At 39.0% G+C, this 121,896-nt stretch overlaps 2 protein-coding genes across 2 annotated transcripts; both read right to left on the bottom strand.

The window, feature by feature from the left end:
- Positions 1-1,926: 1,926 nt before the first annotated feature.
- Positions 1,927-63,032, bottom strand: LOC101108100 (cysteine sulfinic acid decarboxylase-like). Its single transcript, XM_042243503.2, has 3 exons — positions 62,922-63,032; positions 3,548-3,748; positions 1,927-2,894 (listed from the first exon to the last, which is right to left on the bottom strand). The coding sequence occupies exons 1-3, from the start codon at positions 63,030-63,032 to the stop codon at positions 2,037-2,039; spliced, it is 1,170 nt and encodes a 389-aa protein (XP_042099437.1). The 3' UTR covers positions 1,927-2,036.
- Positions 63,033-66,263: 3,231 nt separating this feature from the next.
- RGS4 (regulator of G protein signaling 4) lies at positions 66,264-71,079 on the bottom strand (the record flags this gene model as incomplete). The annotated part of the gene is given in 5 exon segments (NM_001174111.1): positions 66,264-66,502; positions 66,893-67,059; positions 67,647-67,708; positions 68,010-68,114; positions 71,036-71,079. Coding segments are annotated over 5 exon segments (617 nt in total), but the record flags the coding sequence as incomplete, so codon positions are not given.
- Between the last annotated feature and the right edge of the window lie 50,817 nt (positions 71,080-121,896).

Below are 121,896 nucleotides of genomic sequence, written 5' to 3'. Positions count from 1 at the left end.
TGATGGCTCTCTGACTTGCCTGACAGGTTTCCCTGGACTTTTACAACTACACATGTGATTTTTTACAGCCCCTCAACTGTGAAAGGCACAGGAAACCAAAAACATAGAGACTTTCAAAGAGTTAAAAGCTATTAGAATAGTGCTGGTGTAAGATTTCACTGTTGAGCCAATGCTTGCTGCCAAGTTCCCATATCCTTTATCCACTGTGCACCTGGGAGTGCATTAGTTAACATAGTTGGAATGTAAGAAAAACAAGTGTAGCCTTGAAATTAACCATATCAGATCTTTGAACTAATTGGTTCTTTCTTGTAACTCACTGCACCTTTAATCTGTGAGAAATGTAACTCTGTTTGGCATTTTCTGAGGCTGACATATAATAGAAATACAAAGAAAAAACACTTTGTGGGAAAATAAGTTTTCTGGTTGAGCAGCCTTTATCAAAAGAGGGTCATAAAATGTTCACAGGCCTCCAAGGCCAGAAGATAATGTACACAACATCATTTGTGGGAAAGGTTTGCAGAAAAACATCCTGGTTTTGATAAGGGCAAAACTGCTGGAATGTTTGGGCTGACTCTGTACGACCTTGCATCTTTCATTTCCCTCTATGTAAAAGTTAAGGTATAAAAGTCCTTTTTGAAAATAAAAGAAATGGGCCTTGCTCACCAAAGAAGCTTGGTCACCCCATGTCTCTCTTTTTTTTTCTTTCTCTCTCTTACTCTCTCTTTCAGGCTAGTTCCCATCTGGAACACAGGGGTCCACCATGTCTACTTATTTGCCTGGGTTTCTAAGACCTGGACAGGAAGGCGCCCTGCATCTTCACTCCCTTGGGAGACCGGGAGGACATCTGTGGCCTTACATAGATGGTGCAAGTCTCTTGTCTCGAGACTTTATTGATTTTCTGTGTAAACCAAGGAACATCAGCCTCTTTCTCTCCTCTATTTCCTTATCTGCAACATTTTTCTTTATCTCTCTCTCTCTAAATTATTTGCCAACACCAACGCCGTTTCTCCTTTGGGTTCCCCTGGATCCTGCGGGTGCTGGACCCCGATAACCCTGGTTATTTAACTTATATGCAGAGCACATCATGTGAAATGCCGGGCTGGATGGAGCACAAGCTGGAGTCAAGATTGCTGGGAGAGAAATACCAGTAGCCTCAGAAATGCAGGTGACACTACCCTTAAGGCAGTTCACCAGACTCCTCTGTCTATGAGATTTTTCAGGCAACAATACTGGAGTAGATTATCATTTCCTCTTCTAGGAGAATCTTCCTGACCCAAGGATTGAACCCATGTCTCCTGTCTCTTGTATTGTAGTCAGATTCTTTATCTGCTGAGCTGTTTCAAATAATCAAGTTTTAAAAGCAAATACAAGTTCACTTAGAAACACACCTGAATTTCCTAGCTTGTCATTTCAAATATTTTATTTTATTTTTTTATGGCTGAAAATTTAACTTTTATTATTTTCCTATTTTTAATAAATGCAATAGATATTCATTATATCATAAAAGCAGGGAGCACAAAAAGCATAAAGAAGTTAATTTTCAAACTGCTTACAATCCCATCCCAGGTAAAACTATTAATATTCTGGCATATTCCATCTCATCAGTCTTTTCCTATGTATTTTTGAATACAGGTCAGATATTACCATATATACAGTCATATACAGCTTTTTCAACATAACATTGCATTAAAATTATTTTTCTCCCATCTATAAAAGTCCTCTTTGTAAACACAATTTAAATGGCAGAGCAATATTCTACCATATAGATATCCTACCATTTATTTAAACATCCTCTTAATATCAAATATTGGGTTGGCCAAAAAGTTCATTTGGGTGTTTCTGTAAGATGTTATGAGGAAAAACCAGAACCAACTTTTTGGCCAGCCCGAAATTTACAGGCAAGCTAGTGGGTCAAAGCACAGAAAAATGAAGACGCTTTGTTTCCTAGAGTTTCTTCTTGGAGAACGCAGGGAGGAGATACAGGGAGATGGCGAGGGTGGGGGGAGGGGTCCAGGCCAGCAGCGAGATGGAGCGACTCAGAGATCCTGGCCCAGCTGTTCCAGCTGGTTCAGCAGGAAGTCCATATCAGCCCGTGTCAGTGCAGGGTTGGCCACGACCATGCGGAAGAAGTTGCTCCGGGTACCATGGGGCTGGTAGCCAATCATCATGGAACCCTTCCTCACCATGCGCTCCTTGAGGATTGGGGCTACCTTAGACAGCCTTTCACTGTAATCTGGACTCTCCTTCTTCCCCTGCAGGCTGGGGGGCACGAACCAGAAACACACGTTGACAAATTCAGGCTCCATGACCAACTCAAATCCCTCCCGCTTCTTCAGCTCCTCCACCAGGTACCGGGCAAGGGCAAAGGCCTGGTCCACACGGCGCTGCAGCCCCTGCCCTCCCTGTGCCTTCCACATGAGCCACAGCTTCAGACAGTCCACACGCCGGCCACACTGCACCACCTTGTCTCCCCTGTCCAGAGCCACGTGGTAGAACTTGTCCTGCTGGAAGAGGTAGCTGGCCTGGGACCCGTGACAGCGCTTGAGCAGGTTCGAGGTGTCCCGGAGAAGAAGAGCTGAGCACTGCTGGCTTGTGCAGAGGAGCTTGTGGGGATTCCAGGCCACGGAGTCAGCCCTCTGGATGCCAGCCAGGAGATGTCTATGTGTCTGTGACAGCAGGACGCTCCCACCCCAGGCAGCGTCCACATGCAGCCACAGCCCGTGATGCTGGCACACATCCGCGATTGCCTCCAGGGGGTCAAAGGCCCCAGGCACTGTGGTACCAGAGGTGGCACTGACCAGGAATGGCACAGCGCCCTGTGGCAAAAATGAAGAGGGAGCCACCCAGAGCCTGGCGCCGAGCTCTAGGAACTCTTCACAGGCCTGACCTGGGCCCTGGTAACCTCAAATATTTTAAATTAATAGGTAATGGTATTACATCCATATGGTATTACATCCTCTCTCATATGGATGCCTTACACATTGCTTTTACTCTTAAAAATGTGTTGTAACTCTAAAATTTGGCTTGCCACTGCCCTAGAGAAGAGTATCCTGAATCCTTAGCCTAATACACAAAATTCTCTGGACTAGTCAGTCTTAGGTGACATCTTGCAGAACTCCAGTTCACCATGCTCCCATGTACTGTAGGCTTATGGGACAGTACTTTTCTCAGATTCTCTCTGTATAACCTAGTTAGCACCTACATGTTTTTCAAGAATTAGAGTAGAGATACCATCTTCCCTGGGAAACTTCCTTTACACCCATCAAAGACATGTCCCTAACATGTCTATGGATATGTGGATATCCTAAATGGATAATTATGTGGAACAGTTAATTAGGAGATTCTCTTCTTTGACAAGTGTTGGAAAAGCAAAGGTCTGGTATTTTAACTTCTGAAAAAGTATGGACATGAAAACTTCCTGATATCCCTTTCTCCCCCAATTCTTCAGACAATCCATGAAAGGAAATGATTTGGCTTTTAATTATGCCCTTCAGAAACAGTATTCCTCCCACAACCCATCACTTTTGGTGTCCACTGTGATAAATACCAAGTCTGAGAGGAGGGGAGGCTGGCACCAAGACAGACAGGAAGTCTGTGGGACCTGCCGCCTTAGACCCGTCCAGATAGGTGGCCGACTACTCATCTCTTTCAAGGCAGCTGTGCATTGAATTTCCTTGGCTCTCTGGCTTTGCTCATTTTCTGTATAAGCAGGTTCTTTATTCCTGCACAATCCCAGACAATTTGCTAACTGTTAAAAAAAAAACAGAAAAGAAATGGGTAATTATTGATTTTTTAATGGTGGATAGCTGTTGTGACTTTTCCTTCTAATAACATTTCTGTTTCACTTTAAGAGAGAAGCTGAAATAGCAGGCTAATCTCACCCTTTTAAAACTGCACTTCATTCCTCTAAAAACATTTAGTGGCATTTGAGGGTTGCATGTTTCTTATCTTGACAAATATTCTCAACCAAGTCCTTTGAGAATGAACAAAAATAGGTAGAAGAAGCAAAAGAGTGTATATTTTTAACTTGTGTGAGGGACCTTCTGTTTTATTCACTGGTTACCTCCCAAGTGTCTGCATAGTGAAGATAAAGGCATCTGAAATCCAAATGAAAGTGTTTACTCTGATCTTAGCTCCTCAAGATAGTCAATAGACTCTAAGAGGTTTTGAAGATACAGATGGCGTATTTGGGTAAAAACTAAATCAATGTCTTTTTGAACTATGAGTCCAAACTTCAGAAAATCATGTGTAGATAATATTAGGTTTTAGAAATGAAAAAAAAATGGCTTTTTAGTTACAACCATCATTTCTTTCTTGTTGGCTCAATATATATGGTTTAGAATCACAAAAGTTGAGCTGTTGGCTAGGTTCTTCATTTATTCCATCTTGGGCAGCAGAAGTAACTCTCTGAGGCTCTTGTGTGCAAAAGCAGGGCTGCTTAGATTTTCTATAACACAAAGAGGTGATGAGGAGTAAATAAAATATTGTGGATGAAAAGATTTTGAAATCTGTAAACTAAGGCTCTTTTCTCCTGTTGTCATTCAGGTTAGTTGTCTCCTTGATGTGCCTTGCCAATGTCAATCATCAGAGGCATGAGCAGAGAAAGTAAGCAGTTCTGTAGGATAGCCAGAAGGAAAAACAATAATATGTCCTTATCTCTGCTGCATTGCTCCCTTCTTCCAGCCAATTCCTATGAGCTGAATAAAGGCTGAGGCCATATCTTATTCCTTAGCATCTTTGTGTCTTGAGAGTCTAGAATATAATTTAATCAGGTCCACCAAATATCTACATGAGCTACTTTAGCCTATTCAGTACAATATTCTACTCAATGACCTAATAATAAATGCTGTTTGTACAGATTTTCTCAACCTTATTTCACTTGATTGTCATCATAACTCTGTGAAGTGGTTAAAGTAGGTAGAATTTAAATGGTCACATTACATATGAGATATCTGAGGCTCATAAAATCTAAAGGGCTTAGCAAGATCACACAGTTAGCATCAGCATAGCTGAGCCTAGAGTAGGAATCTTCTGGTTCTAGTTTTGGAGCTGATTTTTTATGCCACACTCTATAGGGTGCAGTTAACAAACTCTGCATTAAAGCATATTTTGGGGTTTGGTAATAGAATGAAAATCTTGAATAATGTGTTTGTGATCTTTATTGAAGATTCATGGGTGAATGTGTAATATAAAAATACAATTAAAATACATATAAAAATACAATTTTTCTTTTTCAGTCTTCCTCTCTGGAGGTTAACATGAATAAAGTGATAGTTTGTGTAAGTGGATAAGAAAAAGAGAAGGATACAGGAGTGAATATTTTTCTGTAGTCTGTGGTCAGGCTTATTTATAATGCCTAGGCCTGGTTCCTTTGTTTAAAAAGGTGTTCTTAGATTTCAGCCAGCTGGGCCATCTGTCAAATTTCCCCAAATCTGGACCTCGGGGAATAGATATCCTGGCCATTATAAACAGTGCTGCAATGAATATTGGGGTACATGTGTCTCTTTCAATTCTGGTTTCCTCGGTGTGTATGCCCAGCAGTGGGATTGCTGGGTCATAAGGCAGTTCTATTTCCGGTTTTTAAAGGAATCTCCACACTGTTCTCCATAGTGGCTGTACTAGTCTGCATTCCCACCAACAGTGTAAGAGGATTCCCTTTCTCCACACCCTCTCCAGTATTTATCGCTTGTAGACTTTTGGATTGCAGCCATTCTGACTGGTGTGAAATGGTACTTCATTGTGGTCTTGATTTGCATTTCTCTGATAATGAGTGATGTTGACCATCTTTTCATGTGTTTGTTAGCCATCCGTATGTCTTCTTTGGAGAAATGTCTGTTTAGTTCTTTGGCCCATTTTTTTGATTGGGTCATTTATTTTTCTGGAGTTGAGTTGCATAAGTTGCTTGTATATTTTTGAGATTAGTTCTTTGTCAGTTGCTTCGTTTGCTATTATTTTCTCCCATTCTGAAGGTTGTCTTTTCACCTTGCTTACTGTTTGCAGATGACATGATCCTCTACATAGAAAATCCTAAAGACTCCACCAGAAAATTACTAGAGCTAATCAATGAATATAGTAAACTTGCAGGATATAAAATTAACACGCAGAAATGCCTTGCATTCCTATACACTAATAATGAGAAAGTAGAAAAGGAAATTAAGGAAACAATTCCATTCATCATTGCAACGAAAAGAATAAAATACTTAGGAATATACCTACCTAAAGAAACTAAAGACTTATATATAGAAAAATTATAAAACACTGATGAAAGAAATCAAAGAGGACACTAATAGATGGAGAAATATACCATGTTCATGGATCAATATAGTGAAAATGAGTATACTACCCAAAGCAATCTACAGATTCAATGCAATCCCTATCAAGCTACCAGCGGTATTTTTCACAGAGCTAGAACAAATAATTTCAAGATTTGTACGGAAATACAAAAAACCTCGAATAGCCAAAGCAATCTTGCGAAAGAAGAATGGAACTGGAGGAATCAACCTGCCTGACTTCAGGCTCTACTACAAAGCCACAGTCATCAAGACAGTACGGTACTGGCACAAAGATAGAAATATAGATCAGTGGAACAAAATAGAAAGCCTAGACATAAATCCACACACCTATGGACACCTTATCTTTGACAAAGGAGGCAAGAATATACAATGGATTAAAGACAATCTCTTTAACAAGTGGTGCTGGGAAAACTGGTCAACCACTTGTAAAAGAATGAAACTAGATCACTTTCTAACACCATACACAAACATAAACTCAAAATGGATTAAAGGTCTAAACGTAAGACCAGAAACTATAAAACTCCTAGAGGAGAACATAGGCAAAACTCTCTCTGACATAAATCTCAGCAGGATCCTCTATGATCCACCTCCCAGAATACTGGAAATAAAAGCAAAAATAAACAAATGGGATCTAATTAAAATTAAAAGCTTCTGCACAACAAAGGAATCTACTACTTCTTTTTAATTTCTATCATGCACTTTTCCAAATTAAATGTCCATCAACAGATGAATGGATACAGAAAATATGATATATATGTTAATATACATATTTCATTGTGTGTGTATATATATATATACACACACACAATGGAATATTACTCAGTCATGAAATGAATGAAATAATGCCATTTGCAGCTATATGAATGGACCTAGAGATTATCATACTATGTGAAGTAAGCCAGATGGAGAAAGACAAACATCATAGGATATCACTTATATGTGTAGTTTTTTTAAAAAAATGATACAATTGAACTTATTTACAAAGCAGAAATAGACCCATAGACATAGAAACCAAACTTATGGTTACCAAAGGGGAAAGGGGTGGGCAAGGAGAAATTAGAAGGTTGCACACTGCTAGATCACCAACAGGAATCATTGTATAGCACAAGGAACTATACTCAATATTTTGTAATATCCCATAAGGGAAAAGAATATAACTAAATCACTTTGCTATACACCTAAAACTAACATACCTTTGTAAATAAACTATATTTCAATAAAAAGTTTGGAAAATACAATATAATGCAACTTTCATCTTACTTCAAATTTAATTTGCTTATATTGTTGGTGAATATATATATGATTTTATGATATCAGAACTTTTACTCCACTTTTTTCTATGAGGAACTAATAATAGTCAAGGAGAGTCAGTAATAAGTTTGTGGTCACACAGCTAGAAAGGGACTACATTGGGATAGATGATAGCTGTCAATACCGAGCTTGGTGTTTCCCTTTTCCTTTCTTCTTTAGTTTTCTTCTCCCTCCTTTTAACTTCAAATCAGGTTGAATTTATCCTGAAGAATGCCTAGATTTTCTCTTTGACTTCTTCAGTTCAGTCACTCAGTCATGTCTGACTTTTTGCAACCCCATGAACTACAGCATGCCAGGCCTCCCTGTCCATCACCAACTCCCAGAGTTTACTCAAACTCATGTCCATTGAGTTGGTGATGCCATCCAACCACCTCACCCTCTGTTGTCCCCTTCTCCTCCCACCTTCAATCTTTCTCAGCACAAGGGTCTTTACAAATGAGTCAGCTCTTCGCATCAGGTGGCCAAAATATTGGAGTTTCATCTTCAACATCAGTCCTTCCAATGAACAGTCATGACTGATTTCCTTTAGGATGGACTGGTTGGATTTCCTTGCAGTCCAAGGGACTCTCAAGTCTTCTCCAACACCGCAGTTCAAAAGCATCAATTCTTCGGTGCTCAGCTTTCTTTATAGTCCAACTCTCACATCCATACATGACTACTGGAAAAACCATAGCCTTGACTAGATGGACCTTTGTTGGCAAAATAATGTCTCTGCTTTTTAATATGCTGTCTATGTTGGTCATAACTTTTCTTCCATGGAGTAAGCATCTTTTAATTTCATAGCTGCAGTCACCATCTCCAGTGATTTTGGAGCCCCCCAAAATAAAGTCTGTCACTGTTTCCACTGTTTCCCCATCATCATGAATGATGAAGTCACAGACCTTGAACATCAAAATTTGCTTGAGACTTCTCACTAATAAAAAATGTTCTTCCACCCCTGGAGGAGGGAAAGATGGCGGAGGAATAGGACAGGAAGACCACTTTCTCCCTCACAAATTCCTCAAAAGAACATTTCAACGCCAAGCAAACTCCACAAAACAACTTCTGTAGGCTGGCAGAGGACATCAGGCAACCAGAAAAGCAGACCATTGTCTTCAAAAACAGATTTTTAATCTTTGCTCTTAGATTTTTGTTGTCAATTTTGTACATTTAAAAACCCAAACTTCACTACCCAAGTTTACCTGAGAGCAAGATTACTGGCTTGATCACTCTCTCCTCCTCTGGACTCTCCTTTTTCTCCACCAGGTGGCCTCTGTCTCTTTTCTCCCCCATCTCTTCTCTATCCAACTCTGTGAATCTCTGTGTGTTCCAGACGGTGGAGAACACCTAAGGAACTGGTTACTGGCAGGATTTGTCTCTCTCCTACTCATTCCTCTCTCTTATCCTCCTGGTCACCTCTGTCTACTTCCTCCCTCTCCTCTGCCCCGTATAACTCTGTAAATACCTCTGAGCGGTCCAGACTATAGAGCGCACATAAGGAAGTGACTACTGGCTAGCTTGCTCTCTCCTCTTTTGATCTCACCGCATCTCATTCCAGTTACCTCTAACTACCCCTCCATCTTCTCTTCTCCTTGTAACTCAGTGAAACTCTCTGAGTATCCCTCAATGTGGAGAAACTTTTCATCTTTAACCTAGATGTTTTATCATCGGTGCTGTATAGATGGAGAAGTCTAGAGGCTACTGTAAAAATAAAACTGAAAACCAGAAGCAGGAGGCTTAAATTCAAAGCCTGAAAACATTAGAGAACTCTTGAATTCAGGGAACATTAAGCAATAGGAGCTCATCAAATGCCTTCATACCTACACCGAAACCAAGCTCCACCCAAGGGCCAACAAGTTCCAAAACAAGACATACCACGCAAATTCTCCAGCAACACAGGAACACTCCCCTGAGCTTCAATATACAGGCAGCTCAAAATTATCCCAAAACCTTTGATGTCTCATAACCCATTACAGGTCACTCCACTGCACTCCAGAGAGAAGAAACCCAGCTCCACCCGCCAAAACTCCAACACAAGCCTCCCTAACCAGGAAACCTTGACAAGCCACTGATAGAACCCCACCCAAAGTGAGGAAGCTCCATAATAAAGAGAACTCCACAAATTACCAGGATATAAAAAGGCCACCCCAAACGCAGCAATATAACCAAGATGAAGAGACAGAGGAATACTCAGCAGGTAAAGGAACAGGAGAGTTGCCCACCAAACCAAACAAAAGAGGAAGAAGTAGGGAATCTACCAGAGAAGGAATTCCGAATATTGATAGTGAAAATGATCCAAAATCCTGAAATCAAAATGGAATCACAGATAAATAGTCTAGAGACAAGGATTGAGAAGATGCAAGAAAGGTTTAACAAGGACCTAGAAGAAATAAAAAAGAGTCAAAATATAATGAATAATGCAATACATGAGATCAGAAACACTCTGGAGGCAACAAATAGTAGAATAACGGAGGCAGAAGATAGGATTAGTGAAATAGAAGATAGAATGGTAGAAATAAATGAACCAGAGAGGAAACAAGAAAAACGAATTAAAAGAAATGAGGACAATCTCAGAGACCTCCAGGACAATATGAAACGCTCCAACATTCGAATTATAGGAGTCCCAGAAGAAGAAGACAGAAAGAAAGATCATGAGAAAATCCTTGAGGAGATAATAGTTGAAAACTTCCCTAAAATGGGGAAGGAAAGAATCACCCAAGTCCAAGAAACACAGAGATAAACCCAAGGCGAAATAGGATAAACCCAAGGCGAAACACCCCAAGACACATATTAATCAAATTAACAAAGATCAAACACAAAGAACAAATATTAAAAGCAGCAAGGGAAAACAACAAATAACACACAAGGGGATTCCCATAAGGATAATAGCTGATCTTTCAATAGAAACTCTTCAGGCCAGGAGGGAATGGCAAGACATACTTAAAGTGATGAAAGACAATAACCTACAGCCCAGATTACTGTACCTAGCAAGGATCTCATTCAGATACGAAGGAGAAATCAAAAGCTTTACAGACAAGCAAAAGCTGAGAGAATTCAGCACCACCAAACCAGCTCTCCAACAAATTCTAAAGGATATTCTCTAGACAGGAAACACGAAAGGGTGTATAAACCCAAACCCAAAACAATAAAGGAAATGGTAACGGAATCATACATATCAATAATTACCTTAAACGTAAATGGGTTGAACGCCCCAACCAAAAGACAAAGACTGGCCGAATGGATACAAAAACAAGACCCCTCTATATGCTGCTTACAAGAGACCCACCTCAAAACAAGGGACACATACAGACTGAAAGTGAAGGGCTGGAAAAGATATACCACGCAAATAGAGACCAAAAGAAAGCAGGAGTGGCAATACTCATATCCGATAAAATAGACTTTAAAACAAAGGCTGTGAAAAGAGACAAAGAAGGCCACTACATAATGATCAAAGGAACAATCCAAGAAGAAGATATAACAATTATAAATATATATGCACCCAATATAGGAGCACCACAATATGTAAGACAAATGCTAACAAGTATGAAAGGGGAAATCAACAATAACACAATAATAGTGGGAGATTTTAATACCCCACTCACACCTATGGACAGATCAACTGAACAGAAAATTAACAAAGAAATGCAAACTTTAAATGATACATTAGATCAGTTAGACCTAATTGATATCTATAGGACATTTCACCCCAAAACAATGAATTTCACCTTTTTTTCAAATACTCATGGAAACTTCTCCAGGATAGATCACATCCTGGGCCATAAATCTAAACTTGATAAATTCAAAAAAATCGAAATCATTCCAAGCATCTTTTCTGACCATAATGCATTAAGATTAGATCTCAATTACAGGAGAAAAACTATTAAAAATTCCAACATATGGAGGTTGAACAACACACTTCTGAATAACCAACAAATCACAGAAGAAATCAAAAAAAAATCAAAATATGCATACAAACTATGAAAATGAAAACACCACGACCCAAAACCTGTGGGACACTATAAAAGCAGTGCTAAGAGGAAAGTTCATAGCAATACAGGCATACCTCAAGAAACAAGGAAAAAGTCAAATAAATAACCTAACTCTACAACTAAAGCAACTAGAAAAGGAAGAATTGGAGAACCCCAGAGTTAGTAGAAGGAAAGAAATCTTAAAAATTAGGGCAGAAATAAATGCAAAAGAAACAAAAGAGACCATAGCAAAAATCAACAAAGCCAAAAGCTGGTTCTTTGAAAGGATAAATAAAATTGACAAACCATTAGCCAGACTCATCAAGAAGCAAAGAGAGAAAAATCAAATCAATAAAATTAGAAATGAAAATGGAGAGATCACAACAGACAACACAGAAATACAAAGGATCATAAGAGACTACTATCAGCAGTTGTATGCCAATAAAATGGACAACGTGGAAGAAATGGACAAATTCTTAGAAAAGTGCAATTTTCCAAAACTGAACCAGGAAGAAATAGAAAATCTTAACAGACCCATCACAAGCATGGAAATTGAAACTGTAATCAGAAATCTTCCAGCAAACAAAAGCCCAGGTCCAGACGGCTTCACAGCTGAATTCTACCAAAAATTTCGAGAAGAGCTAACACCTATCCTCCTCAAACTCTTCCAGAAAATTGCAGAGGAAGGTAAACGTCCAAACTCATTCTATGAGGCCACCATTACCCTAATACCAAAACCTGACAAAGATGTCACAAAAAAAGAAAACTACAGGCCAATATCACTGATGAACATAGATGCAAAAATCCTCAACAAAATTCTAGCAATCAGAATCCAACAACACATTAAAAAGATCATACACCATGACCAAGTGGGCTTTATCCCAGGGATGCAAGGATTCTTCAATATCCACAAATCAATCAATGTAATTCACCACATTAACAAATTGAAAAATAAAGACCATATGATTATCTCAATAGATGCAGAGAAGGCCTTTGACAAAATTCAACATCCATTTATGATAAAAACTCTCCAGAAAGCAGGAATAGAAGGAACATACCTCAACATAATCAAAGCTATCTATGACAAACCCACAGCAAACATTATCCTCAATGGTGAAAAATTGAAAGCATTTCCCCTAAAGTCAGGAACAAGACAAGGGTGTCCACTTTCACCGCTACTATTCAACATAGTTCTGGAAGTTTTGGCCACAGCAATCAGACCAGAAAAAGAAATAAAAGGAATCCAAATTGGAAAAGAAGTAGAACTCTCACTGTTTGCAGATGACATGATCCTCTACATGGAAAACCCTAAAGACTCCACCACGAAATTACTAGAGCTAATCAATGAATATAGTAAAGTTGCAGGATATAAAATCAACACACAGAAATCCCTTGCATTCCTATACACGAATAATGAGAAAGTAGAAAAGAAATTAAGGAAACAATTCCATTCATCATTGCAACGAAAAGAATAAAATACTTAGGAATATATCTACCTAAAGAAACTAAAGACCTATATATAGAAAACTATAAAACACTGATGAAAGAAATCAAAGAGGACACTAATAGATGGAGAAATATACCATGTTCATGGATTGGAAGAATCAATATAGTGAAAATGAGTGTACTACCCAAAGCAATTTACAAATTCAATGCAATCCCTATCAAGCTACCAGCCACATTTTTCACAGAACTAGAACAAATAATTTCAAGATTTGTATGGAAATACAAATAACCTCGAATAGCCAAAGCAGTCTTGAGAAAGAAGAATGGAACTGGAGGAATCAACTTGCCTGACTTCAGGCTCTACTACAAAGCCACAGTCATCAAGACAGTATGGTACTGGCACAAAGACAGACATATAGATCAATGGAACAAAATAGAAAGCCCAGAGATAAATCCACACACCTATGGACACCTTATCTTTGACAAAGGAGGCAAGAATATACAATGGAGTAAAGACAATCTCTTTAACAAGTGGTGCTGGGAAAACTGGTCAACCACTTGTAAAAGAATGAAACTAGATCACTTTCTAACACCGCACACAAAAATAAACTCAAAATGGATTAAAGATCTAAATGTAAGACCAGAAACTATAAAACTCCTAGAGGAGAACATAGGCAAAACACTCTCAGACATAAATCACAGCAGGATCCTCTATGATCCACCTCCCAGAATTCTGGAAATAAAAGCAAAAATAAACAAATGGGATCTAATTAAAATTAAAAGCTTCTGCACAACAAAGGAAAATATAAGCAAGGTGAAAAGACAGCCTTCCGAATGGGAGAAAATAATAGCAAATGAAGCAACTGACAAACAACTAATCTCAAAAATATACAAGCAACTTATGCAGCTCAATTCCAGAGAAATAAACGACCCAGTCAAAAAATGGGCCAAAGAACTAAATAGACATTTCTCCAAAGAAGACATACGAATGGCTAACAAACACATGAAAAGATGCTCAACATCACTCATTATCAGAGAAATGCAAATCAAAACCACAATGAGGTACCACTTCACACCAGTCAGAATGTCTACGATCCAAAAATCCGCAAGCAATAAATGCTGGAGAGGGTGTGGAGAAAAGGGAACCCTCCTACACTGTTGGTGGGAATGCAAACTAGTACAGCCACTATGGAGAACAGTGTGGAGATTCCTTAAAAAATTGCAAATAGAACTACCTTATGACCCAGTAATCCCACTGCTGGGCATACACACCAAGGAAACCAGAATGGAAAGAGACACATGTACCCCAATGTTCATCGCAGCACTGTTTATAATAGCCAGGACATGGAAACAACCTAGATGTCCATCAGCAGATGAATGGATAAGAAAGCTGTGGTACATATACACAATGGAGTATTACTCAGCCGTTAAAAAGAATTCATTTGAATCAGTTCTGATGGGATGGATGAAACTGGAGCCGATTATACAGAGTGAAGTAAGCCAGAAAGAAAAACACCAATACAGTATACTAACACATATATATGGAATTTAGGAAGATGGCAATGACGACCCTGTATGCAAGACAGGAAAAAAGACACAGATGTGTATAGCGGACTTTTGGACTCAGAGGGAGAGGGAGAGGGTGGGATGATTTGGGAGAATGGCATTCTAACATGTATACTATCATGTAAGAATTGAATCGCCAGTCTATGTCTGACGCAGGATACAGCATGCTTGGGGCTGGTGCATGGGGATGACCCAGAGAGATGTTATGGGGAGGGAGGTGGGAGGGGGTTCATGTTTGGGAACGCATGTAAGAATTAAAGATTATAAAATTTAAAAAATAAAAAACTAAAAAAAAAAAAAAACGAAATAAAGTAAAAAAAAAAAAATGTTCTTCCTCCCCTGCTTGAAGAGTTTGATCTCTCTAACTTAAGGAAACAGTAATCAATTATTACTTATTAAAAGTCTATTAAAAGTGGTAAAAATTTATTTTCTAAATTTATTTTTTATTTTGTAAAAATTTATTTTCCATCCTTTAGTAATGACCTATCAATAACTGAAAAACCCAAAAGGAGTTTTTTTTTTACACTGAAATGGAGTTGATGTATAATATTATATTACAGGTGTACAATACAGTGATTCACAATTTTTAAAGGAAAGACTCCAATTAAAGTTATTATAAAACATTTGTTGCATTCCCTATGGTGTACAATATATCCTTGTAGCTTAATTTACACAAAGTATCTTGTACCTTTTAAATCCTCTATTCTTATATTGCCCCTTCCCCTCCTCTCTTCCCCTACCCCTACCTCTCTCCCCACTGGTGACAACTAGTTTGTTTTCTATATCTGTAACTCTGCTTCTTTTTTGTTATACTCACTAGTTTACAATATTTTTAGTGTTTATCAACAGGTGAAGGAATAAAGATTGTTATAGACAACGGAATACTATTCAGCCATAAAAATCGATGAAACTTTGCCGTTTTCAGCAAAACGAACAGACTTGAAGGACCTTGCATTAAGTGAAATAAGTCAAACAAAGACAAATACTGTTTGATATCATTTATATGTTATTTTAAGGGTTTTCACCACTTTTTATTTCTTTTCATTTCTTTGCTTTGTCGTTCATAGGTCTCATGTGAGAATTAAGTAATTTTTGTTTTTATTTTTTATTTTCCATTATGGTTCATTGTAAAATACTGAATATATTAATAGCAGGTCCCAAGAAGGACCTGCTCTTTGCATGCTCAGTTGCTCAGTCCTGTCCAACTTTTTGTGACCCCCATGGACTGTGGTCTACCAGATTCCTCTGTCCATGGATTTCTCCAGGCAACAATACTGGAGTGGGTTGCCATTTTCTTCTACAGGGGGTCTTCCAGACTGAGGATTGAGCCCATGTCTCCTGCATTGGTCAGTGGGTTCTCTACCACATTTATATGTTGAATCTAAAAAATACAACTAGTAAATATAACAAAAAAGAAGCAGACTCACAGATATAGGGACCAAAAGGAGTTTTGATCAGATGCCATTTGCTCTACACCAGGGAAATCCTTTTCATCCAGGACTATTTCTTAACAGCCCAGAACTGAGAGCAGTGAGTGACTGATGAATATTTGTGATTAAGTAATATAACTTTCAATGTTTTGGGGGTAGGAGACCACAAATAATGAAATCTTGGAACTCAGCTTGATTTTTTAGTGTTGGCATAACTTTATTCTGCTTTTGGACATGTGAAGTCATGATGAAAAGGCATCTGCTCGCTTTAACAGGATGAAGGAATGGTGGGATACAGGTCTTGGGCTAGGAGTCCTGACATGGATGTCTGGTCTTTTATGCTTGTGAGACTTGAGCAGATTACTTAATCTCCCTAAACTGTAAAGTGGGGATAATAGCATGTGCTTTTCCTACTGTATTGCTGATCCTGCTCACAGGACCAATTGTCTCCCTGTTCACACTGTCCGCACTGTTCCCTGAACCCAGGGTAGGCAAGGCATGAGCTAAGAGACTGGAAGGAGACTCAAGGAGCCATAGGAACTGCAGATACATTTATTCTCTCCTGGCTGGCATGGCAGCCATAATACAGCATCTCTCCTGGCTGACTCAGCAACCATAGCAGCAGTCACAACATAATCACAATGGAGCCACAACATAACCTCATATAACACAAACATGGTGTCACTCCGATATAGCCCAAAGCAGCAGCAGCCAGGGCTTTCACGGTGATGCTCATGCAGGTGAACTGTACACAGCAGTCCGCAGCCAAGCGGGTACCTTGTGATGCACATACACAGGGCTACAAATGATCTCAGTCATTGCATCACTGTGCAAAGTCACTGTTTACAGAACATGGAGCAAGAGGACATGAGAACATGGGGTGAGAGCATGACTGGCACCATCCTGTCAATTTCCCCACACCCACCTCACAAAGTTACTATGAAGGTGAATTGAGCTTCACTTTTGTCTAGCACTCAATCATTAATTTTTCCACAAACATCTCTTAAGATTATAATTTATCATAGGCATGGTCCTATTCTACATTCCTTGGGTTACACAACTAAATAAGTCATAGAGTTCATAGTTTACATGAATATAAGAAATACTGCAGTCTTGGGCAAGTTACAAAGTCTCTTCTCTCATTTTCAAAAATGGAATGTTAACAGATACCTCCTGTTTATTTCTTGAGACTATTATGATAATGGACAGAAAGAGCTGGGCAAAATGCCTATCAAAAATTATTTTATTATCAATATCAATGTTTTAGAGAGAAAATATTAAGCAAAGGGAGTTAATCTTACTTTGTAGAAGGTGTGGTCAGAATACCACTCTTAAGTGGCCCTCAAGCTGAGTCTTAAAAATGGCTCAGTTGGGTAGAGATGGGGAGAAGGCATTAGGAATTAAGAGGATGGATGTGGTTGTGTGCAGTGTAGACCTCTTTGATGAGTTCATTCATGTAGAAGATAAAAGATAGTGACCATGTGGTATGAATATATGATCAAATTCACCCACCGTGCTCTACCATACCAAGCTGGGAGCTCTGTCTTCTAGGATTCTACATTCATGATTGCTATCATGTCACATGTTACCTTTGGGAACTCTATTAATGCATATACCCCCCATCTAGATCCCAGGCCCTTAAGAGAGCAGGGTCTAGGTTTAACCCATATTTGTATTCCTAACTAGCATAGGCGGAGAAGGCAATGGCACCCCACTCCAGTACTCTTGCCTGGAAAATCCCATGGATGGAGGAGCCTGGTAGGCTGCAGTCCATGGGGTCGCTACGAGTCGGACATGACTGAGTGAATTCCCTTTCACTTTTCACTTTCATGCACTGGAGAAAGAAATGGCAACCCACTCCAGTTTTCTTGCCTGGAGAATCCCAGGGATGGGGGAGCCTGGTGGGCTGCCATCTATGGGGTCGCACGGGGTCTCACAGAGTCGAACACGACTGAAGTGACTTAGCAACTAGAATAGGACCTGGCACATAGAGTAAATAAGTGTATATTAAAGAAATGCAGCTCTGAGAGTTGGTGATGGACAGGGAAGCCTAGTGTGTTACAGTCCATGGGGCCGCAAAGAGTTGGACACAACTGAGCAACTGAACTGAACTGAAACAACTGCAGTAAGTGCTATAATCTCATACAGAACAATGTTAACGTGCAGAGAAGCAGGGAGCCACAGACTCTTCTGGGAGTGCTGTCAAAGTCTTCATAAGCTGAAATGTCCATAAGGATCAGACCAGGATTTTTGAGTTTATCCTACTAGGCCACCATTTTCAGAGAAGTTTTCTTAGGCAGTATGTGACTTGATCCATGATGCCTCAGGATCAGCAGTTTGTCCTCTGAAGCTTTGGAATGAAAGTTTCTACAGCTTCTGATTTGTTAACATTACCAAGGTTATAAAAATCTGGTCTGTCTGGGCTGGACATCTTAGCTGGACTAAATATAATTTCTAACCCCTAAACCAGAACACATAGTCTGACAAGTGTACTTTTGGGAAATAGAATAGGATACTTGAAATGGCAACTGTCTTGGAAAATCTCTGTAACCTCTGGTTGCCTAATACGCATAGCCTATTACTGCTTTGTGTTTATGAAACTAGGGGGCTCAGCTTGTGATGACGGGGGTATGAGGGACGTTCAAGAGGAAGGAGATATATGTATATTTATAGCTGATTCACATTGCTCTACAGCAGAAACTAACACAACACAGTAAAGAAATTACACTCCAATTAAAAAAAAATGTTTTAAAAGAAAATATGTAAACTACTCAGGGACCCATAGGTGATAGTCTGTGGTTGATAAAACTGGAGGTGAGTAGAATTCAGTGAGATTCTATAGAGGTGTGGAATATCAACAAAAAGTGGGTGTCGTAGGAAGAGGAAATGGAAGATATACAGTACTTGAAATTACATGCCTCAGAGAAGTCTCTACACATGGACATCATCAGATGGCCAACACCAAAATCAGATTGGTTATATCCTTTGCAGCCAAAGATGGAGAAACTTTATACAGTCAGCAAAAACAAGACCAGGAGCTGACTGTGGCTCAGATCATGAACTCCTTATTGCCAAATTCAGACTTAAATTGAAGAAAGTAGACCATTCAGACCATTCAGGTATGACCTAAGCCAAATTCCTAATGACTATACAATGGAATTGATTTAAGGAACTAGATCTGATAGACAAAGTACCTGATGAACTATGGACGGAGGTTCATGACATCGTACAGGAGACAGGGATCAAGACTATCCCCAAGAAAAAGAAATGAAAAAAAGCAAAATGGCTGTCTGAGGAGGCCTTACAAATGGCTATGAAAACACAAGATGGGAAAGGCAAAGGAGAAAAGAAAAGATATACCTATTTGAATGCAGAGTTCCAAAGAATAGCAAGGAGAGATAAGAAAGCCTTCCTCTACCTGAGATTTTTAATCTTTGCTGTTTGGTATTTGTTATCAATTTTGTACCTTTAAGAATCCAATCTTAAGTACCTATTTTTACTTAAGAGTGTGATTACTGGCTTGATTGTTCTCTCCCCTTCTGACTCTCCTTTTTCTCCCCAGGTCACCTCTATCTCCTCCCTCCCCCTTCTCTTCTCTGCTTAACTCTGTGAATCTCTTTGGGTGTCCCAGGATGTGGAGAACACTTAGGGAACTGATTACTGGATCTGTCTCTCTCTTTTTGACTCCCCTGCCTCTCCTCCTGGTCTCCTCCATCTCCTTCCTCCCTCTTCTCTTCTCTGTGTAATTCTGTAAACCTCTCTGAGTGTTCCAGAGTGTAAAGAGCAAATAGGGGATTGATTACTGGCTAGACTGCTCTCTCTCCTTTTGATTCCCCCTTCCTCCTCCTGGTCACCTATATCTCCCACCTCCCTCTTCTCTTCTCCATGTAACTCAGAACCTCTCTGGGTGTCCCTCACTGTGGAGAATCTTTACACTATTAACCTAGATGTTTTATCATCAGTGTTGTATGGATGGAGAAGTCTTGAGGCTACTGTAAGAATAAGACTGAAAGCCAGAAGCAGGAGGCTTAAATCCAAAACTTGAGAACACCAGAAAAATCCTGACTCCAGGGAACATTAATTGACAAAAGCTCATCCAAAAACCTCCATACCTACACTGAAACCAAGCTCCATCCAAGAGCCAACAAGTTTCAGAGCAAGGCATACCAAGTTAATTCTGCAACAACTTAGGAACATAACCCTGAGCATTAAAATACAGGCGGCCAAAAGTCACACCAAACCCATAGACACCTCAAAACTCATTACTGGACATTTCATTGCACTCCAGAGAGAAGAGATCCAGCTCCACCCACAGAACACCAATGCAAGCTTCCCTAAGCAGGAAACCTTGACAAGCCACTTATCCAACCCCACCCACAGGGAGGAACCTCCACAATAAAGAGAAACCACAAACTTACAGCATACAGAAAGGCCACCCAAACACAGAAACCTAAACAAGATGAAAAGACAGAGAAGTATTCAGCAGGTAAAGGAACATTAAAGCCCACCAAACCAAACCAAAGAGGAGGAGATAGAGTATACCTGGAAAAGAATTCAGAATACTGATAGTAAAAATTATCAAAAATTTTGAAAACAAAATGGAGTTACAGATAAATAGTCTGGAGACAAGGATTGAGAAGATGCAAGAAAAGTTTAACAAGGACCTAGAAGAAATAAAAGAAGAGTCAATGAATAATGCATAATGCAATAACTGAGATCAAAAGCACTCTAGAGGAAATCAACTGTAGAATAACTGAGGCAGAAGATACGATAAGTGAAATAGAAGATAGAATGGTGGAAATAAATGAAGCAGAAAGGGAAAAAGAAAAAAAGAATTAAAAGAAATGAGGACAATCTCAGAGACCTCTGGGACAACATCAAATGCCCCAACATTCGAATCATAGGAGTTCCAGAAGAAGACAAAAAGAAAGACCATGAGAGAATACTTGAGGAGATAATAGTTGAAAACTTCCCTAAAATGGGGAAGGAAAGAATCACCCAGTCCAAGAAACCCAGAGAGTCCCAAACAGGATAAACACAAGGCAAAACACCCTAAGACACATATTAATCAAATTAATGAAGATCAAACACAAAGAACAAATATTAAAAGCAGCAAGGGGAAAACAACAAATAACACACAAGGGGATTCCCATAAGGATAACAGCTGATCTTTCAATAGAAACTCTTCAAGCCAGAAGGGAATGGCAGGACATACTTAAAGTGATGAAAGAGAAAAATCTACAACCCAGATTACTGTACCCAGCAAGGATCTCATTCAAATATGAAGGAGAAATCAAAAGCTTCACAGGCAAGCAAAAGCTGGGAGAATTCAGCAACACCAAACCAGCTCTCCAACAAACGCTAAAGGATCTTCTCTAGATTCGAAACCAAAACAACAAAGTAGATGGCAACAGGATCATACTTATCAATAATTGCTTTAAATGTAAATGGGTTGAAGCCCCAACCAAAAGACAAAGACGGTCTGAATGGATAGAAAAACAAGACCCCTATATATGCTGTCTACAAGAGACCCACCTCAAAACAAGGGACACATACAGACTGAAAGTGAAGGGCTGGAAAAAGATATTTCACGCAAATAGAGACCAAAAGAAAAGCAGGAGTAGCAATACTCATATCAGATAAAACACATTGTGAAATAAAGTCTGTGAAAAAAGACAAAGAAGGACACTACATAATGATCAAAGGATCAATCCAAGAAGAAGATATAACAATTATAATTATATATGCACCCAACATAGGAGCACTGCAATATTTAAGGCAAATGCTAACAAGTATGAAAGGGGAAATTAACAGTAACACAATAATAGTGGGAGACTTTAATACCCCACTCACACCTATGGATAGATCAGCTAAACAGAAAATTAGCAAGGAAACACAAACTTTAAATGATACAATGGACCAGTTAGATCTAATTGATATCTACAGGACATTTTACCCTAAAACAATGAATTTCACCCTTTTCTCAAGTTCACATGGAACTTTCTCCAGGATAAATCACATCCTGAACCATAAATCTAGCTTTGGTAAATTCAAAAAAAAAATTTGAAATCATCTCAAGCATCTTTTCTACTCACAATGCAGTAACATTGGATGTCAACTACAGGGGGAAAAAAAATCTATGAAAAATACAAACATACGGAAGCTGAACAACACACTTCTGAATAATCAACAAATCACAGAAGAAATCAAAATATGCATAGAAATGAATGAAAATGAAAACACAACCCCAAACCTATGGGATTCAGTAAAAGCAGTGCTAAGGGGGAAGTTCATAGCAACACAAGCCTACCTCAAGAAACAGGAGAAAAATCAAGTAAATAACCTAACTCTACACCTAAAGCAACTAGAAAAATAAGAAATGAACCCCAGGGTTAGTAGAAGGAAAGAAATCATAAAAATTAGAGCAGAAATAAAAGGAAAAGAAACAAAGGAGAGCACAGCAAAACAAAGCTAAAAGCTGGTTCTTTGAGAAGCTAAATAAAATAGACAAACCATTAGCCAGATTCATCAAGAAACAAAGGGAGAAAAATCAAATCAACAAAATTAGAAATGAAAATGAAGAAATTACAACAGACAACACAGAAATACAACGGATCATATGACTACTATAAGCAACTATATGAAAATAAAATGGACAACTTGGAAAAAATGGACAAATTCTTAGAAAAGTAAAACTTTCCAAAACTGAACCAGGAAGAAATAGAAAATCTTAACAGACACATCACAAGCACAGAAATCAAAACTGTAATCAGAAATCTTCCAACAAACAAAAACCCAGGACCAGATGGCTTCATAGCTGAATTCTACCAAAAATTTAGAGAAGAGCTAACACCTATCCTACTCAAACTTTTCCAGAAAATTGCAGAGGAAGGTAAACTTCCAAACTCATTCTATGAGGCCATCATCACCCTAATACCAAAACCAGACAATGATGCCACAAAAAAATGAAAACTACAGGCCAATATCACTGATGAACATAGATGCAAAAATCCTTAAGAAAATTCTAGCAAACAGAATCCAACAACATATTAAAAAGACCATACATCGTGACCAAGTGGGCTTTATCCCAGGGATGCAAGGATTCTCCAATATTTGCAAATCAATCAATGTGATACACCACATTAACAAACTGAAAGATAAAATCCATATGATTATCTCAATAGATGCAGATAAAGCCTTTGACAAAATTCAACATCAATTTATGATAAAAAAAAAAGAGCCTCTGGAAAGCAGGAATAGAAGGAACATACCTCAACATAATAAAACCACATATGATAAACCCACAACATTATCCTCTATGGTGAAAAAATGAAAGCATGTCCCCTAAAGTCAGGAACAAGACAAGGGTGCCCACTCTCACCACTACTATTCAACATAGTTTTGGAAGTTTTAGCCGCAGCAATCAGAGAATAAAAAGAAATAAAAGGAATCCAGATTGGAAAAGAAGAAGTAAAACTCTCACTGTTTGCAGATGACATGATCCTCTACGTAGAAAACCCTAAAGAAACTCCACCAGAAAATTACTAGAGATAATCAATGAATACAGTAAAGTTGCAGGGTATAAAATTAACACTCAGAAATCCCTTGCATTCCTATACACTAACAATGAGAAAACAGAGAGAGAAATTAAGGAAACAATTGCACTCACCATTGCAATGAAAAGAAGAAAATACTTAAGAATATATTACCTAAAGAAACTAAAGACCTATATATAGAAAAGTATAAAAAACTGGTGAAAGAAATCATAGAGGACACTAATAGATGGAGAAATATACCATGTTTATGGATTGGAAGAATTAACATAGTGAAAATGAGTATACTAATCAAAGCAATCTATAGATTCAATGCAATCCCTATCAAGCTACCACTGGTATTTTTCAGAGAACTAGAACAAATAATTTCACAATTTGTATGGAAATACAAAAAACCTCAATAGCCAAAACAATCTTGAGAAAGAAGAATGGAACAGGAGGAATCAACCTGTCTGACGTCAGACTATACTACAAAGCTACAGTCATCAAGACAGTATGGTACTGACACAAAGACAGAAATATCGATCGATGGAACAAAATAGAAAGCCCAGAGATAAATCCACACATCTATGGACACCTTGAATGTGTCTAAGCAACAGTTAGAACTGGACATGGAACAACAGACTGGTTCCAAATAGGAAAAGGAGTACGTCGAGGCTGTATATTGTCACCCTGCTTATTTAACTCATATGCAGAGTATATCATGAGAAACGCTGGGCTGGAAGAAGCAGAAGCTGGAATCAAGATTGCTGGGAGAAATATCAATAACCTCAGATATGCAGATGACACCACCCTTATGGCAGAAAGTGAAGAGGAACTCAAAAGCCTCTTGATGAAAGTGAAAGAGGAGAGTGAAAAAGTTGGCTTAAAACTCAACATTCAGAAAACGAAGATCATGGCATCCGGTCCCATCACTTCATGGGAAATAGATGGGGAAACAGTGTCAGGCTTCATTTTTTGGGGCTCCAGAATCACTGCAGATGGTGATTGTAGCCATGAAATTAAAAGACGCTTACTCCTTGGAAGGAAAGTTATGACTAAGCTAGATAGCATATTAAAAAGCAGAGACATTACTTTGCCAACAAAGGTCCTTCTAATCAAAGCAATGGCTTTTCCAGCAGTCATGTATGGATGTGAGAGTTGGACTATAAAGAAAGCTGAGTGCTGAAGAATTGATGCTTTTGAACTGTGGTGTTGGAGAAGACTCTTGCATCCCTTGGACTGCAGGGAGATCCAACCAGTCCATTCTAAAGGAGATCAGTCCTGGGTGTTCTTTGGAAGGACTGATGCTAAAGCTGAAACTCCGATACTTTGGCCACCTCATGTGAAGAGTTGACTCATTGGTGCCGGGAGCCAGCACGGGAGATCCCACCCATGACAAGGTCAGGTGGAGAGGCCTGATGGGTAAGGCGAGTCAGGTCTCGAGGGGTCCTCTGTCTGAGCATCTAACCCAAAACTAAAATCTGTCTGTTTACTCTCTGCTATACTATACTCTTCTCACATTAACACCTTTTCTCTGGAAAGAGTTAATTCAGAGCTCCAGTTAACAGTCTCCTGCATATAAAAAGGATGTCTTGGCTTAACCCCTTTGATGGCTTTCTAACCTATCTGACTGGTCTGCTTTACAACTTGTGGATTGCTTACAGCCCCCAACCGTGAGAGGCACAAAGCTTAAAACATCTTAAAGATACAGAGTCTTTTCTAAAGAGCTAAAAATCATAGTGGTGATGGGTTTTCACTGTTGAGTCAATGACTGCTGCCAGGCCTCCATATTCTTTATCTGTTAGGCACCTGAAGGATATTAATCAATGTAATTGGGATATAGAAATAGGAATATAGTAGTTTTGGTGTTGGCAACACTAGACTTTTGAGTTAATTACTTTTCTTTGTTATAAATCACTGTCCTCCTTTTATTGTTATAAATTGTTGCATCTTTGCTATGTAAGAATGTAACTTTATTTAGTGCTTTCTGAGAGTGTCACCAGACTTTGGGAAGGACAACATAAATAAGTCTTCTGGTTGACAAACCCTTATTAGAAAAAAAAGGCCGTAAAATGCTAATTGGCTCTCTGGCCAGAAGAGGATGTAAGTCACCGAAGACTTGCGTATACAACTAGGTATGCAGAGAGAAAAGCCTGGTTTTGATAAGAGTCAGGGCTGCTGAAGCTGCATAACTTTTTATTACCCATTGATCTCTATGTACAAACAAAGGTATAAAAGGCCTTTCTGGACAATAGAGGATGGGCCAGTCACTGGACTGGTTTCCCCCCTATGTGGTCTATTCTCCTTTTCTGGCTGAATTTCCATCTGGAGCGTGGAGGCTCGCCATATCTACTTACTTGCCCTGGCTTCTAAGATCCACGCATGAGGGAGCCCAAGGTGGGGCACCCCCCGCTATTCAAGAGGACGCTGGTGGCCTAATGTAGATGGTGCAAGTTCCTTGTCTGGAACTTTATTGGCTTTCCACATAAACCAAGTTATTCAGCCTCTTTTCTCCACTAAATTTTCCTACTACACTATTTCTTCTTAATTTCTTTTATATTTCTAAATAAATAAGTTTTTTCCTTGCCTACGCCATTCACCCTTTGAATTCCCTGGATCCACTGGGGCAGGACCCTGGCACATTGGAAAAGACTCTGATGCTGGGAGGGATTGGGGGCAGGAGAAGGGGACGAGAGAGAATGAGATGGCTGGATGGCATCACTGAGTTGATGGACATGAGTTTGAGTGAACTCCGGGAGTTGGTGATGGACAGGGAGGCCTGGCATGCTGCGATTCATGGGGTTGCAAAGAGTCAGACACAACTGAGTGACTGAACTGAACTGAACTGATGGACACCTTATCTTTGACAAAGGAAGCAAGAATATACAATGGAGAAAAGACAATCTCTTTAACAAGTGGTGCTGGGAAAACTGGTCAACCACTTGTAAAAGAATGAAACTCAAACACTTTCTAACACCATACATAAAAATAATCTCAAATGGATTAAAGATCTAAATGTAAGGCCAGAAAGTATAAAACTCCTAGAGGAAAACAGGCAAAACATTCTCTGACATAAATCACAGCAGGATTCTCTATGATCCACCTCCCAGAGTAATGGAAATAAAATAAACGGGACCTAATTAAACTTAAAAGCTTTTGCACAACGAAGGAAACTATAAGCAAGATGAAAAGACAGCCTTCAGAATGGGAGAATATAATAGCAAATGAAGCAACTGACAAAGAATTAATCTCAAAAATATAAAGGCAGCTTATGCAGCTTAATTCCAGAAAAATAAGCTACCAGATCAAAAAATGGGCCAAAGAACTAAATAGACATTTCTCCAAAGATGACATACAGATGGCTAAAAAACACATGAAAAGATGCTCAACATCACTTATTATCAGCAAAATGCAAATCAAAACCACAATGAGGTACCACCTCACGCCAGTCAGAATGGCTGTTATCCAAAAATCTACAAACAATAAATGCTGGAGAGGGTGCGGAGAAAAGGGAACCCTCTTACACTGTTGGTGGGAATGCAAACTAGTACAGCCACTATGGAGAGCAGTGTGGAGATTCCTTAAAAACTGGAAATAGAACTGCCATATGACCCAGCAATCCCACTGCTGGGCATACTCACCAAGGAAACCAGAATTGAAAGAGACACATGTACCCCAATGTTCATCATAGCACTGTTTACGATAGCCAGGACATGGAAACAACCTAGATATCCATCAGCAAATGAATGGATAAAAGAGCTGTAGAACATATACACAATGGAATATTACTCAGCAGTTAAAAAGAATGCATTTTAATCTGTTCTAATGAGATGGATGAAACTGGAGCCTATTATGCAGAGCGAAGTAAGTCAAAAAGGAAAGAACCAATACAGTATATTAACACACATATCTGAAATTTAGAAAGATGGTAACGATGACCCTATATGCAAGATAGCAAAAGAGATGCAGGAATAAAGAACAGACTTTTGGACTCTGTGAAAGAAGGTGAGGGTGGGATGATTTGAGAGAATAGCATTGAAACATGTATATTATCATATGTGAAATAGATTGCCAGTTCAGGTTTGATGCATGAGACAGGGTGCTCAGGGCTGGTGCACTGGAATGACCCTGAGGGATGGGATGGGGAGGGAGGTGGGTTCAGGATGGGGAAAACATGTGCACCCATGGCTGATGCATGTGAATGTATGGCAAAAACCATCACAATATTGTAAAGTAATTAGCCTCCAATTAAAATAGATAAATTAAATTTTTTAATAATGAAAGGCATTGTGAAGAAAAAAATAGAAATCAGATTGATTATATTCTTTGCAGCCAAAAATGGAGAAGCTGTATACAGTCAGCAAAAACAAGACCAAGAACTAACTGTGGCTCCGATTATAAACTCCTTATTGCAAAATTCAGACTTAAATTGAAGAAAGTATGGAAAACCATTAGACCATTCAGGTATGACTTAAATCATGTCCCTTATGATTGTACAGTGGAAGTGACAAACAGATTCAAGGGATTAGATCTGATAGAGTGCCTAAAGAACTATGAACAGAGGTAGATGGCATTGTACAGGAGGCAGTGATGAAGACCAACCCCAAGAAGAGTAATGCAAAAATGCAAAATGGTTGTCTGAGTAAGCCTTACAAATAGCTGAGAAAAGAAGAGAAGTGAAAGGCAAAGGAGAAAAGGAAAGATATAGCTATCTGAATGCAAAGTTCCAAAGAATAACAAAGAGAGGTAAGAAATCATTCCTCAGTGATCAATACAAAAAAATAGAGGAAAGCAAAAGAATGGGAAAGACTAGAGATCTCCTCAAGAAAATTAGAGATACCGAGGGAACATTACATGCAAAGATGGGCACAATAAAGGACAGAAATGGTATGGACCTAACAGAAACAAAAGATATTAAGAAGGTGGCAAGAATACACAAAACTATATTAAAAAGATCTTCATGACCCAGATAATTATGATGGTGTGATCACTCACCTAGAGCCAGACATCCTGGAATGTAAAGTTAAGTGGGCCTTTGGAAGCATCACTATGAACAAAGCTAGTGGAGCTGATGGAATTCCAGTTGAGCTATTTCAAATCCTAAAAGAAGATGCTACGAAAGTGCTGCACTGATTTTGGCAGCAATTTTGGCCAGTCTTGTGGTCACTGGACTGGAAATGTCAGTTTTCATTCCAATCCCAAAGAAAGGCAATGCCAAAGAATGTTCAGACTACCACACAATTGCACTCATCTCATACGCTAGCAAAATAATGCACAAAATTCTCCAAGTCAGGCTTCAACAGTACGTGAACCATGAACTTCCAGACGTTCAAGCTGGATTTAGAAAAGGCAGAGGAGCAAGAGATCAAATTTCCAATATCCGTTGGATCATCGAAAAAGCAAGAGAGTTTCACAGAAACATCCATTTCTGCTTTATTGACTATGCCAAAGCTTTGACTGTGTTGATCACAACAAACTGTGAACAATTCTTAAAGAGATGGGAATACCAGACCACCTTACCTGCCTCCTGAGAAATCTGTATGCAGGTCAAGAAGTAACAGTTAGACCAGACATGGAACAACAGACTGGTTCCAAATTGGGCAAGGAGTATGTCAAGGCTGTATATTGTCACCCTGCTTATTTAACTTCTTTTTCCATTAGTCATATATGGATGTTAGAGTTGGACTATATAGAAACCTAAGCACTAGAGAACTGATGCTTTTGAACTGTGGTGTTGGAGAAGACTCTTGAGAGTCTCTTGCACTGAAAGGAGATCAAACCAGTCAATCCTAAAGGAAATCACTCTTGAATATCCTTTGGAAGGACTGATGCTGAAGCTAAAAATCCAAAACTTTGGCCATTTGATATGAAGAACTGACTCATTGGAAAAGTTCCTGATGCTGCAAAAGATTGAAAGCAGGAAAAGAAGGGGACAACAGAGGATGTGATGATTAGATGTCATCAATGGACATGAGTTTGAAGAAGTTATGAGTGTTGGTGATGGACAGGGAATCCTGGCCTGCTGAAGTCCATGGGGTCCCAAAGAGTCAGACATGACTAACTGACTGAACTGAACACTCTCAAAGGCTTTAGTATAGTTGGTGAAACAGAGGTAGATGTTTTTCTGAGTTTCCCTTGCTTTCTCTATGATCCAGCAAATGTTAGCAACTTGATCTCTGGTGTGTCTGCCTTTTCTAAACCCAGATTGGATGTCTGGAAGTTCTTGGTTCACATAATGCTGACATCTAGAATGCAAGATTTTAATCATGACCTTACTAGCATGGGAGATGAGTGCAATTGTCCGATGGTTAGCACATTCTTTAGTACTACCCTTCTTGGGAATTGAGATGAGGATTGACCTTTTTCAGTCCAGTGATCTTCCAGATTTGCTGATGTATTGAAAGGAATATTTTGATAGCATCATCCTTTAGTGTTTTGAATAGCTCTGCTGGATTCCATTGCAACCACTAGCTTTACTAACAGCAGTGTTTCCTAAAGCCCACTTGACTTCACACTCCTGAATGTCTAGCTCTGGGTGATTGACCACACCATCATAGTTATCCAGTTCACTAAGATCTTTTTTGTACAGTTCTTCTGTGTATTCTTTCCATCTCTTCTTCATCTCCTCAGCATCTACTAGAACTCCACCATTTCTGTCCTTTATTGTTTTCCTCTTTGGGAAAGATGTTCCCTAGATATTTTCAAATTTCATGAAGATATCTCTAGTCTTTCCCCTTCTTTTGTTTTCCTCTATTTTTATGCATCATTCATTGAAGAAGCCCTTCTCTCTCCTTGCTATTTTTGGGAATTCTGCATTTAGTTGGATGTACTTTCCCCTTTCTTCCTTGCTTTTCACTTCTCTTCTCTCTCCAGCTATTTGTAAAGCTTCCTCAGATAACCACTTTTCCTTCTTGCTTTTCTTTTTCTTTGGGATGGTTTTGTTTGCTTCCTCCTATACAATATTACAGACCTCTAACCATAGTTCTTCAGGCACACTGTTTACTAGATCTAATCCCTGAAATCTATTCATCACCTCCACTGCATATTCATAGGGGATTTGATTTAAGTCAAACGGTGGCTGGCCTAGTGGTTTTCCCGTCTCTTTAGTTTAAGACTGAATTTTGCTATGAGGAGCTGATGATCTGCATCACAGTCAGCTCCAGGTCTTGTTTTTGATGACTGTATATACTGCTTCTCCAGCTTCATCTACAATGTAATCAACTTGATTTTTGTATTGACCATGTGGTGATGTCCATGCGTAAAGTTGTCTCTTGTGTTGCTGAAAAAGTGTGTTTACTATGAGCAGTGCATTCTCTCATGACAATTCAGTTAGCCTTTGCCCTGCTTCATTTTGTTCTCCAAGGCAAAACTTGTCTGTTGCTGCAGGTATCTCTTGACTTCCTACTTTTGCATTGCAGTCTCCAGTGATGAATAGAACATCCTATTTTGTGTTAGTTCTAGGAGGTCTTCTAGGTCTTCATAGAACTGATCAGATTCTTCAGCATCAGTGGTAGGGGCATAGATTTGAATTACTGTGATGTTGAATGGCTTGCCTTGGAAACGAACCGAGATCATTCTGTCATTTTTGAGGTTGCACCCAAGTACTGCATTTCAGACTTTTTTGTTCATTGTGAGGGCTACTCCATTTCTTCTAAGGGATGTTTGCCCAAAGTAGTAGATATAATGGTCATCTGAATTAAATTCGCCTATTCCTGTCCATATTAGTTCACTGACTCCTAAGATGTTGATGTTTATTCTTACCATCCCCTACTTGTCCATGTGCAATTTACCTTGATTCAGGGACCTACATTCCAGGTTCCTATGCAATACTGTTCTTTACAGCATCAGATTTTACTTTTATCACCAGCCACATCCACAACTGAACATCGTTTTCTGCTTTGGCCCAGCAGCTTCATTCTTTCTGCTACTATTGGTAGTTGTCCTCCACTCTTCCCCAGTAGCAAACTGGACACCTTCTGACCTAGGGGACTCATCTTTCAGTGTCATATCTTTTTGTCTTTTTATACAGTTCATGAGATTCTCACAGCAAGTATACTGGAGTGGTTTGCCATTCTCTCCTCCTATCTTTAGGGTAGGAATTGCTATTTGTGGTTTTAATTTACATTTCCTTAAGTATTATTGAGTTTGAGCATCTTTTAAAATGTATATTAATGTTTTATTAGGGAAAAAAAGTTGCATTTTTCTTTTGCTGACTCTTTACTATGCAGAAACTTTTTAGTTTGATGTAGTACAATTTATTTATTCTTGCTTTTGTTACTTGTGCATTTGGTGTCATATCCAAAAAATAATTGCCAAGACCATTGCCAAGGTGCCTTTCCTCTGTTTTCTTCTAAGAGTTTTATTATTTTAAGTCTTATATTTCAGTTTTTAATACACTCTGAGTCAACTTTTTGTTTGTGGTGTAAGACGTCCAGGTTTATTTTCTTGCTTGTGACTATTCAGCTGCTGAACAGCGCTGTAAACTAAGTTACATGGCTCAGAAATGCCATGCTCTGAGCTTCCAGGCTGTCTGCGGTCACAGTTTGGGCTTCTGGGTCACACGGGGACAGATGTTATACTCCACAGTTGCAGTGTTCATAAAAATAATTTAGTGAAATTTATTAGTATTCACTTTATATCCTAACATATAGTACATTTTTGCAATTTTCCAAGATGGCTTGTAAAGAATATGTATTCTCTAATTTTTGGCTTTAATGTTCTAAGTTTTAGTTCAGTCACTCAGTGATGCTCAACTCTGTGATGCCATGGACTGCAGCCAAATGAGCCTAAAATTTTAAATTCAATTTTTCCCAAATCAGTGAAGGATTCCTAAGCTGCACAAGTCAAGTATAGAATGGAGGTTTAGAAGCCAAGCTGAATGCATCTGCTAAAGCAGAGATTTTTGGCAGTGTTGGGAATTTAAAGATAAAATCTGTCACATTTAGAAAGACTTTCTCTAACTTAAAATTATGATCTAATTGCCTAATCATTTCTTATCATGCTTTTATGATTTCACTTTTTTTGATTAAACTCTGATTCATTTGGACTTTATCCAGGTATAAGGTACAATTTAGACTTTGTCTTTTGCCATGTGGCTTGGTTGTCCCCCAAATTATTCAACCCTCAACTTTCTTCAGGTGATAGAAGATGCTGCTTTTACATATAAAAACTGATGTCTAAAAATTAATAAAGCCAAAATCATATGTCAGACATTTTGTTCTCAAATGTACCCCTCCTTAAGTATTCCCATTTTAATGAGTGATATTGCTACTTACACTTTTACTTACACCAAAACCTTAGACTCATCTTTTAACTCCTTTTTTCTCTGCAAGAGCCATCTCTGTGGCTATATTCCTGATCTCACCAGAAGAAGTCAAAAACATTCATCTCTTAATTTTCCCATGGAAGGGTCTTAACTGCATATTTTCCCAGATGCTGTCTGAAGGTCTGGCTTACATCTAGGCCATGGCTATGATCCTTCTCTTGTGGTATTGACACATCCTGACATACCTTTAACCACTGGGGGCCAACTAAGAAGAAGGACAATGGATGGCCTGGACAATCTCTAAGTTCTGAGAGGCAGCAGAGCTTGAGCCAGTCTAATTGACAAGGATCACCTCCTAGATGAGACCAGTCTATCAAATCTTGGAGAGGCAGCTTTTTACCTAATGCTCAGAAACCAACACAGAGAGTCAAGGAAAATGAAGAACGGAGGGATGTGTTCCAAACAAAAGAGCAATATAAATCTCCAGAAACGGATGTTAATAACATAGAAATCGGTGATTTACCTAAGACAGAGTTTGAAATAATAGTCATAAAGTTGCTCACTGAGATCGGGAGAACAGTGCTTAAACAAAGAAATAAAGACTATTTTTAAAGTATGAAACAGAAATCAGAGAGCTCAAGAGTATAAAAACTGAACTGAAAAGTTCAGCAGAAGGTCTTCAACAGCAGATTAGAAAAATTAGAAGATTGGATCAGTGAATTTCACAACCGGGCAGGGAGATTCATCAAGTCAGAGAAGCAAAAAGAAAAGGGAATAAAAAAAGAATGAATATAGCTTCAAGAAATTATTGGACACCATCAAATGGATCAATGTATACTTTATAGAGATACCAGAAGGAGAGAAGAGAGATAAAGGGACAGAAAGCTTATTCGGAGAGTAACAGCTGAAAACTTCCCTAACTTGGGGAAAGAAAAGAAATGCAGATCCAAGAATCCAAAAAGTACCAAGTAAGATGAATTTAGAGATACCCACACAGAGACATATTATAATTAAACTGTCAAAATTTAAAGACGAAGAATCTCAAAAGCAGTGAGAAAAAAGCAACTTGTTACTTACAAGGGACCCACTCCCCTTGCCATAAGGAAACTGGCAGACTTTTAAAGCAGAAACCTTGTAAGCCAGAAGAGTGTGGGAAGATATATTCAAAGTATTGAAAGAAAGAAAGAAAAAAGCCAACCAAGAATGCTCATCCTGGCAAAGTTATACTTTAGAATCAAAGAAATAAAGAGTTCTTCAGACAATTAAAAGCTGAAGACTTTTGTCTTTATCACCACTAGCCTAGCCCTAAAAGAAAAGTTAAAGGGAAGTTAAAAGTTAAAGTCAAAAGGGAGTTCTTCAAACTGAAATGACAAAATATTAATTAGTAATATGAAGGTATATGAAATTGTAAAAGCCACTGGCAAAGATGAAAAATGCATGCAGATTTTAAAAAAAGAAACAGTGACTTGGGTTGTGGGTATTTTTTACTAATGTTCTGTGTTGTGGTTTTTAAGGATGGCTATATGAATATACCATCTGTGTAATTTTAAAAATTAATAAAAATTAGCATCAACAAAGACAAAGAACAAAGTTTGATTGCTGGGATAATCAGAATAAAGTAGAGTAGAGAAGAAAGATTATTGGGATGTTTAGTGGAGTGGCCAAAGTGTTTTAAGTATACTGATTACTAATATAGACTTTCAAGTTTTATATAATCTTGTATTGAAAACCCCATCTGCTTCCTCAGTTCAGTTCAATCGCTCAGTCATGCCCAACTCTTTGTGACCCCATGGACTGTAGTACACCAGGATTCCCTATCCATCACCAACTCCCAGAGCTTGCTCAGACTCATGTCCATTGAGTCAGTGATGCCATCTAACCATCTCATCCTCTGTCATCCCCTTCTTCTCCTGCTTTCAATCTTTCCCAGCATCAGGGTCTTTTCCAATGAGTCAGTTCTTCGCATCAGTTGGCCAAAGTATTGGAGTTTCAGCTTCAGCATCAATCTTTCTGATGAATATTCAGGACTGATTTCCTTTAAGATTGACTGGTTTGATCTCCTTGTAGTCCAAGAGAATTTTAAGAGCCTTCTCCAACACCACAGCTCAATAGTATCAATTCTTCGGTGCTCAGCATTCTTTATAGTCCAAATCTCACATCCATAAGTGACTACTGGAAAAACCATAGCTTTCACTAAACAGACTTTTGTTGGCAAGATAATGTCTCTGCTTTTTCCTTCAGTAAATTCTCAAGTACACTTTTTTGTCCTTTAGGCTTGTTTATCTTTTTGTTTTACTTTAATTTTGTAGAATTCAATAACAAGTGATTGTGTTCCCTTCTGGCTGGGGTGTGCAGGAGAATACAACAATAGCGTTACTAATATTTTATGTAATTAACTGTTGAAAGAATAAACTATGAGACAGAACTGACTATAAAATGTAAGCCTAAAAGAACATACAGAAAAGTGGAGGTGAGATTAACAGAAAATTTATCTGCTGTTTGAGTTTTCTGGCACTTTCATTTTTCCTTCTCTTTGAGAGGAAATGTTCCAACCAGGCAAGAATAAAAGCCTTATTCTAATAAACCGTGCAACAAGTTGGTAGGCACTCGTTTTATAAACATAAGTGATAAGGATAAGTGAGGATAAGTGAAAGTTGCTCAGTTATGTCTGACTCTTTGTGTCCCATGGACTATACAATCAGTGGAATTCTCCAGGCCTTATGTTAATTCTATTAATGCAAGTTAGCCTGTTTTTGACTTGAACTCACTCAGGTCACTGACCAGTCTATTCAGAATCTACATAACTAAGGTTCATCTCCAGAATCATGTTGAGTTCACCATGGAACCTCATAGTGTTCAGTCATTCTTCTCCAGAGAACTCTCTGCTGCCTTTTATTTGCTTCCTCTCTCTCCTGAGTCATTTTTCATGGAAAAATTTTGGATTATCAGCGCATACCAACTTTTCCTTTGGTGCATATAAAATCATCTCTACTCAAGTATACGCCACACATCCGACTATACCCAGGGTTGCCCTCTTGCCTGTGACCTCCATCAAGTTATTTAGTCTTTCTGAACCTCAGTTTGAATTCCTATAATTTGGAGAAAATAATATTAACCTCATTAACACAAGAATCATGAAATATCATACTTGCCAAAGTGCTTAGCACTTTTATAAGTACATAGGAACTGCTTAGTCATTCCAGCTCATTTTATCACTTAAGGATTTATCATCAGTGAGCTCTTTCTTAGCTTCAGGATAACATTTTTCTCTGCAGTGGGATTGCTACCAAGCCAAAATGAGACATTACTATCCCTGCTGCTCACTGAATGACAACTCTCTGCCAATTTCTGCTTTTATGATTCTTGGTTCAAATACCAAGTTAGTTCTCTACAAAAATCTCATAGCCCATTACAGTAAGTAGGAATCATAAGTATCCAGAAGGGAAAAATTGTATTCTTCCATTTTACAGTTTGTAAAGGATGAGGCTGTAGAAAATGGTTGACTGATATTCACACTTGGCTATGTGTGTCAGCAAGCCAGAAGGGGCTGGACAAAATAGAACTATTAGCTTGGTAATGACATCTTACTGATTCCTAGATATTACACAGGATCTAACTTACTTAAATTATGTTGAATTTGCCATGGCAAATGCCACTATAAGGAACCTTTTGAAGTTTAGTTATATGAAACTTCTTAGGACTTAGTCGTTCCTTCCCAGAAAACTCTGTCATGCGTCTGATATTACTAAATGTCCACATTATTAGTCCTCAGTTTTAAAACTTCCCATCTTTTTTGAGTCATTTCCATTTTCAAAAAATTGGGCTATCTTATCACACCTACTTTTTCTTTCACTCTTATGCAGTCTTTTTTCTTTAAGACTATCACCAGAGCCAATTTAAACCCTGCCTACTAGCTAGAAATGGAGAAAATGTGTTGCTAAAAGCTGTATGGTTAAAATGAGGAATGTATTTACTGTAAAACTAACAATGAAAACTTATAGTAATGCTCTACAAATGCCTAACTGTACTATTCTAGAACAGAATTATTCTATATAATTTAGACAGAGTAATCTTTATGAATCTGCTTCCTTTTTTCAAAAAATAGCAGGTTAATACTATCTGATCTCCTAATATTCCAGAAAGAAGTCAATATAAATGTGACTTGTGCTATTATTAGCACTGTTCTGGCTGTCTTCAGATCTTTGGTTTAGTTTAGTTGAGATAAAGCTCAGAACAGACAAAACAACTTGAGAAAAGAAAGCTGTACTTCAGTGGATATTGTTTCTATTACCTTTGCCAGTATATCAGAAGATTAGATAACCAGGACTCAGTTTCTCAATAGACAAATCAGATTCTTCAAATCAATGTTTTATTTGAATAGAGTAAAATATTCCTGTTTATCATTAAAAAACATGCAGATATGCAATTCACTTCCATCTTAGGGAATTTAGCATAAGGTCAAGCAGAGTTAACTAAGAATAAAATCTTCCAGAATAAATATTACTTCTTACAAAAATGTGATTCTTACTAAGAATGTTCTGTCTCCAACATCTCATTATCATCAAAATATCCACTTATGTTTATGGCTTTTTTTTACATTTTATCTTTTATTAAAAGTTTTATATATTCTATCTCTTTCAAAAATGTTGGAAAACCATGCAACAACGATATAATTTTCTGTCCTTCTTTCCTTCTTTCCATATATATTTGTCAAACACTGGATTAATGATGGGGAAATACATGAGAATGAGACGTAAATTTGTCATGAGGAGCTCATAGCTTCATGAGAGACGGGAAAGACAAGTGTTTAAATAAAGATATGTAGGCAATGCTATGAGAACAGATAGAGGGACTAATGAACTCTTCCCTGGGGAATCAGAAGAGGCTTCACAGAAAAGGAGGCACTGAAGGTAGATCATAGCTATTTAAAAAGCAAAATGTAAAGGCTTTGTCAGATAAAATGGGGGACATTCAGTCCAGAAAGAAGGAGCAGCGGGGACTAAAGAATGGCTTCATGGAGAGGTCCAAAAGGGAGGGTAGGCAAGGAGACAGCGGGGTCTGCTCTATGTCAGAGATGCTGTTCCAGAAGTCTGTTTACTTAGCCACAAGGCTGATAAATCACTTTTCTCTCATGCTACAAACATTTATCAAGGTTGTTCTTTTGTGAAGTGTCACTTATTGCAAGCCTAGAGCATGATACCAACTTCTTTTAATTTTGTATAAGTTGATTTAGTCTACTTCTCTTTCTCATATTCATTCAGTTATTAAAGAATGGTCTATTTTAAGAGAAAAGATTTGGTAGTCAATGAAAATGAGCAACTTTTTTATAGTTTCTGAGAGCGAGGAGAAGAATACAAAGAAAGACAAAAAGTCCTGTCATTAAACCTGGAAGTCTACTCTCCATGATGTATCCTTACACCAAAAAAATTTAACTAAGATACTTTCTGGAGAAAAAAGAACAAGGAATTCCAATGTGCCAGGCAAGGGGATGTACATATTATATCTGATTTTCCATACCAGTAAAAGTAAAACCTTTCAATGGCCTGGGAACTGTGATCTGGCCTACTGCTACTAATCAATCTAGTCTCATCGCTAATCATTCTTCCCATCACTCATCATACTCCTGTCAGACTGGTCCTCTAGCTGATCTTTAAACAGGTAAAGCTTGCTTTCTTTCTGCCAAAGCACTCTCAGAAAACGTCATTCTTCCTTCCTCATATCCTACAGGTCTTAGCTCAAAGAAGCCTTCCTTGATCACAGTCTGTAATACAAGATACATGCCCCTTCCCTGTCATATGATAACTACTTCTCTGACTTATTTTTATTCTCTAAGCACTTATTTTCATTTTTAATTGCTAAGTTTTTAACTGTATCTTTTTTCCCATTAGAGCTTAAGCAACTATAAGAAAAAGTATTAGCCTATCTTGTTCAAATAAAGTGTCTAAAACACTTAACAGTTAGTAAATGGTTAATTATATACTTTGAATAACGGAAAACACTTTATATTGACATTATTAGCAACATTCCATAGATAAATAGCTTAAATTTCAGACAAATGAAATCATTTGTCAGATATTCCATGATTTATAGGTCATCTGAATTTGAGTATTCAATATCTCATGATTTGAGATAGTTGGTATAATGGAAAATCATTATACTACATTTTTTATCCTAAAAAGATACTTTCCATGAGAATATCTTCAGCTGTAACTAGCATTATAATGTGCAGTATATTTATCAGGGTTTTCAAAACCACTAAATTCTAAAAGATGAAGCTGTGAAAGTGCTGCACTCAATGTGCCAGGATATTTGGAAAACTCAGCAGTGGCCACAGGACTGGAAAAGGTCAATTTTCACTCCAATCACAAAGAAAGGCAATGCCAAAGAATGCTCAAACTACCACACAATTGCACTCATCTCAGTCAGTTCAGCTCAGTTCAGTTCAGTCGCTCAGTCATGTCTGACTCTTTGTGACCCCATGAACTGCAGCACACCAGGCCACCCTGTCCATCACCAACTCCTAGAGTCCACCCAAACCCATGTCTATTGAGTCGGTGATCTCATCCTCTGTCGTCCCCTTCTCCTCCTGCCCTCAATCTTTCCCAGCATCAGGGGCTTTTCCAATGAATCAGCTCTTCACATCAGGTGGCCAAAGTATTGGAGTTTCAGCTTCAACATCAGTCTTTCCAATGAACACTCAGGACTGATCTCCTTTAGGATGGACTGGTTGGATCTCCTTGCAGTCCAAGGGACTCTCAAGAGCCTTCTCCAACACAGCAGTTCAAAAGTACCAATTCTTCAGTGTTCAGCTATCTCTATAGTCCAGCTCTCACACCCATACATGACCACTGGAAAACCATAGCCTTGACTAGATGGATCTTTGTTGGCAAAGTAATGTCTCTGCTTTTTAATATTCTGTCTAGGTTGGTCATAACTTTCCTTCCAAGGAGTAAGCATCTTTTAATTTCATGGCTGCAGTCACCATCTGCAGTGATCTTGGAGCCTAGAGAAATAAGGTCAGCCACTGTTTCCACTGTTTCCCCATCTATTTGCCATAAAGTGATGAGACCAGATTCCATGATCTTAGTTTTCTGAATGCTGAGCTTTAAGCCAATTTTTTCACTCTCCTCTTTCACTTTCATCAAAAGTCTCTTTAGTTCTTCTTCCATCGTCTCACATGCTAACAAAGTAATTCTCAAAATTCTCCAAGCTGGCTTCAGCAATACGTGAACCATGAACTTCCAGATATTCAAGCTGGATTTAGAAAAGGCTGAGGAACCAGAGATCAAATTGCCAACATCAGCTGGATCATAACAAAAGCAAGAGAGTTCCAGAAAAAAACATCTATTTCTGCTTTATTGACTATGCCAAAGCCTTTGACTGTGTGTATCACAATAAACTATGGAAAATTCTGAAAGAGATGGGAATACCAGACCACCTGACCTGCCTCTTGAGAAATATGTATGCAGGTCAGGAAGCAACAGTTAGAACTGGATATTGGACAACAGACTGGTTCCAAATAGGAAAAGGAGTATGTCAAGGCTGTTTATTGTTACCCTGCTTATTTAACTTATATGCAGAGTGTATCATGAGAAACACTGGGCTGGATGAAGCACAAGCTGGAATCAAGATTACTGGGAGAAATGTCAATAACCACAGATATGCAGATGACACCACCTTTATGGCAGAAATCAACAAGGAACTATAAAAAGCCTCTTGATGAAAGTGAAAGAGGAGAGTGAAAAATTTGGCTTAAAGCTCAACATTCAGAAAACTAAGATCATGGCATCTGGTCTCATCACTTCATGGCAGATAGATGGGGAAACAGTTACAGACTTTATTTTTGGGGGCTCCAAGATCAGTGCAGATGGTGACTGCAGCCATGAAATTAAAAGATGCTTGCTCCTTGGAAGGAAAGTTATGACCAACCTAGACAGAATATTAAAAAGCAGAGACATTACTTTGCCAGCAAAGGTCCATCTAGTCAAGGCTATGGATTTTCCAGTAGTCATGTATGGATGTGAGAGTTGAACTGTAAAGAACGGTGAGTGCCAAAGAGTTGATGCTTTCAAATTGTGCTGTTGGAGAAGACTCTTGAGAGTCCCTTGGACTGCAAGGAAATCAAACTGATCCATTCTAAAGGAGATCAGTCCTGGGTGTTCATTGGAAAGACTGATGTTGAAGCTGAAACTCCAATACTTTGGCCACCTGATGAGAAGAGCTGACTCATTGAAAAAGACCCTGATGCTGGGAAAGATTGATGGCAAGAGAAGGGGATGACAGAGGATGAGATGGTTGCATGGCATCGCTGACTCAATGGACATGAGTTTGGGTAAACTTCAGGAGTTGATGATGGACAGGGAGGCCTGGCGTACTGCAGTCCATGGGGTTCAAAGAGTCGGCACGACTGAGAGACTATACTGAACTAAACTGATAACTGATTTAAGCAAAAATGGACTTGCAAATGGTCACAAATATTTCACAGAAACATTGGTAGAGCTGAAGACACAAACTCGAGCTGAGCTTCCAAAAGCAGCTATGAATCCCACCCCAAGAATTGTCTTGGCAAGGAACAGTTGCTACCTCTCCCACTTTTAGGGAATTAGAGAAGCGTGAAGTAGGTTGACATGGCCTCTAGATTCAAGGAAGACTATCTCTTCCATGAACAAAAAACTGCTGAATCAGGAAAGTTATACCAGGGATCCTAGATGCATAATTATACCACCATTACCATGATCCTTGCCAGCAACATGACTGCCCTATATCCTTTCTCTCTATGTAACTCCATTCTGTATCAAAGACTTATACAAATCCATCTCACTGGTGGAGCTCAAGTCACATTTAGACTTACTCCAAAGGGAACTGAGAAACATAGTTCTTTCACTTTTCAAGGTATCATGACTAGAAGGTAAGTTGTAAGGGGATCAGAACTGTTGTTGACAGCTAGGTGTCCTATGTTAGGCACTTGTTAGTTTATAACCTTATTCAATCTCTGCAAAAACACTGTAAGGTAGGTACCATCATGCACACTGAAAGTAAACAACATTTATGCCCACATTAATGAAGTCATCTGATGAGAGACTCTTGTGTCTTCTTTCTGGAGCTTATCAGCATCCTCTTTTCAGTTGCACAAATTGGCAATCTTTGTTTTGTTTATGGTTGAATACTTTAGAGTTAAAAAGCAGACCATGACAGTGTTTTAAAAATATAAAGCCCAAGAGCATACAGAAATGCAAATTTATGAAACTCCTTCAAAAGTGTCTTGCCGACTTTCAGCAGTGTTGCAAAGTATGAATGAGGTAGTTTGGGACTTTCCTCCTGTAAAGGTGGCATCCTGGTGTACTTCCATAATAGTGGTCTAGTTCTCAGCTCTGCAGATACAGATTTTTCATTTTTATCAATTCATTTTGGATGATAAACTAATAGGCAATATTTTTCTAAGGGCATGTCTGCTAATATTATACCAAATTCATAAGAGATGGACTTAAAAACCAAATTAAATAAGAATGGACTGCTAAGTAACATTTATGGAACATTTACTGTGTGGCAGGCACTGTAGTAGGTATTTACTTGCGGATTTTTATTATTCCCCCTTAAACACCGGAAATTAGAGTTCCATCATTGAAACAAGTGATACAAGGCTTAATGACATGCTACCACACCAGTTTAATGCGCCTGAAGTAGCAGCAATTCTGCCTAGTAATGGGCCATATCTAAAAGTAGCTGTAGGTGTGCTTTTGGCATCATAGAGTTGTTGGGAATCAATTTAGAAAATCCATATAATTTAATACAGTTGTATTGCTAAAAGTGCTGCTGACCTACAATAAAAACAGGTTGATGCTATTTAATAATTAAACAGATCTCCATGTTCCCAATTTTCTACAGATGGAAAACAGGCAAAGAAAGTTACGCAGTGACAGGGCAGACCAAAGAGCTGTTGGAAAAGGAAGAAAAAATAAGCCTCAGAGGCTAGACCCAAGAGCTGTGGAAAAGAGTGACCTAGTATCTAATAAAGGAACGTGTTTATCCTCAGTGGAGAGGGACATGGACTATTTGCTTAGTTTAATCTCAGAATTTCTGGCCAGCAACTACTGTAGGCCTTTTATTCTTTCTCTTTCCAAATAGGAGTATTTAGTACAGTTATTATATCCATATCCCATTGTATACTGATATGTGTGGAGAGCAGATTGTCCAAGAATTTATAGACCTATGGAATCAGATGAACCTTATCTTAATATGAAGTAGATCAAGAGATTCTGATCTTCAAGCTTGGGGCTAGAATTGCATAAGACTTTTAAAGATTTTAGGATGGAGTGAGCATATTTTATGTGTGGAAGATATATTAAATATGAGTGAAAGGTGTAATGTGATGATTTAAATTGTTTTACAGCAAATATTTATTCCCTTCTTCCTTCTACTATAGGCAAAGTATACTTCCCTGCATGGCTTCCTGACATGGCTTTGGTCATGTGACCTTTTGACCAATGTGATGTTAGTGTATAAGATGTTGGAAAAAGCTTGAAATGTACTTGTAATGTGGATCTTGTCACTTTACACTTCTGCCATCTCCATGAGAAGAACATCAAGTGGAGTGCCTACTGCTCAAGAAGGAGGAAGGTATGCAGAGAAGACCTAGACATAATATTCAACCTGAGGACAAGTAAAACTGTGCCTGGTTGAGACCAGAGGACCATCAGCAATTCCACAGGCATCAGGTTAGAGAAAATACAGGCAGGCCACAGAGACAGTGCCGGTTTGGTTCCAGACTACTGCAATAAAGAAAATATTTGACAAAGGGAGTCACACAGTTTTTTGGTTTCCCAGTGCTGGAGAAGGGATAGGCTACCCACTCCAGTATTCTTGGGCTTCACCTGTGGCTCAACTGGTAAAGAATCCACCTGAAATGCAGGAAACCTGGGTTAAATCCCTGGGTTGGGAAAATCTCCTGGAGAAGGGAAGGGCTACCCACTCCAGTATTCTGGCCTGGAGAATTCCATGGACTGTATAGGCCATGGGGTCACAAAGAGTCAGACACTAGTGAGCAACTTTCACATTCACCTTAAGATCTGCTTCACCTTAAGTGCATATAAAAGTTATGTTTACACTACTTTGTAGTCTACTGACTGGGCAATAGCTTATGTCTATAAATGTGTATACCTAAAATATTTTATTACTAAAAATGCTAACCATCATCTGAACCTTTAGCAAGCTGTAGTAGTAACATCAAAGATCACTGATCACAAATCACCATAACAAATAAAGCAATATTGAAAAAGTTTGAAATGTGAGAATTACTGAAATTTGACAAAGAGAAAAACAAATATTGTATATTAATGTGTATATGTGGAATCTGGAAAAATGGAATAAATGATCTTATTTGCAAAGCAGAAGTACAAAAGTAGTGAAAAGACACTGTTGGAAAAAATGACTGATAGACTTATTTGGCATAGGGTTGTTACAAACCTCCAATTTGTAAAAAAAGAAAGAAAGAAAGAAAGAAAAAACAGTGTCTGTGATGCGCTGCTGCTGCTGCTAAATCACTTCAGTCGTGTCCAACTCTGTGCGACCCCATAGACGGCAGCCCACCAGGCTTCCCCATCCCTGGAATTCTCCCGGCAAGAACACTGGAGTGGGTTGCCATTTCCTTCTCCAGTGCATGAAAGTAAAAATGAAGTTGTTCAGTTGTGTCCAACTCCTAGCACCCCATGGACTGCAGCCTACCAGGCTCCTCTGTCTATGGGATTTTCCAGGCAACAGTACTGGAGTGGGTTGCCATTGCCTTCTCCAGTGAAGTGCAATAAAGAACGATTGAACAAGATATGCCTATAATTGTTTTTTTTAAGTCACTGATTTTCAAATATTGAAGTGGGTTGTCACACAGAAAAAGGTAACTGATCTAGAAATAAATGAGCAATTTAAACATTCCAAGAACTGCCTCCCTGGTGCAAGAAACAAGGAAACTAAATTGCCAGAGTTTACTTGAAGTACACGTACAAAATCTATGCAAAGAGTTTGCAATTTTTTTAATGTATTTCCACCTGCCAGAACACATTTCTGCCAGTGACAGTATTATCACTAGTGGTGGCCTTTGGCTTTAAAGATTAGAAATCAACTTTGGCAAACTTGAGATTCAAAGAGAATGTATCCGAAATACTATACTGTTTCCAGAATTGAAGAGCTTTGATTACTTTGAATAACTAAGCTTTGATTATGCAGCCATAAGAAGGAACAAAATTGGGTTATATATAGACATGTGGAAGGACCTAACAGTGACATACAGAGTGAAGTCAGAAAGATAAAAATATAGTATATTAATGTATATATATGTATGTATATGTATCAATATGTTCATATATACATGTATATATATAGATATGGAATCTGGAAAAATGGTATAAATGATCTTATTTGCAAAGCAGAAATACAAACACAGACATAGAGACCAAATATTTGGATACCAAGGACAATGTGGGGGTGGGAGGGAACGGAAGATTGGGATTGACGCATATATACTATTGATACTCTGTTTAAAATAGTTGACTCATGGGAACATACTGTATAACACAAGGCACTCTACTAAATGCACTCTGATGACCTGATTGGGAAGGAAGTCCAAGTGGGAGGGAACATACGTATATATATGATGGATTCATCTTGCTGTACAGTAGAAACTAACACAACATTGCAAAGCAAGTATACTTCAATAAAAATTAATTTTAAAAAAAGTTCAGAATCGGAGAAAATTCACAGATCCTAGCAGCAGAATTCACAGACAATTTCATGCTCAAAATTCAAGTAACGGAGTCTGATTAGCTTTGTTTATTTGATGTGTCCAGTTGCATGGAAGGGAGGAGGGGCCATGCTATTATGAGTGATAGTCCCGTTAGTTCACTGTGAGTTGAGTGTCTTAGGGTCTAGTCTAGAAATAGCACTAGATTTTATACTTCAACTTCAGGATGTCTTCACTTAGGTCATCCAGTACTTATCCATTCTTTATAATCTTATTAATAGCACCTTATGTAAGTATATCACCCTATACCTTTCAAAGAAATAAATATTTTCATTCTCAGGGAACTCCAGAAAGTTTCAGCTTACCTTCTTTGATTCCAGTATACATGGATATTTTTGAAAGATCTCTTGAAACTATTTTCTCTGCCTATCTCTGATCTTTTTCTTAATAAATGGTGACTAGTCTCTGCAAAGTATGGATTGTGTTATCTATTATCTTTCTGCCTGTTATCTTGGGCTGCAGGTAAGGAATTCTTTGTCTTGTGGGGACAAGAATATAAATGGCCACCTTGTGCCTCTATAACATTACCTTCACTTCAATGATTAATTTGTGGATATGAATATCAAGAATGTTCTGGGCCTATTTAAAGAGGTGAAATTGAGAAATGTTTCTAACAAATAAGGATGATAATTTGGCCATGACTAAATGACCTAGGTAGCAAGCATTTTTCATCTTCATGACTCACTGTAGATTAAAGTTCTGCCTATCTTTATTCCATTACTTGCACCATTCCATTCCAAACTAAAACTTATAAATTATAAGCAATAAAAAGGATTCATGATAGTTCCTGTTTCTGCTTATAAAGATAACAAGCTCCAAGCTCTCTTTCTCTCCTTAATTTTTTTTTTCTTTTTTTGGTTCTTATTTCATTTTGAACACTGGTGTTTGGGGAGGAGAACGTCATTCTAATGTCCCAAGGTCTTAACGAGAGACATCTTGTGTAATAAACATAACTACATCTTTATGGTAGCTTCATCATTGTCCTTCGCTGATAGATAAAAAATTATCAGAATGAATTCAAAAGTTTTTGAGCTTTTTTGTTTGGCTGATTTTGGTTGTTAGTTTGCTTGTTTGTTTTTCTGATAAAGGCAATTCTCCTGAGTGGGTTTCTCCCCACTTTGGAGTCAGCAGACCTCAGTGAGAAAAATAACTAATTAAAGGGCAATCTATCACCTAAAAGAATCCATGTAACTGCACAATGTGCCTAAAAGAATAGTTCAGTTCCTGCAATAAGTTAATTCAGGCAAAGAATAACTAAATGCAAGAGAGAATCTTGTATACCAAAGTACATCTCCTTGATTGGAATTTTTGGAAAAACTTTTTTTCCCAGTGATCTGAGAAAGCAAAATTCAGATGACCAATTCACCTTTTTCAGTAAAGCAGGCTATCTGACAACACCTCTTAATGAACCTCTCTAATATATATTTAAGCAATCAGTGTGTTTCATTTGAATGCCAAATGATTGACAAGCACATTATATCAACATTTCTGACTTAGATGTACCCTCCTTATATTTCCTTAATTTGCCTTTCTTTCCCTCTGAAATTCTTTTATATCCTGCTGCTTCTCTTTGTTTTTCTTTAAAAATTAATTAATTTATTTTAATTGTTGGGTAATTACTTTATAACATTGTGATGGTTTTGCCATACATTAACATGAATTGGCAACATGTATATGTGTCCTTATTGAAGTAGATTTGATTTACAGTGTTGTATGTTAACTTCCATATTAAAAAGCAGAGACATTGCCAACAAAGGTCCATCTAGTCAAGGCTATCGTTTTTCCAGTAGTCATGTATGGATGTGAGAGTTGGGTCATAAAGAAAGCTGAGTGCTGAAGAATTGATGCTTTTGAACTGTGGTGTTGGAGAAGACTCTTGAGAGTCCCTTGGACTGCAAGGAAATCCAACCAGTCCATCCTTAAGGAAATCAGTCCTGACTGTTCTTTGGAAGGACTGATGTTGAAGCTAAAACTTCAGTACTTTGGCCTGACTCATTTGAAAAGACCTTGACATTAGGAAAGATTGAAGGCCACAGGAGAAGGGGATGACAGAAGATGAGATGGTTGAATGGCATCACTGATTCAATGGACATGAGTTTGAGTAAACTCCAGGAGTTGGTGATGGACAGAGAGGCCTGGCATGCTGCAGTCCATGGAATCACATACAGTTGGACATGACTGAGAGACTGAACTGAACTGAATTGATGTTAACTTCCACTGTACAACAAATTGATTCATATATATATATATATATATATATATACACATTCTTTGTCATATTCTTTTCCATTTGGTTTATCATAAGGTAGTGAATATAGTTCCCTGTGCTATACAGTAGAATCTTGTTACTTACTCATCTTATGTATGCTAGTTTGCATCTGCTAATCCCAAATGCCAGCTCCATCCCTTCCCTCCTTCTTGGAAACCAAGAACACACTTTCCCTTTGAAATTCTATTTTCACGGATCAATAATGGATTAAATCAACTAACTTTCCTTCCTTCTTTCTTCCTTTCTTTTCTTCTTTATATATCTTTTCTTTCTCCCTCTTTTCATATTTCTCTCTCTTATCTTTGCATTCAATTTCCCTTTGTTTAACAAGCAAACAATTATTGAACATCTGCACTGCTCTTGTGTTATATTTCCCAGAGAATAATATAACTGAGCTCCAAGACATTAGAGCTCTGCAGTGAAGGGAATACACCTCAGATGAGTTCTGCTGCTTGCATAAAACACACCTTAATTAGCATCATATTTTAAAGAATTCTATTTGTGAATAGATGAGACTAAAGCATTTGCTGAGCAATACTCTATATACATACCACTGTTTTAGAGCTATGGAGCATACAGAAGAAACTTTCATGGATGATCTGCTTTCAAAAGCTTTACTATTTTTTTAAAGATAATATGAACAAGAATTTAGGAAAACAAAGAATGATACAAGGCAGCATAGAACAGAAGCAGAAGAGAATAAGAATAGGTGGCAAGAATACACAGAAGAACTGTACAAAAACAGATCTTCATGACCCAGATAACCCAGTGGTATGGTCACTCTCCCAGACCCAGACATGAAGAGCATGAAGTCAAGCAGACCTTAAGAACCATTACTATAAACAAAGCTAGTGGAGGTTATGGTATTCCAGCTGAGCAATTTAAAATCCTAAAAGATGGTGCTATGAAAGTGCTGCACTCAGTATGTCAGCAAATTTGGAAAACTCAGCAGTGGCCACAGGACTGGAAAAGCTCAGTTTTCATTCCAATCCCAAAGAAGGTCAATGCCAAAGAATACTCAAATTACCATACAATTGTGCTCATTTCACATACTAGTAAGGTTATGCTAAAAATCCTTCAAGCTAAGCTTCAACAGTACTTGAACCTAGAACTTAAAGACATGCAAACTGGGTTTAGAAAAGGCAGAAGAACCAGAAATAAAATTTCCAACTTCTTTGGATCATGGAAAAAGCAAGAGAATTCCAGAAAAATGTCTACTTCTACTTCATTGACTACACTAAAGCCTTTGACTGTGTGGATCACAACAAAATTGTGGAAAATTCTTAAAGAGATGAGAATACCAGATCACCTTACCTGTCTCCTGAGAAATCTGTATGCAGGTCAAGAAGCAACAGTTAGAACCTACTTGGAACAACAGACTGGTTCAAAGTTGGGCAAGGAGTATGAAAAGGCTCTATATTGTCACTCTGTTTATTTAACTTCTATGCAGAGTACATCACAGAAAATGCTGGGCTGGATGAATTGCAAGCTGAAATCAAGATTGCTGAGAGGAATAGCAACAACCTCAGATAGGCAGATGACACCACTCTAATGACAGAAAGAGAAGAGGAACTAAAGAACCTCTTGATGAGAGTGAAAGAAGAGAGTAAAAAGGCTGGTTTAAAACTCAACATTAAAAAACTAAGACCATGCCATCTGCTCCCATCACATCATAGCAAATAGAAAAGGAAGAAATGGAAACAGTGAAATATTTTCTTTCCTTGGGTTCCAAAATCACTGCTGATGATGACGGCAGCCATGAAATTAAAAAAAAACACTTGCTTCGAGGAAGGAAATAGTGAAAAGTTGCTATAAAGTGAAAGTCGCTCAGTCATGTCTGATTCTTTGTGACCTCATGGACTGTAACCTGTCAGGCCCCTCTATCCATGGAATTCTCTAGACAAGAACACTGGAGTGGGTAGCTGTTCCTTTCTCCAGAGAATCTTCCCAACCCAGGGATCAAACCCGGTCCCCTACATTGCAAGTGAATTCTTTGCCATCTGAGCCACCAGGGAAGCACAAGAATACTGGAGTGGGTAGCCTATCTCTTCTTCAGGGGATCTTCCCAACTCAGGGTCTCCTGCATTGCAGGCAGATTCTTTACCAGCTGAGCTACAAGGAAAGCCCTGTATTTTCCTATGGTATACCAGATATACTAAACAAACTCCAAATGAACAAGTGCTGAATAATATACAAAAGAAACCTTACAAAATGCATCAGAAAGTTGGCATTAAAAAGAAAAATAAATTCTTAAAAGCCAATAAAGTGAAAGTGTGAATTTAGAGAAATATCACCAGGTATTGAAACTCACTTTTTTTGAGAAAATTCTTAATAATCAGTGTTTTCATTTTGATTGTAATATAAGTAAAAGAATAAGCAACCAGGTATAATACCACCAATTATTAAAAAAAATTTATTCTTTTCCTATTAAAATAAAAGTCTATAAATATTTGCATATAAATGAACAGTTTATTGGAGTTTAATTCAATATTTTGTGTTATGGTCTTTTGATCTTTTTAAACCATTTTTTAAAAATTGAAATATAGTTGGTTTACCATGTTGTATTACTTTCAGGTACACAGCAAAGTGACCCAGATATATATGTATGTATATAGATAGATGTATATTCAATCATATATACATTTTTTCAGATTCTTTTCCATTATAGGTTATTACAAGGCATTGAGTATAGTTTACTGTGCTACCAGTTGATCCTTGCTGTTCATCTATTTTATATACAGTACTGCAAATATATTAACTTCAAACTCTGAATTTCTCTCTCACCCACTCCCCCACTCTCACCTTTTGAAACCACAAATTTATTTTCTATGCCTGTGAGTCTGTTTTGTAAATAAGTTCATTCATATCAGTTTTTAAGATTCCACGTATAAGTGATATCATATGATATTTGTCTTTGTCTGACTTCACTTCATATGATAATCTTTAGACCAATCCAGGTTGCTGCAAATAGAATTATTTCATTCTTTTTTTGTGACTGAGTAATATTCTATTGTATGTATATACCACATCTACTTTATCCATTTATCTCTTGATGGACATTTGGGTTGCTTCCGCATCCTAGAGGCTATAAACAGTGCTGCTGTGAACATTTAGGCGCACATATCTTTTTTATTTTTATTTTTTGGTTGTGCTGTGTGGCATTTGGGATCTTAATTCCCCAACCAGGGATCAAACTTGTACTCCCTGCAGCAGAAACACAGAGCCCTAAACAGTGGACAGCCAAGGAATCCCTGCATGTATCTTTACAAATTATAGCTTTGGCTGAGTATGTGCCCAGGAGTGGGGTTGAAGATCATATGGTAACTCTATTTTTAGCTTTTTAAGGAACCTCCATACTGTTCTCCATAATAGATTATTAAGTTCATTTTACCAATGGGGAAACCAAGATATAGAGAGTGGTAGGAACTTATTTATTTCACTGGATTGTTTAATTTTAGTTTCCTGATTCTAAGCTAATTACCCTACATCAGTGGTTTCCAAACTATTTAGAGAAATTTTTAAATATAGATTTTTTTATAGTATCCATCCTTAGACTATCAAATCTTTGGAGCTGGGGCCTGGGGATCTGTCATTTATGTAAAGCTTCCCCAATTTCTGTTTCAGTCAAGAATTTTCTTTTGGCCCAGGCCAGTTACATAGGACTGACTAAAAGTTCACATAAGGTCACCCCAAAATACTGATATCTCTTTATGAGAGAGGTTTTGAAGTCATTATTAAAAGGAGTATAATTTGGGGGAACAGTCATTAGGACTCATTAAGACCAGAAGAGCTCTGAATTCAAATTTCAAACTGGCCTTACTTTAATCTCAATTCTGCTATGAATAAATCATGAGATTTGGGGCAAATGACTCAACCTCACTCAAATATAATAAGCTTTATTAATCTGCAAAGTGGAAACATTGGAAGAATTGAATGGGATAACATATGTAAACAAACAGAAATTCCAATGTTGATGTTGTTGTTCAGTCACTCAGTCGTGCCTGACTCTGCGACCTCATGGACTGTAGCATGCCAACCTTCCCTGTCCATCACCATCTCCCGGAGCTTGCTTAAACTCATGTCAATTGAGTTGATGATGCCATCCAACCATCTCATCCTGTCATCCCCTTCTTCTCCTGCTTTCAATCTTTCCCAGTATCAGGGATTTTTCTAGTGAGTTAGCTCTTCTCATCAGGTGGCCAAATATTGGAGCTTCCGCTGCAACATCAGTCCTTCCAATGACTATTCAAAGATGGACAGGATTGATTTCCTTTAGGATTGATTGGTTTGATCTCCTTACTGACCAAGGGACTCTCAAGAGTCTTCTCCAACACCACAGTTCAAAAGCATTAATTCTTTGGCGCTCAGTCTTCTTTATGTTCCAACTCTGATATCTGTACATGACTACTGAAAAAATCATAGCTTTGACTATAAGGATATTTGTTGACAAAATAATGTCACTGCTTTTTAATACAAAATTCCAGTACGAAGTTAAATACAAGCCCTGAGTAAGTTAAAGTTATTATTATTTTTAAAATATGGCCTTAAACATTTACCTTTATTTCCCTGTTTGCTTTAACTATTCCTTTGCTTTGCATGAGGCTTTCCATTTATACTTAGGGTTGTTCATCTGATTCAAATGTTCTGTAAGATTTCATGCTAAGGAATTAATAGTGCTGGAGCCTATTTTGAACGTTTATTTTTAGGTCACTGAATAGCAACTTATTTCTCAGTCATCAGTGCGGAAGAGCCTTCAATTAGGGGAATAGAATTAGAGGCAGGTGTGGAGACTGCCCCACCTGCCACCTATAATTATTCTACAGACTGAGTCCAGATGTCAGTGGGGATGTTGCAGGGAAGGAGGCAGCTGAGTGAGCTGACTAAGCTGGTGATGCCAACACTAGATTTAGTTTGGTTTTAGCAGTCCTGACTGTCACTCCAAGGATAGGAATACCTTGAGTATGTCACAGGAATAGGATTTGAAAGAAACATAGTGTGGGGTGTCAGAAGACATAGTCAGAAGCAAGTTATTTTTTTAACAAGAAATAGAGGAAACAAGCAGAACTAGGAGCACACCAAGAAATGCGGGCAATACAAGATTAGCAGAGAAACAGTTTTTTGAGGGCAGAGAGAACAATTAATCTAGGTTTTCTGAGTGATCACCAGGTAGATAGAGCTAGAGGCTCGTGTGAGAGACAATGTAGCAAATAGCTTGAGTTCTGGAGCCACAGGCCCTGAGGCCAACTCCTGGCTCCCTGCTTCTGAGCTGTAGGATATTGGACAAGGTACTTTTATTTTGTTCCTTCATTTATCTTCTATAAAAAGGAAGTAATAAATTTTAGTGCCTCTTCACTATAAGGTTATTATATGAATTAAATTAGTTAATACACATAGAGAGGTATTAGCAGAAAGTAAACAATACATGTTAGTTACTTTATGAGAAAGTTGTGTACATAAAGGAGCATACTAATTTTAATTATATATGAAATTACATAAAGTGTATGTTAAATTTTAATTGTATATGTAAAATAGGTATGCTGCTGCTGCTGCTAAGTTGCTTCAGTCATGTCTGACTCTGTGTGGCCCCATCGACGGCAGCCCACCAGGCTCCCCCGTCCCTGGAATTCTCCAGGCAAGAACACTGGAGTGGGTTGCCATTGCCTTCTCCAATGCAGGAAAGTGAAAAGTGAAAGTGAAGTCACTCAGTCATGTCTGATTCTATAGGAACCTATTGTTTGTACTCTTGTAACATCTTTTTTTTTTTAATCTTCTTTTCTCTGTAAAATGGCTCCAACCAACAGTTCTTTACCCTGGTTATTTCACCCCCAGATCCCAGTACAAGCTTGGGAGAAATATCCTTGCATTCTCCAAGAGGGAAATGGCAAGAGTACAGTAGACTCCGAGAGTATTAGGTCATGTAAGTACTTAGTACACAGTAAGCACTTTGGAAATAGGAGGAGCTGGATAAATCCGGAAATATGTAAAACACAAGTCAGTCACTCAGTCAACAGTCACTTTCTATGTATTAGGCTCCTTACTTGGTACAGGAGTTAAAAAATCAAACAGGGCGTGGCTAGCAACTTCGAGAAACTGGCAGTATCATTTGGAAGGCACACTTATAAATCAGCAGTTGTATGATAGTGTACTAGTAATAATAAAAGCATGACAGAATATCAAGAGAGCCCACAGGGGAACATTTGCATCACGACAGAAAGTGAGAGACTTCTCAATGTGGGCAGATCTTGAATTGAGTTAAAAATAAAGAGTAGGAGTTTAGTCAGATTAAGGAGGGGGATGGGAGACTGATTTGAAGGATGACAGAGGCAATTAACAAAAGGCTGTGTTAGAAAATGCGAATCATTATAGCTGGATCAAAGGAGGAGTTGAAAGAGAGGAGGCCAGAGGACTAGAAAGAATTTAGAATTATAAGGAGCTGAACACCAGCCTAGGGTTGGGAGTGTCTCACGTTTTAAGCAGGAGAGTGAGAGACCAAATGTGCATCTTAAAGCAGACTGCAAGTTATTCAGAGTGAAGCAGAGGGTATCAGACTGGAGGCAGAGAGGCTGGGAGTAAGGCCAAGGCAATAGAGCAGGCCACACATGATGACGGCCTGCTATGGCCATGCCAGTGGGCAGGCAGGAACACACGTTGAGAAATCCCCAGTAAGGTTCTGCAGAGCTGGGTAACTACTGGGTGTGTGGAGTGTGTGCGAAAAAATGGCCAAGAATGATTCTGCAATTTCTAGTTTGAGGGACTCCATGTAAGTTAAATCTGTCTCCAAGACGGGAACTGGAAGACAAATTGGTCTAGAATTTGCAAACTGCCCTTAGAGATGAACTTTCTGACACCCAAAGGGTATGTATCAATAAAAGGACAGGGAAGCCTGGCAAGCTGCTGTCCATTGGTTCGCAAAGAGTCAGACATGGCTGAGCAAAAATACAACAACAACAAATAATTATCAGCAACAAGGCAAAGGCAGAGAAATACCAAGTCCAACAGAGAAGAAATGAGAAGAGGAGGAGGAAGACAGAGTTGACAGGCATGCTGGTGAGAGAAAAAACGAGTTGGATTTGTTATTGTTATTGAAGAGATATCTCAGAGAGAAGACAGCTACAGAAGGGCCCTGTACTGGGGGAATAATCTGGAAATTTTACAAATAGTACTTTTATAAATCAACCAAACTCTTCTTTTCCTTTTTTTTTTTTTTTTTTTTGGTTACAGGAAATGCCCCCAAAGTCCACCCTGGAAGGTCATTCTCAAGAGGTCACAGCTCACTAATTCCTACAGTCTAACTCTGCTGGTTTGCACAGGTTGTTGCCTTGACCAAACTCACGTGAGGGGCAATTCCCTTCATCCAGATTCTGAGGTCATCAGTGGCTTCCCTCTCAGAGTGGAGACAGCAGAAATATGACCAGGACCTCATGTTAAGTGCCTGTTTCCATCTGGGGTCCTGTCCATGTGTGACTCCAGCAGGGAACTTGGATTTCCTGTGCAAGGTCAACCCAAGCAGAGGTGAGGTAGAACCAAGGGAGAGTTGAGCTGTTCTTATATCCTTTTTCTTCTTCCCTCAGGTATTTAAAAAACAAAGACTTACTCTGAAGAATAGTTTAGGATCTGGTAATTTAGAAAAAGAAAGAAGAGGAAATGAGAAATGATTCTTAATGAGTAACCTAGCCTAGTATTTATCCCTTGCTTCCCAAAAATTTTTACTAGTCCCAGAGAGACCATCCATCTGCCCCAGCTCAGGGAGGATATGAGACAACACAGTAGCAGCATGATGCTCTGGGGTGGAGCTGTGCTGCTGCTAGTCACTCAGTCGTGTCCGACTCCTCTGTCCGTGGGTAATCTCCAGGCAACAATACTGGAATGGGTTGCCATGTCCTCTTCCAGGGGATCTTCCCAACCCAGGGACTGAACCCAGGTCTCCTGCATTGCAGGCAGATCCTTTATCATCTGAGCCACCAGGGAAGACACCAGACATGAGCACTGATGAGTGTCTGACTTTTTGTCCTGCACAATGCGTATCTTTGTTTCCTTTTTTCCTACTATATCTTTCATATAATTTTTTTAAAAAAATTTTCTTTCCTGTCTTTCTCTTCTCTCCTTCCTTTCCTTTCTCCACTCTTTTTATCTTATCTCTTCTCTCTATATTTCTTCCTGTCCTTCCCTTGCTTGCTTGGTTTCTTCTTCCTTCTCTTTTCCCTTTCCCCTTTCTTCTTGACTACACTAATTAAAAGTGTGAACTTGAAACAGATTTCTTGATTTGGCTAAAGTCTATCTTCACTTCTTTGGTATATAATCATGGGTAAATTTCTGGACTTTAATATACCATATTTTCCCTATCCACAATCACATCTACATCAGAGTTTTATTCTAAAGGTTAGATGGCATCACGTGAGACTTTCATCATACACTTGGCAACTAATAAACATGCCATAAGCATAAGATACTACCATTAAATTTTAGGTTGCCTTTGGAAACTCAGTTCTCTCCCCAGGCATTTTTTAATTCCATTGATGTGACTAACAAGTGCAGTAGTCCCTGGCCCCAGCTCCCTCATTATCATTGTGTGTGTGTGCGTGTGTGTGTGCGTGTGTGCGTGTGTGTCTGTGTGCCTGTGTGCGTATGTATGCTTAATCACTCAGTCATGTGAGCCCATTGACTATACCCACTGGGCTCCTCTGACCATGGAATTTTTCAGGCAAGAATACTGGAATAGTAGCCATTCTCTTCTCCTGGGGATCTTCCCGATCCAAGAATTGAACTTTAGTCTCCTGCATCTCCCATTGGTGGGTGGATTCTTTACCACTGCACCCACAGGGAAAACCCTATCATTTTGCATACAAACCCTAAAACACTGGACCCTTTTTCTAAGTGAACACTTCCTGAGTCATCTCCCTCAAATTTTCTTTTATTATATTACAAAAAGGACAAAACTCTGTATTTTATTTTCTCATGTCATATTTTCACATAGCATCTAGACCCAGATAGGCAGAGCAATGCATAATACAATAAAAGATTTTGATAATGAACAATTTAGCTGGTCATTACATTTTTTAAAGGCCTCTGTAATGTTCTATATGGGAAAATAATCTAAAAAAGAATGGTTATATGAATATGTATAATTCACTCACTTCTCTATACATCTGAAACTAATACAGCATTGTAAATCAACTATATTCCAATAAAAATTAAATAAATAAAAATCAAATATTTAGAATTACCTATTAAAATTCAAAGTATAAATTATAAGAATGAATATAAATATCTTATGTGTGTGAATAATTTGAGTATTCTTAACTTTTACTTTTTAAAATTTGATTAAAACTTATTATATGTTTACAAAAAGAAAACTATTTGCAAAACTGAAAGAAAAAAGGCCTGAGCACACACATTTTGACTGAATTAAATGAATGGAGTGCTTTAGTTCCTATACCATGCTTTTGAGTCTGGCTGGTCACATGAGTCAATTTATCTCACTGGCTTTCCTCTAATGAATTTTTCGTCCACATGCTTGACTTAGGGTGATGGGTAGTCGCTTTTCCCTTGAAAGTAGCTTTTATTCTGTTTTCTATATATGTTTTTAATTTTCAAAATTATGAATAAAAATGTTTTCATCTGTAAAATGAAACTAAAAGTGAAACAATAGGTGAATGTTGCCCTTATACCAAGAATTAAAACTTATAAGCTATAGGGTAATATTGGACAGAAATGGGCAGCATTAGGTAAAATTCAGAAACAGATTGTAGTACATAGTGAAACTTAAAGTGATAAAATGACATTTTAACTAAATAGAAAAAGCGCAGATTATTCAAAAATCATATGGTATTCCTTTTGGCCTTGTTTGATTTCATATATAAAAATAAATTCCAGAGGGGACTTCCCTGATGGTCAGCTGATTAGGACTCCACGCTTCTAATGCACGGGACATATGTTTGATCCCTAATCAGGGAACTATTAATAAGATCCCACATGCTGCATAGTGCTGCCAATTAATTAATTAATTTAAAAAAATTAAATAAATAATAAATTCTAGAAGTACCACCACACTTCAGTCAGAATGGCCATCACTAACAAGTCTACAAATATAAAACGTGGGAGAGAGTGTGGAGAAAAGGGAACCCTCTTACACTGTATGTAAGAATGTAAATTTGTGCAGTCACTATGAAAAACAGAATGGAGGTTCCTTAAAAAACTAAAAATAGAGTCTCCATATGATCTAGCAATTGCACTCCTGGGCATATATCTGGACAAAACTATAATTCAAAAAGGCATATGTGCTTGTATGTGCATAGTACAACTATTCACAATAGGCAAGACATGGAAACACCCTAAGTGTCCATGAACAAATGGACAAGGAAGATATATATTATATATATATATATATATATATATATATATATATATATACACACACACATACATAAAGGAATATTATTCAGCCATTGAAAATAACGAAATAATTTACAGCAACATGGATGGACCTCAGTTCAGTTCAGTTCACTCACTCAGTCATGTCCGACTCATTGCGACCCCATGCATCGCAGCACACCAGGTCTCCCTGTCCATTACCAACTCCCGCAGTCCACCCAAACCCATGTCCATCAAGTTGATGATGCCATTCAACCATCTCATCCTCTGTCGTCCCCCTATCCTCCTGCCCTCAATATTTCCCAGCATCAGGGTCTTTTCCAATGAGTCAGCTCTTCACATCAGGTGGCCAAAGTATTGGAGTTTCAGCTTCAAGATCAGTCCTTCCAATGAACAGTCAAGATTAATCTCCTTTAGGATAGACTGGTTGGATCTGCTTGCAGTCCAAGGGACTCTCAAGGGTCTTCTCCAACACCACAGTTCAAAAGCATCAATTCTTCAGTGCTCAGCTTTCTTCACAGTCCAACTCTCACATCCATACATGACTACTGGAAAAACCATAGCCTTGATTAGATGGTCCTCTGTTGACAAAGTAATGTCTCTGCTTTTTAATATGCTATCTAGGTTGGTCATAACTTTCCTTCCAAGGAGTAAGCATCTTTTAATTTCACGGCTGCAGTCACCATCTGCAGTGATTTTGGAGCCCAGAAAAATAAAGTCTGACAATGTTTCCACTGTTTTCCCATCTATCTGCCATGAAGTAATGGGACCAGATGCCATGATCTTAGTTTTCTAAATCTTGAGCTTTAAGCCAACTTTTTCTGTCTCCTCTTTCACTTTCATCAAGAGACTCTTTAGTTCTTCACTTTCTCTCATAAGGGTGGTGTCATCTGCACATCTGAGGTTATTGATATTTCTCCCGGCAATCTTGATTCCAGCTTGTATTTCCTCCAGGCCAGCATTTCTCATGATGTACTCTGCATATAAGTTAAATAAGCATGGTGACAATATACAGCCTTGACGTACTCCTTTTCCTATTTGGAACCAGTCTGTTGTTCCATGTCCAGTTCTAACTGTTGCTTCCTGACCTGAATACAGGTTTCTCAAGAGGCAAGTCAAGTGTTCTGGTAGTCCATCTCTTTCAGAATTTACCACAGTTTATTGTGATGCACACAGTTAAAGGCTTTGGCATAGTCAATAAAGCAGAAATAGACATTTCTCTGGAACTCTCTTGCTTTTTCCATGATCCAGCAGATGTTGGCAGTTTGATCAACTTTTGGTTTCTCTGCCTTTTCTGAAACCAGCTTGAACATCAAGGAGTTCATGGTTCACGTATTGCTGAAGCCTGGCTTGGAGAATTTTGAGCATTACTTTACTAGCATGTGAGATGAGTGTAATTGTGCAGTAGTTTGAGCATTCTTTGGCATTGCCTTTCTTTGGGATTGGATTGAAAACTGACATTTTCCAGTCCTGTGGTCACTGCTGAGTTTTTCATATTTGCTGGCATATTGAGTGCAGCACTTTCACAGCATCATCTTTCAGGATTTGAAATAGCTCAAAATTCCATAACCTCCACTAGCTTCGTTCATAGTGATGCTTCCTAAGGCCCACGTGACTTTACATTCCAGGATGTCTGGCTCTAGGTGGTGTGCCATCGTGATTATCTGGGTTGTGAAGATCTTTTTTGTACAGTTTTCTGTGTATTCTTGCCACCTCTTCTTAATATCTTCTGTTTCTGTTAGGTCTATACCATTTCTGTCCTTTATTGAGCCCATCTTTGCATGAAGTGTCCCCTTGGTATCTCTAATTTTCTTGAAGAGATCTCTAGTCTTTCCTATTCTATTGTTTTCTCTATTTCTTTGCATTGATTGCTGAGGAAGGCTTTCTTATCTCTCCTTGCTATTCTTTGGGACTCTGCATTCAAATGGGTATATGTTTCCTTTTCTCCTTTGCTTTTCACTTCCCATCTTTTCACAGCTATTTGTAAGGCCTCCCCAGACAGAGAGATTATCATACTAAGTGAAATAAGTCAGAAAGAGTAAAACAAATGTATGATATCACTTACATGAGGAATCTAAGATATGACACAAATGAACATATCTACAAAACAAAAATAGATTTGCAGATATAGAGAACAGACTTGTGATTGCCAAAGGGGAGTAGGGATGGAGGAGGGAAGGACTAGGAGTGTGGGATTAACAAATGCAAACTATTATATAAGACAGATTAAAAAACAAGGTCCTACTGTATAGCACGGGAAACTATATCCAATATCCTATAATAAGCCATAATGAAAAAGAATATGAAAAAGAATATATATAATAACTAAATCACTTTGCTGTAGAGCAGAAATTAATATAACACTGTAAATCAACTATAATTCAATATTTTCAATTCCAAATATATTAACATAAATAAAACTAAAAACAATCTAGTTAAAAACATTAGCATTAAACATAGAATGCTAGCAAAATATCCTGAGGAAGGTGGCCTTTGTAACCTTTCTTAGAAGCTTTGATCCATAAAGCAAAGTTTGACAGATGGTTTCATAAAAAGTAAAACATTTTCATTTGCAAAAGATACCATAAACGGAGGCAGAAGAATATTATAAAAAATATAGTAGGCAGAAAATTAATCTGATTTTTATTGGAAGGGTTTTAGCTATTAATAAAAAGAAAATCAAAATAGTTTGGAATGAATATGAACAGTAGCAAAATGTAGATATGGGCAGTGAAATTTTATAAATGTCTTCAACTTCATGAGCGGTTAGGACAACACAGGTGAAAACAACAAGATGTCACCTCTATCCCATCAGATTGGTAATCCTGGCATTATGGTAAATATGGCATTATGACTTATTTAATGCCATAAAGATATGGGACATTTTATACTGTTCAAATGAATGTGCATTTTTAACACCTAAAATGTACTTACTCTTTTTTGTTTTATTTATTTATTTATTATTATTTTAATTAATTTTAAATTTTATTTATTTTAATTTATCCCAGTGATCCTATCCTTCTTCTGGGACTCCATCTTGGAAGATACCAACATATAAGGATGGAGTACAAGGATGCCTATTATTGTTAATTTATACATTGCTAATATAGATTGTTGTTAAACATCCATTTTTATCAATTAAAAGTGAAAACTTCTTGAATCAAATATGGTACATTCAAACTATGGAATTTAATGAGGCTATATTAGAAATAATTGGTAGATGGCTATACCCTTGGGAAATTGTTCATGATATTTTTAAGTGAACAATGAAAATGGACAGAGTAGTCTGGTGGGCTACAGTCCATGGAGTCTCAAAGAGTCGGAAACGATAGCACTCACTCACACACGTACATATACCTATATGCCCATGTATTTTTCTTCCAGTTTTCTTTAACTTTTTATTTTGTGTTAGAGTCAGCCAATTAAAAATGTTGTAATAGTTTCAGGGGCACAGGGAAGGGACTCAGCCATGCATATACGTGTGTCCATCTTGCCCAAACGCCCCTCCCATTCAGGCTGCCACACAACATTGATTAGGGTTGCCTGTGCTATACAATAGGTCCTTGTTAAATATAGTCATTTTAAATGAATCAGTGTCTTCCACTTTTATTGAGATATAATTGACATCAAGCACTGTTTTAAGTTTAAGGTGTATAGCATAATTATTTAAATTACATAATTATGAAATGATTACCGCAATAAGTTTAGTGTATGTCCATTACCTTATACAGGATCAAAATAAAAGAAAAATATTTTTCCTTGTGATGAGAACTCTAAGGATTCATCCTCTTTTTGTCTTCCATATATAACCTACAGCAGTGTTAATTATATCAATCAAGTTGTACATTACATTTCTCCTCTGGAAAAGAAAACAGCAACCAACTTCATTATTCTTGCTTGGAGAATCCCATGTACAGAGGAGCCTAATAGGCTGCAGTCCATAGGGTTACAAAGAGTTGAACACAACTGAAGCAACTTAGCGTGTACACACATTATATCTCTAGTATTTATTTATCTTATAACTGAAAGTTTGTACATTTTGACCATCTTTGTCACCATACAAAAATATTAATTATTCTTGACTATATTCCCTACACTGTGTATTTCATCCCTGTGACTGAATTATGACTCATTTATTTGGTAACTGGAAGTTGGTAGCTCCTAATCTCCCCCACCTATGTTAGTCATCTCCCCACCACCTCTCCTCTGACAACCACCTGTTTGTTCTCTGCACTTATGACTCTATTTTGGTTTTGTTATGTTTATTCATTTGGTCTGTTTTGGTTCTTTTGTTGTTGTTGTTGTTTGTTTGCTTTTTAGTTTCCACAAATAAGTGAAATTGCTTTTTTCTGTCTGACTTATTTCACTTAACATAGTACCCCCTAGGTTTATCCATGTTGCTGCAAATGCCAACGTTCCATTCTTCTTTGTGGCTGAGTAATATTCCACTGTATATTTATATACCAAATCTTCTTTATCCATTCATTCATTAATGGAGACTTAGGTTGCTTCCATATCTTGACGATTGTTAATAGTGCTACAATGAATATAGAGGTTCATACATTATTTTCAAATTAGTGGGTTTTTTTTTTCTCTAGAAAATACCCAAAAGTGGAATTGCTGGATTGTATAGGAGTTCCATTTTTAATTCTTTGAGAAACCTCCATACTGTTTTCCATTTTGGCTATACTAATTTACATTCCCACTGTTTTCCATATCCTCAGCAAAACTTGTTAACTTTTTGATAATAGCCGTTTTGACAGGTGTGAGATGATATCTCATGGTTTTGATGTGCATCTTCTTGACCATGACTGATGTTGAGCATCTTTTCATGAATCGGTTGGCCATCTGTTTGTCTTCTTTGGAAAATATCTGCTCAGATCTACAGCTTATATTTTTAGACACTTTGTGGGTGTGTGTGTGGGTGTGTGTGAGTGTGGGTTTTTTCCCACTTTATTTTTTAATTGAAAGATTATTGCTTTACAAAATTTTGTTGTGTTCTGCCAAACAGGGGCTCTGTCACAACCTATTTTTTAATTGGGTTTTATTTTTCTCTTTTTGATGTTAAGTTGTATGAACTGCAACCTCACACTCTCTGTGAGAGTCTGACACACCTAGAGTGTGTGAGAATGTTGACAGTTTTGTGCATTTTGCAGTTGCAAGAGTTTCCTTTAAATATTTATGAGGAGTTTGGATTTCTTTGGGTATTTTTCTTAGTATACAGTTCATCGTCTTCATCGGATCTTTAAGAGGATCTATTCCTCAAAATAGCATAAGACCCTTTGTCCCTAACCCTTGTAAGCATGAGAGAGGTAGGGGGAGGGGGGAGGTCTCACGACAATACCTACGACTGTCAATGTGAATATTCTATGACGTTTTTTCTAGGGAAAAGAATGTGTAAAAGAAGAAAAGCATTCTGAGCCATTTTGGCAAGGGTCTATTTATCAGTCATCTGTAGCTCCCCTGCCCCTCCTCAGTCCCCTCCTGCTTCCCTCTTCTCTCAGTCAGGCGGTAAATGGAGGGAGAACAAGTGCCACTCACTCTGGGAGGTGAACTCTATCCCTTGAGAACTTACTGAGGACCTGCAAGTAAACCGCCAAATCTGCTCAGCAAAGTCTCTGAAGCCAAGCTTGCCTCAGTTCTGTGAATAAAGGCAGACAGAGCAGTGGCAGGAACCAAGACATAAACAATTTTCATTTTCCACTTTCTTTCCCAGAGCTGGCATGCGAGAGATAAAAACCTGGTTATTAGCCATTTTCTACAATCCCCCCACACTCTGCTATTATTTCTCATAACATGTCTCTATGGATCATTAATGTGTTTGCAAGCAGATAATTTTGCATGAAGTATTTATTTACCGTTATTATTAAGTTGTGTGTGTTTCACTGGAAGCATCTGCTCTGAGGCTGTTAAAGCACATGATGAAAAAAATAGGCATGCACATGGAAGGAGTATTCTGTCCATGGACTGTGAGCAGGTAAGCTCAGCATGCCAAATAGTGATGAAATAAGGAGGAAATACAATGGAAAAACACACTTGAGAAATATATTACATAAAATAATTTACTTCTCATTCAGAATGACCTTCCTGCCTATTGGTGAGACAGCAGTCTGAGTACAGATACGGTCTGAAAATCATGACAGTTCTAATAGGGCAAGACCGATAGAGTTACACATTTGGATCCTGGAGTTAATTAGAGACAAAGGGTGGAAATGTGTATAACAGAAAGAGACACTGATGAGAAACTCTGGAGGCATGGAAAGCAAAACTGCTAGAGATATAGAAAGGGTACAGTTGAGGAAACCTATAAATTTAATACAATGAGACTTTTATACACATACTCCAATGTCTTCATTTTACAGCCCCGTGTATTGGCTTAAAAACCACAAAGGTGTCCATGTTTGTAAGTTAGACTGGAAGAATCAGTGCAGTGTTCATGCATGAATGTGTGTGCACTTCAAAGGCAGCAATTTTAGAAGAATGAGAAGAAAATTACTTCCTGGCCATTCATTGATAATTCAGGTGATATCTCGCACCTCCGTTTATAAAACAATACAATAATAAAAACATTACACAAAACATCATAAATAACATAAATGAGACATTTTCAAGTATTTCATGTGCCTTGGAAAATTCTAAACAGTAGTTTTAAAATTGATATCCTTTTTTTCTTTTATCCCTTTTCTCTCTCATTTCATCTCAGAGCCTAAAATGAAATGCTTTCAGGCTCTGTTAGTCCTGATGTTTGGGATTCAATGAGCCAGATTCCACCTTTAAAAGGGAAATTTATGCAGGCTTTTCAGTTTGTGAAAACATGTTCCCCCCTTATAAAATGTAATCTTTCCCCTGATGCTGGTTTACAAGGAACAAGTATATAGCCTAGAGCCATTATGGGGGAAAAACAACCCCAATGAATTAAGGAGCCTCATCTAATGGCTAAAGTTCTCAGGGAAAAACAAAATGAGAAGAGCACCTTAATCAAGAGAGGAAAAAAGAGTAGGGGATAAGAACATTAACCTTTAACCTTTAAATTCTGTGCCCGTACTAAACCAGCATCTTATAGTAGGTAGAGCTGGCAAGGCTTTACCTATGTTTCTTCATTCAGTTCAAGCACTGTTTCTCCAACTCCATATCAACCTGGCTGCTGCTATTATGCATCAAGTACCCAGGCAAAGAAGGGGAGGCCAGCAGCTCGGGGACTCAAAAGTGCCATTAGTGACAACCAAGACAGCACTGTGTCAGACAGACCTTTTTTAATGTTTTCTCCTTAGAATACTATCCAACTTGGAAGCTGTCGGTGGTTAAATTTAGCATGAAGTCCATGCTTCTCCAGTAAGAACTCACGGAGTTTTACAGAATCAACTTTCCATAGGTTAGCATCCCTTTTGTAGCCGGCAGGGCACCTGGTTTAGTTTGCTGTGTTCAGTTGCAGAGTGAAAGACAGGGGATCAGAACATGCATGTAAATATATTCACACAGTCTAATTATGAGCACCTCGGGTCTCTCTTGTCTATTCTTGCAGAAATATATATGTATGTATACATGCATACATATAGGCAGACTGCGAGTTTGTATATATGTGTGTATATATACATATACATACACACACATGCACACACAGAGATACATAAAATAGATCAACCCCATCTAAACATCTCAAGACTGGTTAACAGAACACATGCGCCTGTGGATGTCACATGAAGCGTACCAACCACGAACCAACCAATCTGAGGTCACACTGTTGGCAGGAGAGAACTGCCAAATCTTTGAAAATCCAGACCCACAAGGCCCTTATTCGGATATCTGCTCACATGGCACACTAAAAGAAATCTGAGACAACTAGACTGGGATGAGGTCCTGCCCTGACGAACACCAAAATGTTATCTAGTTTCTGTATGGGACTGACTCACACATAGCCAGCAGCATGAACACTAGGCTGCAATGTGGAAAAAGCACTGGTGCTTAATAAAGATCAATATTTGGCCTCGGGTTTTCCAGGCATAGTCTTGGCATCTCAGCCTTCCACTGCTGAGTGAGGATTAGGCGCACTGGGGGACTAGGGAAGCACAGTCTGTGGAACTCTTTGCTCCTTTCTGCTTCTCTGACCCACAGCTGGAAAGGTTGACCAAATCAAGGTAGAATCGAGATTTGAGGAAGCGGCGGTATGAATCCTTTTCCATCAGGTTGAAAATCTTCTTCTGAGCCTCATCGAAGCAAGTTATTGTGGGCTCCAGCATGTTCCGGCTTGTCTCCTCCCTGGTGCAAGAGTCCAGGTTTACCTGAGGGGCAGAGGCCAAAGGTCCATTATACATTTTACCCCATAAGGATGGGAGGTTGTGAGCTCTGTATGAGTGCGCACCCTCTATACCTCAGGAGTGAATAAAAGGACACTTGGCTCCACCCTGGCACCTGTGAGAGAACCCAGGGAAATATCTCCCATTATTTCTCAGAAACTGGGAAGATTCATTCAAAGCAAATTCATGACGGGAGATAATCTGAGTCATCTAGATGAAAAAGCTTTTTACTTAACGAACTTATTTGAGGCTGTCAAGATTATAATAACCTGCTCCACTGTTGTAGCTTTAACTCACATCATCTAAGGATCCATGTTATTGAATGTCTATAAAGTTTCTTTAAGATCTATACAGTTCTCTTCCATGTATACTTACCTCTTTGGTTGCCTGGACTGAGATGAATTCATTATAGATCTTTTTGGCCTTGGGACTTAGTTTAGAGGGTGATTTGATTTTCTTGTATTCTTCACAGCTGATCCAGAAGTCAATGTTCTCCTCACTGTATTCAGACTTCAAGAAAGCTTTGAAAGCTGCCAGCCCACCTGTGACAGAGGAGAAAGGACCACAGCTGTCATTGCACCGGTGGACACTGTATTGCAAGTAAAGCTGGGATACTTGAGGGAAGAAAGCAATGGTTCAAATAGTTCCCTGTCTCCCCTGCTGGAGGGATTACTGAGGGTCAGATAATTTTAATCTATGTTTGATATCTATTGGATACCATTTATACCTAGTGTTTCTTGCTCAAGGTTTAAAGTTTCTTTCGGGAACATTTTATGCTTCTGAGATACCTATGCTGCCCCTAGTTGCCAAAGTGAGTTTGGGAAGAGAAACTGAGGTCAATTCTGAAAGAAATCTAACTATTTGGAGTTTTTCCTCTGTCCTTTTTTGATGCGGTGAGAAAGATGGTTTTCCACATGGGCTATGTATGAGCTTTCCATCGTATACCACAAAGATCTAGGGTATGGTAACATTTTAAGGGAACTAATTTTTCTGAGCCTGAAATTTAGGAGAAATCCAAGCCTTTCTGTAATTCCTATCAGATCAAGTGTACTATGAAATAACCTGTCTACCCAGCATGCTTTATCTTCATCTTGGGGAGTGGTAGATGGTGGGAAGCTGTCATACTTACATTCATGACTAATCAGGTTTTCCAGTGATTCAGCCCATTTTTTTACTTCCTCATGGCTCACCCTAAAGACATTAGAGAAAAAGAATAATGTAAATGTTAAGATATAAAATGGGGGCGAAACATTTAAGATTTTGAATAAAAGGCAGAGATTTTATTTTTCATCATGAGACCTGTTGTTGAATAGGGCAATCTTTCCACTAGATGTATGGAAATTTCAAATGCAACCATAATCTTTGTGAAAATGGAGGCCTTCATGATCCAAATCTAGGTTAGCTACAGACATAGCTTCTTTTTCCCTCCAGAGCATCTCTGTCATCAGATAGTTAATACTCAGTGGCTCTTCGCCAAAGCCTTTTCTCTTACCTCTGACAAATCACCACTTTGTCCTTCTTGCTGTGTGAAGAGTTATGTTCACAGGAATCTGACTTCTGCAGCAGGAAACCTAGCCGATGCTTCATATCTTTTGCACTGCACACAAGAAAGGGGAGAAACAGAATAATGACACTCAGTTCTTTTAAAAAGATACCTTATTGGTACAGTTCAGAGTCCATTACTAGTAAAGAGGCAAAGGCAGTTTACTTAGGAAATAGGAGTTGAGGCTGGCAGGAACTCTCAGGAAAATAAGATTCCACCTCTGCTTCTTCCTATGACTCACTGCAAAACTTGGAGCACAGCCTCCTTCATCAGTAACTGGATTTCTGACCCTTCAGTCTACCTGTAACCCTGTCATTTTGACCAATGGAACACTTAGGTATCTTCAGGAGAAACATAAAGCAAACTTGACGGTTTTCTAAGTTTTAGGAAATGAAGAGCAGGGAAGCGTGAAGTATGGCATCTGGTTGTTGCATGCCACCTTCTGGAGGGTGGTTGCTATTTCCATCTGCCTCACTGTTAGCAGAGGAATGTAGGAGCATCTCAGGAATTAAAGGTTTGTTCAGTTTCAGCCTGGATGTAGTGAGCAAGTCACGTTATGGGATATACACGAGTGGCTCCAGCAGAGAGGAGGGGGGAATGAGGTGGTTAACTCAAAAGCTCAGGCTGAAACCTGAGCTCCTGCAGGCTAGCTTCTAAAGACTCTCCTGCTTCCCTTTGAAATATCTACACTCTAAGGATATTTATACTGCAATATAAATAGTATTATATTTATTATAAGTATTCAGTCTGAATACTGAAAAACAATAACAAGGAGAAGCACATAAGAGTCATCACTGAAGCTCGTGACTAGAGCAAAGCTTCCAGGTTATGGCCACTGTTTAATAGGTAGCTAGGGTATGGCAGTGCACATGACTTACTAAAAAAGGAGGGCCTTCTAATAAGCTTTTAGCTCAACTTTCTCACTCTTTATTTGTTCTTTTGCTTGGATCTCATTTTCTGTAAAAGTGGAGACATAGTTTTAAAGTGAAAAATGTCATTTTGAAGGAAATGAATGACTAATTGAATGACTAAATGTTTCTACTTAGAGGAAAATAAAGCCACAAGGATAAAAGGACATTTTAGGATGGCTACTAACATATTAGTGCCTTATCTATGTGCATTTCTCCAGGAAGTTTGAAATCCATTATGTTCTTTTGCTGCCCTTAAAACAGTGTTTTTTCTCCAACCCCCACCCCAAAATTGTTCTCCTTTCTCTGTTTCCCTCACTGCTGTACCCCACTGCTCATGGGATACAAAGTCTTTCTTAACAATAGCAAAATCTAAGCATGAAACCTAAGGTGATGATGTAAGCATATTGTGATCTCATATTTCCATGTGCCAGGTCTAGCTGAGATGTGACCTGGCAGTTATTGACCCATACAGAGTCATTTCATGAAGACCTGGAAGTATGCTTAGCAAATACATTACACTTGTCCTTATAACACAATGCAACCAAAGAAATAAAAACCAAAATGACTCCAGCGACCTCTGAAGTAAGAAGACTGGAGGTGATCTGCACTTCACCAGCCACCACCTGTGTGACCTTGAGCCTTTCCCATTCCCTCTGGAGCCTCAGGCACCAATGTGAGAATGAAGGTGCTGGGTAAGATGATTCACAGCTCGCCAGTGAGGGAAGGGGAGAGTAGTGTACCCTGCTGACATACACTTTACCTCCCCAGGTTAGCCTTTACTCTCCTGAGAGTAAAGCTCTAGAGCAATTACTTATCTGTCTCCTAAAATATTTACCAGAGCAAAACTTTCACCTGACATTCCTGTGTTTTGCATGAATAATTTTATATCTGAGTTAACTGAAGCTTGGATTGATTTGCTCTATTCAATTCAGAAAATTAATGATGGAGGTCAGAGCCACTGTTTTCATAAGCACTCTCTGCCAGACCCTCCTGCTTCATCTGAAAGCAGCCATGAAAGAATGGGGGAAAAAAGAACATTTTTCATATTCCTGAATGACAGGAGGCAAACTCCTTAGGATTGTATTTAAAAAGTGTGCTTTCTGAGATAACTCTAAATTAAAATTTAAGGTGATTTCTATTTGCAGAGGAACATAAAAGGGGGTAGTACACCTATAAAGTGACTTTTTACCTTTAACTGTAAGGTTAAGTAATGTGAAAGACACTAGTTTTGTATTTTTTCATTTTTTTTATTTTTTATTTTTAAATTTTAAAATCTTTAATTCTTACATGCATTCCAACTAGCTAATATACGAGCATCCTATGAAAGCATTTATTTGTACTTTTTTTAAAAAGGCAAAGACATAGGAGCAGCTGCATATCTTTAAGTCTGTTTATTAATCAAGAGACAGTAAATTGATAAAACAATGTCTTTAAGGTGAGACTTTCCACAGAACCCTTAGCTGATTGGTTATGATCAGTACTTGACAACCACATGGCACTTCCAGAGCTAGAGCAGGGAAAGAGATAAGGGAGATCTAGTTTTGAGACTCTTATTTTATTGTAGCATTTGCTTTTAAGAATAGAGAGTGAAAGATACTAGAGCATCACGCAAATGGCACAGTGCCTTTCTGGTGATGCAGCCAAACTTCAGTCCGGAGCATCCTCCCCAAAGTGAGATTTAATACACCATCAGAAAGCCCAGACCCATGATTCCATGTGCCTCAGTGATAGTCAAATAGCAGTAATCACAGGTAGCGATACTTCAGACCACTGTGCATGGTCCAAAACCTCATATCAGTCCTTAATTAGAGCTAGCTTGGTTAGAAGATTAGAAGAGTCTTCAAGATCAAGGTCATAGAAAACAACACATAGGATGCCAAAATCTGGAGTGAACACTTCCTAAGCCACAATTTCTAGCTAGTTTTAAAGCTAGGAGGTCGAAGATTTCTGCATCACGTTGTTTCTAAATCCAAAGAACCAGGTTAGTAAGTAGAACATGCAAATAACTTAAAGTCTATTTGAAAGTTTAACGCGGTCTGGTTCAGTGGCTGAAAATAATCTTACCTCCTCAAGCAAGAAGCCGGCAGACCTGCAAGTCCTTTGCACATCTTCTGTAGTGTGGGATTCACGATAGGAAAGAAGTGCTGCAGGAGGAGCTGTGGCTTCTGTTCTGAGCGCACTTTGCCTTTTCTCCGGTAAAGATACTGTCAGAATCCTCCCAGCGTCTCCCTCCCAAGCCTGTAGGGGTCTCTTTTATAGCCCAGCCGCGACCGTCCAGCCAATCAGATAACAGGTCTGTAATACCAGCTCCTCTCAGCCTCCTTCTGGCTCTCCATCCTCTGCAAGAGATAAGGAAGAAAGGGCTGACGCAACAAAGCAAAGTGAACGGGCAGAAATATCCTCCTGCCAAATAGACATACAGAAAATATAAACTTGCTTACTGTCTCTAAGGCTATCTCAGGTTTCAAACTTCCAGGAAAGGAAATAAGAAGTGTACAATGCTTCAAAACACGGGTTTATTCATTTGTCTATAAAAACAATGTCAAGGAAATTTGCCTCCTAGAAGGAAATGGCCCAGCAAGAGTTTGTGGGCTTACTTTGGGGCTGACACTTCATGTCCTTCCTCTTTCGGGTTAGAAATATTATACCATCCATGGTCCAAAATCTGATCCTCACTGTTTCCAAAAGGGTGTGGGTGGAAGCACTGTTTCCAGGCAGAGATTTGCAGAAGTTGCTTTCTTGGTTGGCACATCCACACAGGGATGTGGGGGAGGAATAGCTGGAAGACAGGCAGTTATACGCCTGGCAGCATAGAAAACTAGCTTAGGGAAAACAGATTAGCTACATCTGTAATCAGCCTGACTGTGGAATACTTTTCTAGAACTCTTACTAAGAACAAGATTCAGCCAAGCGCTGACAATCTCTTTGGTACATGCATATCTCCTGCAAAGAGCTTCAAAACAGCAGCTTGAAGACAAGAACAGGGAATAAAGGAACAAATATAGACACCTATTCTTATTCAAAAGTGGATTTTTATCTTATCATGTCTTATTCAATTTAAGGTATACAAACTAATATTTCAAAATATTGAGAAACAGGGAAACATAGAAGAAAAATATATAGCTTTCCTGTCATGTTACCAGGGTTCACAATGAACATAAAAATACCTAACCCTGCAGCTGGTTCTAAACACATGGACAATTCGTATCTTTTGTATACAATATGATGGATCAAATGCTTCAAAGAATCATGCAGGTGTTTCACGTCTTGCAGCTGTAGCTCAAACATTCACATCAGAGTTATAGAGGGATCTTCTCCATATAGGAAAGCTATGAGGGGAAGGAAAAATTAGTTGCTATGTCAGAACTGAACAGCTTTCACGTTGAAAGCAGAAAGTTTCCTGATCATAAGATATAGTGAACTGTGCCTTAAGTATGAGAAGCCAAGGCATCTAATTGTTTAGGTGATGAAGGTGAAAAATAGATGGGTTACAGTGAGATGCAAAGGGACTCTAGAATATTAAAGGGAAAGTGGTAAATAGGAATGCCCCGACCATGTATGTGGCTCTCAGCATCCCCTCGCTGACACCATCCATGTCCCAAGCCCTGTCTATGGCTATCAGAAGAAAGAGATGGCTAAGATATATAAAAGGGTGGAAAGATCACTGTCTCCAGAAGATACATTTAAATTACAGGAAAAAATCTTTGGTTGTCTCACATGAAGATAGAAAAATGTATTAGATTAACAATGGGGCAACTTTTCTTTGAACATAGAACCAGTGAATTTCTCTGTGAAGCTGGTAGCCATCCTCTGTGGTGTTGTGGAAGGGACTATAGTGCAGTGCAAAATGACAGAAGCTGAAGACGTTAGGCCCAGAATGATGGATCAATCAAAAATGGCATCCACGAGGAGAGACTAATTAATTAAAAGGGAGAAAAGGTCACCCAAAAATGGGCCAGGGGCTTCTTTGCTTGCCTAGACATCCAAGATAGTGGTCACTTAAACAATTCGAATTTGGAAACATGAATGAAGACTTAATAGGAAGTTGATATCTTGGACCTAGGCCAAAGAAAAGCCTGATTTGTCATGAGTTGAATATAAATAGCTTCAATAGATGAGCTGAATAAGATTTAATACAACCTAGATTAACACCTTAATTTTACCAAAAAGGAAACAGAGAGAAAGTGACTTACTAAAGTCACAGATTCCCAGTAATAGAGCTAGTTTCTTGACACTAGATCATGTGGACTTTTTCCTATGCTAACCTATCACTTAATTGTCTTATCAAATGAGATAGACTATGTAAACAGAAGTAATTCTAAACTGTAAAGTGCTACACAAATATTTTTTATTGTTACATTATACATAGTAGATAACAAAACATAATATTAATTTCATACATTTCCTTCCAGGAAAACTCACTCCTCTGTCTGATTTTCTTTTTTTCTCCACAACAGTGGGAGCTGCTGCAAACCTCACTGCTATCTTTTTCTATTAAAACCAGGTCTTTTTGGCTTTACGACTAGTCCATTAATCTGTCAAAGCATTTCACATTTATTTACTTCTTTAATTATGATTTCTTACTTTCTTAGGAATTTTGATATTTCAGAGTGTTTGGAAAAGCTTTTCATAACATATTTTTCACTATGGAAGGCAAAGATTAGTACATCATGATACCTTGACAAATTTCCACCCTCTTTCTCTGACATGAAGAAAGCATTACACTCTATTATTCTAGGACCTGTCATTCCTGGATGATTCTGGTGATGTGTAAGAGCTTTATTCTAAAATGATTTAATTTTTGTTTATTCACTTATTTAATACATATCTTTTGAGCTCCTACTCTGGGACAGGTACCGTTTGAAGAACTGCTGTTAGTATGATGAGCAAGCAAACAGGGTCCCCACCCTAGTGGAGTTTTCACCCCAGTAGAAGAAAAGAGTCCAAAAATATAAAAATAATTCTAGAGTCACCCATATCATGAAAAAAAAAATTGACAACTGATATAAAAGAAACTGAATAGCAAATGGCACTTTTAGCCAAGGTATCCCGGAAAGTCCTCCTTGACCAAGTGATATCTTAAATGAGATTTGATGGCTTAGAAGGAATAAGAAATGAGAAAAGCTTAGGAAATATATACCAAATAGAGGTAAGAGCAAAAGGTATACAGCAAATAGATGTTAGATAAAAAATAAAAACATCCTTTATCTGAACTGGGAAGGGGCAAAAAGGGACCAGCATGGATAGAAAAATGTGAACAAGGAGAGATAGATTAACATGAAGTAGAGATGAGGAGGTGAAGGCCAGGTCTTGCAAAGATTCATAAGCCATGGTCCAGAGGCTGGGCCTTACCAACTTGCCATGGAAATCTACTGCAGGAAGTGACACCGGTGATGGGCACTGTCTGATTATTCTGGCTATCAGGGAAAGTGAATTGAAGAGGAGCGCAGAAGCAAGTAGACCAGTTAGCAGAACTAACACTTTGGATCCTAGCTCAAGAGTTTCTACATTGCAAAGTGGATATTTACTTTACACATATTTATTATATTATATGTGCTAGACATTGTGCTAAGTTCTAGTGACCTCAGCAAAAATCAGAAATAGTCGGTGCTTTTTAGGAACTTACACTCTCAGGAGAAAGATTTTTAATTGAGTGTCATTATTATAAATTTGTTTATACAAAATTTGAGGAAAGCACAGAATAAACTCAAGCTCTGAAATTTGGAGGATATTTTTGCAAAGGAGACTGTTACAAGACAAATAGAGACTTCAGTCAGTCAGTTCAGTCTCTCAGTCGTGTCTGACTCTTTGTGAGCCCATGAACCATAGCACGCCAGGCCTCCCTGTCCATCACAAACTCCCAGAGTCCACCCAAACCCGTGTATATTGTATTGGTGATGCCATCCAACCATCTTATCCTCTGTCGTCCCCTTCTCTTCCTGCCCTCAATCTTTCCCAGCATCAGGGTGTTTTCAAATGAGTCAGCTCTTCACATCAGGTGGCCAAAGTATTGGAGCCTCAGCTTCAACATCAGTCCTTCCAATGAACACCCAGGACTGAGAATAGAGACTAAGCAGGTATGTAAAGAAGAGAAGAACATTACAATAGAGAGCAAATAATACTAGCTTATTTCATTGGGTACTAAGAATGCAAGGCACCAACTTAAGTACTTTACATAAATACCTCAATTATTCCTTCAGTCATCCTGAAAGAAAGTCCTGAAATGTTCCCCCTTGTACAGATGAGACATAGAGGGGCTGAATAACTTACCTGGGGTTATATAAGTAGTGGTGGCAAGTGTTTAGTTCAGACAGTCTAGTGTTCCTACTATTAACCTCTATACCATTGACTTCTATGCTGCCATGACCATAAATGGTGAAAGAAAGCATATTTTTTGGAGACTATAAAGAGATATCTTTTGAGGAGAGGGACAGTGAAATAAAACCAGATGGTTACTCTGAGACCAAAGGGTGTTTCTGGTCACCTTAAAGACCAGATTTTAGCCTGTAGTGGTTGGGGGAATAGCCAAGTTATTTAAGCATATAATATTAATGTCCTAGAAGTAACACTGTAGGTAAATAGACTGGGCATGAGAGGAACTGGCAAAAAATTTGAAGACTACTTCAATAGTACAAGTGAAAGATGATTATCATGAAAAATAATGCTGCACAAGATAGTCACAAGAATCAAATGAGGTAATACATATAAATGTGATCCTTAAACTGGAATGCTGAACATCTGAAAGGTATTGCTGACAAAAAGGATAAAGAAATACCATTTTCTACTGAGGGACATTAAGCCGCAGCAAGATATGAGCTGTGTGGGGTCTCCAGGTAAGTTTCTAATTTCTCCACCCTTAGCTCAGGAAGAACAAAGGAAAGCATTGCTCAAGCTCTGAGGGGATCTAATACAAGGATATAAGCTACTGTGGCAGGCATTGCATTGTTTGCTTCTAGCAGGTGTTAGAAAGGGACACTTTGCCCCACTAGGGCAGGATGTGGGTCTGGTCTCAGCCTTAGGCAGCACTGACAGCATCTACAATTTCCTCCCAGCTATCAGAAGCCTTCCTCTCCCTTTATTGTTTACTACAATGGCCTGGACATCAGTGAGAGCTCACAGTTATTGATTTGTCAAGTTAAAAAGCAAACAGACCCAGCTGGAGGTTGCTGTATACCAGGAAGAGGGACAGGGACTTTCCCAGTCTGTCTTATGTTTGGGAAATGTATCCTACTCTCTACATCAGTTTTGTGGGCACCTGCGGGAAATCAGAACCTCTCACCCTGACACTTGTCACTTAATTAACTGTCAGGGAAAATCTTTTCCAAGAAGAACAAAAATATCTCTCTCTCAAAGATTAAATCTTTCTTGACAGAACTTAGCCGAAAATAGAAACAGCAATTTCACAAGAGTTCATTTACCTTGTGCCAGTGGAAAGAGATGACACAATGTCAAGGAATGTGCTTGAACTTTATAAGCAGGCAGACTTGAATTTTAATTCTAGCTCCTCCATACACCAACATGGCCCTGAAAGTTAATCTTTGTGACTTCTAGCTACTTAATGTTTGAAATGGGTCAATAGTAAATTCTGACAGCAGGTGCTCAGTAGTATTTTTAGAATAAATATTGTTAACATTTTACAACAGAGTATAGTTGATTTACAATGTGGTGCAGGGAAATTTGATGGATAGAAAAAACACAATGCCTAGATTGCAGTGAGTAGAAGCAGGGATAGCATAAAGTTAAGGTGTTTGATAAGAACCCTAGTAAGGGGGCTGAAGTTTATTTCACCTACAATCAGAGGGTATTGTGTGTCTGTTTCATGACTTATGTTTCATGGTTCTTTAGCTGTTTTATGGATAATAGACTCTAAGGGGTCAAGAGGTTGTGGAGGAAACTGGAAGTTGTTTGTATAAGGAATGGTGGGGCCCACACCAGAGAGGTAAATAAGGGCCCATCCCTACCACAAGAGTTTGTCTTCTGGTGGCAGAGAGAGTCATTAAAACATTAATTTCAGCAAAATGTCAAATATTCAAACATAGAGATAATCATGGTTTCTAAGAGAGCAGGAGGGAGAAAAAAAGCATGTGATTCTCACAATGTGAAGTGAGCCTTGCAAATACTGAGTCTGGGGTAGCTGGATGAAGCACAAGCTGGAATCAAGATTGCTGGGATAAATATCAGTAACCTCAGATATGCAGATGACACCACCCTTATGGCAGAAAGCAAAGAACAACTAAAGAGATGCTTGATGAAAGTGAAAGAGGAGAGTGAAAAAGTTGACTTAAAACTCAACATTCAGAAAACCAAGATCATGGCATCTGGTCCCATCACTTCATGGCAAATAGACGGGGAAACAGTGACAGACTTTATCTTTTGGAGCTCCAAAATCACCACAGATGGTGACTGCAGCCATGAAATTAAAAGACACTTGCTCCTTGGAAGAAAAGTTAGGACCAACCTAGATAGCATATTAAAAAGCAGAGACATTACTTTGCCAACAAAGGTCCATCTAGTCAAAGCTATGTTTTTTTCCAGTAGTCATATATGAATTTGAGAGTTGGACTATAAAGAAAGCTGAGGACCAAAGAGGTAATGCTTTTGAACTGTGGTGTTGGAGAAGACTTGAGAGTCCCTTGGACTGCAAGGAGATCCAACCAGTCCATTTTAAAGATCAGTCCTGGGTGTTCATTGGAAGGACTGATGTGAAGCTGAAACTCCAATGCTTTGGCCACTTGATGTGAAAAACTGACTCATTTGAAAAGACCCCGATGCTGGGAAAGATTGAAGGCGGGAGAAGTGGACGACAGAGGATGAGATGTGATGACATCACTGCCTCAATGGACATGAGTCTGAGTAAACTCCAGGAGCTGGTGATGAACAGGGAGGCCTGGTGTGCTGCAGCCCGTGGGGTCACAAAGAGTTCGACACGACTGAGTGACTGAACTGGAGTAGCTTATGTTGTGAGACCCCCCCCCACTCCCACTCTGTAAACCTCTACACTGCTCTGGTGTTGGTCCTTCAGCATTTGCATCTTAAGACTAAAGCAATGATCCAAACACCAATAAAATGTTAATGATGGTACCCAAGCACAGGAACTACCCATGTATGATTCCACATTGGGATGGAGATGTCGGTGAGATGATCAGGAAGCAGTATGTTGATTTGGATCGCAGGAAGCTGATGATGGAATAACAAGATAGGACACTGAAAAGAGGGAATGGAAACAGAATGGAGACTTGAGCAAGTCACACATACCTGAGCTTCTGTGGTCCCCACCCCAGCCTACCAATTTCCAAAGCATTTATGGGTTCATTAAAGCCCATCTTGTCCTTCCATAAGCCTACCCTGAACATTGCAGTTAAAGGTCAATTTTTTCCTTCCTGCAATTGTAGTCTCTGCCAATTTGAGACAACATATCACTTTGGTTTATTTTTTCCTGTCTCAACATTTAAACAAACCTGTGAATTCTTTAAGTACTTCCTGTTGCTTTTACACATGTTGAGCTTCTAGTAGGTTCTCAATGATGAGTGGCTTGGGGCATTTACAGCAGCTGTGGCATCAACCCCACGGGCCTACAAATTCCCTTACTAGCTAATTTGAAGTGCATCAGCCTTTTTACATGTAGCTCTATCTACAGTCTCTGTTATAAAACCAGTTTAATTTTTTAAGTTGTCAGACTCCATAAGTTCTATGATGCTTGTAAATTATATTAATACAAGAAGAGCTTTAGAAAATAATAATAGTAAAGCCCATCACAAAATCCATTACGGGAACTTCCTTGGTGGTGTGATGGATAAGAATCCTGCCAACACAGGGGATGAGGATTTGATTTCCTGGGAAAATTGCACATACCAAGGAGCAACCAAACCCATGTGCCATAACTACTGAGCCTGTGCTCAAGGGCCTGTAAGCTGCAACTCATGTGCTACGCCTACTTTTAAGCCCATGCATGCCTAGAGCCTGTGCTCCACAACGAGAGAAGCCACTGCAATGAGAAGCCCGCATACCACAACAGATAGTCCCTGCTTGCTGCAACTAGAGAAAGTCCATGCAAAGAAATGAAGACCCAGCACAGACAAAAATGAGTAAAATTTAAAAATTTCGTATATGTATGCAAGCAAGATCCATTACAATGAGAAATAATGATATCTAGCAGGGGATCTGGGTTTTGTTTAGCTTTGGCTGGCAAAAAAAAAGAAAAAGTTAGATTGAATATCTAAGTTCTTTTCCTTATCAAAGTCTTGTTTTACTTATTTATGCACCAGTTCAGTTCAGTCACTCAGTTGTGTCCGACTCTTTGCGACCCCATGAATCACAGCACGCCAGGCCTCCCTGTCCATGACCAGCTCCTGGAGTTCACTCAGACTCATGTCCATCGAGTCAGTGATGCCATCCAGCCATCTCATCCTCTGTCGTCCCCTTCTCCTCCTGCCCCCAATCCCTCCCAGCATCAGAGTCTTTTCCAATGAGTCAACTCTTTGCATGAGGTGGCCAAAGCACTGGAGTTTCAGCTTCAGCATCATTCCCTCCAAAGAACACCCAGGACTGATATCCTTTAGAATGGACAGGTTGGATTTATGCATCAATAACCCTAAAATCCAGCTCACAGAAGAAAACCAAGATGATTTTAGAAGTTTACCTTAAAAATCAGACATCATGAGAGATGAGGAATGCCTGAGACAGAAGAGAGCTGGACCTTCAGAAAAGTACTGGCAGTTTCATACACTGGACCCAGTCGATACCTTCTGTTATCTTCCTTGAGGTGTCTCCTTCCTCTCTTCAACAACTCTAGCTTTTGTGTTATTTTGGTTTTGACTTCAGTGTGCCTCACACTTAATGCAATATCTGAATCTGGACATGTTTTCAACTCTTCCCCTGCCACAAAAATCAAATTTGGGGGTCTTGACCATGCTCTTTCATTTCAGTCTTGGGCCTTCCTCTAGGTTTATACCTTTCTGTTGCCCTCAGCATCTCATAGTAACAGCTGATTCCAATGGAGCTTTTCACCTGTATCAAAACATTACCTTAATAACTCCCTCAAAGGATAGACATCTTTATATTTTCATTTTATAAATGAGGGACCTGAGGCACAAAGAAGTTAAGTAAGCTATTCAAGAGTTACCCAGCTTTATGTCATGTGCTTGCTGTTCTAAACATAAGATGTTACTTAGCGTGTACGCATTTCTTCCTTTCTTTCAGGGAACCAGGATGATAAGAGTCAACCTCGATCATGTCCATGACTTAAGCTTCCTATATCCACTTTGAATTTAATGACTTCAATTTTCACTCTTCAGCTGGCACTGATACAACTGCAGACTCTAAGTAAAGGCAAGATAAGGAGGAGAGGACAGTTCTAGAAGTCCTGCATATAAATTCATGTGGCAGCTCCTGCCAGGATGAATTCCTCTGAGTGTAAACCTTATTTTTAAAATTACGTGTTTTAAAATTTATAACATGACAATTAAGGCATGAGGCAGTAACTATATCTGTTTCTAGATGGGTCAAGTTTTAAAGAAATATTGCAACAAAATCCTAAAAAGAGGACCCTGAGGAGCTCCTATTAAGTTCTGCCCCTTGCTTCTGAGCTCAGTGTCACCCAGTTAAAGATTGGATTCACCTGTATCAAACTATAGGAACAGCTGCCCTTCATTTCAGAGGAAATCACAGTGATTGAAATGGTCTCATAATGCTGAGGTGTTGACCTAGAAACGGGATAGGGTGTCCCGCAGTATGTAGTTCATGTCCCTCCATTGTTTTTGCAGGAGTGTTGATGGGTTGTGTTGAGTCATAAAATGGCCTCATCCATTTCCTCTTAAAATAACCCTTCCATTTCTATAACACTTCACAGTTTGTGAAGTACTCTTTCCTACATTATCTCATTTGCCTTTCACATCAAACTCAACATATCCAAAATTGAAATAATTTCCCCTCTCAAAGCTGCACTGCCTTCAGTGTTCTTCATTCCCGTCAAATCCACTCCTGCCCTGTCTTTCACACTGCTCTTCCTCTCCATGCCTCACTGCCTCAACGGGTAAGTTCCGACCCTCCTCACCCATCCCCTGGAACAGACCTCTTCATTTTTTTATGGAACAGACCTCTTCATTGTTGTATATAAGTAAGAGTGTTCCTGTTTCAAAATCTTTAGGCAGAACATCAGTATATAGAGCAGACTGACATGAAGCAGCTGGAAGAAATGAAGAAGAGCTCTGTACACACTGGGGAGTTCCCCTGAAAGCCCTAAAGTTTTATTGAACAGCCATCCATTTATTTTGTTGCCTATGTCTATGTCCATGCTAGAGTGGCTCAGCTGAGCAGTTGCAATACAGACTATAAGGCTCACAAAGACTAAAATATTTACTATCTGGTCTGTACAGAAAAAAAACATGTTGACCACTAGCTTACATTATAGCAATAATATGCTAAATGAACTTTCATATTAACTCTTCTCTGATAAACTACTGTCATAACTGCCTCATAACTGATGCTATTAAGTTTCTACAAAATAAAGTTCAAATTCATTAACCAAGACTTCCCAAAACATGACTTACAAATACCATTTTTACATTAATTTCCCTTCCCATTAATTAATCCCTTCACAAACACTCTGAAAAATGTTTTTCTAAGTGGTCCATACTTCCTTACACCCAAGTCATTTTTATCTAGGAAAAGCCTTCTTGCTTTTAGCTATTCAATCTTTAAAATTAGTCCTCTTTCAGGAAGAGTCTTTTGAGCTGACAGTAAAAAGGGATATTCTTTCAAATTTCCCAAAGTACTTTTATCACCTCTAGTACTTTTCCCACTACCAAAATATTTTTATCACAGATCTAGTGCCATCACTGATCAATTTCTGTCATAAATTCTAATTACAGATAGTCCCCAACTTATGATGGTTCAACTATTGTTCATATTTATGATGCTACAAAGGGCTCAGCTGGTAAAGAATCTGCCTGCAATGCGGGAGACCTGGGTTTGATCCCTGGGTTGAGAAGATCCACTGAAGAAGGACTTGCAATATTTTCAACTTATGCTGCTTTGTTGAAACATTACACCCTGGTAGCTTAGCTAGAAAAGAATTCACCTGCAATGAAGGGGACCCCGGTTTTATTCTTAGATCAGGAAGTTCCCCTGGAGAATGGATAGGCTACCCACTCCAGTATTATTAGGCATCCCTGGTGGCTCAGATGGTAAAGAATCTGCTTACAATGTGGGAAAACTGGATTTGATCCCTGTGTTGGGAAGATCCCCTGGAGGAAGGAATGGAAACCCACTTCAGTATTCTTGCCTGGAGAATCCCCATAGACATAGGAGCTTGGTGGGCTATAGTCCATGGGGTCACAAAGAGTCAGACACAACTGAACGACTAAGCATAGCACAGCACAATCCCACTGTAAGTCAGAATATGTGTGTGTGTGTTCTTTATTATCTTCTAAACTCATTGATGATAAGAATCTAACTATATTTTCTCCCTCCAGAACCTGTTCATACCTAGCATGTGTCTTGTATTTCATTAGCTTAAGCGAAGGAGTTGCTAAATGAATAAACCTGTAGTCCTGTACTAAGAACTATTGTAACATCCATTTTACAGATGAATAAACTAAGACATACTCCCAAGCCTCAATCACTCTCTCCCATCAGGAAGCTTCCATAAGCCTCTTATCCATCAGAGGGCAGACATAATGAAAACCACAATCACAGAAAACTAATCAAAATGGTCACATGGACCACAGCCTTGTCTAACCAAATGAACCCATGCTGTGTAGGGCCAGGCAAGACGGACGGGTCATGGTGGAAAGTTCGGAAAAACGTGGTCCACTGGAGAAGGGAATAGCAAACCACTTCAGTATCCTTGCCTTGAGAACCCCATGAACAGTATGAAAAGGCAAAAGATAGGACACTGAAAGATGAACTCCCCAAATCTGTAGGTGCCCAAAATATTACTGGAGAAGAGTGAAGAAATAACTCCAGAAAGAATGAAGAGACAGAGCCAAAGCAAAAACAACGCCCAGTTGTGGATGCCACTGGTGATGGAAGTAAAGTCCAATGCTGCAAAAAACAATATTGCAAAGGAACCTGGAACGCTAGGTCCACAAATCAAGGAAAATTCTAAGTGGTCAATCAGGAGACGGCAAGAGTGAACATCGACATTTTAGCAATCAGTGAACTAAAATGGACTGGAATGGCTGAATTTAACACAGATAACCATTATATCTACTATGTAGGCAAGAATCCTTTAGAAGAAATGGAGTAGCCCTCATATTCAACAAAAGAATTCAAAATGCAGTACTTGGATGCAATCTCAAAACGATAGAATGATCTCTGTTCATTTCTAAGGCAAACCATTCAATATCACAGTAATCCAAGTCTATAACCTGACCAGTAATGCTGAAGAAGCTGAAGTTGAACAGTTCTATGAAGACCAACAAGACCTTCTAGGACTAACACCCCCCAAAAGATGTCCTTTTCACTATAGGAGACTGGAATGAAAAAGTAGAAGTCAAGAGGTACTTGGAGGAACAGGCAAATTTGGCTTTGGAGTACAGAATGAAGCAGGGCAAAGGCTAATAGAGTTTTACCAAGAGAACACACTAGTCATAGCAAACACCCTCTTCCAACAACACAGAGAAGACTCTACACATGGACATCACCAGATGGTCAAAACCAAAATCAGACTGATTATATTCTTTGCAGCCGAAATTGGAGTAGCTCTATACAGTCAGTAAAAAGAAGACCAGGAGCAGACTGTGGCTCAGATCATGAACTCCTCATTGCCAAATTCAGACGTAAGTTGAAGAAAGTAGGAAAAACCAGTAGACCATTCAGGTATGACCTAAATCAAATCCCTTGTGATTATACAGTGGAAGTGACAAATAGATTCAAGGGGATTAGATCTGATCAACAGAGTGCCTGAAGAACTATGGATGGAGGTTCATTCCATTGACAGGAAGGAGCGAAGATCATTCACAAGAAAAAAAAAAAATCAAAAAGGCAAAATGGTTGTCTGAGGAGGCCTTACAGATAGCTAAGAAGAGAAGAGAAGTGAAAGCCAAAGGAGAAAAGGAAAGATATACCCATTTGAATGCAGAGTTCCAAAGAATAGCAAGGAGAGATAAGAAAGCCTTCCTCGGTGATCAAGACAAATAAATAAAGGAAAACAATAGAATGGAAAAGACTAGAGATCTCTTCAAGAAAATTAGAGATACCAAGGGAATATTTCATGCAAAGATGGGCTCGATAAAGGACAGAAGCAGAAGATATTAACAGGAACTGGCAAGAATACACAGAAGAACTATACCTAAAATATCTTCATGACCCAGATAACCATGAAGGTGTGATCACTCACCTAGAGCCAGACATCCTGCAATGTGAAGTCAAGACTATGAACTTAGTCTTAGATAGCAAGACTATAAACAAAGCTAGTGGAGGTGATGGAATTTCAGTTTCGCTATTTCAAATCCTAAAGGTGAAAGTGCTGCACTCAATATGCCAGCAAATTTGGAAAACAGCAGTGGCCACAGAACTGGAAAAGGTGTCTTCATTCCAATCCCAAAGAAAGGCAATGCCAAAGAATGTTCAAACTACCACACAATTGTACTCATCTCTCATGCTAGCAAAGTAATGTTTAAAATTTTCCAAGGCAGGCTTCAACAATATGTGAACTTCCACATGTTCAAGCTGAATTAGAAAAGGCAGAGGAACCAGAGGTGAAATTGCTAACATCCACTGGATCATTGAAAAGGAAATGCAGTGGCAAGCCATACTGTATTGACTATGCCAAAGCCTTTGACTGTGTGTATCATGACAAACTGTGGAAAATTCTTTAAAGAGATGGGAATATCAGACCACCTTACTTGCCTCCTGAGAAATTTGTGTGTGGGTCAAGAAGCAACAGTTAGAACTGTATATGGAACAAAAGACTGGTTCCAAATCAGAAAGCAATATGTCAAGGGTATATATTGTCACCCTGCTTATTTAACGTATATGCAGAGTACATCATGCAAAATGCTGGTATGGATAAAGCACAAGCTGGAATCAAGATTGCTGGAAGAAATATCAATAACCTCAGATACACAGATGACACCACCCTTATGGCAGAAAGTGAGGAACAACTAAAGAGGCTCTTGATGAAAGTGAAAGAGGAGAGTGAAAAAGTTGGCTTAAAGCTCAACACTCAGAAAACGAAGATCATGGCATCTGGTCTCATCACTTCATGGCAAATAGATGGGGAAACATTGAAACAGTGATAGACTTTATTTTGGGGGGTTCCAAAATCAGCAGATGGTGATTTCAGCCATGAAATTAAAAGATGCTTACTCCTTGGAAGAAAAGCTATGACCAACCTAGACAGCATATTAAAAAACAGAGACATTACTTTGCCAGCAAAGGTTCATCTAGGCTATGTTTTTTTCCAGTAGTCATGTATGGACATGGGAGTTGGACCGTAAAGAAAGCTGAGTGTCGAAGCACTGATGTTTTTGAACTGTGGTGTTGGAGGAGACTCTCGAAAGTGCCTTGGACTGCAAGGAGATCCAACCACTCCATCCTAAAGGAAATCAGTCCTGAATATTCATTGGAAGGACTGATGCTATAGCTGATACTCCAATATTTTGGCTACCTGATGTGAAGAACTGACTCATTTGAAAAGACTGTGATGCTGGGAAAGATAGAAGGCAGGAGGAGAAGAGGATGTCAGAGAAGGAGATTGTTGGATGGTATCACCGACTCGATGGACATGAGTTTGAGCAAGCTACAGGTGTTTGTGATGGACTAGGAAGTCTGGCATGCTGCAGGCTGTGGGGGTCACAAAGAGTCAGACATGACTGAGCAACTGAATTGAACTGACTGAAACTAAGACATAAGATGTGTGTCAGTAAGGTTAAGTCAGAGTAAGCTGCAGCAACTACACCACCCCACCCCTACCAAATCCAAATGCACTTAAAAGAACAAAGCCTTATTTCTTGCTCATACCATATATCCTTTCACATGAATTGTGGCTGTTCACTGTTGTCTTGACCCCAGGACTACAGACTGTTGTTTTGACTTGTAACAAACTCTGTCTGGAATATTGCTGATATTCATGGTATAGAGAAAGGAGAAAACATAGCAAAGTATTCACAGTCTTTGAAATTTACTACTTAGAAGTGTCATGTATTAATTTTGTTTATATTTCATTGGCCCAAGCAAGTCATTTAGCCAAGCTTGATGCCAAAGGGGCAGTCAGGATAATTTTCCACAGCAAATATTTTTGTGAACAAACCAAATCTACCACAAGGAGGTTGAATGATTTGTCTCAGATGACACAGCTAGCAAGTGACAAAATAAGTAAGCACTTGAAAGAAAGCCCTTTGAAAAGGAGTCTTTTCATTTTGTCATAAAGCAAATAATCAGAAGGAATAAAGCAGTGCCTATAGAAGCAACTATGCTCTTACCACTTGAACTGACCCACCAGCTAAGAACCTGTGAAGGGGTAGAGAACAATTGAGAACAGTCATGTCTTTAGGTCAGTTCTTTTAGTGTATCACTATTGGAGAATCAATAGTGGCCATAGATGAAAATACAGGAAGTGACAGCTTCTGTTACTGTTGATTGCTTTAAGAGGATGCTGGAAGCAATGAGAATGCAGTAAATGGAAAAACCTTCAACTGCATTACCTGCACTTTAAATACCATTACCAGCACTCAGGAATAAAAAGGCCTGGGGAAACTTGACAATGCAAGAGTTTGAGGGACATTTATAAGGATCAGCGTGACTTTGCTCACTGATGTCTCTTTAAATGTATTCATCTTCCTATTATTTAAATTTGGTTTGTATAAGCAGAGCAGATTTCGGATCATTTCTATGGAGATTTAAACAGCTTGTTAGCTTCCACTGTGTTCCAGGCTTCATGCTAAGACAAGGGAACAAAACGGACATAGTTTCTGGCTTCAGGGAGATTATAATCTAGTACAAAATGCAGACGTTAGGTAACACATTATTATAGGAATACAGAGAACAAACAGGAAAGACCAAGGTTTGTAGGATACACTACTGCTGTCCCAAAAAGATTCTCCGGAATCCCTATTTACTTTGAGTTCCTCCCTCCAGCTTCTGAAAGCCTCCACTTCTTCTTCTTCTTCTTTTTTTTTTTTTTTTGTAAATTAATTTGTTTATTTTAATTGGAGGCTAATGACTTTACAATATTGTAGCGGGTTTTGCCATACATTCACATGAATCAGCCATGGGTGTATGTGTGTCCCCCATCCTGAACCCTGCCCCGACCTCCCTCCCCATCCCATGCCTCAGGGTCATCCCAGTGCACCAGCCCTGAGCACCCTGTCTCATGCATCAAACCTGGACTGGTGATCTATTTCACATATGGCAATATACGTGTTTCAATGCTATTCTCTCAAATCATCCCACCCTCGCCTTCTCCCACAGAGTCCAAAAGTCTGTTTTTACATCTGTGTCTCTTTTGCTGTCTCACATATAGGATCATCGTTACCATCTTTCTATATTCCATATATATGCGTTAATATACTGTGTTGGTGTTTTTCTTTTCGACTTACTTCACTCTGTATAACAGGCTCCAGTTTCATCCACTTCATTAGAACTGGTTCAAATGCATTCTTTTTAATAGCTGAGGAGTGGCAGCTGCAACAGCGCAGGAGGCGCCAAGAGGAGCTATCCCACATCCAGGGTAGGAGCAGCAGCTACGCTTTGCTGGAGCATCTGTGAAGAGATACCCCACATCCAAATTAAGAGAAACCCAAATAAGATGGTAGGTACTGAGAGAGGGCATCAACGGGCAGACCGACTGAAACCACAATCAAAGACAACTAGCCAATCTGATCACATGGAACGCAGCCTTGTCTAACTCAGTGAAACTAAGCCATGCCATGTGAGACCACCCAAGATGGACGGGTCATGGTGGAGAGGTCTGACAGAATGTGGTCCACTGGAGAAAGGAATGGCAAACCACTTCAGTATTCTTGCCTTGAGAACCACAAGAACAGTATGAAAAGGCAAAAAGATAGGACACTGAAAGAGGAACTCCCCAGGTCGGTAAGTGCCCAATATGCTACTGGAGATCAGTGGAGAAATAACTCCAGAAAGAATGAAGGGATGGAGCCAGCAAAGAAAACACCCAGTTGTGGATGTGACTGGTGATAGAAGCAAGGTCCAATCCTGTAAAGAGCAATATTACATAGGAACCTGGAATGTTAGGTCCATGAATCAAGGCAAATTTGAGTGGTCAAACAGGAGATAAGAGTGAACGTCGACATTCTAAGAATCAGCAAACTAAAATGGACTGAAATGGGTTGACCATTATATATACTACTGTGGACAGGAATTCCTTAGACGATATGGAGTAGCCATCATGGTCAACAAAAGAGTCCAAAATGTGGTACTTGGATGCAGTCTCAAAAACGACAGAATGATTTCTGTTTGTTTCTAAGGCAAACCATTCAATATCATGGTAATTCAAGTCTATGCCCCAAATAATAAATGCTGAAGAAGCTGAAGTTGAATGGTTCTATGAAGACCTACAAGAACTTCTAGAACTAACATGCAAAAAAAGATGTCTTTTACATTATAGGGGACTGGAATGCAAAAGTAGGAAGTCAAGAAACACCTGGAGTAAGGGGCAAATTTGGCCTTGGAGTACAGAATGAAGCAGGGCAAAGGCTAATAGAGTTCTTCCAAGAGAACGCATTGGTTATAGCAAACAGCCTCTTCCAACAACACAAGAGAAGACTATACACACGGACATCACCAGATGGTCAACACCAAAATCAGATTATATTATTTGCAGCCAAAGATGGAGAAGATCTATACAGTCAGCAAAAACAACAACGAGAGCAGACCATGGCTCAGATCATCAACTCCCTATTGCCAAATTCAGACTTAAATTGAATAAAGTAGGGAAAAACCTCTAGACCATTCGGATATGACCTAAATCAAATCCCTTATGACTCTACAGTGGAAGTGAGAAATAGATTTAAGGGACTAGATCTGATAGACAGAGTGCCTGATAAACTATGGATGGAGGTTCGTGATGTTGTACAGGAGACAGGAATTAAGAACATCCCCAAGAAAAAGAAATGCAAAAAAGCAAAAAGGCTGTCTGAGGAGGCCTTACAAACAGCTGTGAAAAGAAGAGAAATGAAAAGCAAAGGAAAAAAGGAAAGATATACTCATTTGAACGCAGAGTTCCAATAGCAAGGAGAGATAAGAAAGCCTTCCTCAGTGATCAGTGTAAAGAAATAGAGGAAAACAATAGAATAGGAAAGACTAGAGATCTCTTCAAGAAAATTAGAGATACCAAAGAACATTTCATGCAAAGATGGGCTCAATAAAGGACAGAAATGGTATGGACATAACATAAATAGAAGATATTAAGAAGAGGTGGCAAGAATACACAGAAGAACTGTACAAAAAAAGGATCTTCATGACCCAGATAATCACGATGGTGTAATCACTCTCAGACTCACCTAGAGCCAGACATCTTGGAATGTGAAGTCAAGTGGGCCTTAGGAAGCATCACTACAAACAAAGCTAGTGGAGGTGATGGAATTCCAGCAGAGCTATTTCAAATCCTAAAAGATGATGCTGTCAAAATGCTGCACTCAATATGTCAGCAAATTTGGAAGTCAGCAGTGGTCACAGGACTGAAAAAGGTCAGTTTTCATTCCAATTCCAAAGAAAAGCAATGCCAAGGAATGCTCAAACTACCAAACAGTTGCACTCATGTCTCATGCTAGCAAAGTAATGCTCAAAATTCTCCAAGCCAGGCTTCAGCAATACGTGAACTGTGAACTTCCAGATGTTCAAGCTGGTTTTAGAAAAGGCAGAGGAACCAGAGATAAAATTGCCAGCATACACTGGATCATCAAAAAAGCAAGAGTTCCAGAAAAACATCTATTTCTGCTTTATTGATATACCAAAGCCTTGACTATATGGATCAGAACAAACTGTGGAAAATTCTGAAAGAAATGGGAATACCAGACCTGACCTGCCTCTTGAGAAACCTGTATGCAGCTCAGGAAGCAACAGTTAAAACTAGACATGGAACAGCAGACTGGTTCCAAAAAAGAAAAGGACTATGTCAAAGCTATATATTGTCACCCTGTCTATTTAATTTATATACAGCATACATCATGAGGAATGCTGGGCTGGAGGAAGCACAAGCTGGAAACAGGATTGCTGGGAGAAATATCAATAACTTCAAATATGGCAGAAAGTGAAGAGGAACTAAAGAGCCTTTTGAAGAAAGTGAAAGAGGAGAGTGAAAAAGTTGGCTTAAAGCTCAACATTCAGAAAGCTAAGATCATGGCATCCGATCCCATCACTTCATGGCGAATAGATGGGGAAACAGTGGAAACAGTGGTTGACTTTATTTTGGGGGGGGGGGGGTCCAAGATCACTGATGGAGAAGGCAATGGCAACCCACTCCAGTACTCTTGCCTGGAAAATCCCACGGATGGAAGATCCTGGTAGGCTGCAATCCATGGGGTAGGGAAGAGTTGGACACAACTGAGCGACTTCACTTTCACTTTTCACTTTCCTGCATTGGAGAAGGAAATGGCAACCCACTCTGGTGTTCTTGCCTGGAGAATCCCAGGGACGGGGAAGCCTGGTGAGCTACCATCTCTGGGGTTGCACAGAGTCGGACACGACTGAAGCGACGCAGCAGCAGCAGCAGCAGCAAGATCACTGAAGATGGTGATTGCAGCCATGAAATTAAAAGACGTTTACTCCTTGAAAGGAAAGTTATGACCAACCTAGACAGCATATTAAAGAGCAGAAACATTACTTTGTCAACAAAGGTCCATCTAGTCAAGGCTATGGTTTTTCCAGTGGTCATGTATGGATGTGAGAGATGGACTATAAAGAAAGCTGAGCACCAAAGAATTGATGCTTTTGAACTGTGATATTGGAGAAGACTCTTCCAAGTCCCTTGGGCTGAAAGGAGATCCAACCAGTCCATCCTAAAGGAGATCAGTCCTGGGTGTTCATTGGAAGGACTTATGTTGAAGCTGAAACTCCAATACTTTGGCCACCTGATGCAAAAAGCTGACTCATTTCAAAAGACCCTGATGCTAGGAACGATTGAGGGCAGGAGGAGAAGGGGACGACAGAGGATGAGATGGTTGGATGGCATCACTGACACAGTGGACATGGGTTTGGGTGAACTGAGGAAGTTGGTGACGGACAGGGAGGCCTGGTGTGCTGTGGTTCATGGGGTCACAAAGAGTTGAACACGACTGAGTGACTGAACTGAACTGAATATTTCATTGTGTATATTTACCACTGCTTTCTTATCTATTCGTCTGCTGATGTACATCTAGGTTGCTTCCATGTCCTAGCTATTGTAAACAGTGCTGCGATGAACACTGGGACACACATGTCTCTTTCAATTCTGGTTTCCTCAGTGTGTATGGCCAGCAGTGAAGCCTCTACTTCTAATCGCCTGAACCTGACCCTCTTTTTGGAGAACTGACTTCAGGATACTGGAGCAACATTGGCAGCAAGTATAGAAAGTCTGAGTTTCCTAGGAGTTTAAATGCCCTTACCCAATGAATGATACAAGAGTCTGAAAGCAGAGCTCTCTTGCCTTCCAGGGAAATAAAGTCAGAGGCATAGTTCACACATTCCCCTGACTGGGCTGAGACTGGACCTGATGAAATTATTTGCTTGCTAGATGTCAAGGCCATGAGAATGTGCCCCAGAATCATCTGACTATACAGAGAGTAACTGGCCAGTGGCTGAGGGCCCTCTAAAATCCACCACTGAGTTTCTGCCAAGTCCACACTCTACAGGCTGCTCCAAGCCTGTGGCTGAGCTTGAAGGGACATAACAGTGGGAACCATGGGACTTCTCTGACAGATGGCTTTGGTCAACTGACAGCCTTTCATTACACTGGACATCATCTAGGACTCTGCCACTAAGCTTCCTTTTCTTTCTCCTTTACTTGAGATGAGATCTGCATCATAGCCTTGTGGCTTCCCAACCTGACTCCCCTTTACTCATCTCATCATAGTGACATTTCCCCAATAAGACCATCAAATGGTTAATCACATCTCGAAATCTGCTTCTCAGAGCATCTGAGCAAACACACTGGTTTCCTTACCCCTTCCTCTATCCTTCACCTCTCTTTTCAAATTTATTGTGGTATAGTTGCTTTGCAATGTTGTCTTAGTTTCTGCGGTTTGTGCATGCTGAATAGTTTCAGACATTTCTGACTCATTGCAACCCTATGTGCAAGCTCTCCAGATTCCTCTGTCCATGGGATTCTCCAGGCAAGAGTACTGGATTGGGTTGCTATGTCCTACTCTAGGGGATCTTCCTCACCCAGGGATCAAAACCATGTTTCTTATGTCTCTTGCATTAGCAAGTAGGTTCTTTACCACTAGCGCCACCTGTGAAGCCCAGTTTCTGCTGTACAATGAAGTAATTGAGCTATATGTATACATATATTCCCTCCTTCTTGGACCGCCCCCTACCCACCCCCATCCCACCCCATAGGTCACCACAGAGCACTGAGCTGAGATCCCTGTGTTACACAGCAGCTTCTCACTAGCTATCTATTTTACATGTAGCAGTGTATAAAGGTCAATCCCAATCTCCTAATTCATTCCACCCCTCTTCCCTGAACCATGTCCACACATCTGTTCTCTGAGTCTGCATCACTATTCCTGCCCTGCACCCCAATGTTCATTGCAGTGCTATTTACAATAGCCAGAACATAGAAACAACATAAGTGTCCATGGAGAGATGAATGGATAATGAGATGTGGTACATATACACAATGGCATATTACTCAGCCACAAAAGGGAGTGAAGTTGGGTCATTTGAGTGACATGGATGCACCTAAAGTCTGTCATACAGTGAAGTAAGTCAGAAAGAGAAAAACAAGCATCATATATATAGTATACATAGTATTTGGAAAACCCCAACTTTAGTGTTTCTCCTCTGAACATCTACATATGATTCCTCATCCTGGACCTGCTTCCTGGGAACTCAGTGTAAGATAAGGGCTTAATCAGTTCAGTTCAGTTCAGTCGTGTCCGACTCTTTGCGACCCCATGAATCGCAGCACCCCAGGCCTCCCTGTCCATCACCAACTTCCAGAGTTCTCCCAGCATCGAATGTGCATCGAATCGGTGATGCCATCCAGCCATCTCATCCTCTGTCGTCCCCTTCTCCTCCTGCTCCCAATCCCTCCCAGCATCAGAGTCTTTTCCAATAAGCCAACTCTTCGCACAAGGTGGCCAAAGTATTGGAGTTTCAGTTTCAGCATCAGTCCTTCCAGTGAACACCCAGGACTGATCTCCTTTAGGATGGACTGGCTGGATCTCCTTGCAGTCCAAGGGATTCACAAGTCTTCTCCAATACCACAGTTCAAAAGCATTAATTCTTCGACGCTCAGCTTTCTTCACAGTCCAACTCTCACATCCATACATGGCCACTGGAAAAACCATAGCCTTGACTAGATGGGCCTTTGTTGGCAATGTAGTATCTCTGCTTTTTAATAGGAACACACAATAACTGCTACTGCTACTGCTAAGTCGCTTCAGTCGTGTCCGACTCTGTGCGACCCCATAGACGGCGGCCCACTAGGCTCCCCTGTCCCTGGGATTCTCTAGGCAAGAACACTGGAGTGGGTTGCCATTTCCTTCTCCAATGCGTGAAAGTGAAAACTGAAAGTGAAGTTGCTCAGTCGTGTCCGACTCTTAGCGACCCCATGGACTGCAGCCCACCAGGCTCCTCCATCCATGGATTTTCCAGGCAAGAGTACTAAAGTGAACTTAACTAATAGTATGATGGTTACATTGAGGCTTAAAAAAAGAGTAGATGTCAACAGGCAAAGGGATAAGAATATTCCAGGTGAATAAAATACCACATTCAAAACCCACAGGCAAGAATGAGAATGTCAGTCAAGGAAGGGACAAGTAATGATTAATGTGGACAGAGGTGGAGGAAGAAGCCAGATCTGAACATCCTGATTGGCTATGATAAAGGTTCTCAACTTTCCCTAAAAGTGTAAAGAAGCCATTGTAAGATTTTGAGCAGGCAGCAACAAGGGTCAAATTTGCATCCTTTAAAACAGACTTACAGACTAACGTCAAGCTGGGGACACTAGATAGAAGGTTATGCAGTGCTCTGTGTGAAGAGTTAGGATAGCTGACTACAGCAGGGATCTTATAAACCACAGCCCATAGCCTGATTCCATATGCTTCAAGATCAAAGAATAATTTTTCACTATTAAAGGGTCATTAAAAAAAAAAAACACCAAAGAGTAAGACTAACTTGGAACAAAGGCTGTATGTGGTCCTGAAAGCCTAAAATATTCACTATCTGATCCTTTACAGAAAAAAATTTGCTGCTCCTGGGCTAGAATGATAATGATGGAAATGGGGAAGTGCACTTGGATCAAAGAGATATTTTGAAAGTAGAATCAATCAAAATGGAAATGCAGACATAGAGAACAGACTTATGGACAAGGGTAGAGGAGAAGAGAGAGAGGGTGAGATAAATGTGGAGAGTAGCGTGGATGAATATCACTAACATATGTAAATAGACAGCCAATGGGAACTCGCTCTATGACTCGGGGAACTCAAACAGGGGCTCTGTAATAACCTAGAGGGGTGGAGATGGGCAGGAGGTGGGAGGGAGATTCAAGAAAGAGGGGGCATATGTACACTTATGGTTAATTCATGTTGCTGTATGACAGAAATCAAGCCAATATTGTAAGCCAATCATCAATCAATTTTAAATAAATAACTATATATTTTTAAGATTTTGATCTATTGAATTTAGAAGAGAGGAGGAAATAGGCACCCAAAATTTCAACTTGTGCAATTGGATGGATGGAGGTATTATTTCCTGACAGAATATGAGCTGAGACTCTAGTTTGAGAGCACCTGCAAACCATTCACATTGCATCAGAATTTACCTTTCCTCTTTTAAACTAAATGCCAGTTCTAAAGCGCAGACTGGAGAAATGAGAAAATTGCAATCTTTCCTGTAAGATACTTTATAATCTTGTAACAGGAAGAAAGTAAAAATAAAGTTAAACATATCATAATACAAAATAGAGACAGACGACTGTCACAAGAGAGGTGCAAGATGCCAAAGAGGTTCACAGGAGGAAGAGAGATTAATACCACATCAACTTAGGGAAACAGGAAGGATTTCATTGACGATGTATCACTTGAAGTAGGCTTTGAAGTATAACTAGAAATACAGCACAACTTGAATTCATCCCAGGTTCTTTCAGTACCACATTCACACATCCACAGAAGATGAAGCAAAACTTATCAAACATTAATGCATTTAATGCATTAAATATTAATATTATCCATTAAATATTATCTTAAATATTATCCATTTGTAACCAACAATTGCACTTATTAAATTCCTCCTTAAATATTATCTTAAATATTATCCATTTTAAATCTTATCTTAAATATTATCCATTTGTAACCAACAATTGCACTTATTAAATTCCTCCTTCCTCTCCTAGTCTATGATCTAACATCTTCAACAGCTCTGGACTCTTCCTGTAGACCACTTACACCCTCTCCCAGAAATCCGGCTGTCTTGGGTGGCTTCGTCTCTCCTTCCCCTCCATTTCCTTCTCCTTTGGCAGTTGACTCACTTGATATCTGGTTTTGCCTCTTGAAAACCTGAGACCCACAGTGGCTAGGACAGAACTCTTTTTAAAGGGCTATGTTTGGAGAAGGGAAAGATGAGATGGCTCACCTGTTAAAAGGTGTCATCCTTGTTCCGAGTAAATAGAGTGGACAGCGTGGAGGCTTGTATTCGAGGAGAATTGTGGGTTTAATAAGAAGAGTTAAGACTGACAGCACGTCTCAGGATATACTGTGTAGATTTGTCTTCCATGGTGCTATAGTGTGCTATAGTGTGAGATGCTATAGTGTAAGATGCTATAGTGTGAGAGAGGTGCTATAGTGTGAGATGTAAAGACTGCAGTGTTTATTTGCCAGAGGAATGACTGTACTCAGTGAATTGGAAAAGGGAAGAAGGCAGGTAAGACCTAGCTTTGCTGAACTCCACGCAGCTCAATTCTCTGTTGTACTGTTGAAGCTGCATTCAACATTATGGAAGACAAGTCAAGTTATTGGGGGATATATTTACACTGAAAATTTCTTCAGTATTTTCAAAAGCTTCCAGAGTAGTATCTAAAATCAGCACACAGTTGACCTAAGCTCTTTCTTTGGGCCCCTCCTCTCCCTCCTGAGGATCTTATTTCACTGATAAAGGAGAATTAATGGTTATGCTCCTGTTCCTACAAGTCACTGAGTCCCCAGAGATTCAATTATGCTCCTGACACATTCTCCCTTAAGGCAGAAAATGGATTCAGGCACTTTAGATTTTTAGTGAGAAGTCTTGAGTTTGAGATGTTTTCCATCTTAAATTTCAGATAATTGGGAAATGAGGCCATGATGGTTATCAACTACATTATGGAGCTAATTCTAAATGAAAAGTATAGTGTTTTTCGTATCATGGCTGTTGTAAAGACAAAGAAGATGGGGCTTCTGGCTTTAAAAATAGGCACATACACATGATGAGATAGAAGGGAAGGGGAAGAAAAAGAATCATTTGGAGTGTGATTCCAAAGTCACACTCCGAAGGTTACTTTGGTAACCTCAATGTCTCATTTCAAGCACTGATGCTATCATGAGCTTCAATTTTAAATCCTATCATGACTTCAGCAGTAAATTAAATATCCTATTCAAAACTAGATGGATGCCATTAATTCCAGTTTTTTTAATATATAAATTTTTCTCCTTGTATTTCTGACTTGTCATGCTGAGTAAAACATGGGACAAAAGGGAAAAAATGTCGGTGTGGTTGACAGTACCTCTGCTTTCTTCTTTTCTTACAGACTCTTTTTCAGTCAGTCACTCCTTGACCCTCATCTAACCTAGACATCTGTGCATGACCTCTCCCCCTAATCACTGCTACCCATCCACATAACAGGCATTTGTTGAGAACCTACAATATTCTAGCCCTTTCACACCTTTGAAGACACAAACTACTTGTGTAAAGAGACCAGGAGCATTAGACTCTTACATAGTCATAATTTTTTTTTTTAATTTCCAAGATGATCTCACATTTTGATCAAGGAATTTTTTTTCCTCTTTGGAAGAAATAAGAATGAGTTTTCTGTTAGAAACTTTTGAAAAGAAAATTCACTAATATATGATTATTCACTCAAGAAAGCAACCTGGAGATTCTTCTCATTTTATATGAAATTTTACTCTCTAGATTAAAATTTTCTCTGTTAAATAATCAGAAAAGGAGTGAATGGCTTCTAAAAGTTTACAACCAATGCAGTATGAGAGGTCTTTACAGACCCCCTAAGAAATCCGGAAGCATGCATAGACCATACCATGGAGCTTCAGAAAACTGGCTCAAATCCCAGAAAATCCAACTTCTCTCTCCTGACCCAGCAAAGCATCCACATGCTTCCACATGCATATTCTTTGGTGAGCTCTGCACTGGGGGAAGGGAGAGGGGAGGGGGTGATAAGGAAGGAAAACAATCTTTAAGTCCATTTTTTAGCCAAGGAAATTATAATTCAGAGAGATTAACTTTAGGGAATTATTGAAGATAATAGTTAGTAAGTAATAACTAAGACTAGAATACAGGTCTTGTGTCTTTAATTCCAGTGGTCCTCCTGATGACTCAACAGCGGCTCTCTGAAACGTGCTCTCTTTGAAGCCTAGTTGGAGATTCATACAGAGATGGCAGGGACTTTTAAAAAAAAGTTATTGAAGTACAATTGATTTACAATGTTGTGTTAATTTCTGCTGTACAGCAAAGTGACTTAGTTATACATATACATATTCTTTTTCACATTATTTTCCATTATGGTTTATCACAGGATATTGAATGTAGTTCCCTGTGCTATACATTAGGACCTTGTCTGTATCAAGCCTATATATAATAGTTTGAATCTGATAATCCCAAACTCCCAATCCTTCCTCCACCCACCCCCCTCTTCCTTGGCAACTACAAGTCTATTATCTATGTCTATGAGACTGTTTCAGTTTCATAGATATGTTCTTTTTTTTTTTTTAGTTTTTTATTTTTAAAATTTTAATATCTTTAATTCTTACATGCCAAATTTCAGATTCCACATAAAAGTGATATCATATGGTATTTATCTTCTCTTTCTGACTTCACTCACTTAGTATGATAAACTCCTGTTGCTGCAAATGGCATTGGTAGGGACATTTTGACCATGTTCATCCAGCTTCTGCTCTTACTTTGTAGGAGGCAAGTGGGAAAATGTACCAGGCTATTAAAAATTATACCACTATAGCATTGTTGATGGGAACTGTGGGTGATTTAATCTGCTTGGAGATATCAAACAACATCCAACAGCAGGTTGCTATGGCAATGTTAGTCTTATCTTTGTGGCTTTAAACAAAAATATCTCAAGGGTAAAGTAATTAGGTAAGTAGAGCAGAGAATCTTCGTTGTTTCACGCAGTCATTTTCCAATGATTGCCATTTTATGGCTGTGACTTGTGCTTACAGCCCTGCCTAATATAGCAGTTCTCCCTTGGGGGAGAATGTATATGTGTATCGGTGTGTGGGTGTGATGGGGGCAGTATCTCTGATTAACACCTGCCCCCAAAACTCCTTTAGCAGGTGGCACCAGATGGCAAGCTCCCACTCAAGTACAAATGTAACGATAGAAGAATATGTAGGACTCAAGATAAACCTACAGCCTCAAACTAGGTCTGTCAGGGAGTTACGAGTCCACGTTAGGAGAGTAATGTTCACTGATGCCTTGTTTTTTTCCTTTTAAATTAAATTTGAATGCATGTCAATATTGCGTGTTCTAATTTTCTCTGACTCAGATGGTCGTTTCCCAGGGCTCTGGAAAGGTCTTTTGTTTCTAAGGGCTGGCATTCCTACCCACGCAATCAGGCACTACCACTCATCTGCATCCTACCCCCTCTTCACCCCAGAAGTATAGAACTCTTTCCTTGAATTGCTTATTCATCCCAGGAGAATGCTGCCAGAAAGCATAACAACTTTTCTGGGCTTCCTGTAGCATCCATTTTCAACATGCCAGAGAAAATGAAAGAAACTGATTTTTTATTGAGCACTCACTATGTGCAATGTCTTTAGTCAGTCTTTGGATGTTTTCCCAGGAGATTCGTCTTCTTAATAACTCAGATGAGAAACTGAGACTCATAGAGATTCCAAACAAATCCCAGACACACCAAGCTAGTAAGTAACAGAGCTTGGATATAAACTCGGGTCTGCATGAGCCTAAAGTCTATATTATTTCCCTTATTCCATGCTGCTTCACTTAAGGAAGGTTTATATATTTAAGCACAAGCTAGAATCAAGATTGCTGGGGAAAATATCAATAACCTCAGATACACAGATAACACCACCCTTATGGCAGAAAGCGAAGACGAACTAAAGGGCCTCCTGATAAAAGTGAAAGAGGAGAGTGAAAAAGTTGGCTTAAAACTCAACATTCAGAAAACTAAGATCATGGCATGCAGTTCCATCACTTCACGGCAAATAGATGGGAAAACAATGGAAACAGTGAGAGATTTTATTTGGGGGGGGGGGTGTTCAAAATCACTGCAGATGGTGACTGCAGCCAAGAAATTAAAAGACACTTGCTCCTTGGAAGAAAATTTATGACAAACCTAGACAGTGTATTAAAAAGCAGGGACATTACTTTGCCAACAAAGGTCCATCTAGTCAAGGCTATGGTTTTTTCAGTAGTCATGTATGGATGTGAGAGTTGGACTATAAAGAAAGCTGAGCACCGAAGAAGTGATGCTTTTGAACTGTGTTGTTGGAAGAGATTCTTCAAAGTCCCTTGGACTGCAAAGAGATCATACTAGTCAATCCTAAAGGAAATTAGTCCTGAATATTCATTGGGAGGACTGATACTGAAACTCCAATACTTTGGCCACCTGATGTGAAGAACTGAGTCATTGGAAAAGACACTGATGCTGGGAAAGATTGAAGGCAGGAGGAGAAGGGGACAACAGAGGATGAGATGGTTGGATGGCATCACCGACTTGATGGACATGAGTTTGAGCAAGCTCCAGGAGTTGGTGATGGACAGGGAAGCCTGACATGCTGCAGTCCATAGTGTCACAAAGGGTCAGACACAACTGAGCAACTGAACTGAACTGATATATTTAAGATGTGGTAGGGTCAATTGTCCTGCTCTGCTTTGGTCTACTTTCTAGATTTTTAAGCACTATCTCTACCCATTTGAACCAGTGATTCTCAACCAGGATAATTTTGTCATCCAGAGGATATTTGGCAATGCCTGGACCCATTTTTTGGTGGTCATAACTAGGGGAATGCCACTGGCATCTAATGGGTAGAGGCCAAAAAAACTGTTAATCATCCTATAATGCATGTAAACACCTCCCACAACAAATAATTATCCTATCCAAAGTATCAATAGTGCCTCAGTTGAGGATCTTGATTTAGAAAACCCTGTGGATTCTCAGGAGCTGGGTAATATTGTGTGTAACTTTTACCTATGGAAGTAAGTTTACTGATTTCTACACAGACTTCAGTAAGATAGAAGAGTCTAGAGCACAAGTCTGTTTCTCAGAAAACTGTGACCATCTTTCTTTCATCATAGATCTTGGTACGTTTTAACACAAAAGTTAAGAAATAACAGTAGAGTGAATAGAAGAATAAGAAATGTGACAAAATGATATGATAACTTACAGGGGATGCACAGAGAATGTAGTATTTGCCTAGAAAATCAAAGAATGCTGCCTGCATAGAGGTGACACTCTTTGAGTGGAGACAGAAGAAGGCAGTCTCCAGGGAAAGAAGTGAAGTGGTAGGCATTCCAAGGAGAGTGGACAATGTGTGCTATGTCATGGGAGTATGAAATAGTGTGGCCTGCTTGGAGAACATTGATGTTCAATGCAACTGGAGCATGAGGGGGTGGCAGGGTAAGAAGCTGGACAGGTAGCTAGGAGCTGGATCTAAAAGGACTTTGTATGGAGCTTCAGTTTTGTTTCCTAGGTACCAGGAAGTGCTCCAGTGGTTCTCAATTTCCACTTCATAGAGGCAAGATCATCCCAGCCTAAGGATCGCCTGCAATTCCCCATCCAATAACAGCTCATAAGAATATGCTGATGTATTAGTTTCCTATGGTTGCCATAGCAAAGTCCAAACTGAGTGGCTTACAACAACAGAAATTTATCTCAAAATTCTGGACACTAGAAGTCTGAAATCAAGGTGCCAGCTGGGTCATGCTCTCTCCAAAGATTCTAGGAAGGATCCTTTCTTCTCTTCTAGTTTCTCACAGTTGCCAATAGCCTTTGATATTTCTTGGCCTGTGGAAACATCATTCCAATTTCTGCATTAGTCATCGCATGACATTCTCCCTCTGTGTCCAAATTTCCCTCTTATGAGGACATTGGTCTATTAGACTACTAATCACCCTAATCCACTGTGACTTCGTTTTTACTTGGTTACACCCACTAATGCCCTTTGTCAAAATAAGGCCACATTGACAGGTTTTGGGAGTAAGGACTTCAACAAGCCTTTTGAGGGCCACAATTCAACCCACAACCACTGATTAGGTCATATTTCCTTCTTTAGAGAGGTCAAGCCGCTTTGAACTGAAATTAACACCTGTTTGTTGGAACTTCACTCAAAGGACAGCCTATCTTCTTTTTCACATTTGTGCTACTATCTAAAATGGGATGAATAAAGTCTTATTGTGTGTAAAGGTTTTTTTGGAGGAATGAAAAGAAGTTTCATGTCTGAGACTGCTCATCTAAGGCAACATTTCACAATCTGACAAGATAAACTGTGCCATGTCTTTGCAGGATTATCTTCCTGGCTTTTTCAGCCTCAACAAATGTTCTACCAAGTATTTTTCCCTAAAGTGGTTTCACAGTGGAAATTAGAAGCAGAAATTATTATTTTCATTATCTGAAACTACATAGCTACATTGTCAGTAGGTGGGTGCTTTTAGACTTTAGATTGTATCCTATTCTGCTGATTTTCTGTTTGTTTCCAAGTCTGTCATCTAAATACAAACGTTGCCCTCAGGAGTGCCAGCACCGTGGAGACAGTAAGGCGCATTGGAATGGACTCTAGCTCGAGAACTTGCGCTATCTTCTTAGAGCTGCCATGAATTTACTGTGTGATCTTTGATAAGTGAACTTTTAAACTTCAGTTTTCCTATCTAAAATTTGTGATAATAAGCACTCCCCGTGTCTAGCCTAAGATCAGCATGAAGAAACAGTCCTCTAATGTTCCACTTCTGTGGCTCTATCCTGAACACGATAGTTAGCAACAATTGTGTTTATCTTTCATTATTGACTTGAAAATACTCTTGCCTCATTTACTCCATATGATTAATTATGAATTCTTCTTCAAATCACTGATTAACTTTCTTAAGGGAAAGTCGACATCTTACTTTACAAAACCAGTCAGGCATATTCCCCCACTCAACTCACCATGTACTCACTGACTCTCTCAAGGTTTTCCCCAATCCTCAGAATTTGATCCCATCTATATGAGAATGCCTCAATGTCAAGTCCTCTCAAAGGGAAGTATACTATGTTTTATGAGGTAAGGTAATATCAAATTTTTAATTCATTTGGATTGTGGACATGTACCACAAGGCTTAAAGCTGTGCTCCTCATACTTTATAGGAGAATTCTCCATAATTCCTACAGAATGCACAATGGAGCTTTATTTGCTTACATAAAAGGAAAGGTACACATGTAAGGAAATTTGGTAAAATTAAGAAGTTTGGCCTTGGAGTACAAAATGAAGCAGGGCAAGGGCTAACGGAGTTTTGCCAAGACAACAAATGGGTCATAGCAAACACCCTTTTCCAATGACACACTCTACACATGGACATCACCAGATGGTCAATACTAAAATCAGATTGATAATATTCTTTGCAGACGAAGATGGAGAAGCTCTATACAGTCAGCAAAAACAAGACCATTAGCTGACTATGGCTCAGATCATAAACTCCTTATTGCAAAATTCAGACTTAAACTGAAGAAAATAGGAAAACCACTAGACCATTCAGGTATGACCTAAATCAAATCCTTTATGATTATACAGTAGAAGTGACAAAGAGATTCAAGGAATTCGATCTGAAACACAGAGTGCCTGAAGAACTAGGGACAGAGTTTCATAACATTGTACAGGTGGCAGTGATCAAAACCATCCTCAAGAAGAAGAAATGCAAAAAGGAAAAATGACTGTCTGAGGAGTCCTTACAAATAGTTGAGAAAAGAAGAGCAGTGAAAGGCAAAGGAAAAAAGGAAAGGTATACCTGTCTGAATACAGAATTACAAAGAATAGCAAGGAGAGATAAGATAGCCTTCCTAAGTGATCAATGCAAAGAAATGGAGAAAACCAATAGAATGGGAAAGACTAGAGATCTCTTCAAGAAAATTAGAGATACCAAGGAAACTTTTCATGCAAAGATGGGCACAATAAAGGACAGAAATGGTTTGGACCTAACAGAAACAGACGATATTAAGAAGAGGTGACAAGAATACATAGAAGAACTATACAAGAGGTCTTAATGACCCAGATAATCATGATCGTATGATCACTCACCTAGAGTCAGACATCGCGGAGTGTGAATTCAAGTGGACCTTAGGAAGTAACCTGACGAACAAAGCTCGTAGAGGTGATGGAATTCCTTAAAGATGTTTCAAATCCTTGAAGATGATGTTGTGAAAGTTCTGCACTCAATATGCCAGCAAATTTGGAAAACTCAGCAGTGGCCACAGGACTGGAAAAGGTCAGTTTCATTCCAATCCCAAACCAAGGCAATTCCAAATAATGTTTAAATTGCAGCACAGTTGCAATCAGCTCACACACTAGCAAAGTAAGGCTCAAAAATCTCCAAGATAGGCTTCTATAGTACAAGAACTGAGAACTTCCAGATGTTCAAGCTGGATTAAGAAAAAGCAGAGGAACCAGAGATCAAATTGCCAACATCCATTCGATATCAAAAAAGAAAGAGAATTCCAGAAAAACATCTACTTCTTCACTGACTATGCTAAAGCCTTTGGCTCTGTGGATCACAACAAACTGTATAAAATTCTTAAAGAGATGGGAATACCAGACCACCTTAGCTGCCTCCTGAGAAATCTGTGTGCAGGTCAAGAAGCAGCAGTTAGAACCGGATATCAATCTAATTGATTGAGATCTAATATCTATAATATCTATTGATATCTAATATCTACTGATATCTAATATCAATAACCTCAGATATGTGGATGACACCACCCTTATGGCAGAAATCAAGGAGGAACTAAAGAGCCCCTTGATGAAAGTTAAAGAGGAAAGTAAAAATGTTGGCTTAAAACTCAGAACTCCAAAAACTAAGATCATGGCAGCATGATCCCATCACTTCATGGCAAATAGATGGGGAAACATGGAAACAATGACAGACTTTATTTTATTTGGCTCCAAAATCACTGCAGATGGTGACTCCTTCAATGAAATTAAAAAATGTTTGTCCCTTGGGAAAAAAAGCTATGAAAAACCTAGACAGCATATTAAAAAGTAAAGACATTACTTTGCCAACAAAGCTCCATCTAGTCAAAGCTATTGTTTTTCCAGTAGTCATGTATGGGTGTGAGAGTTGGACCACAAAGAAAGCTGAATGCCAAAAAATTGATGTTTTTGAACTGTGGTGTTGGAAAAGACTCTTGGGAGTCCCTTGGACAGCAAGGAGATCCAACCAGGCCATCCTAAAGGAGATCAGTCCTGAATATTCATTGGAAGGACTGATGTTGAAGCTGAAACTCCAATTCTTTGGCCCCAGATGCGAAGGACTGACTCATTGGAAAAGACCCTGATGCTGGGAAAGATTGAGGGCGGGAGAAGAAGATGACAGAGGATGAGATGGCTGGATGTCATCACCGACTCAATGGACATGAGTTTGAGTAAGTTCTGGGAGTTGGTGAGGGACAGGGAAGCCTGGTGTACTGCAATCCATGGGGTTTCAAAGAGTTGGACACGATTGAGGGTCTGAACCAAGCTGAAGAATTCATTCAAGTTTGTCTTCAACTTTCTCCTCTACATCTTTCAGATATTCTGACTTTTCTTTAGACTGTAGATCCATGGAAATCAGAGTAGTTGATATTATTTACTTAAAAAAAAAAAAATTCCTGTCTACATACTGTGCTAGTACTGGGATTCCAAAGACCAAATATCCTACACAAATCAAGAAGACCACAGTTTAGTTAGGGCAAAAATCAAGCAAATTAGTAAGGTGCAATAGAACTGTATATACCTCTTTGGGTACATTTGAGGGCAGAGATATTTTTCAGTCTTTGCCCCAATGATCTGTTTCTACTCACAACACTGATACCAAATAGGTTGGCTTTTTCCCCCTCCACACTAACTATGTCTCCAAATCTACAGACAAATTGGGTATCCTAAATACCTCTGGTAGAACTGGGATAAGAAGGTAAGAGTCAAAAACAAGAATTAAGTTGGGAGATGATGTATATCTGGAGAAACACTGTCACAATGAGGAGGGAAATGAGAGAAGGTAGAGGTCAGGGGAAAGAAGAGCCAATCACAGAGCTGTGAGTGCAACAGAGAATCATGTTAGGAACACAGGACAGTGGGTTGGCCTGAGGAGAGCTTTGTTCCTTGGGTAGCAAAACACTTGCCTGGAAGAGGAGGTGGTTGGAACACTGAACTTTATTCTTCTTTTCTGATATCACTAAAATTGAAATTGAAATTTTCTGCATTTACATTTTTTTGAAGAACAAGCTCTTTGTTTCATGGGTACTTCTATTTTTCCTGTCTCTACTTAATTTATTTCTGCTCTAATCTTTGTTTTCTTTCCCTCTGGTAACTTTGGGCCTAATTTGTTCTTCTTTTTCTAGTTCCCTGAAGTATAAAGTTAGATTGTTTGAGATCTTCTAATTTCCTAATGTGTGTGTGTGTGTGTGTGTGTGCATGTGTTTTGCTATAAATTTTCCTCTCAGAGCTGCTTTTGCTGCATACTACAATACTGATATGTTATATTTCCATTTTAATTTTCATTTTCAACATAATTTTTATTTCAGCTTTCCTTTCCTCTTTGACCCAATGATTGCTGAGAAGTATATTGTCTAGTTTCCACATATATATAGATCCTCTCACTTTTCTCTTGTTGATATCTAGTTTCATATCATTGTGATTAGAAAATATATTTGGTATGATTTCAATTTTCTTTAATTTGTTAATATTTGTTTTGTACCCTATCATATGATCTATTCTAGAGATTGTTCCAAATGCATTTGAGAAGGAAGTGCATTCTGCTGATGTGCAATGAAATATTCTGTATATGTCTGTTAAGTTCATTCATTCTAGAGTGCAATCCAATATTTCCTTATTGGTTTTCTGTCTGGATCAGCAGTTGCTAACATTTTTGGCACCAGGGATTGCTTTTGTGAAAGACAATTTTTCCATGGGTGAGGGGGGTTGTTTTGGGATGATGCACGCACATGACATTTATTGTACACTTTATTTCTATTATTATTACATTAGCCGCACCTCAGATCATCAGGCATTAGCTCTCAGAGGTTGGGGACTTCTTGTCTGGACCATCTATCCACTGATGTCAGTGGAATATTGAAGTCCCATACTATTATTCTATTCTAAGGAGCCTACAAATAATGACAATAGTGCAGCTCTCTGTGATTATCTTCAGTGGGCCTCTCTCTCCCTTCTTGCTTCAGGCCCTCTATCCTTCTAGAAACTCTCCTGAAACACAGTCTCCCAGATGATGATTTCACTTTGGGTCAAACTGAGCCTGAGGTGTCTGAGCTTCATTGAATGGAAATGTTCCCAAGGTGTTGGAATTTATATACATATATACATGAGTGTGTGCATCAATTTTTCAGTTCAGTTCAGTTGCTCAGTCGTGTCCGACTATTTGGGACCCTATGAATCGCAGCACACCAGGCCTCCCTGTCCATCACCAACTCCTGGAGTTCACTCAGACTCACGTTGATCGAGTCAGTGATGCCATCCAGCCATGTCATCCTCTGTCGTCCCCTTCTCCTCCTGCCCCCAATCCCTCCCAGCATCAGAGTCTTTTCCAATGAGTCAACTCTTCACATGAAGTGGCCAAAGTGCTGGAGTTTCAGCTTTAGCATCATTCCGTCCAAAGAAATCCCAGGGCTGATCTCCTTCAGAATGGACTGGTTGGATCTCCTTGCCGTCCAAGGGACTCTCAAGAGTCTTCTCCAACACCACAGTTCAAAAGCATCAATCCTTTGGTGCTCAGCCTCCTTCAGAGTCCAACTCTCACGTCCATACATGACCACTGGAAAAACCATAGCCTTGACTAGATGGACCATAGTCGGCAAAGTAATGTCTTTGCTTTTGAATATGCTATCTAGGTTGGTCATAACTTTTCTTCCAAGGAGTAAGTGTCTTTTAATTTCATGGCTGCAGTCACCATATGCAGTGATTTTGGAGCCCCAAAAAATAAAGTCTGATACTGTTTCCACTTTTTCCCCATCTATTTCCCACGAAGTGACAAGAGGCCATGATCTTGGTTTTCTGGATGTTGAGCTTTAAGCCAACTTTTTCACTCTCCTCTTTCACTTTCATCAAGAGGCATTTTAGTTCCTCTTCACTTTCTGCCACAAGTGTAGTGTCATCTGCATATCTGAGGTTATTGATATTTCTCCCGGCAATCTTGATTCCAGCTTGTGTTTCTTCCTGTCCAGCATTTCTCATGATATACTCTGCATATAAGTTAAATAAGCAGGGTGACAATATACAGCCTTGACGCACTCCTTTTCCTATTTGGAACCAGTCTGTTGTTCCATGTCCAGTTCCAACTGTTGCTTCCTGGCCTGCATACAGATTTCTCAAGAGGCAGGTCAGGTGGTCTGTATTCCCATCTCTTTCAGAATTTTCCACAGCTCATTGTGATCCACACAGTCAAAGGCTTTGACATAGTTAATAAAGCAGAAATAGATGCTTTTCTGGAACTCTCTTGCATTTTCAATGATCTAGCGAATGTTGGCAATTTGATCTCTGGGTTCCTCTGCCTTTTCTAAAACCAGCTTGAACATCTGGAAGTTCATGGTTCACGTATTGCTGAAGTCTGGCTTGGGAAATTTTGAGCATTACTTTACTAGCATGTGAGATGAGTGCAATTATGCGGTAGTTTGAACATTCTTTGGCATGGCCGTTCTTTGGGATTGGAATGAAAACTGACCTTTTCCAGTCCTGTGGCCACTGCTGAGTTTTCCAAATGTGCTGGCATATTGAGTGCAGCACTTTCACAGCATCATCTTTCAGGATTTGAAATAGCTCAACTGAAATTCCATCACCTCCACTAGCCTTGTTCATAGTGATGCTTCCTAAGGCCCATTTGACTTCACATTCCAGGATGTCTGGCTCTAGATGAGTGATCACACTATCGTGAGTATCTGGGTCATGAAGATCTCTTTGGTACAGTTCTTCTGTGTATTCTTGCCACTTCTTCTTAATATCTTCTGCTTCTGTTAGGTCCATGCCATTTGTTTCCTTTATCGAGCCCTTCTTTGCATGAAACATTCCCTTGGTATCTCTAATTTTCTTGAAGAGATCTCTAGTCTTTCCCATTCTGTTCTTTTCCTCTATTTCTTTGAATTGTTCAGTAATATCCAATTCTGTGACCCCATGGACTATAGCCTGCCAAGATTTTCTGCCCATGGGATTTTTTAAGCAAGAATATTGGAGTGGGTTGCCATTTTTCCTCCTCCAGGAGATCTTACCAACTCAGGGATCAAACCTATGTCTCCCATGACTTCTGCATTGCAGGTGGAGTCTTTACTTGCTGAGCCACCAGGGAAACCCATACATATAAGTACACAGTATAGTAAAGCAAACAATGTATTAGTAAAAAAAAAAAAAAGTATATTTAATTATGTCATATATGCTAGTTTTGATTTCTTTTTGTAAATAACCATGTGCAGAATATCCAAGTCCTAACATTTATTTTCATTATTTAAGGTGAAAATACAAACCACAGTCATTTTTTCAAGTAATAATCATGCTTCATGTACAAAAGGAGTTACATAAGGGCTAAAACAATTACATAAGAGCTATTCCTTGAGGTAACCATTGTATTTCAATATATAGCAGAAGTGCTTCATGCAGAATTTCCACTTCATGTTACACAGTATTTAAAAGATGAATCCCAAGCATAAGCTTTAAGAAAATTAGTCTTTTGGACTCTGTGGGAGAAGGTGAGAGTGGGATAATTTGAGAGAATAGCATTGAAACATGTATATAATCATATGTGAAACAGATTGCCAGTCCAGGTAGGATGCATGAGACAGGGTGCTCAGGGCTGGTGCACTGGGATGACCCTGAAGGATGGGATGGGGAGGGAGGTGGGAGGTGGGGTTCAGAATGGGGAACACATGTACACTCATGGCTGATTCATGTCAATGTGTGGCAAAAAACACTATAATATTGTAAAGTAATTAGTCTCCAATTAAACAAAAAGAAAAAGGAAAATTAATAATTTTGCTGTTTGTATTTTTTATAAAGAATACTTTAAAGAGAAAATTACTTTTTTCTGTAAGTGAAGAATATAATGACTACAGGCACAGTTTGGTACTTTGATTCATGCTAAGGTTCCAGAAGTTTTACCCAGTATTTCTTTTACAACATCAGTTCAAATGTCAACATGATTTTTAACTGAAAAAAGCGACTAATATATAGAAACTATGGCAATTCAGACTTGAGTATTTCATAGACATTTTCTCAAAAGATGAACTAAATGAGCCTATCACTCTATGGACAACAACTGACAGTATTTGTTACCAAAGATAAAATTGGAATTTTCAGTGAAACTTTGGAAAACTAGTATCAGCCACCATCAGCTTTAAGAGCTTTTTGTTACTTTCCAATACAAAATAGCAACCTTTCTGATAAGATGACTGGTAATATTGATGGATTTTTTTTTAAATTATATGAGAAAATATGTCAATATTTGGAAGCTCTGTATAACTCAGGGAGCCAATATTTTCCAAAAGAGCAAAATCATGCATGACTAAAACAATCATTTAAAGTACAAAAAGGACTATTGGATTTTAATGTAAAACATGTTAAAAATTTCTTTGATACAGTTTCAGAATTTTGCTGCAAAAAAATCTTTAAGAAAGTTTTGATGTATAAGCAAAGCAGAATGTCAGCAACTATTTTAAAAGGTTATTAAAATATTCCTCTTTTTCCAACTACATATCAAGTCAGTTTTCTTTCAGATGCTTCAATAGGACCATTTATTATAATTGATTGAATGTTGAAGTAAATAGAAGAATTAGCTGCCTTCTTTTAAATAAAACAATAGAAATATTTACTTTAAAAAGTAAAATAATACCACCCTTCTCCCTAATCTTTTGTTTTTAAAAATTTAGTATTTTTCATAACAATGTTATTATATTAACAATGATGAGGTTTTGTTTTTTAAGGTTTAATTTTAAATTCTAAACTAATTTGAAAACAAAAAACACTAAAAATGTAAGGATATATTGAGATTCATAGAAGGGAACATCTTAAATGAGATGAAGAGACTCTAAAGCAACTCTAACTCTTCCCTTTTACTGATCTTAAATACCAAATACCTATGAGTACCTACCAAATACCAAATACCTTTTTCTCCCCATAATTTTTCCTTCTTGGTCCGCCCCATCAATGGAGTCTTGCTAAAAGAAAGTATGTGCTAAGTCACTTCAGTCGTGTCCAACTCCTGCAACCTTATGGACTGTAGCCCACCAAGCTTCTCTGTCCATGGGATTCTTTAAGCAAGAATACTGGAGTATATTGCCATGCCCTCCTCCAGGGAACCCCATGGCAAATAGAAGGAGAAAAGATGGAAGTAGTAACAGATTTCCTTTCCTTGGGCTCCAAAATCACTGCTGACAGTGACTGCAGCCATGAAATCAGAAGACAATTGCTTCTTGGCAGAAAAAAAGTCATGACAAACCTAGACAGTGTGTTGTAAAAGCAGAGACATTACTCTGCCAACAAAAGTCTGTATAGTCAAAGCTGTGGTCTTCCCGGTGGTCACCTACAGTTGTGAGAGCTGGACAGTAAAGAAGGCAGAATGCCAAAGAATTGATGCCTTTGAACTGTGGTGCTGAAGACTCCTGAAAGTCCCTAGGACAGCAAGGAGATCAAATCAGTCAATCTTAAGGGAGATCTACTCTGAATATTCACTGGAAGGACTGAGCTGAAGATCTAGATTTTTGCTCATGCTGTGCGAACAGACCATTCATTGGAAAAGTCCCTGGTGCCAGGAAAGATTGAAGCCAGAAGGAGAAGAGGGCATCAGAGGATGAGATGGCTGGATGGCATCACTGATGCAATGAGCATGAACTTGAGAAAACTCCAAAAGATGGTGAGGAACAGGAGGCCTGGCATGCTGCAGTCAATGGGTCACAAAAAGTCAGACATGGCTGGGAGTCTAAACAACAACAAACGGTATTCAGCCTCCAAACAACCTACTCTGAAAGTCAGTCCTGCTTCTGCTGTTGACCTGGAGTGAGGAAAATAACTCAGTTATACTTAAGTATAGCTAGGCACAATAATTCAATTGCATCTATCTCCGCTTCTGAAAATAACCTCCCATGAATTCTTCCCCTAACTCACTCACTTAAATCAAAGTTAAACTCTCTTGCTGCTATGCTTCTATAACACCTTGAAAAAAAAGTGAAAGTGTTGGTCACCTCATCGGGTCTGACTTTATGAAACCCCAAGGACTATAGTCCATTAGGCTATGTGTCCATGGAATTCTTTATGAAGTGGCTTGTCAAATCCTTCTCCAGGGGATTTCCTGACCCAGAAATCAAACCAGTCTCCTACATTACAGGAAATTCTTTACTGTCTAAGCAACCACAGAAGTCCCCTATAACATGTTATACTTCTATTAATAACGTATATTATTTTTTCTTCTCAAGTCTTATATTTACATATCTGTCTCATCATTAGGTTATCAACTTCTTTCAGATGATAATAACTGTGTTTCTCTAAATTCTTTCTTCCTGATTGGTTGGAATGCATTAAAGAGCCTCTTGATGAAAGTGAAAGAGGAGAGTGAAAAAGTTGGCTTAAAGCTCAACATTCAGAAAATGAAGATCATGGTATCCGGTCCCATCACTTCATGGGAAATGGATGGGGAAACAGTGGAAACAGTGGCTGACTTTATTTTTCTTGGCTCCAAAATCACTGCAGATGGTGATTGCAGCCATGAAATTAAAAGACGCTTACTCCTTGGAAGGAAAGTTATGACCAACCTAGACCACATATTAAAAAGCAGAGACATTACTTTGCCAACCAAGGTCCATATAGTCAAGGCTATGGCTTTTCCTGTAGTCATGTATTGGATGTGAGAGTTGGACTGTGAAGAAGGCTGAGTGCCGAAGAATTGATGCTTTTGAACTGTGGTGTTGGAGAAGACTCTTGAGAGTCCCTTGGACTGCAAGCAGATCCAACCAGACAATCCTAAAGGAGATCAGTCCTGAATATTCATTGGAAGGACTGTTGCTGAAGCTGAAACTCCAACACTTTGGCCACCTGATGTGAAGAGTTGACTCATTGGAAAAGACCCTGATACTGGGAAAGATTGAGGGCAGGAGGAGAAGGGGATGACAGAGGACAAGATGGTTGGATGTCATCACCAACTTGATGGACGTGGGTTTGGGTGGACTCCGGGAGTTGGTGATGGACAGGGAGGCCTGGCGTGCTGTGGTTCATGCGGTCGCAAAGAGTCGAACATGACTGAGTGACTGAACTGAACTAAACTGAACTGAAACATTTGTTGGATTGAATTAGCCATATGATTTCCGCTGATTGTAACTGTGAAGTTGCTCTGTTGAGGATGCTGTTTCTCAATCAGTTCAGTTCAGTCGTTCAGTCGATCAGTCGTGTCTGACTCTGCGACCCCATGAACCGCAGCATGTGAGGCCTCCCTGTCCATCACCTACTCCTGGAGTTCACTCAGACTCAGGTCCATTGAGTCGGTGATGCCATCCAGCCATCTCATCTTCTGTCGTCCCCTTTTCCTCCTGCCCCAATCTCTCCCAGCATCAGAGTCTTTTCCAATGAGTCAACTTTTCACATGAGGTGGCCAAAGTACTGGAATTTCAGCTTTAGCATCATTCCTTCCAAAGAAATCCCTGGGCTGATCTCCTTCAGAATGGACTGCTTGGATCTCCTTGCAGTCCAAGGGACTCTCAGGCATCTTCTCCAATACCACAGTTCAAAAGCATCAATTCTTCAGTGCTCAGCTTTCTTCACAATCCAACTCTCACATCCATACATGACCACTGGAAAAACCATAGCCTTGATTAGACGGACCTTTGTTGGCAAAGTAATGTCTCTGCTTTTTAATATGCTGTCTAGGTTGGTCATAACTTTTCTTCCAAGGAGTAAGCATCTTTTGGTTTCATGGCTGCAGTCACCATCTGCAGTGATTTTGGAGCCCCCCAAAATAAAGTCTGACACTGTTTCCACTGTTTCCCCATCCACTTTCTGCCAAAAGGGTGGTGTCATCTGCATATCTGAGGTTATTGATATTTCTCCTGGCAATCTTGATTCCAGCTTGCATTTCTTCCAGTCCAGTGTTTCTCATGATGTACTCTGCATATAAGTTAAATAAGCAGGGTGAAAATATACAGCCTTGACATACTCCTTTTCCTATTTGGAACCAGTCTGTTGTTCCAAGTTCAGTTCTAACTGTTGCTTCCTGAACTGCATATAGGTTTCTCAAGAGGTACGTCAGGTGGTCTGGTATTCCCATCTCTTTCAGAACTTTCCACAGTGTATTGTGCTCCATACAGTCAAAGGCTTTAGCATAGTCAATAAAGCAGAAATAGATGTTTTTCTGGAACTCTCTTGCTTTTTTGATGATCCAGCAGATGTTGGCAATTTGATCTCTGATTCCTCTGCCTTTTCTAAAACCAGCTTGAACATCTGTAATTTCACAGTTCACGTATTGCTGAAGGCTGGCTTGGAGAATTTTGAGGATTACTTTATTAGCCTGTGAGATGAGTGCAATTGTGTGGTAGTTTGAACATTGTTTGGCATTGCTTTTCTTTGGGATTGGAATGAAAACTGACCTTTTCCAGTCTTGTGGCTACTGCTGAGTTTTCCAATATATACTGGAGATCAGTGGAGAAATAACTCCAGAAAGAATGAAGGGATGGAGCCAAAGCAAAAATAATACGCAGCTGTGGATGTGACTGGTGATAGAAGCAAGGTCCAATGCTGTAAAGAGCAACATTGCATAGGAACTTGGAATGTTAGGTCCTTGCATTAAGGCAAATTGGAAGTGGTTAAATAGGAGATGGCAAGAGTGAATGTCGACATTCTAGGAATCAGCAAACTAAGACGGACTGGAATGGGTTGACCATTATATCTACTACTGTGGGCAGGAATTCTTTAGGACATATGGAGGAGCCGTCATGGTCAACAAAAGAGGCTGAAATGCAGTACAGGGATGCAATCTCAAAAATGACAGAATGATCTCTGTTTGTTTCCAAGGCAAACCATTCAATATCACAGTAAACCAAGTCTATGCCCCAACCAGTAACGCTGAAGAAGCTGAAGTTGAATGGTTGTATGAAGACCAACAAGACCTTCTAGAACTAACACCCAAAAAAGATGTCCTTTTCATTATAGGGGTGAGGTGAGGTGAGATGAAGTCGCTCAGTCCTGTCCGACTCTTTGCGAGCCCATGGACTGTAACCTACTAGGCTTCTCCATCCATGGGATTCTCCTGGCAAGAATACTGGAGTGGATTGCCATTTCCTTCTCCAGGGGATCTTCCTGACCCAGGGATTGAACCCAGATCTCCCGCATTGGAGGCAGACGCTTTAACCTCTGAGCCACCAGGGAAGCCCAGTATAGGGGACTGGAATGCAAAAGTAGGAAGTCAAGAAACACCTGGAGTAACAGGCAAATTTGGCCTTGGAATAAGGAATGAAGCAGGGCAAAGTCTAATAGAGTTTTGCCAAGAGAATGCATTGGTCATAGCAAACAGCCTCTTCCAACAAACAGAGAAGACTCTACACATGGATATCACCAGATGGTCAACATCAAAATCAGATTGATCATATTCTTTACACCCAAAGATAGAGAAGCTCTATACTGTCAGCACAAACAAGACCAAGATCTGACTGTGGCTCAGATCATGAGCTCCTTATTGCCAAATTCAGACTTAAATTGAATAAAATAGGGAAAACCACTCAACCATTCAGGTATGACTTAAATCAAATCCCTTCTGATTATACAATGGAAGTGAGAAATAGATTTAAGGGACTAGATCTGATAGAGAGAGTTCCTAATGAACTATGGACTGAGGTTCGTGACATTGTACAGGAGACAGGGATCAAGACCAACCCCATGGGAAAGAAATGCAAATAAGCAAAATGGCTGTCTGAGGAGGCCTTACAAATAGCTGCGAAAAGAAGAGAAGCAAAAAGCAAAGGAGAAAAGGAAAGATATAAGCATCTGAATGCAGAGTTCCAAAGAATAGCAAGAAGAGATAAGAAAGCCTTCCTCGGTGATTAATGCAAAGAAATAGAGGAAAACAACAGAATGGGAAAGACTAGGGATCTCTTCAAGAAAGTGAGAGATAACAAGGAAATATTTTATGCAAAGATGGGCTCGATAGAGGACAGAAATGGTATGGACCTAACAGAAGCAGAAGATATTAAGAAGATGTGGCAAGAATACAAAGAACTGTATTCAAAGAGATACAAAAAAGATCTTCACAACCAAGATAATCATGATGGTATTATCACTCACCTAGAGCCAGACATCCTGGAATGTGAAGTCAAATGGACCTTAGAAAGCATCACTATGAACAAAGCTAATGGAGGTGATGGAATTCCAGCTGAGCTATTTCAAATCCTGAAAGATGATGCTGTGAAAGTGCTGCATTCAATATGCCAGCAAATTTGGAAAACACCCATTTAAATTATTTCAAATAAATACTAGAGATGATCCCACTTTATCCACTTGGCAAATATCTTCTCATTCTTTAAGACTCCACTCATGGATCTCTTCTTCCTCCAGTATAATTACCTATATTCTCTTTTGTGCATTTCATGCACAAGACATTGTGGATCATCAAAATCATTATCCCTCTCTCACTAGTTTTTCAGAAAGAATCTCTGCAATGCTAGAATTTGAAGTTTAACATTCATAGAAAAATGCATTATAGCACCCTGCTGTAGCCTGTATTCTACTGAATGTAGTCCTTCAAGGTGTTTCTTGAAAAAGGCATGTACCATCAGATAAAATCTAGAGGTACTGCATTACCACATCCCTTGAAGATTTATTACACAGAATACTGTTGTGTGAAGTCACTTTCAAAAGAAATAAGGAAAACAGTTTAAATTTCTTTGGCTAGGATTGTTTAGCTCTTTTATCCCAGGACTTCTGTTTTTATTTTTTCCTTTCACTTTATGCCTATTTACATGCCAGGGAATTCCAGTTCTATGAAAAACACTTTGGAAAATGGTAATGATAGGACTAAATGTGGTTTCTTCACACATAATTTGGCAGAATGGCTAAGTATGCATCTGGTCTGGGTTCCTTCATTTTTTTCATATCTCCTTATGCTTTGACTTACTTCTATTCCCAGGGACTACCTAGAGATGTAAGGTAGTAGAGTTCTCTTATCTCTATTTTATAGAAAGAAAAATGATTTACTAGGGTTAAGTGACTTTTCAATGGTCCCCCAATTGACAGGCAGCAGAGCCAGGGTTAGAAGCCAGCACTGACCTTCTAACCCCTAAAGGGCTTCTTTGGGGTTCCATGCTGCTTCCCATATGGGCATATCAGCTTGGGGAGTGAAATATTTATTTATTTTTATTTTTCTTACAACTTTAATGACTATTTAATGACAAGGAAATTGAGTGTTGTCTTTAGAGTCAGACAAAGACAAACCTGGTTTGAAGTCTCAGCTCTTCAACTGGTGTCTGGTGTGTGACTTCTACAAATCATGTCACCTATCAGAAACTTGGTTTTTTATATAGAAAGAAAGCATGGTGTTCACTTGTAGGGATTTTTGTGAAGTTTCAGATCATGTTCATAAACCACTTTTCCACTTCCTGGCACAAAGTTACTGTTTGGTAGCTATTCATTCTTCTCCTCTTCTTTCATTCCTGAAGAACCTTAAATATTATGGGAGTAGAAAGCCTCTTTTAATGAAAGCAACTATTTGATACTAAAGCATCTTCAAGCCAAGAAGTCTACTTCTAAAATTCTGCATTTTGAAATACTTGACTTGTGTAGAAATCTGATAGCTGCATATCATTATTGGTAGTGATAACAAGTTGAACATTTACAAGGCAGGGGGCAGAGGGGCTTCATATAATGTGAATCCCCTATCACCCCAACCTGATGTTGTAATAAAGTCGTCTGGCCTATGTATCCAGCTGAGACGAGGAAGAATCAGATTTCTTGAGAATCATAATAGCTGCCATTTACTGAATATTGGCTATACTAAGGCATTCTTCCATGACCTTTAAGTTTATCATCTCTAACCCTCATAACAACCGAGCAATGTAAATATTATTAGCCATTTTTTATAACCCTCTTATAGATGTTATGATGACAATTCAGATTTCCTAGCTTACTATTCCAATTATGCATCATTATCTATGTAGATGTATGCTAGTCACTCAGTTGTGTCTGATTCTTTGCGACCCCTTGGACTGTAGACCACCAGGCTCCTCTGTCCATGGAACTTGCATATATTTATACACACCTGACCAAGAGCATCTAGGGATAGAATTGAGTGTCAAAAGTTATGGTCATTTAAAATTCTGATAGATTCTAGCAATTTGCTCTCCAAAAAGAGTTGTGCAAAATTAATACTCCTCAACAATGAATGAGTATGACTTTTCTCTGGCAGTGAAAAATGAAAGTGTTAGTTGCTCAGTTGTGTTTCACTCTTTGTGACCCTGTGGACTGAAGCCCACCAAGCTCCTCTGTCCGTGGAATTATCCAGGAAAGAATACTGGAGTGGGTTGTGATTTCCTTCTCCAGGGGATCTTCCTAACCCAGGGATCAAACCCAGGTCTCCCACACTTGTAGGCAGATGTTTTACTATCTGAGCCACCAGAGAAGCCCCAGCAGTACTGTTTATTATCTACTTTAAACGTTTTTCCAAATTAATGGGTAAAAATGATATTCTATCAAGGATGTTTTAATTTGTATTTCTTTTTTTAAAAATAAATTTATTTATTTTGATTAGAGGTTAATTACTTTACAATCTTGTATTGGTTTTCCCATACATCAACATGTATCCGCCACACGTATACATGAGTTCCCCATCCTGAACCCCCCTCCTTCCTCCCTTCCTGTACCTCTTAAGCTGTGAGGTTTAGTAACTTTTTAACTGTATTTTGGACATGTAGTGTTCTTTTTCTTTCCACCACATGTTATATAGCCTTTTCTTTGGAGTTGTCTGTCTTTTTGGTTGTGGAAGACAGCTTGACTTGTTAAGCATTTGGCAAATATCTTTGTTCATTTAAAACAAACTGAGAACAATCTAGTGAAAGCGTTAGTCATGTCCGACTCTTTGCAATCTAGTCGTGTCTGACTCTTTGCAATCCCATGGACTGTAGCCTGCCAGGCTTCTCTGTCCATGGAATTCTCTAGGCAAGAATATTGGTGTGGATAACCATTCCCTTCTCCAGGGAATCTTCCTGACCCAAGAATCAAACCCAGGTCTCCTGCATTGCAGGCAGATTCTTTACTATCTGAGCCACCAGGGAAGCTCTAATCAATCTAATTCCGTCAATGGGAAATAAGTTCATAATTTATGATATATCCATACAATGGGATTCCATGCAGTTATTAAAAAGGAAAGGGAGATTGTCTGCTCTGATTTGCAAAGATGCCCAAGATACTTTGCTAAATAGACTAGACAATGGCCGAATTATATGCATAATAGACTCCCCACTACATCATTTATGTATACACGTATGTGTGTGTGCTCAGTCACCCCGTGGACTACAGCACATCAGGCTCCCCTGTCCATGGGATTTTCCAGACAAGTATATTGGACTGGGTTGCCATTTCCTCCTCCAAGGAGTCCTCCTGAGCCAGGGATTGAACCCGAGTCTCCTGTGTCTCCAGTATTGGCAGGTGGGTTCCTCACCACTACATCACCTGAGAAGCCATGTATACACGTTTATAAATTTCTGGGTAACAAAGAGACATGGATGCGAATGCTTTTGGTAAATACAAACAGAGATGAGAAAAAGAGCAACTTACTTTTCAGTTTTTGTACAAATGAGGAAATGTTATTTTTATAATAAAATAATGATTAGTAACTTTGCAAAACTGATATATATATATATATATTTACTTTACAATATTGTACTGGTTTTGCCACACATCAACATGATTGATTTTTAAAAGTCACTTCCTTTTTAGGTAATAGAGTTGGGAACAGGTCAGGCAGGCTCCCCTTTCTACACTATGCTGCCCTGAGCAGAATCAAGGCTTTTCTGCAATACATTGACATTTCCAGTGGCAGGCTTTCATGGCCTGCTGTCAGCAAGACAAAGGGAAACCTCTGTGAGAGGTGGGAAGAACCATGGGGTGGAGGGTGGGAGGCAGAAGAGTTATCTGAAGATGCAGCCTCATGAGTGATGAGGTGCATGTTTTTCTTTTACTCATGATGATGATACTACATTATCTTATAAAACTGAAGCTTTTCAGAAACTATGTTTTCAAGGCTGAGGTCAAGGTACTTCTATTGCAAGGAAGAACAAATAGACAGGAGGGGGCAAATTTTCTAGAAAGGAGAAATGAGGTTAGTGCCAGAAGAAGAAGTTAAGTGAATCATGGGCTGATGATTCAGTAGCAAATCACCTTTGGGGACTGTCGCATCCACCAGAGTCTGATTGCCTTACAAGGAACTTGAGGAACAAGAGGACCACCCATATTCCTCGGGAGGTAGTGGTATAAAATTCTTTGCTTTTCAGACTTTGCTCCTTTAAGAATCCTTGACATCATTGGCCAAATGAGATGCACCTCCTTATCAGTTAAATATGAAGTTTCATGTTTTGTTAATATCTATATAAATTTTTAATCCTATTCTATAATCATCTGTGTTGATTATAATAAAATTATTTCTATTCTCTGTATTTTCAATGACACCTGCTGACTAGGAAAATGAGTTGTATATGCCCTGAGTGGGTACATTACTGACAGGAAAGGGGAGAGATCTCTTGTACCAGGTATATCTGGCTTTGATCTACTTGATAGCTGTCCTTGTTTATGACATTCAGTTGCTAAACTGCAACTACCTTATTTATTTGTAAAAGAAAAATAGTAATCCTACCTGTATAGAACCATGTGAGAACAAAATGAAATAAAAATATATTGCAGTACCTTTCACTACAGAGATATATTAATAAGTAAAACTTACTGACCCCACCTCACATGGTAAAGAATCTGCCTGCAAAGCAAGAGATCCAGGTTTGATTCCTGGGCCAGGAAGATCCCCTGGAAAAACAAATGGCAACCCACTGAGTATTCTTCCCTAAGAAATCTCATGGACAAAGGAACTTGGCGGGCTATAGGCCATAAGGTCACAAAAGAGTCCCACTTGGCTTAGTGACTAAACAATTATAAATAGTGACTAAACAACAGTAATAAACACTTACTGATTAGTTACTATTAAAGTAAGCATTTAAGGCCCGTGATGTAGTTACTTTGTCTTTCATTTTAGAAATGAAGTAACAGAGATGTAAAGCAGTTATCCTAGTAAATATCAAAGCCAGGATGTGAACCAAGCAAGGTTTCTGCAGAGCCAGCTTATTTAAGTGAACTGCCTTTCAGTACCAGGTTGGAGATTGTCACACACAATTTTGATGACCAATTTAGACAGCATATTAAAAAGCAGAGACATTGCTTTGCCAACAAAGGACTGTCTAGTCAAAGCTATCATTTTTCCAGTAGTCATGTATGGATGTGAAAGTTGGACTATAAAGAAAGCTGAGCACTGAAGAATTGATGCTTTTGAACTGTGGTGTTGGAGAAGACTCTTGCGAGTCCCTTGGACTGCAAGGAGATCCAACCAGTCATCCTAAAAGAAATCAGTCCTGAATATTCATTGGAAGGACTGTTGCTGAAGCTGAAACTCCAATACTTTGGCCACCTGATGCGAATAACTGATTCATTTGAAAAGACCCTGATGCTGGGAAAGATTGAAGGTGGGAGGAGAAGGGGACGACAGAGAATGAGATGGTTTGTTGGCATCACCGACTTGATGGACATGAGTTTGAGCAAGTTCCAAGATTTGATGATAGATAGAGAGGCCTGGCATGCTTCAGTTCATGGGGTTGCAAAGAGTAGGACTCTACTGAGTGACTGAACTGAACTGAATTTTGATGAATTTTCCAAATACCAAAAATGAAATGTTAGTACCATCAGTTGTGTGTTTAAAAACAGAGGTTTTACTAAAGGAATTGAATTGTTGGGTAGCATTTCATTCACCAAAGCCCCATCAGATGTAGCCTCAAGGCTTTATCTCATTGATACTTTGCCCTTAAGGAAGAAATGTATTTCTGGCTTAAAGGTGGCTACACATATATTCCTTGAATTGCATGGTCATCATTCACTGTACATACAGTTTTTGGGTTGCCCACTATGTGCTAAAACTAGGTTCTATTCAAGCCCCTGGGAATACAAAGCTAAATAAAACAGAGTCCTTACTACCCTCAAAGCTCACAATTAGAGCAGTGGATTTCAAGCAGTTCAACCACAACCCAAAGTAAGAAATTCATTTTACATTGAACTTTGTAGAACACACACACACCTACATAAATACATATACACACAAATGCATATACAATACAGTTAAAGGTCATAAAATAATCT

Source organism: Ovis aries, chromosome 1 (assembly GCF_016772045.2).
Source record: "Ovis aries strain OAR_USU_Benz2616 breed Rambouillet chromosome 1, ARS-UI_Ramb_v3.0, whole genome shotgun sequence".
In the NCBI taxonomy this organism is placed as follows: Eukaryota; Metazoa; Chordata; class Mammalia; order Artiodactyla; family Bovidae; genus Ovis; species Ovis aries.
This window is presented reverse-complemented; position numbering and strand designations above follow the sequence as displayed.

Coding starts and splice junctions, on each gene's coding strand:
- LOC101108100 (XM_042243503.2), bottom strand. CDS start 63,032: ATGGTCAAGAAGATGCACATCAAAACCATGAGATATCATCTCACACCT. Junction 3,749..62,921: donor ATATGGAAAACAGTGGGAAT/GTAAATTAGTAT, acceptor TTTTTTTAACAG/TTAGCAAATTGTCTGGGATT. Junction 2,895..3,547: donor CTCCCCTCCTCTCAGACTTG/GTATTTATCACA, acceptor TGAGGTTACCAG/GGCCCAGGTCAGGCCTGTGA.